The sequence below is a fragment of the Urocitellus parryii genome, chromosome 3 (assembly GCF_045843805.1).
Source record: "Urocitellus parryii isolate mUroPar1 chromosome 3, mUroPar1.hap1, whole genome shotgun sequence".
NCBI classification, from domain to species: domain Eukaryota; kingdom Metazoa; phylum Chordata; class Mammalia; order Rodentia; family Sciuridae; genus Urocitellus; species Urocitellus parryii.
The window spans coordinates 97,639,893-97,784,071 of NC_135533.1; positions in this window are offsets into that span (position 1 = coordinate 97,639,893).

Genomic DNA, 144,179 nt, shown 5'->3' on the forward strand with positions numbered 1-144,179 from the left:
CATAGAGAATTTGGAAGAAAGTTAACCTTGCTGGTATGCTGTCTTCTACTTAGTGACCACTTATAATTTTTCCTTTATTCTATGTTGGTGATTAATATCTTTACAGCAAAAGTAAGGTTACCTCCAACTTCTTCAGGTTTCAAATCAGTTTTGACACCTTCCTACCATGTTGAGCACACATAACTTGATATGTGAGGAAGGTGTCAAAACTGATATATATATAATATATAATATATAAACTGGTAGATGGACACAATACCTTTATTTTATTTTTATTCATTGCTGAGGATTGAACCCAGTGCCTCATGTGTGCCAGGTGAGCACTCTACAACTAAGCCCCAACCCCAATCCCCAAACTGATTTTTTAATGGTTGGGAGTATATCAGTGGTAGAGCACATGCCTACTAGGTAAGCAGTCCTGGGTTTAATCCCAAACACCAAACAAGATGATTTTTAAATTGATTTTATTTTTTTAAATACATGACAGTGGAATGCATTACAATTCTTATTCAACATATAGAGTACAATTTTTTATATCTCTGTTTGTACAAAAAGTATGTTCACACCAATTCATGTCTTCATACATGTACTTTGGATAAGGATGTCTATCACTTTCCACCATCATTGCTAACCCCCTGCACCCTCCCTTGCCCTCCTACCTCTATGCCTGTTCTAGAGTTCTTCTATTCCTCCCATGCTCCCCCTCCCCACCCCACTATGAATCAGCCTCCTTATATCAGAAAAAAAAAAAATTCTTCATTTGTTTTTTTTGGGGTTGGCTAACTTCACTTAGCATTATCTTCTCCAACACCATCCATTTACCTGCAAATGCCATGATTTTATTTTCTTTTATTGCTGAGTAATATTCAACAAATGGTGTTGGGAAAACTGAAAATCCATATGCAACAAAATGAAATTAAACCCGTATCTCTCACCATGCACTAAACTCAACTCAAAGTGTATCAAGGACCTAGGAATTAAAACAGAGACTCTGTGTCTAATAGAAGGAAAAGTAGGTCCTAATCTTCATCATGTGGGATTAGGCCCCAACCTTCTTAATAAGACTCCTATAGTGTAAGAATTAAAACTAAGAATCAATAAGTGGGATGAATTCAAATGAAAAAGTTTCTTCTCTGCAAAAGAAACAATGTGTAAGGTAAACAGAGAGCCCACATCCTAGGAGAAAATTTTTACCCCTGACAATCAGATAGAGCACTAATCTCTAGGCTATATAAAGAGCTCAAAAAGCTAAGCACCTAAAACAAATAACCCAAACAATAAATGGGCCAGGGACCTGAATAGACACTTTTCAGAAGAGGATATACAACCAGTCAACAAATATATGAAAAATGTTCATCATCTCTAGTAATCAGAGAAATGCAAATCAAAACTACTCTAAGATATGATCTTACTCCAGTCAGAATGGCAGCTATTATGAAGACAAACAACAATAAGTGTTGGAGAGGATGTGAGGAAAAAGGTACACTCATACATTGGTGGTGGAACTGCAAATTGGTACAGCCAATATGGAAAGAAATATGGAGATTCCTTGAAAATTTTGGAATGGAACCACCATTTGACCCAGCTATCCCTCTCCTTGGACTATATGCAAATCAGCATACTACAGGGACACAGCTACATCAGTGTTTTTAGCAGCACAATTCACAATAGCAAAACTTTGTGCCAACCTAGATTAATGGATAAGAAAATGTGGCATATATACACAATGGAATTTTACTCAGTATTAAAAGAGAGAAGATAATGCTAAGTGAAGTTAGCCAATCCCCCCCAAAAAAAATGCTGAATGTTTTCTCTGATATAAGGAGGCTGACTCATAGTGAGTTAGGGAGAGGGAGCATGGGAAGAATAGATGAATTCAAGATAGGGAAGAAGGGTGGGAGGGAAAAGGAGGGGGCAAGGAATTAGCAAGGGTGGTGGAATGTGATGGACATCATCATCCAAAGTACATGTATGAAGACTCGAATTGGGTGTCAACATACTTTATATATAAACAGATATGAAAAATTGTGGTATAAATGTGAAATAAGAATTATAATAAAAATGTACATGTATAAAGGCATGAATTGGTGTGAACATACTCTATATACAAAGATATGAAAAATTGTACTCTATTTGTATAATAAGAAGTGTAATGCATTCCGCTGTCATATATTTAAAAAAATAAAATCAATAAAACTGAAAAAAAGATGCTTAGAGTTACTGGGTGGCACTCACAGATGCTGGGGACAGGGAACAGGGGATACACTTTTTGGAACATTGAGTATCTGTCAAGAATCTCAATGGAAGGACTGTTCCTTCCATGTCCCCAAGATGCAGATAGAATACCAGAAACATGTGAATGAATGTCATGAATATAGAAGGAAATTGTCTTTTAAGATCAGGAAAATAATAATTAAATGACAAAGATTATCAAAGTGAAAATCAGTTTCCATACTTACTACCATAACCTCCATGATCCTCTACCATTTGACTCTGTCTCTTCCCTTATGCCATTATTACTTTAGGGACTCTTGCCCTATTTTGAATCCCACACCTGGCCCTGAGAGTATTTATCTTTTTGTCCCAGAAGCTATTCCCTCAGATGGCTCCATAATTTCTTATTCTTTTTCTTTAGGTCTCTGCTCAGCTGACACTGATTCCCAAGATCTTCCTTTGTACTCTGTCTAAAGCAGCCCCTGCCCCTTCATGTCTCCACAACCCACCAACAACTACAACCACCCTGTATCTCTTTGTCCTTTATATTGCCTTTAGGACTTGTTGCTATTTTTTCTTACAATTTATGTCATTTCAATAAATTGTAAGTCTGAGTCAGCGCAGCAACTTAGGCCATGTCACTCACTACTCCCATCTTCAGTGCTCTCAGTGGTTCCTGGAATACTTCTATGTTGAATGAATAAATCAATAAACTCTACCTTATTTCTAGTACTATTTTGGTATGAGATGGTAAGAAAATTATACTGTGTATTAGTGAATAACTTTTTAAAAACATACACTGTAATTTTAGAATAGCTTTTCACTATAGACTTTGGGTGCCTTCTGTCACTGTGCATTTCCTAACAATTTCTTTTCTTTACATTCTTCCTAGCTCCTTTTTTTTCTCTCAACAACAAACATTTAATGAATGGTGGTCCCAGGTTAGACCTGAAGATGGTGGGGGCGGAGAGGGGCATGAAAGGATTCCTACTGGCTGGTGTTAATAATTCAGTGAAGGACTGACTTTAAAAATAATTAGACAAAACACAAGTAAATAAATACAATAGGTACACAATGGTAGAAACATGGGGGTCTAGAATGGCACTGAAATACACACACACACACACACACACACACACACACATACTGTAGTTCAATACAGAAATCAGTACACTAGGCTGCCACAGTCCTGGCTTTTTACCTTCTCATTACTAGATCAAGATGCAGTAACTTCAACAATGTGGAGAGTAATGGAATTCAAGCCATTCTTCTCACTCTTAAGTAAATATAGGGCTTCCTATGGACAAGAAGACAACTTCATTCCAGCTAAGGGTCAGAACCTCTAAGATGATTGCATTTCCTGAAAAGATCTCCACAGTATGTAAAGAAAATTTTACTCAGTTGTTACGTAAGCGTCTGTGGAAGACAGATTATATTGATGCTTTTCACTTAATTTACTTATTCCACCACTTCTTTACAGTATGTAGAACGGAGAAATTAGCTTAGCTAGTTCTCAGTTGTTTTTTATCTGAAATTTTATTTGGGATAGTAAAATAATACAGTGAAATTGAATCACTGAAGCTACACACCTGAATCCCACATCTCTGTGGCAATCCCTCACTCTGTTGAACAGATGCTTCTGGAGAGAGACAAGATAAAAAATGGACTATTTTGTGTAGATCACGTTCCTCCAAGATTTTCAATTGTCTTCTTCCCTCCTTTGTGGAATAAGGTATAGTACAAAAATATAGAAGTGCATGGTAAATAATACAGGTAATCTTGCAAAACGTAAGCAAATATATGTGTGGTATAACTACAAACTCACAGGGATTTTGTCAGTAATGTGATTGGGGGAAATGGCAGGCAGACTTTGTCTTACATTTATTTTTTCCATCTATAAAGTAAAGATAACAGATACCAATCTTAAATGTTGTGTAACAATTAAATGAGACAATGGTTATTAAAAAATACAACTTTTTCTTTAGAGTACCACTTTTTGTAGTCTCAAGAAAATTTCACCTCCACCCCCTACATTTTTACTTTATAGGATGTTTCTCTACTTTCTACAAGTTGTGTTTATAGCTTAAAAAAAAATGTTTTAGGAAGACTGAATTTGCCATTTGTTCTCTCTCTCTCTCTCTCTCTCTCTCTCTCTCTCTCTCTCTCTCTCTCTCTCGTTTAACTATTGACATGTACAATCTTTCTTCTAATTGACCCACATTTTGGAGAAAGTCATTTATTTACATTTCAAGTGGTTTTTAGGAATAAAAGTGTTATTTATAGACAGAGAATTTAGGGCTTTATTCATTCATTCATTTATTTTTGGTGATTCTGGGGTTTTAACCCAGGGCCTCATGAACACCTTTATCACCCCTACCCAGATAAGTACCTTAATCATGGAATTCCACATTCTTTTATGAGATACCTGAGGGTGACCTCAGTCCTCTTTCTGGAGAATGTTTTCAATGTCCTTGGGATTGCGAGAAGAGTCTTATTCAGTATCAACATACCTTTCGACATAAGTTCTTGTCTGTGTCCATTATCATAGGGTTCATGCCAGGAGTACAACAGCAGTCATCTATCCCCTCTTCCTTCCAGATCTCTGTCCTTACAAATAGTACCCTGTGTTTCCCTTCACAGACACTGATTTGTTTTGTATTCACTTCAGTGTCTCCTACTCAATGATGTTGACAACTGCATGTTTGGTTTAAGGGTATGAATCACTCATTTTAGACACAGTACACTGTTTTATCATATGTTTAACTAAAGCATACTCATTTAGACAATGAAAAGCTGTGTACAACCCACCATTCTCTCTCTCCTTCTCCCTCCCTCTTTCTCCTCTCCCTGTCTTCTACTATCTATGCATCTCTGTTACCTTATCCATATAATTATGATTCACATTGGTTTGTTGATGCAGTGAAGTCTAAAACAAGTAAGTCCTGATAATCCAAGAATTATGGGAGGAGAAAGTGTTTGCTCTAGAAACTGATTGTTAAAACTTTTACCTTCAAATTGGCATACACTAGAGGATCCTCATGGAAACTTTTCCTGTTACACTTTTCTTTGCTATTTCTATCCCTACTAGGGAAAAAAAAAATACAAGTGGCAACACCCCATACCTAAGTAAGCTTGTAAGATCACAGACAATGATTGGGAGGGACGGTTAGGGAATCTCTCTTAAAGAAAGTATATTTACAAGATTAAATTTTAAAAAAACATTATATTCTAATGGAAGGAGTCAGTGATTTCTTTCTAGAAAAGGCAATGTTATTGAAAAGGATTATAATTATGTGAGAAGATAGGAAAGGCAGTTTGGGGAGGGGAATAACCAAGGGCATAAATAAGGTCAGTGTTACTTATTTAACTGTGGCCAGTGGACAAGTTCTTTAAAGAGGAATTTATGTGTAGTATTTCCATTTATGCAGCCAAGAAAATAGATTTAAACCAATAATCTTGAGCATTACAGTGACCCAAGCAAATAAACTAAGATTAATTAGTTTGTTTACCATTCATGTGAAGAGTAGTAAGTACTAAAGCACATGCCCCCACATGCCTAAATTAACATCAACGTTTAATGTGTAGTATAACATGTAACCAAAGAAAAGCATAGTACCTATTTACCACTATGATTACTCTTCTGCACATTATGATTTATTTATTTTTTCTAAGTTTTGAGGCAGTGCCTCACTAAGTTACCTAGGCTAGACTCAAACTTAATATCCTCCTGCTTTATCTTTCCAAATACCTGGGAATATAGGCCTGGGACACCACACTAGTCAAATTAAGTCTAAAATGGGTCTTTTATTTTTTTCTGGATAAGTGACAGCTATTTTGCAGGGACTGCATTTCTGGACTTTTGTGTCTTATGAGAAATCTTCTGAGAGTTGCTTCATATTTATTGTGAGAAATTTTTACTGGTCAATAGGTGCAGGAAAATAGAAAAAAAAACATTTCCTTAAAGATGAAGATAGTTAGGACTCCTTCTTATGGATGATCATTAAAATATCTTTGGGATAATTTTGTATTTTCTCCTATGCAGCGTTGTTTCTGTTCTGGAATCCTCATAATATTTATTGGGAATATATTTAATTTAAAACAAATTTAGAAAAGCAGAATGATATTACAGTTTGGTATGGGAAGAAATAAGTATTGTGAAGAAAAGAAAACGTGGAAGGATTAATTAATGTTTCTTTAGCTGAAGTGGTATGGCTTCTTTAACTGAAGTGGTATGACTATGAAGAAAATGCATGTATCTATGAAATACCCCTTACTTGGTCTGGATAATACAGTAAGTGTCATATTTCAGGTAAAGATACTGCTTCACATCTTACATGTTCAGCAAAGTCAAAATTCATAGTCTGATAATGTAATATCATAGAACATGTATCATGAATTATATTACCTAGATTATTATTTTTAGTAATGTTTTAAATCTTTCATAGTTTATTATGCTTTATATTTTAAAAGCATTGTTTTGAGATTTATATTCTTAAACTTATAGAATGCATGTGGGGGGCACTGGGGTTTGTCACATTTTTACTTAGCTAAAATCAGCATGTCCCCTAAAATACTGTTTAAAGAAGCTGACTGTATCCCATAGAAAGAAGGAGGTTGGGACATAGTTGGAATTGTCTGATTGTATCAAATTGTTCAGGAAGAAACAGCTCTAATAACCTAATTTTAACCCTGATGGGGTTATTTGCACTAGTAGTACATGCTAAATTCTAATTTATTCTTTTATTACTCATTATCATTTAAAACATTTCCAAGATATTGCATTATTGTATGCAATGTATGAAAGTTACCAGACTAACCCTGGAGCTAGAATGACTGAGCTCAGATCCCAAGCATTTAATTAGGTGCTGGGGTGATTGGGATTTTATTTTGAGGGCAGAGTGGAGTTATCAGATTTAAGCAAGCGGGTAATGTGTATTTAAATTGACATTTTGAATTATGTGTGGGGAGCTGGAAAGGGACAAGGAACTAGGTCTCTTTGATGACACTGGGAGGATTATACAAAAAGAAATTAATGGTGACTTTGTCCAGGGTGATATCAGTGAAAACAAAGGGAAGTGGATAGGGAAACAAACTTTATTGGAGAACCTAGAAGAAGCCTGGTAAAACTGGGCCTATGGGAGGATGTCTTGGTCCATTTGTATGCTTTGTCAGGATACCATATGTATTGTGTAACTTACAGGCAACAGAAATGTATGATGATAGTTTTAGAAGCTGTGAAATTCAACAAATCTCAAGCTACCAGCAGAGCCAGTGTCTGATGAAGGCTCACTTCCAGGTTTGGATAAATCACCATCTTCTTGTTAAATTCTCATATATTGGGAGTGTGGTAAAGTATCTTTCTGGGGCCTGTTTAATAAGGTCATTAATCCCATGCACAAGGGCTGAGGCCTCATTACTAAATGCTCCATCTCCAAATACCATCATATTGGAGATTAAGTTTTCCATATGCAATAGGGGAATCCAAACCTTAAGACCATAGCTAGGAGGTACTACAGATGGCAATAATCACATAGTTGGTGTCCCACAGACTTTGCCTTATTTATATTAAAGTCTTTGGGGAAGAAAGATTTCTATAATGGTCAAAGAACCAAACTACATCTTTGGATATTTGTTTACAGTCAATAAAGAATAATAGAAAATATGTTCATATGTGTGAATCACCTGAGGAAATTTAATGTGAGTAATTAGATTCCTTGAAAGTGAGGAGCCATGAGAAATTATCCAGAACAAGATCAGATGTTTCAGAGATTAGCAGCAACAAGAAGTCACTATTCCACTTAGAAGGGAAAAAAGCACCATTACTAAAGGCCATGGGCCAGAGTCACCTGGAGGAAGCCTAGCAGCAGCCTGGGTCTGTCCTACAGGAACTGAGGCTAAGGAACAGACTCAAATTCTGTTAGACTTGCCTTCCAGGTAGAAGAACAAGAGAGGAGACAGTCACTTAGCTTCTCCATGCTCTTCCTCTCACAACTCCCAATAGTGCCTCTACTGGCCAAGCCACTAGAAACTTTCTGAGAACTTTAGTCTATGGTAGCCAAGGGGCCTGGAACATGCTGCCTTAGAGAGCAGAGTGAAAGTAAAAGGAATGAACTATCAGGCAAAAAACAACAGGCCCAGCAGCACATGGATGAGTGGGTGGGGGATTTGTGGAATTTGAGGAGCTGAGGAGTTATGGAAGTGTGAAGAGAGGCCCAGAAAAGGGAGGTGGTCAGAGGGTAGCTTGGAAGGATAAATAGGGGCTAAATATATGGAGTTTCAGAAGTATTTATGCAGTTTGAATTTATGTTCATATCAATTGAGACAGTGTGTGAGCAGATGTGTAATTTATAAAAATTACAATAGTTACAAAGTTTTAGTTAGAATAAGTTCAAGAGATTGTACATATTAAAGATATATTATTGTAAAAACAGTAAAATATATAGTTGAAAGTTAAGAGTGGAATTTTTAAGTGTTCTCACCACAGAAAAGTATTTGAGATAATACATGATTTTATTTAGCCATTTTGCACTGTGTGTATGTGTAAGCATCATGCTTTAAATATATACATAGACATATATATACATAAATATATACAAATTTTTTATTTGTCATTTAAAAAATAAAATTAGAAAAAATTTCTTTAGCTGAAATATGAAGAGTGACTCAATGAATACAATCCTGAAAGCAAGACTCCCAAATATTTTCACAGTGATCTAAGTTCTTCTTTTACTTAAAATTTACTAGAAAATACTTCAGTACTGATCCTGAGCATAAGATTCATGTCTGTAATCTTTGAGTGTGCTCAGCTGCCCTAACCAGGAATGTACACTCTGGGGGGAAGTCTAGAGGTAGTTGTCATCTGAAAGGCTGGAACAAGTTACTATAAATTTTTCTACCCCTCTATGTGATCTGTCCTGAGTATTTAATAATTAACATAGGGGAAAATTAGAAGTACTTTCTCATTCTTGGAACAAAAGGTGTTCAGAGTAATTGGGTTGGTTAAAAATAATCTGCCTTCTTGGAAAGTAGAGACCTCAGAGATTCTGATCTTAAAATCTTTCAGCAAAGGACAACTCTGATTTGAACCTGTATTCCCACCATCTCCTGAGGATTCTCTTGCCTTACAGGACCACAGCTTGTAAGAGTCCAGTCACATCTGCCTCTGAAATCCTTTGATCAGGGAAAATTTAGGTTTCCTTGGGGACAGAGAGACCCAGGGCTACACCCACACTAGGGACAGGTGATATGTCCATTTCATGTTTCTCTGTGCCTCTGAGATTTTACTTCTCCCTACTTCTAGCCACTATGAAAGACAAAACTGCGTAAGACAATTAGGGAGATTATTTGATTTGGCTTATTGCAGTAGGAAAAATATTATTTAATGAGAAACTTCTCAAAACAAAAGAAAAAAAGCTGGAAAATGTAAGGAGTAAGGAGGGGAAGGGGAAGAGGAGGAGTAGGTGGTTTCAAGAAATAAGGATACCAGAGGGTCATCCACTTTGCAAGTCTTGAATAAGTAGATTTTGGAAAATAAAAGAATGAGAGAATTTTTTAACTATCCATGTTTTCTAGGAGCATAGGATTCAAATAAATTTTTTATTTATTTTTTATTGGTTGCTCAAAACATTATAATGATCTTGACATATCATATTTCATACATTTGATTCAAGTAGGGTATGAATTCTTATTTTTACCGCATGTACAGATTGCAGGTTCACATTGTTATACATCCACATTTATACATACTGCCATACTAGTGTCTGTTGTATTCTGCTGCCTTTCCTATTTTAACTTTGCTACCACTGAAGGTGAAAGGAAGGTTCCTTTGGCCTCCATCATTTTTCAGCATAGGAAGAGAAGATTCTGACTTATATAAAGAATGAATCACTACCAAAAGAGAGTAGATGAAACTGAAGTACATTTAGGCAATAGACTCAAGGGTTTTTGGTCATTGATGATTGAGAGTCAAGTGTGAAGTGGAAGTTTCTGGTTTGGGAGACAGGTGGGTACCAGTGCCATTTACTAAAATATAAAGTATGGATAGAGGAACAGATTTGGGAAAAATGATATTGGGTTTAGTTTTAGTGTTTATTGAAGTCTAAATGTACCTCTAATGCCTACCATGGATTTACATATGTGTCCATTGCATTTGTGAAGGATTGTGGGAATAAATGAATAAGGATTGTGGGAATAAACACAATAGGTAAATGTCGTAGTTAATAGCAGACCAAAGATAACTTACTATGATGGCTAATTTTAGGTGTCAACTTGACTGGATTAAGGATACCAAGATAAATGGTAAAGCATTATTTTTAGTAGCGTCTATGAGAATGTTTCTAAAGGATACTGACATGTGAATTGGTAGACTGTATGGGGAAGTTCTGCCCTCAGTGTTGGTAGCCTATATCAAGTCACTGGAGCCCAGAATGAATATAAAAGGCAGATGAAATGTATGTTTTCCTCTTTAGAATCTCATACGTTTTTTATGCCTTTGCACATAAGAACCCCTAGGTTTCTGGCATTTGAACTGTGCCTCCCCCTTAAACCCCATTTCTCAGGACTTTGGACATGAACTAGCCATGCAGTTGGCATCACAGGGCCTTCATCTTGTAGATGGCCTGTCATGGGGCTTCTCAGATTCCATAATTATGTGAGTGAATTCATGTAATACATCCCTTTTCATTTGTGTATGTATGCATGTATGTATTTGTATATCTATGTATCACTATCATTTTGCAGCATAGGAAGAGAAGACTCTGACTTATATAAAGAATGAATCACTACCAAAAAAGAGTAGATGAAAGTGAAGTACATTTAGGCAATAGACTCAAGGGCTTTTGGTCATTGATGATTGAGAGTCAAGTGTGAATACTGTCTCATTGAAAGTACATTTACATTTCCCATTTTGTGATTTGGGATATACACTAGAAAACACTTATATTAAAACACATCTTTCCTCCTGAATGAGGTAACAATGGGGAAGGTATCAATTAAGAGCTTAACTTAATTAATTGGGAATATCCAAGAAAAGCAAAGGGGGAAAACACCCCGTGTATTAACATAATTTAAAACCATGCAAAAATGTAAAACATAGATTTTCTGCTTAGAAAAGTAAATGAAATCTCTCAAAGTCTTTCAGTTTTGCTTCTTACAGCCCAGCTCCCCAGTGGCCCACCCCATAGCACCCATCTATTTCTGGGTTGCTGAGACAGGGGAAATCAGCCCACTCATTACATAAAAATAAACTCATTCTCCCCATAAAACACAATTCCTGCAGAAGTAGTCTGTGTGATTAGACTTGAAAACACAAACAGTTCAGCCTGAGGGCCTGACAGGGGAATTGTAGGCTCACTCTCATTAGCTAATTATAATACGTCATGTCAACTGTTACTTTTTTTTAAAAAAAAAATGTATTGCCTGTTGAATGAGATGAGAACATTAGCATCTAATTTTCTGAATGATAATACAATGTGCTGGCATTTTTGGTTATTTCTACAGTAGGCAAATTTTACCATAGTGTGAAAGCAATTTTTAATGCAAAAAAAAGATACCTGGACTAAGGGTCAGGAACTTTGGTTTTAATCTAAGTTTAAACTAACTGGCTTTATAATTTTATGCATGATATTTAATCTTCTGAATTTTAGTTTTTTATATCTAAGTTAGAAATTTTCACTTACATCTAAGAATTTAGATTACTCTAGTACAGTGTCTATATAATTTTTTAAATAAGGAACCTGCTAAATTCACTTTGGTAAATTTATACTTTGAAATTTGAAGAGAATTATGTAGATCTATTGGTGATGGCTATACTAATGTGAGCATATATGTCCCCATATATTTTATTGAAAGTTAATTATGGAAAATACCTACATTTTGGGGAGTGAAAGGGAATAGGGGAGACTGGATATTGCTCATCAATCTTCATGTTCTGAATTGTATATTTTGACTGTCTGCCATGATCCTCCCCAGTAAAGGGAGAATTCCCCAAGCTTCTTTTCCTCTTGACTTTTCTGGAGCTGTAGCCAACACCTCCAGGTGGATGATTCCAAACCTGGAATCCCCAGTCCCTTCCTTGATTTGTAATTATTAGGCAGCATCTGAGCTTCTGCTGGTAGTGCCAGTTAATTTTTCTCAAACACAATTCATAGTCTTCTAAACCTTGTCTTCTCTGTTATATTCCTATCTTTATGTGTTGCCCGGAGGCCCAGAGCCATACAATTTCAAAGCTGTGCTATTATTCCCTCAAGTGAAGGAGTGAGTCCTCTGGCCAAACTCTTCTAGGTTTTTCTCACATATTATCCGCAATTTCCATTATGATCTGCACTATCTTGGTTTAAATCTTTATTACTGCTTCCTTGAGGAAAAAAATCACAATAACTGTATGATGGTTTATTTTACGTGTCAACTTGACAGACTATGGTATTCATTTGTTCAGATTAACACTAATCTAGGTGTTTCTCTGAAAGTATTTTGTAGTTGTGGTCAACTTTTCCAGTCAGTCAAATTTAAGGAGCTTTTCTTTGATAATCAGGGATTGCCTCATCCATCCATTATATTATCTACCATATAACTATTAGCACTAGATCCTTAAGAACAAAACTGAATTGTTCCTGAGAAATGAAGAAATTCTTCAGCTTTTAGCTCCTGCCTGAAGTTGTTCAGCCTGCTAGCTTCCCTTACAGATTTCAGACTTGCCATAACCCATTGTGTAAGTCAGTTCCTCGAAATCTATTCTTTATATATACTATATATTATCTCTTTTATAGTTATGTGTGCATGTATTTGTGCATGTGTGAACTTGTGTGCATGTTTATATGTTTGTGCATTTGTTCAAATCTGTGCATCTTTTCTCTGGAGAACCTTGACTGATACTAATTGATTATTTTTTGGTTTACTTTTTCCATTTTCTCTGATATCATCATTGTACTCTTATCTCCTTCATAAAGCTATGAGATCATGCTTCACATATTCTCTTCATGTCATTCTCTTGCCAATGTGTGCCTTCCACATGATTTTATTTGGGTGCAGTTATTCATTCCCAGAATACTGCTATTTCCCAACATTTTCTTGGGGAAGGGGGATTTAATTGTGTATATGTAGGAATAGATTCCCCATTTTTCTATTTGGAAGAGACAAATCCTGTGGATCAGAAAGCAAAGAAAGAGTCTCATTTCTTAGGCCCACAGGATTACTATATTTCAGGTGCTAACACAAGCGCCACACTTCTGTTCTGAGCCTCACTCACATTTTGGCAATAAGTTTCCTATGATCCTCAGAGAGTCTGAATTAGGAACTACTGGCAAACTGCCATGTTGAGCAGGAATATCATTTTGTTATTTTCTTTAATGTATCCCACATGAAGCTCAGAGAAATAACCTTCCTAAATTTGCTGATTAATCCTACACACAAACACACACACACACACACACACACACACACACACACACACACCCCTAAGTTTCCACATCCTAGTATTATATTCCCTCATATGATGGTCTGAATAATGGTTCCAAAGATGTCTGTGTCCTAATCCCCAGAACCTATGACTGGGACTTCATGTGGCCAAAGGTATGCTGCAGATGTGGTCAAGTCAAAGGTCTTCAAATGGGAAGATTATCTAGGATTATCTGGGTAAACACATGGTAACCACAAGGGTCTCTATTAAAGGAAGTGAGGAGAAGTCAGAGAGGTAAAGGCAATGAGATGATGTCACTAGGGAGAAATTTGAAGATGCTACACTGCAAATTTTGAAGATAAAGAAGTAATCACAAATCAAGGAATGCAAGAAATGCAGCTCTAGAATCTGGAAAAGACAAGGATACCACACATTTTCCTTTAGAGCCTCTAAAGGAGTGAAGCCCTATTGACATCTTAGTTTGGGCTCAATAAAGACAGTTTTGAACATCAGACCTCCAGAACTGTGAGATGATAAATCTGTGTTGTTTTAAGCCACTAAGTTTGTAATTGGTAAAGCAGACATAGGAAACAAATATAACTGACTATACTTCAATATCCCAATATATTTACTGGGTAGCCACAGTTCAGTTTTCAACCTAGCACCTACCAAATATCTCTATCTTGAGTAGTGCTATGTCTCCCAAGTTGTATAAGTCAGCTCACAAAAATCACCTCACAGCATTCTTTTCATAGAAGATACTTGGCAAAGTTAGTTTCTTCCCAAAAGGGAAAACTGTTTAACTCCTCATTTTCTTGATTCATACAAATGAGTAAAGCAGGTAAGAATCTTGGACCATACACTGAGTTATTCCAAGAATGTAACTGTTTTTCTGCAAATCAACTTGATTTCTATTTCAAGTACCTCTTCTACCAGTGACAGAAACTGACTGTCATGTATTTTCAATTGGCTTTCCTGTTTTTCCACATTATGGTGTTCCACCTTGAGGATAAGAAGTAAAGACTTTGGAAGACTGGAGGGAGAGGAGATGGTTGTCCTCCTTCCATAGGGACAACAACTGAGATGTCTCATTACTGCATCATTTGCAGATGCTGTCCAGGCAGATTCCTGCTGCATTTTCCCAATCTCAGAAGCCCTCTAGATGCATCAGCTCTCTGTACTTCTCTCAGCGTGGGGGAATGTTTACTTTTCTGTTGCAACTCTGGAGAACTTGAACACTCAGGAATGCTCAGTATTGACACCCAGGCAAGCATTGTTCTCACTATACTGATGCAGGTACCAAGGTTTTTGTCTACTCAGAAAGGGGGAGCCAGAATCATTTATCTACTATTGAAACCTCAGGCCTAATTTAAGAATCCTATATCCTATATTCAGTTTAGTTCTAGGAATTTTTATGTAGTCTTGGCTATGAAAACACTGGCTCTGATTGTGACTTTTATCTGTATATCTTAATATAAGATCATCAAAGGGGGAAAATCTGGCATTCCATTTTCTGAGTTGTCATGCTATCACCATCATTTTAGACAATAGCTGTCTTGTGACTTTGCTAATTTTTACATGAAAAGAAATAGTGACAGGGACAGGTAAAAACAAATTGATTAGAGTTCTAGAAATCTTTTACTTTACTCTTCAGATTCACCCTGCTTCACTCTGCTGTGTACCTGAACAATGACCCTTACCCCTGGTTTTGAGTGGGTTTAGAAAGTAGAAGATAATGGAAACAGATAAAGGAGGTCAACATGTTAATTCTTTGAGTTGCCTCTTGGCTGGGTCATGGAGAAATGGCTTCCACATCTACCTGGGATACAGCTCCTGTCAGGTGGCCCTCTCCACAGAGCTTCTGACTGCCAGTTCCTGGAATCAGTTCTAGCATGATAAAAACCAGCCCCCAGGCACCACACCATCTCTGATGGTTCCTCAAAAGACTGCCACCATCTCACAGAAAGCTGTAGAAAGCCCTCCTATGAAACATTCCTTAAACTTCCCACTCAGTTTTCTGTCTATTTTCTGTCAGAATGCAGATTGATAGAGGTAATATATTTTTTAAAAAGTACTTCAAGTTATCTCATCTCCTTCATAGAATTGATGGTATAATACATCAAATTATTAAATGAATTTTCTGGTTTAAATATCTCTCACTAGATAGCATTAACATGCCCTTGAAATAGCACTTGAGAAAGAAGAAAAAAAGTTCATTTATTTTCAGATTCTGAAAGATTTTTGCCAATACATCTACATAAGTCAGTGGAGACTGAAAATACATGTATGGAACATCCTTAACATCCGAAGTTGGCTGCCAAGTAATTTCAGTGGAAGATAGTTATTTCAAAATGAATGTGGTATATTTTTAAGCAGACCTAATTTTTTAAAGAGCAGTTTTAGGTTTACAGCAAAATTGAGCACATGCTACAGAGATTCCCCATATACTTCCTGTCCTAATATACACACTGCTTCCCTCTCTATAAAAATCCCACACCAAAGTGCTGCATTTGTTACATTCCATGAACCCACATTGACACATCATTATCATCCTAAGTCCATAGTTTACATAAGGGCTCGTTCTTAATGTTGACACATATCCTCTATTATAAGTGTCCTGCAAAACAATTTTACAGTCCAACTATCACTTCTGCTTCATGTTTTCATCCTTCTCTCCCCACTAACCTTTGGTTACCACTCATTATTTTTATTGTCTCCATACTTTGGCCTCTTGTAGAATATTATATAGTTAGAGTGAGAGTATGTAGCCTCTGATCAGCTTCTTTCATTTAGCACTTTGGATTGATTATATTTCCTGTCCTTTTCACATCTTGCTAGCTATTTATTTTCAGTGTAAAATAATACTCTAATATCTGATATACCACTTTTTTCTTAATATATTCACCTTCTGAAAGACAATTTAGTTGCTTCCCCATTTTGGCAATCATGGATAACCTGCCGTATACTTTTGTGTGTAGGTTTTGTGTGAACATAAGTTTTCAACCCATTTGGATAGAGACCAAAGAGAGTAATTGCTGCATCATATGGTAAGAGTTTGCTTCATTTTGTAAGAACCTGCCAAACTGTCTTCCAAAGTTGTCGTACCATTTTGCATTCCCACCAGAAATGAATGAGAATTCCTGCAGCTCCACATCCTTGCCAGAATTTGGTCTCAGTGTTTTGAATTGGCCTTTTAATATGCATATTGAGGTATCTCAGTGTTTTAATATGGAATTCCATAATAACATATGATGTTGAGTATCTTTTCATAAGCTTATTTGTCATATGTAATCTTCTTTTATGAAGTGTTTATTCAGATCTTTTGCTGTTTTTTAAATTCAGTTGCTCATTTTGTTATTTACTTTATAATATCTCTGTATATTTTGGATAACAGTCCTTTATCAGATACGTGTTTTGCAAATATTTTCCCCAGTGTGTACTTGCCTTCTCATTCTCTTGACAGTATCTCTTGCAAAGCAGTAGATTTTTAATTTTAATAAAGTTCACTTATAAATTGTTTCTTTCACGGATTGTGCCTTAGGTGCTATATCTAAAAAGTCATTGCCAAATTCAAGGTCATCTAGATTTTTTCCTCCTGTTATTATCTTCCAGAAGTTTAATAGTTTAAAATTTCAAATTTAAACTACGATCATATAGAGTTCATTTTTGTGACTGGTGTAAAGTCATACACTTTTCTGCACATGTATGACCAGTTGTTCCTGAATCTTTTGTTAGAAGGAGGAGTATATTGCATTTATTCCTTCATCAAAGATCAGTCACCTATGTTTATATGGCTTTATTTCTGGATTCTCTATTCTGTCCCAGTCTTTCAGTAATACCACTTTGTCTAGTCTTTCAGTAATACCACTTTGTCTCAAATACTGTAGCTTTAGGGTAAGTTGTGTTAGCTGTATTGGTCTTTTATTTCTTGATAAAAACTTTAGAGTTAGTTTGTCAATATTCATAGTATAACTTGATGGGGTTTTGGTTTTTATAGATCAATTTTTAAAGAATGGATATCTTGGCAGTATTGCTTGGTGTGGTTATTTAGTTCTTTGATCATCACTTTTATAATTTTGCTACAAACTACATATATAGATCTTGTGTACCTTTAATTAGATTTTTTTTCTGTATTGGGGATAGAATCTGGGCCTTATATAAGCTAGGCAAGCATTTTGCCTCTGAATTAAATCCTCAGCCCACATCTTTCATTTATACCTTGGAGTTTAACTTTGGGGGTTGCTAGTGAAAATATTTTTTTCAAATTTTTATAATTTGTTTTTCAAATTTGATTTTAATTTGAAATTTTATGTGTTCATTGCTGATATGTAGGAAACAAACTAACTTCTGTATATGAACATTTTTGTTCTATAATCTTGATAAAATCACTCATTTCCAGGAGGATTTTTCCCTCCAATTCTTATTTGCTATATGGATAATCATGCCATCTACAAGCCAAGACAGATTTCTTTCTTCCAATCTGTATAGCTTTACTTCCTTTTTAAAGATAATATTACATTAGAAAGAGTTTTTGACATGATGTTGAAAAAGAGTGGTGAGAGGAGGAGACATCTTTTCTTTTCCTTGACTTTAGTAGGAAAGCGTCAAGTTTCTCATCAAGAATGATGTTAGTGGGGCTGGGGATATAGTTCAGTTGGTAGAGTACTTGCCTTGCATGCACAAGGCCCTGGGTTCAATCCCCAGCACAACACACACACACACACACACACACACACACACAGAGAAGAATCATGTTGTCAAATTAAAGAAGGATCAGGGGAGTAGAAGAAAAAGATTGAGGGGGAAGAAGAAGGACAGTATTAGAAAAAAACAGTGTAATGAACCTAGACCAACTTTCCAACGTACTATATGGACATGCTAGAATGAAACTCACCATCATGTAAACCTACAAGACGGTAACTTTAATAAAATGTAAATAAATAGAAAGATCAGGAGCATGGAGGAAAGGAGGGTAAGGATAAGTACTGTGGACTGAATTGGAACAAGTTATATTCCATGCATTTAATTTAATTATATCAAAATGAATTCTGATTTATAATAACTATTATGAACCAAGCAAAAATAATAAAAAAGAATGATGTCTGTAGTTTCTTTTTTTATTGGTTGTTCAAAACATTACAAAGCTCATGACATATCATCTTTCATACATTTGATTCAAGTGGGTTATGAACTCCCATTTTTACCCCAAATTCAATCCTCAGCACCACATAAAGATATTGTGTAGTTTCTTTTTAATAGATATCCTTCATCAAATTGAAGAAGTTCCTCTCTGTTTACAGTTTTCTGAGAGGTTCTTTTGTTCTTTTGGTTGTTGATGTTTCTTTATTTGTTTGTTTGTTATGAATGACTTACATTTTGTCAAATGCATTTTCTGCATCTACTGATATGATCAGGTATTTTTTCTTCTTTGACCTATTGATACATCATTATGCAAAGTGATATTTAAATGTTTAAACAGTATCACATACCAGGGATAAATCCCACTTGGTCATGGTATACAATTATTTTTATTCATTATTGGGGATTGGATTTGCTAATATTGTTTAAGGACTTTTTTCATTTTATTCATGAGACATAAGGATCTGTAATTTTGTTTTCTTGTATACCTTTGTCTGAATTTGGTATTAGGGTAATTCTGGTCTCATAGAATGACTTAGGAGACATTTTCTCTGCTATTTTCTGGAAGAGATTGTAGAGAATTGGAATAATTTCTCCCTTAAGTGTTTGGTAGAACTCACCAGTGAAACCCTCCAGGCCCAGTGCTTTCTGCTTTGAAGAACATTAACTATTGATTCAATTCCTTTCAAAAGTACAATTCTAGGAGGTAGGGTGGAGGCTCAGTGGTAGAGCTCTTGCCTAGTGTGTGGGAGGCACTGGGTTTGATTTTAAGCACCACATATAAATAAATAAAATAAAGGTCCATTGACAATTAAAAATGTCTTTTAAAGTGTAATTCTATTCATATTGTCTATTTTCTATCATGAGTGTGAGTTTGGGAAGATTGTGTCTTTCAAGGATCTGGTCCATCTCACATCTCATCTAGGTTAATGTTCCATATTATATCTCATGACTTCTCTTGCTTTGGTATGTACTCTACCTGAAATTAATACAGCTGTTAATTTCTAATAGTGAGCTGGTAAATCTTTCTTCATCCTTTTATTTCAAATCTACATATGTCTTTAGATTTAATGTGGGTTTCTTGTAGTGAATTTCAGAGTCAAGTTTTGATTTTTGATACACTGTATTAATCTGACTTTGAAATGGTATTAATAGCACTTTATATTTAACATTTTTTCTCTTTCTTTTTTTAATATTTCTGTTGGTTGACCTAGAGTTTGTAATGTGCATTTACAACTAATCTAAGCACACTTTGAAATAATACTGTATCACTGTACTGGTGGTATTTATTTACACTTTTTAAAGCATCTTATAGGTATACTTAATGATAAGTTTCACTTTAGTGTATCCATATATGTACATTGGAAATTTAGTCTAGGCTCCTTATATACTGTCTCCCTTATTCTATTCCTACTTATATAAGCAAAATATTCCTGATTTCTCCCTCCTGGCCCTTATAACATTGCATTAATTTATTTAACCTACATATAAGCATATATGTATATATTTTTCTATATTATGCACATTATAGATAATCACAGATTGGTTGTTGATGTTTGTTTATTTGTTTGTCATGAATGACTTACATTCTGTCAAATGCATTTGACATATATACACACATATATAACTTGTCACTTTTTATTTTGAGTAAACTGTTACCTGTAGACACCAATTAATAATAAAAATAAAATTATTTATCTTACTTATTCCCTCTCTGATGCTCTTTCTTTGTTTATGTAGATCTAACCTACATCATTTCTCTTTGTTTTGTTTTTTCTCTCTCAAAAACTTTTAGCTTGTTTTAACATGTCCAGCAAGGTAAGACCAGGTCTAGTGGCATAAAACTTTCTTAATTTTGATTTTCCTGAGAAGTCTTTAAATATTCTCTTATGATAGGTAATTTCATAGAGTACAGAAATCTAGATTGGTAGGATTTTTTTTTTTTGGTTTTATTTTTTCTCTCAATACTTTAACCAATCTCTTTCCTACATGGTCTCTGAGGAGAAGTTGGATGTAATTCTTTTTTTTTTTATTTTTAGGTAAGGTGATTTTTATTTTTGTTTGCTGCTTTTAAAGATTTTTTTAACATTGAACCTTTTTAATTGATTTTTTAAAAAATAAATGACAGCGGAATACATTACAATTCTTATTACACATATATAGCACAATTTTTCATATCTCTATATATAAAGTATGTTGACACCAATTTGTGTCTTCACATATGTACTTTGTATAATGATGTCTATCACATTCCACTATCCTTGCTAACCCCCTGCTCCCTCCCCTTCCCTCCCACCCCTCTGCCCTATCTAGAGTTTGTCTATTCCTCCCATGTTCCCCCTCCTTATCCCACTATAAATCAGCCAATTATATCAGAGAAAACATTTGGAATTTGTTTTGGGGGGTTTGGCTAACTTAGCATTATCTTTTCAATGCCATCCATTTAACTGCAAATGCCATGATTTTATTCTCTTTTATTGCTGAGTAAAATTCCATTGTGAATATATGCCACATTTTGTTTATCCATTCATCCACTGAAGGGCATCTAGGTTGGCTCCACAGTTTAACTATGCGGAATTGTGCTGCTAGAAACATTGATGTGGCTGTGTCCCTGTAGTATGCTTATCCTTTGCATATAGTCCGAGTCAGAGGAATAGCTGGGTCAAATGGTGGTTTCATTCCAAGATTTCCAAGGATTCTCCATATTTCTTTCCATACTGGCTGCACCTATTTGCAGTCCCACCAGCAGTGTCTGAGTGAACCTTTGTCCCCACATCCTCACCAACACTTACTGTTGTTTGTCTTCATAATAGCTTCCATTTTGACTGGAGTGAAATGATATCTTAGAGTAGTTTTGATTTGCATTTCTCTAATTGCTAGAGATAATGAGCATTTTTTCATATATTTGTTGATTGATTGTATCTCCTCTTCTGAGAAGTGTCTGTTCAGGTCCCTGGCCCATTTAATGATTGGGTTATTTGTGTTTTTGATTTTGTTTTTTTGGTGGTTAGCTTTTTGAATTTTTTATATACCCTAGAGATTAGTGCTCTATTTGATGTGTGAGGGGTAAAAATTTGTTCCCAGGATGTAGACTCTCTGTTCACCTCACAGATTATTTCTTTTGCTGAGAAGAAACATTTTAATTTGAATTCATCCCATTTATTGATTCTTGGTTTTAATTCTTATGCTATAGGTGTCTTATTAAGGAAGTTGCGGCCTAATCCCACATAATGAAGATTAGGACCTACTTTTTCTTCTATTAGATGTAGTGTCTCTGGTTTAATTCCCAGGTCCTTGATCCACTTTGAGTTGAGTTTTGGGAATCAACTTAAAGAAAGAGGTGAAATATCTATACAATGAAAACTGCAGAACCCTAAGAAAGAAATCAAAGAAGACCTTAGAAGATGGAAACATTTACCTTGCTCTTGGATAGGCAGAATTAATATTATCAAAATGACCATACTACCAAAAGCACTATACAGATTTAAAGCAATTCTGATCAAAATCCCAATGGTATTCCTCATAGAAATATAATATGCAATCATGAAATTCATCTGTAAAAATAAGAGAACCAGAATAGCTAAAGCAATCCTTAGCAGGAAGAGGGAAGCAGGTGGCATCACTATACCAGACCTTAAACTATACTACAGAGCAATAGTAACAAAAGTAGTATTGGCACCAAAACAGACTGGTAGACCAATGGTTCAGAATAGAGGACACAGAGACTAACACACAAAATTACAATTATCTTATATTAGACAAAGGTGCCAAAAACATGCACTGGAGAAAAGATAGCCTATTCAACAAATGGTGCTGGGTAAATTGGAAATCCACATGCAACAAAATGAAATTAAACCCCTATGTCTCACCATGCACAAACTCAAGATTTTTTTATGTTTGATTTTATTCAGTTTACAATGATATGCCTAAGAGTAGTTATTTTGGTGTTCTCTGAGCTTCATGTACCTGTGGCTTAGTGTCTGACATTAAATTGGGGGGAAATTCTCAATCATTCGTGATTCAAATGTTTATTCCAATATTTCTGTTTTTTTCTTTCTTCTCTTTCTTGTACACCCACTATATGTAGTGATACTTTTTGTAGTTGTACCTTAATTCTTGGATAGTCTGTTTCAATTTTTCCAATCATTTTTCTCTTTGCTTTTCTGTTTGGAATTTTTATTGACACTTCCTTAGTCCCACAGAGTCTTTCTTCTAATAAGAGTACCAAAGACATTATTCATTTTTGTTCCAGAATTATTTTTATTTTTTCAATCTTTTTTTACTTATTTAATTATGGAAGTTCATATTATTATGTCATGAATAATTCTTTTCTCATTTTCAGTCTAAGTGCATCAACACAATTTTCATTTTCAGTTATACTCTTTTTTTGGCCTGTATCATTTCTTTTTCATTCTTCTTAGAATTTCCAACTGTTTACATTGCCCATCTGTTCTTGCATGCTGTGTACCTTATTGATTAGAGAATTTAGCATATTAATCATGGTCATTTTAAATTCCTAATGTGACCACTCCAACATCTCTGCCATATTTGAGTCTTGTTCTAATATTTCACACTGTATTTTCTGTCTTTTACTGTTCCTCCTATTTTTTTTTTCTTCTTGATAAACATACAAGGTGTTTGGGGCAAAGGAACTGTGGTCAGTAGTCCTTTACACATGTGGTTCTAAGACATGGAACTGGGAACTTTTCTGCAGAGTATCATTATAGCTCAGTCTTTTAGTGAGTCTTTACCCCTGGTTGGTGTGAACCTCACAAGTGGTTCTCAGCTTTTCATACTCCCCCTTATGTGGGACATGATAGCTAGAGTGGACTGGAGTTGGTTATTTCCTTTACCCTGGGTCACTTAAGCTCTGAAATAAGAGTTTCTCCAAAAGGTAGGCCTCATTAAGAAGAACAAAATCCTTTGGTATATTTCAGTGATTCCTTGTCTCTTCTGCCTTCTAGAAGTAAGAAGGGATTTTTCGCTGATAGCTACAGTAAAAACCCGGTTGAGTTCTGAGAAGTTATATTTGCAAAAGTCTGGGTGCTCTTTTATTTGTTAAACTGGAAATTAGAGGTCTGTTTTGCAGTGTTTTAAAATGAAAAATTTCTTATCTTTTATATATATATATATATTTATATATATAAATATTTACATATATTATTTTTATATATTTATATGTATAAATATTCATAAATATATGGATATATATATATATATATATATATATATATATATATATATATATATTTCATCTTGTAACGATGGATAGTGGAACAACTTTAGGCCCAAACACCTCACTTCTCTGTTGAAGAGACACTGAGAAGATCAATGTTTTTTTTTTTTTTTCTTTTTTAGATCCACAGTAATTTTGAAGATTTGTTTCAGGTTCTGGGTGTAAACTTTCTACAGCTAAAGAAGCCTATTTACCTTTTGTGGAGGAGATGGACCTGGGATTCTTAAGTCATTTTGAAAATCATCAAGATTTCCATCTTTAAGGCTTTTAAAGTAATTTCAATTTTCTAGATAGGTCTGAATTCCATGTGCACAGATATTTTTAGGCAAAAGTACCATAAAATGAGTTCTAGTATATAACCTGTTTACTGAGTGCTTACTATGTGCCACATGCCCAGCCCTCTGTGTGGATCATCTATCTATTTAGTTACCACTACAGCTTTAGGAGGCAGGCACAGGAGATCCCTATTTTGAAGGATACATTGATGCTAATTATATGCCAAGAATCCTCCTAAGGACTATACTAGAGTTTGCATTACAGTTAACTTGTAATTTATCATGCAAACTGGGACACTTTGAGATTTGAAAGGATTCACTATTAATAATTAGGCCTGACAAGAAACAGAAATAGGGATTCTCATGGGCAAAATGGGACATATGGTCTTATTAGTTAGCATTCTTCTTGAACAGGAGAAAAAACTGAGACATTAGAAGCAAAGTACCTGAAGCTGTATTCTAGCACATGGACTAGATATGACTCCAATAACATCAGACTCCAAGATCCAACATTCAATCACAGCTTGTTGGGATAGACTGATGAATGGCACCTATACAAAACCCTCAAGTACTTATTCTCAAGTATCTTGCCAGTTTGTATCATCCATCTGCCCTTTAAAGGCAAATTCCCCATTATTTGATCACGTACTAGCATCAGTCACTTTATAGATAAGCTAATGTAAGCTAAAGATCTATGAAAAAGAGACCTATACTTCACTGGAAATGCTCACAATAGCAGATTTTTTTTTTTCCAAGAAGGAGAGCCTAATTACCTTTCGAAATTCCAAAAATGTCAAACTGATTACGGTGTATGCTTTTTTTATAACATCACATGCACAGAAGTTATTTTGGGATAATGAGCAATTTTAATCTTGCTTAATAAAAGCTATTCACAGGGTACTTTAGGAGGGGATCTGCATATAAGTAGTTTTACTAAACCACTTTCCCCTTTCAGTGGCATTTATTCAAGAGTATGCAAATTCTTCTAAAACTGCCAGCTAAATTTAGAAATCAGAAGGGCAGAGCTATGGACCTAATTTTCTTGTTTTTTGTTTTTTAAAAAACCTTAATTTTGAATTTCACATATCACCTATGTGCTGATAAAAAGCCAAGATGTACTTATTTTACAACAAAAGTTATTTGAATCTTTTCAGTCAGTATGAGGAAATAAGCATTATCAGGAGATTTTTTTTTAAAAGAAAATATGCTAAAGAAACATTTTGTTCATTGGAATGATAAATTTTATGACAATATTCTAAATATAAAAGTGAGCTGAAAATTAGTATCTTAAATTTTATCTTATAATTCCTCTAAATCTATAGGTTCTTACTAGTTGGCATAGAAGAAAGCCACCTAATAAGAACTATAGGAGTATATAAGTGTAAACCTTCTGGAGAGAAGTGGAATCACTTCAGAATTTCTGTGGTACTAGCAAGTCTTTTGGAAATTTTCTACTTACTTTCTAACTTTTCACTTCCTGAAATCCTTTGGATACCTGTGCTTAGAGTGATCACTAGACAGGTTTGTGAAATGGAGGCCATTGGAGGATCAGCTCATCTATTTTGATAGAGGCAGCATAATTATCTCTTTGGAGTTCAGTTACCCTATCTTACACCAAAGATGTCTGCCTCCTTCCAGCTGTGAAGAGATAATGTCCAGGCAAATGACCATCCTATGGTCTCTCTGCTCTAAAGGAACATTTAAGAAAATTTTCATTATTTTTCTCTTCACTTCTCCCACTCTCTTTTTTTCTGCTCTGTATCTATCAATCAGTTGTTAGATAAGACTATTCTTTTTTAAGGAGTTATGCTTACACTCAATGCCTGAAGTGCCTTCTTTATCATCTTCATTCACTAAATAAGTCTCCCTGTGATTAAAGTATGCCAACTATGGGGCACTCTCTAACCCTGAGACTCCATGGTGAACTGAAAACATCACTGCCCTCAGAAAGCTGAAGGTCTTCCACCTATTCCTTTTTGATAGCAATTCCTTTGCCTCCTTCCTTCCTATAAGAACAGGGATACATACACCTTATATCACAATCAGTCCTTCCCTGATCTTGACCCCCTCCTCTGTCAAAGTAAATTTGTTCTCTTTTCATTGTTCCTTAATTTGTCCCTTTACACAGGGACATGAAATTCCTGTTTACTCATTCTATTACATGCACTTACTCTATGATTAATGCCTCCTATTTGCCAAAAAACAAAGACTAGTATTAAAGTTAGTGGATCAGCTGAACCCTGGAAATCATTGGATCCTCATACTGTTCTACATAAGGAAAGTGAGTTCATAAGCTTTACAAATACAACTAATTATCAGTAAAAATATCACTAGGGGTAGAAGCTCCCATAGCCAGCACATGAATTTTCCCAGCTATGGATCAGGCAATTATATTGACTTTATTAGAACATTGGGCATCAAGTTCCAGAAAAACAAACATGACAGAACTGTGAAGCTAAAGTTGAATTTACAGATAACCTAGCTTACTCTGCAGTAACCTAGCCTACTCTGCAGTTGAGACAGCTCTCCCCCATATTTTGCAATTTTACTTTGGTTAACAGGTACAATTACTTTGTGACACGTAAGACATATTACCAAATTGTTGTGTCTATTTATATACTTCCTTCCAAAAGGGTACAAAGGCTTCATATCAGTAAATCTCAATATCATCTTTTTAAAAAGTATTTATTTTTTAGTTTTAGGTGGACACAATATCTTTATTTTTTATTTTTATGTGGTGTTGAGGATCGAACCCAGCGCCCCGCACATACTAGGCAATGGCGCTACCACTTGAGCCACATCCTCAGCCCAATCCCAATATCATCTTAATATCAATGTTTAGGAGTTTGTCAGCCCAAGGAAAAGAAGGAAACCTTCTGAGAAAAATAAGGCCAGTCATAGTACATCTGGTTTGAAATTAAAACCCAAAGGACTTTAAAATCCTGGTAAAAAGAATTTAACTTGCTGGACCAACTTTTCTTCTATATTTAAGGATCATACATTTGAAGATACAAAGAGAAAAATAAACAGCGCATTTTTTCAAGTGTTAATGTTATTAAGACTTATTTACAAACACAGCCCTATCTTTGAGAAAATATTATTGCTATTTGGAATGTTGGGGACAAATTTTAGAAGAGGCTGTAGTAACAGGCTTAAGCCAGTAGAGCTGTTTACAATCTTGGTACTCAGCATGGTCCAGAAACCACCAGCATTGGCATCACCTGGGAGCTGTTCTGAAATGCAGTTTCTCAGGTTCCACGCAAGTCGTGCAAACATCAGACTCTACATATTAACAAGATTCCTAGGAGATTCTTGTGCACATTAAAATTTGTATAACCAAAGGAAACTAAGTACAAATGGAGAAACAATAAAATGCCTGTTTGGGGATGACCTGGAATGTTCAAGTTCTCACTTTGCTGTGGGTTATATTCCCCTCCTAGATCATCTCACAGCACACAGATACAATTATAGAAGTCTTTATCACTTTGAGTTATAATTGCTTTCTTCTTGTATTTTTAATTGTTTTGCACTCCACAACTTTTGAAGGATGTTGCTAAATAAAAGTATTATAAACATAATATTCTTTTTGCAAAGAAATGAGCTACATTTCTATATTTCTTAAGGTTACTTGGGAGAGAAAGTGTGCTGAAAAATTCCAATGGTTAATCTCTTTACTGTAAGGATATTTTTTTCTCCAACTAAAACATATGTGCCTTCAAACTTTCCTTTCCTTTGGTTACAACACAGTTAAATCTTATACTCAATCACTAGCAAAATTGACTTTTGTTAATGTTCTATTTCATATCTTAATGTCTTATTTGACAGGTGTGGTTGAGTTACTGGCAAGCATCTAATTTATGTCAAATTTAATATTATTTTCCTAGAGTGGAAGTTTCCCTGTCTTCTGTTAGTCCTAAGGTAACATTTTTCTTTTCTTTTTCATAAGAAGATGAATTGGGAAACAAAGTTGAATAACATATGTTAAAATTGTGAGGAAGCAAAATGTATCACTTAAAAACATTATGTGTATGTGTGTATATATGTTTATATTATATATATTATATATATATATTTTATATATATATATATAATATATATATCCTAGAAATAATTTTAAACTGGATGGCTGAACACTGACCAAACATTAAATATTAAATAAAAATTCCAAGTGCTATATTCTTACTCAAGCAACATCTTCTGAGTAATTTGAGAGGGAAGAAAAATGGAGATGGAAGTTTTTGCAGGAGAATATTTTTGCTCAGGCCCAGTTCAAATTTGTCACCTCATTTAGTTCTATTACTGTTTCCATAACCCTAAAGCCTCAGAAACACATGCAGTTCTTTTTGACAGATATCTCAGATGTGGTATCTAGCTGTTTCGGTAGACAGTGGTGTGTTTAAAAAAAAAAAAAAAAAAAAAAAGCATGTCAGGAAACCACATGGAATGAAGCACTTCTGGCAACATTTAATAATTGAACATCTACTACTTGCCTCCAGTGGGTAAGCATCCCCTCATTAGGGCATTCCAATATGGTATATTATTTTCTCCATTTTCACAGATAAAATTATTGATGGTTAGAGTAGAAGTTTCCATAAAATTATATATTATGTGAGATATTCAGAATTTTAAAAAACAGACTATATTTGCTTAATTCCAAAGTTCATGTTTCTCTAAAACATAAAATAGTATAAATATTTTGCCATCTCTAATGTTAAATGCCCCTGACATTTCTCTTGGTAACTTATAAATGAATAAAAGTATATTTAGTTGCCAAAGGAATATTTACATCATTAGGGTATTCGTCCTTGGCCTTGTCCCCTGTGACAAATCCAAAGACTTGTGGAATCAAGTCAATATTCTCAGATTGTTAGTGACTCCAAAACACCTTCAAACCTACCTTATCTTAATAAGAATATAATTATTTGTTATTTTTTTATGTGAACAGTGTTAACTATTTGAAGGATTCTGCTTTCCCTAGGAATTTCCCTATATGTTTTTAGTTACTATCTACTCTCTGAAGCAGGCTATTATAAGCATTCAATGGTTGTGTTCAAGTTGCTAAATGCCTTCTTTGGAGATGTCTCCAGCTTTTGTGGCTTCTGTGGACTAGATGGTGTTGAGATTAAGAGGTCAGCATTGCATTTGTCAGTGTTTGAAAATTTGGTCCTAAGCAAATAGCACCTTTTTAGCATCTATAAAGCAAGACTTTTGGAATCCCATGATTTATATACAGCTTTACGTATCTGGGGTTGCATTAGAAAGCCTTTCCATTGCTAGGATCTCCCTGTAAGGAATTTTCTCAGCTAGGAAATGTTTGTTGCCGCGTCTTTAGAACCCACTTGACTCTAAGAGGATAAACCTAATCCTTGTCCACTAGGGACTGATTCTCCTACTCTTTTTTTTTTTCTTTAACTTTTTTTTTGGTATTGGGGGATTGAAACCAGGGGCACTTTACCACTGATCCCTATCACAAGCCCTTATTTGTTATTTTGAGACTGGATCCCATTAAGCTGCTTAGGACCTTGGTAAATTACTGAGGCTGGTCTCAAACTTGAGATCCTTTTCCTTCAGCCTCCATAGTCACTGGAATAGCATTTCTGGGGCTTTGAATGAATAGCCAGTAACTTGCAAGTGCCACCAAGAGGAACAATTCAGAAATTCTTTCCTTTCCTTGTAATTCTTAATGGTTTGCACTGGAAAGAATGAAACTTATTTTGCATCTGGAAGAATGGAAATAAAACAAACTCCTTGCTTGTGGAGCTGTTTCAAAGATTGAATGACTCAAACCATCAGCACAGAGTGCAGGGTCTGTGAGATATTGGGCAGCCTTAGGTATTTTTAAAACTATAAAACAATTATTACAGTATGCATTTTGGTTAATAAATTGATTTAAGACATATATTGTTTTTAATAAGGTAACTTTCTATGTGAGTAAAGTAACTTTCTATCTGAGCATACTTGTTTGTTTTATGTCATTCTCTTCACGCCTGGGATCCTTGAGTAGCAAAGTGTTCCACTTTTATGATTGGTCACGTTCTTCCTGAGTATAGTGCTATTTTCTCCTCTTCTTTTTTATAGCCCCCTTTCTCTTGTTTGTCTTTTCCATCTTTCCTAAACCCCAAGACGGGCTTCCCCTCCCATGGCCCCCACCTCAGCCTTCACTTGCTGTAGCTCATTGTGGTCAAACGACAGTTTGGCTGATTTTCAAGTCTTTATGAGTTGCCTCTGGTCTCCTGACTGGAGAATATAGGAGAAGGGGTACCAGACTCTGCAACCCCAAAGGGATGCTTTCTACAAAGGCAGCTGAGTCTTCAGGTTTAAGGGAACGATGCTTTTTCCAGGTGTTAAACTTTGACTTTTCTTCATAAGAGTTTATGTTCTTTTTTCTTCTGCCACTGCCTTCAAAATACTGCGACAGTTTTCTCTGGCCTTGGAGTTGTCTTAGTTATTAATTCAAAAATTATATATTTCTTGATCACCTGTTGTGGCAAGAACATAACTTATTTTGCATCTGTCTTCTTTCCTCCCCAGGGACACCATATGTCCATTTCTGGCTTCTACCCTCTTTTAAAAACTCAAGAGTGGAAAGGTTTGGCTTTATTTAGTAAGTATCTTTTATGTCAGTAAATTATATACGTCCCTCTGTTGCAATCTTGTTTGTCTCTCCTTAACTCATATATCTTCCATCCTTGAAATGTCTTATTTATTTTAAACATTTATGAAATCATGCTTTTAATTAACACTTGTATTCCTAAAAATATATGTATAGTTTATAATCTATCTTGGCTTCTGTAGTCTTGAACCCACAAATACAAAACATTCTTTCTCTTTTTACTTGCCATCAATAGATTATTTGTGGTTGTAGGAAACTTTATTGCATCATGTTCATTTTCTATGAAAATAAAGCAGTGACATTGCATGCATTTTAAAGTACATATGTGGCTCTTATCTGTGGCTTGCATTATTTTTCTCTTGGACTGTGCTGCTTTAGGCACCTAACACTTAGAGCATGTATAAGTCTGTTTTCTATTACTATTAGATAATTAAAGGCAACAGGAGTACTTTATAAAGAAAAGAGGTTCATTTAGTTCTCACTTCTAAAGATTCAACAGTATAGTGCCAGCTCTTGCAAGGGCTCCTCCTGGCTGTCTCCCATGGCTGATGCATCATGGCCGGAGTGCATGTGAGAGAGAGATCATGTGGCAAGACAGGATGCTGTGACTAGAGAGAGATGAGAAGAGCCAGGACCACTTCTTTAAAACAACCCTGTCACAAGAACTAACCTGGGTCCCATGAGAAGTTACCAAGTCAGTTCCTTCTGAGGGCAGCACCTTCAGTGACCTAATTACTTTCTACAAGGCTCTGCCTCTTAAAGGCTCCACACCACTTTCCATTGCCATCCTAATGAGTTCCAAGCTTCCAAAACATGATTCCTTGAAGGGCACACTCAAATTATATCCAAATCATAGAAGAAGGGAAATGTGAGAGGAATTACAGTCTGCAGTATAGTGAGGAAGCAAAAAAAGGTGTTGTCACAGAAACCAAAGGCAGCCTGGGTCTCTTCTCCAAAGTGAGCACACATGCAGTGATCTTCATAGAGTGCTAAATGTTGAGCCAGAGGACCTTCACTTCTGAACACAGTGATTGTCACAGGCCAAGGGACACAGGGAACTTTGGGGTTGGACCTTGAAGATTGCTCAGGATTTTGCTGAGGAAGGTCAGGTGAAGGGAATTTGTGACAAGCTCATGTTTTCTTGAAGAAGTGCCATCTCACCTCCCAGGTAATGACTCAGTTATGACAGCCTTATTTTTTTGTACATTTGTGTTATGAGCCATAGCTGTAGTTCCATAGATCAGGATTTTTGTTCATTAATCAAGAATAAAGAATGGCGGACATCATCAATGGCATAGAGGGAAAAAAGATCACTTCCATTAGGTAATACTTAGAATTTCTTTTGATCTTTATAAGTTTAAACAGATATTAATGAAAATAAAAGAATATTCAAATTTGAAAAGATCTTAACAGAAAAGTGAATCCCAAGAATGAGAAGGGGGAAGGGAGGACTAAATCTATGTCCCATATTCTGTGCTAAGAGTTTTCCTGGATAATTTAATCCTCTGCTATGGTGTCTCATAGATGAGAAAACTCAGGCTCAAAGAAGCACAATGGCATAATCTAGAAAAACAGCTGGTTAATTGGCCAAACCAGGGCCAGAACAGATGTGTTTTATTTTATTTCCAGTGATCTTTCTATCATGCCATATAGGGACATGCTCAGCTTTTTGCTAAGTTGGTCACAGGTTGATGATTTTGAATTCTACAATGAAGGCTTTAGTTAATTAGTTGTGAATAATAATAGATATTGCTGTAATTTTGATTACAGAGATAAAAGTCTAAGTTACTTTGGTGGTGGGGAGAAGAAATTATTAGGATCTCTCATTGTTCAAAAGAAACTTGAGCTATTCCATTCTGTTAGACCTCTAGGTATATGAATACATAAATATATACCAGGAGAATGTTGTAAATATTGGGGCACATTCAAAAGTTCACATTTAACAAATTAGTACCTTGAGAAATAAAAATTATTATACTATTCACTAGGTAGCCTAAAACTTATGAAAATATTGACTGTGAAGATACTGACATTCTCTCAATCAGGTCACTGTATCTTAGTGACTAAATAAATAAGCTCATTTGGAGATAAAATCAAAAGTCTAAATTTGAGGCTTAGAATAAATGATCCTCCATGCCCTTTAGTAATATGCCCCTTACTGGCATTCTTTTAAGTCCATGTCCTCTGTAGGAAATCTTCATATTCTAACTGACCTCCTGTTTAGGTTAGACTGGACTTGTGCTGGGGCCATGTGTTTTGACATTCCCTTGAGTTGCTGGCATTGCACTGAGTTCACTCTGGCTGTTATCTGTTCTGCTTTCAGTCTCCTTACGAGGTCATGCTATCACACCCCTGCATAATTTTCAGTGACCCTAACGTCCTTGCTTTCCTATCAGCAAACTGATTGTCCTCTCTGCAGTATCTTTTATTGCAGAACAGTGCTGATGGAAAAGAGAGAGATAGAGCTTAGCTAAGTTTGACTGAAGAATGACTACAAGGCTAGCAAGGCAGGCATTTGGGCTGCCTGAGATTCACAGGCTAATTCCTGGCAAGACCAGCTCTGGATTAAGGAATCTCTCTGGCCCCCACCCTGCAACTGTGGACAGGTACCCATGCTTGTTGTCTACAATGCCAAAGCCACTGTTCCCTGAATTTGTCCCAGGAGGCAGGTGCTTCTGGCTCCCCATGGCAGACAGTAGATTTTTAAAAATCAATTCTTTCTAGAGAGAAGCTATGTCGATCAAGACCCCAGGCTCTTGACAGTTTGCAGGGATTCCAAAAAACTGCTTACCATCACATCCCCTAGGAATGCAATAGAAGTTCAACAACATTTTTTTTTTTTTTTGGCAGGGGGAGGGTGTACAGGGAATTGGTCCCAGGGATCTTAGCCATAGAGCCAAATCCCTAGCCCCCTTTATAAATTTTATTTAGAGCCAGGGTCTCACTGAGTTGCTTAGGGCCTAGCTAAGTTGCTGAGGCTAGCTTTGAACTTGAGATCCTCTTGCCTTAGCCCCCTGAGCTGCTGGGTTTACAGGTGTGAGCCACCAAGCCCAGCAGTAAACTATTCTCCTCCAGTGGAGCTCATTAGAGTTAAAGCTGAGCTAGGTAAAGCTGCTGAGTCCATCTCAGCAGTGGCATTCCATATGCCCTTATCTGTGACCAGAAAGCCCTTGCAAGTGGACTACAGAGTGCTAACCGTGTGTTAATAAACAATTATTAAAGATGAAAGTGTTCTACTCTGCTTGTAACAACTCCCAGATCCAGGCTTTATGGGAAGAAGTTGCATGTTAAAACCACCCTCACTGCCCACCATCAAGCCAGCCTAGTGATATTCAGTAGGAAATTTCAAAGTGGCCCAACTTAAAGTTGCTTTTAATATCCACCTTTTTCATGGCAACCTCACGTGCTCAGTATCTCCATTTAAACACTTGCAGATTTAGGTGAATTTGCCTTTTCCATACTTATATGAGTAACAGTATCAGCTTTGTTTGGGGTATGGTTGTTGGCAGAGTCTCTGTTGCTAGGGCTGTAGCCTTACTCTTCCTTCTACTCCAGAGGCAGGATGGCTGTAGGTCCCCTGCCATAGGCATACCTCATGCAGTGTGATAGGAGGGAAGTAAAGGCCAATCAGCTCAGCTTGCCCAACCCAGCCCCTGGCCAGCACAGCAGTGCTCCAGCCTGCAGGAGGCCCCAGTTGCCTGAGTCACCAGGCTGCTTTTGTTTTCATCGTGACTCTTGCACGCTCATCCTTACACAATGCACTAATGGGGTTGGAATGGACCATTGGCAGAAAGCAGTGGCATCTGTCATCTCTGCTTCACCAAGACTCCAACTCGGAACCAGGCCTCTGGCCATGCATTTCCTCCTCGTTGTCATGTTTATTCCTGTTGACTGGCTGGATTATTGATCGCTCTGTTCTGTTCTGTTGCACTAGGTGGGTTAAGCTTGGTTGCTCCCAGGCCCCTGTTTTACAGTCAATCTCTATGAGCCAAACTACATTCCTCAGTAGTACGAAACAGATTTTTAACATTCACAGGAAAAAATAAAACTGCCCTAATAGTCATCCACTCGAACCTCCTGATGCAAATGGTTCAGGTGACTGTAGAAGAGCCACAAATCTAAATGAAACTTGGTGGGGCTGGTATTGAATGCCAGTTGGGACAGCTTTTATAGGCAGTACTTGCTTGAGCTGATCTGTTCTGCACCACAATCCTGCATCCACCTTGCTCTCGTCACCCATCACCTTAGGGCAGAGCTCCTCAGTTCTAATCCATATTGCACCCAACATATAATTCTATCTAGTGATTGCCCCCAACATATAATTCTATCTTGTCCTGCAAATCTGACTCTCACATCTGTATCACATGGCTCAGATACCTTAATCTGAGGTGCTAAGTCCTCCTTTTCTGGGCATTGCCAGCTTCAGTTTGTTTGCCTCAGCCTTGCTAGCTCTCTCTCTCCATTGGGCCCAGCTGGGGTTTTGTTTTTGGATTTTGTTTTGTTTTGTTTTTTAAGATTTTTTTTGTGGGTGTCCTCCTTAGATGTATTGAATTCTTATTGTTCTCACTCACACTCCTGGGCCTCTTGTTCTTCCTTCTCTTCTGTATTTCTGGAATGCTTCCACCTTCTCTTCATCTAATTAACTACTGTTTATTCTGTGGATTCTAAATGCCACATCCTATTTAAATCCCTATGTTCTATGCTTTCACAATACCCAGGCATCCTTATCACAACAGCTTACTTTGTTGTGATACCAATTTCACAAAAGCCTTGTGTACTACAAGTGTGTGAGGCTGGGGATAGCACCCACTTTGTTACCAAGGAACTTCAGTGCCTGCCATGGGTACAGATTGAGTGTTAACTGAAGTAAAGAATGAAAGAATTTCTGTCTTTGTTTCCCATCTATATAGGGAGCCAGTTGGCTTAAAGTATTGCCCTATCAGAGCCTTTTACTGCTTTTAACTATCTTTCCTTTCCTTTTGAGAACAGTTCCCACCTTCCCTGACATCACAGGCCACTGCTCAGGTGTTTTTCCATCCATGGGTCTGAGTGTTATGCTAAGGCTTATTCCTGCAGATGCATGGGCCATCTGCCAGCTCACAGTTCTCTAAGGATGAGGACAGGGCAGATGGTGCATTGTCCATTCAAATGTGACCAACCACTGAGATAAGAAATAAGTTCAGGGTCATTTTTTTTTATTTGAGACTGTGAAATTTTAACTTATTATCTCTTATCAAGAGGGTTGGTGGTAAGGATAACTTTCATATCTTGCATAATTCTGCAAGACATAAAAGGTTAATGAGAAGTCTATTTGGGTGTGTAAGCCATATATATCATCTTGGATTCATGACCCAGTTGATTAGCTGCTACATACTGGGGACATACCCACCTCTTGTTTTGGAAACAGTGGTAGCCACATCAAATACAAGGAAGGAGAAAGGAATTACTAGTCTGTTAGTTTAGTCAATTAAAATTCAGGCCTGATTCAGCATCAGTTTCAATAAGAACCTGATCTTATTGGAGTTAAGTAACTCTGTTTTTGTCTCCTTCACATCCAGACGAAACTAGAACAAGACCCACATTGACCTGCTTCCCTCCCTTCACATTGCTTCCCTCAATTCTGCTTCCCGAGTGAAGAGTGAATTCCTCTTGTGCACCAGATCCTATCTTAGCATTGCATCCTACTTTCAATTCCACTGTTTCTGTGGATTTCCCTATCATTTATATTCTGTATCTTTGACCTCTCACTTTTTATTCTGTCCTTTCTCAGCCTCCATGAATAATAAAATCTTCATGACCTTAAAGGGAATAAATCTTAAAATATTCACACTAGAGAAAACATTTTCTCTTTTCTCTAAACCTTTATTACTTGTATTAACCTAGTCAGCAACTTCCCCATTCCCGACCATGGACAAGGTGATGGCAGTTATAAATAGGGTTTTTAAGTGTTAATTATGGTAAAATGAGGTTATAAGGTAGTCCTAATCTAATATGGTTAATGGCCTTCTAACAAGAGATAAAGTGTGTCTATATCTCTCTCTCCCTTCATGTGCATGCAGAAGGAAGACCAAGTGAGGTCACAGAAACAAGGGAGCCATCTGTAAGCCAGGAAGAGAGCCCTCACCATAAACTGAACTCTTCCAAACCTTTGTCTTGGGCTTTCCAGTCTCCAGAACTATGAAAAAGTAAACTTCTATTGTGTAAGCCTACCAGTCTGTGGTATTTTTATGATGGCCCAAGTGACTAAGATACTTCCTAACTCATTTGGGCCTAATTTTTGTGCTGACTAAACCACAGAGACAGCTCGATCCTTCCCCAGTCATCAGTGACCTGATTATTATCCAAGGCCAGGATCTATTTTCAGTCTTCTTCCTCCTTGACCCATGCAATGGGCAATACCCACAACAATATCTTGAAGCGCTATCTGTTTCCCTACTCCTCTCTGAGCACATCTTTTTCTCCTTGAGTAACTTTTCTGCCCATTCCTCCCCTCTCATGAATGCAAATATTTTACCAAGGTTCTGGCCTTGGCCTTATTATTCTGGTCTCAGCCTTATTATTTGCTTCTGAAAAAGTCTGATACTATTTGTAGATGGATCCCCACTCTAAAATTCAGACCAAATAATTCACGTGAGGTGCAGTCCAATTTCCTTATGCTTGACACCTGCACTTTACCAGATACCTGAATTTTACACCTCACTAGTATCTTTCTCTATGCACTTGTTGATTACCCATATTCTCTAGCCCCATTGATAGCATCATCTTTCCTCCATTGTCTCAATTTAAAAATACCTACACTTCTAATAAACTCTGTTTTTCTTTTCCCTCTACATCAAATTCCAAAAGCTACCAATTCACCTTGAAATGATCTCCACATGTGAATCTCTCCTCTTTAATATATGTGCCACTGGAATGCCTTGATTCAAGCTTGTACCCTTTCTTCTCTTCACTATAACAGAAGTGTCTAAGCAGAAGTGTCTATCACTCTATTATCCTAATTGGAGATAGGCATAGTATCCTGGAAAACAATACAATTGTTTTCCTTTACTCAAACTTTAGCTGCCTGCTCACATCCTAGACTGGATAGTATTTCCCAGCATGCATTCCTTATAATATTAGCTATTTTCTTGGGATGTTAGTAGACGTTTTATAAGCAAAATAGGAGGCTATATATTGAAAAGTTTAATCTTTATTGGATATACTAGGTGAAATAAATTTATTCAAGATCTTTCTAGAACCTAGTAACATGCATCATGACTTTTCAAAACTAGATTGTGCAGGTCAAAAACCATGGGCCCAAATGTGTTTGGAATTCAGAGTTTTTCAGAAGTTTAAAAAGGTAATAAGATACATATACAGTCATTACATAACACTTCCCAGCAATCAAACACATGGCTATTTCTGTAGCAAACTATATGGCCATTCACATAAGTGAGATAAATAAAGACTGTAAAATGTCTCATATCAGTTCATATAAGGCTTTACAGACTGATAAAATATAAAAATTGTTTAGTTTTCTGAACTCTTGGATTTTGAAATTGTGTATAAGAGGTTAGAAATATGTCAAATTTCCCTAGAATATTTGTCTGTAGAAATTTTGTCCCAAGAACATTTCTCAAGTCTTCTGTGCCATGATACACATTTTTGGAAATGTAGACTTACAAGTAACTTCTACTCCACCCATTGAAATGCTATTCTTCTCCAAAGAACTTAATATTTACTGCTTCCTATTTCTTGATATTCTTTGATCTCCTTTCATACCAGGAATATATCTATCTAACCATTAAATTCAAACTCCACCATCAGATTATACTCTTATTATGAATATCATTATATTGCATGTTAATTTTTTTTTTTACTTCTGTATCACCAATTTGTCCAGAGGTATTTTTGTTTGTTTATTTTCCATTACTGAATACCTGGTGCTTTGAATAGATATGCCTGGTCATTACTAGCCATTAGTAAATATTCAAGAAATATTGAATGAATAAATGAAAATTAAATAATAGACCTTGAAGTTGTTATCCTGCCTCAGCCTGTCTACTCATTGGGATTACAGGCAAGTACCACTGCACCTGGTGCAGCAACTGTTAACTATCACCCACAGTGCAAGAAAATGTGTACTTCTCATGCCTGTATCTTTTCACATTTTTGAGTCCAGAGGGTCTGGTCCTCTGAAATGGTTACATTCACTAGGGTCACATTGTGATTCTGCATGTCCAGGTACTGCTTTTGTAAACTAATAAAGGAATGGTAACTGGTAACTGATGAAATGATTCTCCTCTGCTAGCAGAAGTGCTAGTTAAGCTGGAGGTAGATCTAGAATGGGTAATAGTGGGGGAGGTGTTGAATTTCAGGTATGGCCTCATGACAGACTGCAGCAATAAGAGCCATGATTTGTTTAATTCCTCTTTCTTCATAAGTGTGCCCAGAAATTAGAACTAACCAGAATCCTGGAAAAAGTATGTCTAAATACAGTTAACTTATTGAGAAGAAAAAGTGGATCTGATTAGTGCAAGTGATGGGCTGTAAAATGTGCCTTTGGTGCCTCACCCAACTTTAGCTACCAGTGCACCTGTCTCCAGCTGTTGTGAATGTTGGTTAACTACAGCTCACCGAGGCCTGGGTCTCTGGAATACTGCCTTTGACCAGCATGAATCCTTCAAGCAGAAATGCCCATGTGGCTGCTCATGGAGCACCTATAGCCAGTGCATCACCAGCCCTGGGATACAGAAGCCCATCTGCTTTTCCTCAACCTAGGAGCTCTTTGGGGTACTACTAACGCTTCGAGCTTCCTATGCACCCAGCTAATGTTAATCTTCAATTGAATTCACATTCTTTCTGTCCTGTTCTGTCTTTTTCACTTTCTCATAGCTTTCTTATGAATGAAATTCTTACTCAAGAAACATCATGTTAGGCTTAGCTTCCAGGAAACCTCATTTAAGACCAACACTTGCTTGAGTGGTTCTCTGTGTAATTTTTCTTCTTTAGCATGGTTGACCCTACTATTAGACAATACGTGTCTTAGTTTGGACTAACAAAGTATATTTAGATTGCCTTAGGGACTTGTTTTTGTCCTCTGGTCTGAGGAGTCAGTCTTTGCAAACAATGTGTGCCTTACGGTGGTAAGTATCTTAGATTAAGTGTCCTTTTAATTAACAACACAGATACTAGGAAAAGAGGGTTGATGAGCATGAAATATAGAAATTTTCTTTCATTAGATGGATTGATGACAAATAATAAAGAGTTACATGCAGAATTGGAAATCTTTACTTCAGCCACGCAACCTGGGCTTTGGGCTTTTGTGCTTTTAGTATCCTCAACACTTTGTCTTTAACTGGAGTAGGTGCTAATACATAATAATTTTAGTGTATTGTTTGTACCATGTCATATGGTGATATACACATGGTTGCATCTATATGTTCATCAATTCTTATTTATAAATATGACTATAAACAGAATTTTGTCACTTAATTGAATCAAAGCATATGATAGTATCAAAAGCTAATACTTGGAATAGTCTGGTCTCTTTTTCCATGTAGCTGTCTCTTTATCAATGTATGAATTTATATCTCCCCATGACATTTTCTCTTTGGGATGATGCCATACTGAGGTGTCATTTCAGATCATCATTGGTTCTTTTTCTACATACGTGATTATCATGACAGACTCAAACATTTTGGTTCTAATCATTTCATGCTTTCTACAGTAAGAGAGGACATACAGCACTCATATAAATATAAATTGGTAAATTTTTGAGTGGAAATATGGCAATGTGAAACACATTTCATGTGCTTCCCTTTGACTTAATAATCAAATTTCTAGAAATTTTACCAAGGAAGTACTCAGACAGATATTTAAAATGTATGCACAAGGAGAAGTATCACAATAATTGCTGTAGTTTGGATATTGAATATCCTCCATGAGCTGATCTGTTAAAGGCTTGGTCCCCAAGGTGGACTATTGGGAGGTGATAGAACCTTTAGAAGATGGAACATGGTGAGATATTTTAGGTCTTCAGGGATCCCCTCAAAGGGGATCATGGTCTTCTGTCCCCTAATTCTTCTTTTTGTTTCTTGACAATGAAGTAAGCAGCTTGCTCTGCCATATACTCTAAGTCATTGCCATCCAGCACCCCCATTAGAGGGCTAAAAGCAATGTGTCAGCCTTATCATAGACTAGATTCTCAAAAATCATAAGCCAAAATAAACCTTTTCTCTTTATAAATGAATTGTCTCAGGTATTTTTTGTTATAGTATTGGAAAGCTGACTAACACAGTAACATTTATAATATTGAAAGATAGAAGAAATCTAGTTGCTTATCAGTAGAAAACTAGTTTAAAACATTGTTAAAAATTTCACACAATAGAGTACTAAATGACTCTTAAACAAGATTTTGTGTGTGTGTATATATATGTGTGTATCTGTCTGTACACTGTCTTAAAAAATCTTTTTGGCATGTTGTTGAAAAAAACAGCTTGTAAAACAGCATGTATATTTTGATCCCATTTATGTGTAAATTATATACATATATGGCTATACATATATATCCATATATTATAGAACAAGCTTTGGAAGAGTGTCCATCAAATCATTGACAGTAGCTGACTTAGTAATTAGTCTGAGGACTTTTTTCCCCTTATATTTTTAAATTTTCTAAAAACTGTCATAGTTTATCATTGTAAGCAGGGAAACAGTAAGAAAGATTGGTTTAAGGTCTCCATATAGTTATTTATGGTTCTATGTCAGTTTGAGAACTTGAAAACAAATGATTTGCTCATAGTTACGTATACATACTCACACTATTAAGAGAGAATTACTTTTGGAAGTTCCTTAATGAATCTTCACAAAAATTTTATGATGTTGGTCTTATTATCTTAAGAGAGAACAGTGAGTAAACAGTTGTGATATTTATTGGTTTGGAGAACTCCAAGGTTTATCCTGTCCAGTTTCTGCATGAGGAAGAAGAGCCATAGGAAAGATGTCCCTGGACCACATTCTTGGCTGGGTGATAGATGTCCAGCCTGTACTCCCACAGCCCTTTGCATCTGGTATTATTTCTTTCCTGGATTCTAGCTAGAAACTCCTCTTTTATGATGCTCTTGGGGATATCATTATTGTTTAATTTAGGATTGGTCACATATATATTGAACAAAAGTAGCTATTTTACTACTTTTAGGATTGGCCTATTGAAACCTCTGGATTTTCTGGAGTGGGTACACTCTGTACTCAAAATGTGTAACTTTTCTACTCAGCATCCTCAATATGCCCCTAAAATATAAACACACCAACAAATTTATCATATGCCTGCCATTGTCCATATCACTAAACAAGTTTATACCCCTCGTCTCTTTCTATCATTCTCTCCTCTGTGTCTTTACCCCTAAGCCTCTCCTGACACTATTATATGTTGGATCAGAAAGCAAGAAGAGGGACCTCATTGCTGCACATAGCCTCTGCCTGTCTAACACACACATACCAAAAGTCCAGTTAGGAGTTTAATGGCTTGTGATTTTGTTTACATACAATTTACCTAATTTCTGAAGTAATTCAAAGCTCTTGTAAAATTAAGATACCTAAACAATTGTGCATCATCCCATGGTGCTCTGGGAAAGTCTGAAGCATTCAGAGTCCTCTACAACTCTGGAGAAAATGGTGTCCATGCTTCTTAAAGCTGCCAGAAGATACTGGAACACTCTAAGAGTCTTTCTAACATCCTTGTAGAAGTAAAATAAAGGATACACTTAGGACTATTTAAAAGGGAGGTGAAAAACCTACACACAAGGTATTGCAATGTAGTGTCAGTTTCATTTTACCCTGCCAAAATGGGACCACAGTCTGGCTTATTTGACTACATGTAGCAGCCACCACCCATAAATGAGGAACAAATGGTAAGAATACCAAGATTCCTCAGAATCTTGTGTCAGATTTCTGGTTTTGTTGAACAGACTATAAATTATTTTTCTCTTTTCCTTCTATACACTCTCAAACACTGAAGTGCTGAACTAATTATTTCATTTGGAAACCCATAAAAACCTTTATGGTCAGTGTATCTAAAAAGCTGTCTGGAATCAAAAAAGAGTTCATACAACAGAAGGATTTTTCAGGAAATATTTCCTAATAACTCAACACTTTTTAAGTTGCAACTCAGAGTGTTTCAAGATCATAGAGAACCACATTATCAAAATGTAACCAGATGATGCTAAATTTATTTTATTTATCATTTATGCAGTTTTCAAATTAAGACCTGAATCTAATCTGTACTGAGCTTTTAAAGAGCACTGGACTAACAGTTCCTATGCAGCCCCTCCCAAATGTGCTACTGAAACAGTGTGAATATTCATGGAAATCATCAGACTAGAAACAAAGATTGGCTAATAACTGAATGCCAGGATATAGGTGTGCTTCCTCCATCAATAAGATCCAGGGAACACCAGTGGATTGCCTATGTTGTTGTGTAGTGAAACAAAATAGTTTCACCTTTCAGAACAATATAAGCAAAAAGTTTATTAATTACCCTCCAGCCCAGAGGCCCATGCTCTTAATGAGCCAAACATATAGAGTAGAAATTATTTTTCTATTGTACTGAGTATAACTTAGAATTATAACTCTTTACAAGGATTTGTGCAGTGAAATATAACAATTAATATTGTAAATAATATATTCTCAGATTCATAATTGTTAATTTTGCTGAAACAGATTTCTTAGCCTATGAAAATCAACTAAGGGGTACTGAATATTATAATTAAAAAACGTGAATAAATACAATAGAGATTTTTTCCTCTTTATGGTCCCATATGAAATGTGTACAAAAGTTTATCAAATACAGTAGTCCTCTTTATCTGCAGTTTACTTCGCATGGCTGTAGTTATTCATAGTAACTGAAGTCCAAAAATATTAAGTAGAAAATTCTAGGAATAAACAATTCACAAACTTAAAATTGAGAGTTGTTCTGAAATTTTGAGGTGCCTTCCTGGGACGTGAATTATCCCTTTGACCGGCATCTGCACCATGTAAACACCATCAGCCCATTAGCCATTTAGTAGTTTTCTTGGTTTTCAAGTTGACTGTCATGGTATCCCAATGCTTGTATTCGAGCAACACTTATTTTACTTAATAATGACCCCAAAGCACAAGAGCAGTGATGCTGGCGATTTTATTGCAATATATGGTTTAAATTGTTTATATTTTATCATTATTTTTAATCTCTCACCATGCCTATCTTATAAACTAAACTTTATCATAGACACGTACATATCGGAAAACAACAGTATATATAGGATGCAGTACAATTTACACTTTCAGGCATCCACAAGAGGTCTTCAAATATATTCTTTGCAGGTAAGTGTGGGGGAGGGTGGGGGTGGTATTCTATATTAAGATACAAAGGAAAAACTCATAAAGTTTCTAACACTAGAATATTTGTATGCAGACTCCTCTGAACATAATGCAATGAAACTAGTTTAACAACAAGTTTAAATACTAAAAACTAACAAAATCTAATCACTTTAAAAGAAGTTTCTTATAATCTACTGTTCTAAGAGAAAATTAAAATTGTAAATTGTAATTCTAATTTTAGTTTTTCTTTTCTACAAGAATAGTGTCTGGCACATGGTAGATGTTAAACTGAATTGATGAATTATGATTGTTTAGAAACAATGAAAATAAAGATCTTGTCAAGCCACACAGTGGGCTCATAGTTAAGTGGCCTTAGCTATGGTTACTCAAATATAAATGAATGAAAATAAATGAACTAAGCACTCAATTCCAGAAGTTGGAGAAATGACAAGAAATTAAATAAAGAAATCAGGGAAAAAATAATAGTAAAAGCAAAAGTCAATATATATATGGCACAAAGAGAAGAAAATCTGACAACTTTAATTTTAACAACAAAATGTGATAAGAAGCTAATTGAAAAAATTCATTTAAGCAAAAGCTACTGATACAAATATGGAGACTTAATATTATTATCTAACTCACAAATTTGAGGATTTCAGTAGAAAAGACAATTTTTAAAAGGAACTATTAGTGGGGAAAATTGACTCAAATAATTAGAAAACCAGAATATGTGAAGAAATAAGAAAATAAAACTTATCAAGTAATTATTTTTGTAAAAGACTACAGAACTTGTCCATCAAGTCAGGCATGGTGGTGCACCCCTGTAATCCCAGTGGCTGGGAGGATGAGTAGGAGGATCGCTAGTTCAGCAACTTAGTGAGGCCTAAGCAACTCTGAACTCATGTGGCTCAGTGGTTAAGCACCCTAAATTCAATCCCCAAACAAAAAAAGAACTTGTTGTCAAGCTTTTAAGGAGTGTTATAATGAATCATTCCAGATATAGAAAGGGTTTAAAAACATATCCAGACTATTTTGCAAAATAAAATGAAAAATATGATAGAAATATCATGAGGAAATGATAGATCAATGAAATATTTGCAAATTGAACATATCTATATTTAGTAAAGAAAATCTACCTCTATCAATGGTGTTAATGTCAGAAATGGGTGGAAGCTAAATATTAGGACCTCTGTCACATATTGCAGCACACTGAACAATCCAGTTAGAAATAACACAATAATAGTCTGAACAGATGTTTTTAAAGCATTTAATAAAACAATATACTCAATGCAAATTTTAAAAAAAACATCAGCAATTAGGATTAAAAATGAGCTAGATGCAGTGGCGCAAGCCTGTAATCCCAGCAGCTCAGGAGGCTGAGATAGGAGGATCTCAAGTTCAAAGCTAGCCTCAGCAAAAAATGAGGTTCTGAGAAATTGAGTGAGACACTGTCTCTGAAAAAAATAAAAAATAGGGCTGGGGATGTGGCTCAATGGTCAAGTGCCCCTGAGTTCAATCCCCAGTACCCCCCCAAAAAAGGATTAAAGATGATACTTGCCTAATATGATAGAGAAAATCTCTGTTAAACAGCCCACATCATATTCTCAGTGAAATAGTAGAAATACTTATTTTAATCAAGAATAAATAAGATAAGGATGTCTGTTATTCCCATTATTATTTAACATTTTTTTGAGTTTTGGTCATCAAGACTATATCATGTTAGAAGAGTAAAGGAAAAGTTAGCATTTTAAATAATATACCTAAAAATAGAAGATTCATTACTTCAAGATTCTTAATTTTTTAAATGTATCTGAGTTTAGGAGAAAACAAACCAAAAAAAGACCATTTCTTTCTTGTAGATCAACAGTAACATAGTACTTTAGGGGAAAACTGCTTGTTCTAATTACTAAAAATATAATGCAATAATACAAATAATCCCGAAATGTGAGGTATTTAAATACACAAACTTATAAAATCTTTTTGGGAGAGTTATAAAATGTTCATTTATAAAACTTAAATATTCTAAAATTGTTGTTTCCAAAATTAATTTACATGTTGAACTCAAGCTCAATCACAGTTCTACTATTTTTACTTGACATGTTTCTCTGATTCATCTAAAAGAATAAATAAATGAGAATGCTGCTTATGAAAACATTGAAATAGAGACATGGGAATTATGCTTGTGGATATTCCAATCTGTTGCACAGGTCTAATCACTGAAATTTTGAATGGAGAAGACTCAATAATAAAGCAATGACACACAATTATAATAAACTCCCAGGAGAAATAAAAATCAATATTTAGTATAAGACACACCAAAGATGATAATGGATTAGTTGAAAAGTGGTGTTGAGAATTTTTTTTAATCCAGGTAGATTTCACATAATGTCACACATCAAAGTAAATTTCTAAAGAAATAATGGTTAAGTGTGCTTTTCCCCCCACATCCCCACCAAAACTCATTGTTTCTTGTATTCTTAAAAACTGCCATTCTGACTGGAGTAAAATGAAATAGAGTAGTTTTGATTTGCTTTTCTCTAATTAGTAGAAATGTTGAACATTTTTTTATATATTTGTTGATCAATTGTATATTTTCTTCTGAGAAGTGTTTGTTCAGTTTTTTAGCCCATTTATTGATTGGGTTGTTTGGATTTTTGGTGTTAAGTTTTTTTAAGTTCTTTATATATTCTGGATATTAATGCTACATCTGATATGCATGTGGTAAAAGTTTGCTCCCATTCTGTAGGCTCTCTCTTCACCTCATTGTTTCTTTTGCTGAGAAGAAGCTTTTTAGCCTAGGCTGTGGGGTAAAAGGCACACTAATACATTGCTGGTGGCACTGCAAATTGGTGCAACCAGTCTGGAAAGTAGTATGGTTATTAATTGGAAAACTTGGAATGGAACCACCATTTGACTTATCTATCCCACTCCTTGGTTTATACTCAAAGGACTTAAAAGCAGCATACTACAGGGACACAGCCATATCAGTGTTTATAACAGCACAATTCACAATAGCTAAACTGTGGAGCCAATCTAGATGCCCTTCAGTGGATGAATAAATAGGAAAACTTTGATATATATATATATATATATATATATATATATATATATATATATATACAATGAAGCATTCCTCAGCATTAAAAGAGAATAAAACCATGGCATTTGCATGTAAATTGATGGAGTTGGAGAATATCATGCTAATCAAAGTAAGTCAATCCCCCAAAACCAAAGACCAAATGTTTTCTCTGATAAGTGGATGCTAATTCATAATGCGGGGGCATGGAATGAATGAAGGAAATTTGGATTGGGCAAAGGGGAGGGGAGGGAACATGGGGTAGGAAAAATGATGGAATGAGACAGAAATCATTATTCTAGGTCCATGTATGACTGCATGAATTGTACAACTGTACTTCATGTACAACCAGAGAAGTGAAAAATTGTGTTCCATTTGTGTACAATGAATCAAAGAGTATTTTGCTGTCATGTATAACTGATGAGAACAAATTAAAAAAATAACTAATAGTTAAGATCTAACCATTAAAATGTAAATTATGAAGAAAACATAAGAGGATAATTGAATGTTCGAAGAATAAACAAGAGATTTTTAAAGTGAAAAGTGATGAAAAAATAATAAAGATATTCATTTCATTATAAAAACTAAAACTAATCTTTTGTGCCTGCCCTTATTACATAAAAATTATTGTAATAAAAGTCCATCCGAGAAAATAGGGCAAATACCATGAACAAGTGCCCAAATATTGTAATAAGGATCATTTTAAAAACATCTTTAAAAAGTGGATGCTAATTCATAATGGAGGGTATAGAATAAATAGAGGAAATTTGGATTGGGTAAAGAGGAGAGAGGTGAGGGGAGGGGGCATGGGAGCAGGAAAGATGTTGGAATGAGATGGACATGGTTACCCTAGACACATGTATGACTGCACGAATAGTGTGACTCTACGTTGTGTACAACCAGAGAAATGAAAAGTTGTACTCTGTTTGTATACAATGAATCAAAGTACATTCTGCTGTCATATATACCTAATTAGGGCAAATAAATAGATAAAATGATGATAATAATCAGTAAAAAACATATGAACTCCAAATAGGAAAAATAAAAACAAAATAAAAAGAACAACATTGATTTACCTAATTATTAATGGTTTAAAAATAATTATAGTCAATATTCTTCAGAATTCTACAGAATTTAACATTAATATTAATATTTAACATTAATTTGTAGTAATTTCATATGTGAAGTGGGATTATTTTCACTGTATTTCTTATGTTTTTTTGTTTCTTAGATTTAATGTTGTGTGTGTGTGTGTGTGTGTGTGTATGTATAAAGAGAGAGAGATGGATGAGAGGACTATTTTGATTGGTAAATAGATACATACATTATAAAATTGCACATACACATTGTGCAAATTCAGCTTAGTTTTCATGTTCTTGAGGCTCAGTTTTTGTTGCATGTAAAATAATAAGACAGTCTGATTACAAATATCATTTTTGGTTAAATAAAAATCAGATCAACACTGTTTTCTGCATGTGTATGTATATATAATTTAAAACACATATCATACATATGCTCATGGTTCAAATACACACACAAATCACAAAACATGTACATGAAAATATATATGTACAAAATTTGCACTAATTTAAAAAGTCAAAATTGAAGTAAACTAAACAGATTGAATGTTGATGATGCCAATAAAATCCACACAAAAATTTGAAGAACTTACACCATTTATATTAGCATAAAAATTATTTAGGATTAAAAGTAGCCAAGGAAGTGAAAAAGTGAAAGATCTACAGACTGAAAATTATGCATCATTAATGAAAAGTTGAAGGTGACACAAACCATATATCAGAGGAATCAATATAATTTAAAATTCACACATTATCCAAATATATATATATATGTGTGTGTGTGTGTGTGTGTGTGTGTGTGTGTGTGTGTGTGTGTTATCCCTAACAAAATTATAATAACAGTTTTCACAGAAATATAAAAGTAGTTTTAAACTGCAAGCATAACATAAAATATCTTGAATAACCAAAGCTATTTTGTGGAAGAAGAAAATGTTTGAATTCTCATATATACATCCTGATTTCCAACTATGTAGATAAAGAAATTAAAATAGTATGGTGCTGGCATTAAAACAGACACACAGACCAGTAGATCAGAATTGAGACCCCAGAAATTAATCCACACATACTTGATCAATTATTATTTCACAAGGGTCCTAAAATACCCAGTAGAGAAAAAATAGTCTCTTCAATAAATGGTGCTGGAAAAACAGAGCATCCATATGTAATTGAATGAAATTCTACCCCTTTCTTGTACCACTCACAAATAGGAACTCAAAATGGTTTATATACTTAAATGTAAGACCCCAAACTATAACTCTTTGAAGGAACAGGGAAAAAATTTGACATTGGTCTTGGCAATTAATATTTTATGACACCAAAAGCACAAGCAACCAAGTCAAAAATAAATAAATGGACTATATCAAGTTAAAAAGCTTCTATAAAGCAAAGAAAACAAAATGATATTAACCCCTTTTCAGACATACATCTGAAAACTGTATATCAGATAAGGGGTTAATATCCCAAATATATAAGGAACTTGTACAACTCAACAACAAAAAATAAATGCACAACATCAACAACAACAAAGAACCTGAAGAGACACCAGTGAAGACATGCAAATGGCCAACAGCACCTGGGAAGGTGGTTGACTTCACTAACCATCTGGAGGGAAAGGACAATTGAAACCACGATGAGATATCACTTCACAACTGCTAGAAGAGCTCTTATGAAAAAAAATATAAGAGATAACAAGTGTTGGTGAAGTCGTGAAGAAGAAAGAACCATTACACACTGTTGGTGGAAATGTAAATTAGTACAACCATTATGGGAAACAATATGGAGTTCTCTCTTAAAAAAAAAAAAACAAGACTTGAACTACCATGTGATCTAGTAATCTTGCTTCTGGGTATACATACAAAATTAATATGCTGGAAAACAAAATTAATATGTTGACATATTGACACTCCCCTGCATGTTGTGGCATTATTTATAATAATCAAAACATATAAACAACACAAGTTGATTATATATTATATATATTATATAAGGATTGCTATATCCTTAATCTGTCCACTGACAGATTAAGGATATAGAAACTGATATGTGTGTGTGTATGTATGTGCATGCATGTATGTTGGAACATTATTCACATTACTTAGCCATAGAAATAAGTAAATCCTTCCATTTGTAACAGCATAGATAAACTTGGAGAGCATTATACTAAGTAAAATAAATTAGTGAAAGACAAATACTGTATGATGTCACACGTGGAATCTAAAAAAGCCAAACTCTTAGAAGCAGAGAGTAGAATTAGAATAGTGTTTCCCAGGATCCAGAGGAAGAGAGAATGGGGAGATGTTGGCCAAAGGGTACAAATTTCCAATTATAAGATGAAAAAGTTCTGCAGATCTAACATGCAGCATGGTGAATATAGTAAATAAATACCTTACACACAGCTGTGTGTGTCTCTGTGGGAAAATTGACTCTAGCTGAGCAGAATGACAATGATATGCAGACAATTCTATAATAGAATGTTCACATAATGATTTAATGACAACAGATGAAGTTTAGAAGTTATTGAACAAGCTGCAAAATACCTGTTTTGAGTACTAAACAAAAGAGTCCAAATGTTTTTCCTACATGGATTCTTTCCTACCTGGATTTCTCACAATTGACAGCTGTGAAGTCTCAAAATTGCAGAAATACAAGAGTAGTCTAGTACCTCACTGTACCTGTTAAGTGAACTTTGTAAAACAGGTGAGAAATGCCTTCATAACCCTAACATTTGTTCAATTGTCTGTTTCATAAGAACCTGGGATTGAGGTTAGAAAAATGAAGGCAAAAGATGAAATGATTTGTTCCTGAATTTCCTATAGCTCTCTAAATTACTTTGAAATTAAACTCTGTCTTCTGCATTAAACTTAACAAACCTAGCTATTATGTATGTAATATGTATAAAATATATTTTCTATGCTATGTGTTATATAATAAACTGCATTTGTTATAAGCATATACACATAGATGCATATCATATTTTTATACATATATAAAAGTATTTATACACATCTGTCTATGAAATTGTGTTTTGTGTGAACACTCATATACAAATCCAAATCTTAATCATCACATCTTGCCTTTTTTGACCATACCAGGTGTGCCTGTATGTTTCTCAAGAAAATGTGTCAGCAGCCAGGGTTAGCTCAGTGCACATTACAGCACCTGGACAGTTGTCAATGACAGTAGTCACACATCATGAACAAAAACACTCCATATTGAGTCATATGCATTAAAGGAAAAGCTGGATCTCTGCTGAAATGTTGTGCCACTTGTTATTATAAAGTGCCAACTGTACTTGGTTTCTGTGCATTCTTGCTGCCGGGCTCCGTGTAGTGCTGTGCTGCACATTCTATGTTTTGTATTCCAAATTCCTCGTTCTGATTTGGAGTTCAAAGTTATGAATTCTGGATATGTTGCACGCACAATAAATGTGCATTTTATTAACTTGCATTTTTTAGTGAGCTTCATACAGCTAAAAGAGAAAGCTAATTGATATGAACACATCTCTCTCACTCTCTCTCATTCACTTAATTCATGACTCCTTTTTCATTGGGGCTCAACGAAATTCCATCATTTTTTCCTCCTTACTTTGGAACTCTATTATCAAAGATTGAAAATGACTGTGTCTAATTTCCTTCTAGTTGAATAGTATTCAGGCTTGAGCCTGAATAGTCTCCAGTCTTTACTTTGAACCACAGCCAGATTATGCTTCAACCATTAAAGTTACCTTCTGCACAGATCTTGAATAATAGTTCTATGAAAACTTACCCCTCGAATACCTTATGATTTCTCAGACAATGCATTGATGCTTATAAGTAAAATTTGCTTGCTGGTGATACCAATAATTGGCCAGAAAAGTTTTGACAGTCATGGGTCAAAGTGCCAAGTTCAAATCTTATATGAAGAAAACCCTCATTTGAGCTGGCTCCTCCCTTTTAATGCATATGTGTGTTAGTTGCCTGGCACACTAAGAAACAGAATACAGTTGCCTCCTCTTTTCCTTAACTCTTTGGCCATCCTCTTCCACTTTTCCCTCTCCTCCCCTGCTTTCACTAGCCCTTGCTCTTTGGAGAAAGAATATGGTCCTTCTAGGGTTCTTGTTTATCTAAGTGACAAACTGCTTATCAATGAAGGTAGGTTTAGAGATCAAAATACCAAAGAAGTTACGAGTCCCTTGTCTCACCCAATGAAGAAATGTAATCACTCCTAATTTTGCTGCTGTGACCCAAAACTTGCTGTAATCCAACTCATCTATGAGGCTTATTAAAAATTCCTGTGATCCATCTTACAAGGACTGAAGCTTGCCTTGCCTCTCTCACATGACAGAGCTTCCCTTCACTTGAACATTGGTGTGCTGGATATAGTTTTCATGGTTTAAAGCATGGCACTCCCAAATGGGAGGCATGTCCACAGGGAACCTTAGGTCTCTAGTAGAAACGCAAAGATGGGACATGAGAGAAATGTGGCATCTTTTGAAGCCTTGAACTGGCATATAACAGTTGCATATGCATTTACTGGCTTCTTTTCGTATAGGATCTGCTTATCTTTAGGGATGCATAATTGATGAGTCCTTTCTCATAACCTCTTTAGAAGTAAATCATGCCTTGTCAGGATGGCATAATCCTTGGATGAATGCTTAAAAAGGAAATCCTCTATCTTCCAACTTCAGTGTAAAATACAGTAAGCTTTGCAGCCAGGCCAGGCAAAGTTGTTTTCTTCAGCACCAACTAAGTTAAAGTGAAAATGTAATTATTGTGACTTCCAGATCTTTCTATTTCTACTGCAATCTGCTTTTCTTACTGGCTTCCTTTCATACTTCATGGTACTGCTGGTGTTTTCATGGACTCCTCTTGGTTGCATAAGGTCTTTGTTGAAGGAAGAGACATGGTCAATTAAAGATCAGACTTTAGGGGGTCAGGAGAATATAATTAGCTGAAATCATTGGTTTCTCTCTAAGGCATGTGGCATTTGTGGTAAATACTTTAAAACATTATATTCACTCTGTAATTTTTAAAATAATACAAATAAAAATACAATACTTAAAATGATTTGAGAAACAATGGCTTCTAATTGGCTGATATTAATAATCTAATGACTTCCCTATAAGTCCTTCAAGAATGAGTCAGATAATATTTAATCAAGATCAAAGCGTGATATGTTTGCCTATTTGCCTACCTGGATTATCTGATAGTCAACTCCAAGTTCCAAGTGTGTTAAGGGTCATTTTTCTATGTAGACCAATGAAAGATTTAAAGTTATTAAACTAAGTGTATGATTTTCATTCAATTATTGAAGTTCATGTTTCCCCTCCATGCCACAAAATGCTGTCTTCACATCATTCGCAGGAAGATTTTAACATTAACTCTCTGTAAATACTTGGAGATGGGCCAAGAAATGTCTGCTCTTGCATGGGTGGGCTCCTTAAATGCACCTGTGCTCAAGAGAATAAGTATAACACAAGGACAAGGTTTGGTGAATTGAATTTTTTATCTTGGGGAAAATGGTACATGGATAGAACCCCTACCTATGAGTCCTGTGTTCTTCAGTGATGTGGTATAAATGTTTTACAGCCAGCTTTTGGGGAGGGTGGGGGGCCATGAGTTTTGATTTGTTGCATTGTTAAATTCCATGTGGGAATACTCCCACTGAGGCCCATCTGAAACCACTAGCATCACTGCATGCAGAGATGGGAGATGTTGGAACCCACTTACTCTTTAGCTTTACCTCTTTCTAGTCCTCAGAGAAATCCTAAGTCACACCTTCCTTGTAATTTGGGTTCCATATTTTTTAAAATAATGATAAGCATATCTGTGTCTCTCTTGTTTTATCTTTTGTTAAAGGCAAGATGAGGTGATAGAAGTGAAATATCTTTATTGGCTCTCAGGGAAAGTTTGTAGGATTTTGTGTCCCACCTGTCTGTACATTCTATGGTAGGTATGTACACATTTTTCCAGGTGATTATTCTCATTTTATTTGTAACTACCTTCCCTAATTCCTCATGACAACATAGTCCTCCATTTTCTAAATGTGTTTGGCCCTTATTAGTTATACATTATAATGTTTTGAAATTATTAAAGAATAACAAATTTTAAATGAGAATTAATTTAAATGGACTTTTTGTTTTTGCTAGCTATAATGGCATTTTAGCATTTTCAGTGGGAAAAAACCACACTAGTGAAGTCAGAGTAGAAGAAGTTGGGTATCTATCAATCGTTCTTCCCAGATGAATTTTTACCTTAATCTGATCACTAAGTTTTCTATCTTTGAAACGTGAAAATTTTAGTGCATGGAAAACATAAATTTTATAAGTCAGGTCACACTGATCAAATTCATAGACAGGTATATAACCCCAAGTGCCAAAAGGTTAACATACACTGACAACCATAAGTATGTGTGGACTATGTTGATATGACTAGTTCATTTTCTCCCTGCTGGTAGATGCTCACTAGAAGCAGTATAGTCATCAGGAGTATGAAGAGTGTTTGGTGAGCCCTGAAGCAGGACAAGGTGAAATCCCTATAAGAATTAGAGTCCATGGGGCAGATCTCTTTCCCCTGGACTGGGTTGGGGTAAACTGACCACACATGTCTTTCTGGCCTCATTTCCTTGAGATTCTCATACTTAACCTCGCTTCTTCTGAGTTCTTAAGAAGATCAGTTCTATTTGTCAAGTCCTGGTCTGCTCTACAAGCTAATCTTTCCATTAGTGTAACTTTCTATTAGAGAACACAGGTCTGCTCTAATTCAATCTGTGAATTTTTAAGTTCCCTCTCATGATGATTATAAAGGCTATTGCTGTAAAATAAGCCACCCAAACTTAATGGCTTTATACAGCAATCCTTTATTCTCTCTCATGTGAAGCTGGACATCTCTGTGTATGTGTGTCAAGCCATGCAGCTGAGCTTTCTGCTTGCTGTAGGCTGGACTCAGGCCAGATCCATTCTGGGGAATCAAACCAAAGGGACAAAGTTCTAGGGAAGCTCTTCTTGTGGTAACAGCAGAGGCACAAGAGAAGAAGCCCAACCACACAAGCACATTTCAGTAATACATCTGCTAAAATTCCAGCAACCAAGCCAAGTTATGTGGCAAGATCCAAAATCAAGGTTTAGAAAAGTACCCTGCATTCACCAAGAGGCCAAAGCATATCATGTGGCTCAACATCAGTGGACCATGGATGTGTTCTCTCATATTCAAAATAGTAGTAACCTAGCATAATGGCTTACATATACAATATACTATCTATGCAATTGTAGGTATAATTATAAATTTTCACCTGGCTTTATAGAGCAGTACAAAACAAACAATCAAACAAAAAGAACCACAAACACATACACACTACTGCTGGTCTATAGAACATACAAGAATTTGAACACCAGAATGCAACTGTATACAGAGCATTTAAAAAAATTACTTACTATATGTGAGTCAAACTTAATAAATGTGAATAATCAAAAAAATGTTGTTTTGAATATGTGCCTGACACAATGTTAGTGCCTAATAAATTTTCTCTTTTATATTGTACCGTGGATAACTCTTAAGATAATGTTTTGTTCTAGTGGCTGTTCAATAACTATTGATTCATTAGCTATACCATCTCTGTTCTATACAGTCCCTTCCTTGCATCTGGAACAAGTTCAGGGCTATAGGGCTTATTAGCTTTTAACTATACAAACCAAATGCTTTTCTAATTTTAAACATCATATCATTGTCCCATCCATTTAAAATTATACAGAGCAATTGTTCTCAGTTCTACTGTCTGCAAACGACTTTGGTCTTGCAACATATCGTGTGGATCACCTCCTCCGTCTGCTTCCATTCACCACGGCAAGAAAAATTCAACCAGAATTAATGGGCAACTGGGCCCCTTTCTCGTTGGGAGCATCTGTTTCTTATTAAATATCATAAGTAATTTATTAATTCTCGCTAGAAACAAAAGTAAAGACATTGTCATATTAAAAGCATTACTAGTACAAAAGACCAGTCAGCAGAGCACCTGGAGGACTTGCTTGCTCAGACAGCCCCTGGGGTGCCATTAATCTGGGGACGCAAGATGTCAGGTTTCTTCTGTTAGCTTACTGAGAAAGACAAAGTCAGAGTCTGTCTGAACTGCAGAGCCCACTCTTTCTTAATTGATTTGTGTGTTTGGGCTATTATAATGATGGATGGGTTAGTAGTTGGTGGGATGACCACACAAACCCCATGGAAGATCATGGAAGAACTCATAAAATGTGGATGCTGGAAAGGACATGAGAGAGGACAGGGGCTAAGTCAGCCATTTGCAGGCATCTACTAAGGTGTTTAAAAGTGCAGTGACTACTTCAGGGTCACCTAGCCAACTAATGGCAAAGTCAGAACAGGAGTCTGGATCCCCTAAAGGCTGAGCAATGTTCTATGAACAATGGCTCATAAAGCTGAATTGTTTTCCTTTGATAGCCAATAAGATGGAACAATCAGTGAGTTGTATATACTCTAACACGGGATTTGAGGTTTTTGTAAAGTGTGTGCCTTTCCTGATGCTTGGATTTGGAAGGATATCAACAAATATTTTCTATAATGATGATAAAATAATAACTCCTTGTTATGTGCTAGGAGCTATTTTAAGTTCTTTGCATGCATTTTCTCACGTCATTTCTGACAACTACATTAAGAACTTTTAAAATCACACTTTGCAGATGCCAAAATTAATTCTCAGAGTTATTAAATAAATTGCCCAAGTTGCATGGCAAATATGTGTTGGAACCAGGATATAAACCAGCTATAAATGGACTCCCATGTCTTTGATTTTTTTCCTATATTGTATTGTGCTTAGCCGCATTGTACTTTGGGTGGGTTTTACTTTTTACGTCAGTTTATTTGTCAGTTTCTGTCAGCATATTTTTCCTTATTTGCTGTAGGCTAAATGCTTTCAGGTTAAATAAATTTGTTGTAATTATTGATTTGACTATTTCCTCGGTTGTACCCCAAACTGATAGATTTCCCTTTTGTGTGTTTAGAAACTTTGTTTATCTTTATACTTGGACATGATTAAAATCTGGGAGGATTCATATAATTCTTGATATGTGGATGCCTCTATCACATCTCTGGGATAATTCTGTCACAAATTGCCTGCATTTCTCTAGTGTTTCTCCACAAGCATATTGCTTTGAAAATACATTGTTGTATTTATATCCAATAAAATAATTGAAACATATAGGCTTTATTTACAAAGATAACTGCTACAACCTGATAATGTACCAGCCAGAATTTAGGCATCCATGCCTTCACTGAGATGTAGAATGTGGAAAAACTTCTCTGTTTTAAATATTTGAGAGGTTTACTTTTTTATGAGTGGTTTCTAAATTCCTGCTTGTTTCCCATAAGCATTAGCACAACATCCAGCTGGGTCTAATGGAGGAGTCTGAATGACCCATTTCATACTTCTGCTGAATGCCTGCTGAGATCTGCTGATGGCAGTGCTAGGGCAATTCTGACCAGTCAAGGTAAAATCCTGCTTCCTTCAGGACAATTAGAGTGCCAGAGAACTTCATCCACTTCTGTTTCCCATCAGTCCAATACTTGGTCTTTTTAATTTCACTACTTCTAATAGATGAGTGTTGGTGTCTCATCATAGTTTTAATTTGTTTTTTCCTAATGATAAATGATGCTAAATGTTTTTTTTTTATGTATAATAATTGCCTGCCACCATCCTTGGTGAAGTGTCTGTTCAAGTATTTTGCCCATTTTTAATTGGTTGTTTATTTCTTATTGTTAAGTTTTAAGAAATTTTCAATATATATTAGATAAAAGTTCTTTGCCAAATATTTGATTTACAAATGTTTTCTCCAAGTCTATAATTTGTTTTCCCTTCTCCTAGCCATGTCTTTCACAGAGCAAAAGTATTTAATTTTTTTTAAAGTTCAATTTGTCTTTCTGTTGTTCTTGTCTTTTATGGAACATGCTTTTGGTGTTATGTTTAAGAACGCCTTGCTTAACTTTTTCCCCTTAGTTTTGTTCAGTTCAAAGCTCTGAAGACTTTTATTACTCAGAGAAGAGATTGAAAGTCTCTAACAGTAATTGCGGATTTGTCTACTTCTTTCAATTCTGTCAGTAATTGCTTCACTTGTTTTGAAGCTCTGTTGTTAGATATATACACACTTATGATTGCATGCCTACTTGGTGAGTTAAGCAGTTTATCATTTTGTGAAATTCCTCTTTTGTCTTGGTATTTTTTCTTTTCTTTTTAGTCAACTCTGGTATAATATAGCCACTGTGACTTTAATTATATCTGGTATAGAGCATGGTACCTTTTTCAGCCCTTACTTTTAACATGCTCTATTATTATAGTTGAAATATGTTTCTTGTAGACAAGTTCTCTTTTTAAAATAATTTCTTCAATTGCTCCATTTTAATTGATGTACTTAGGACATATGCATTTCATGTAACTATTACTGTATTTAATTTAATCATTTTATTTGCTATTTTTAAAAATTCCTTTATTTCCTATTTCCTGCCTCTTTGGGGTTAGTCAAATATTTTTGCCTTTCTATTTAACTTATCTATTGTGTCTTTGATTATGTAGCTTTATATATATATATATATATATATATATATATATATATATATATATATATATATATTTTAGCAGTCGCTCAAAACTCATAATAGACATTCTTAATTTTCCATAGCCTGCTTGCATGGAAATCAGTATTTTGCCTGGTCATGTGAAATATAGAAATTTTGCTATTATAATGTACAATTCACTCTGCTTATGTTACAGTTGTCATATACATACATTGATAACCCATTGGCCAGTATTATATTTTGCTTTCATGCTCCAGCATTCTTTTAAAAACCAAAGACAAGAAGAATCTATTATAATTAGCCAATATTTACCATTGGTATTTTTCATTCCTGACCTTTCAAACTTTCTTCTCATCATTTCCTTTCTGTTGACCTTTCTTTAGCAGTTATTTAAGCAAATGTGCCAGATATAAATTATCTTAGTTTTCTTCCATCAAAGAATATCTTTATTTGACTCTCATCTTTGATGGATATTTTAATTGATTATAGATCAGAGCTGACAGTTTCTTCTTGTAGCCCTTGAACATGTGCACTTTCTTCTAGCATTTATGATTTCTGATGAGAAAAATTATAGTCGTTAGAAATGCATTTCCCAAAATGTATCTTGTTTTTCTAGTTGCTTTCAAGATTTATTTTTGTCTTTAGTGTTTATCAGGTTTACTATGATATGTCTTGACATGGAAATCATTGATTTTTATCCTTTGGGGGTTCAGATAGCTTCTTATATCTTCAACTTTTTCTTTTTCCTGTGTGAGTTGAGATGATCATGATTCTTTATGTGCTGAGAAATTTTGTTTCATATCCTGGACATTTTGAATATTAAGAAACTTCAGGTATTATTTCTAGCCTATGGAAATGTAAAGTCAGGTAGCAAGTTCCAACAGCATTCAGTGGACTGTGATTCCAATGTCAGTTCAGTTGTCAAAGTCTTTGCGGTATCATATCTGTCTCTTTTGTGTGCCATACAATAGCCACTTGGGGTGTGACCTATGGTGCATCTGTCAACTCAGTTCTCAAAGCCTTTGATCTATTAGAGTTGATCATACCTGTGTATGTGCATTTCAAGTGGGATACTCAGGAATTTATAAATATTTTGGTAGTGTTGCTTTCCTGCATTCTTCCATCTCTATAATTTTCTTTGTACTTCTGATTCTCTGAGGTTCCTCCTTTGGGCCCCCTAGCCAACAAGCTAAGGTTTTAGTTCTGCCATGCACTTCTGGAACTGTTCCCATATCTAGGGCCAAGCAGCTATAAGAAAGAGAGTAAAAGCAAAAGTGATGTGGTTCTGCATCTTAGAACCAGTGTTCCACTGAATGGAAAGGAAAGGGGCCCCTCCCACAGTTTTTATTCTTATAGATTCACACTGCAGCATGCTACTGTCATGACCACATAATTGCTTGGGGTTTGGAACAACAGGAGAAGTAAGCACGGAGAAGAAGAAAGAGGAGAAGGACCAGAGGGATGGGGAATAAAACAGGGGATTTCTGTATTTGAGAATGTTAGAATTTCCCTTGTCCTCTCCTTAACCCAGAAGTAGAGGGTTTCTCCTCAACCCTCTTCTCTGTACCCTGGTACCAGTATGAGGTCAAGCCAGAGAATACTGGCAAAAATAAAAGTTTCTTCTTGGTTTGGTGATATTATAAATAGAGTCTTCTTCTTGATCTGCCTATTGCTGTCTACTTTTGAATGTTCCCAAGTAGCTCCTTCATGCATTCTGTCCAGAGACGTGTCAAGGTGTTGAATATTTACTCTATCTTACCTGAAGCTGAAAATCCCCCAAGTCTACTTTAATGCATTTACCAATCACACATGAGTATTAAACTGCTCTATCATTGTCACTCTTTTTAGGAATGACTCTTTAATGACTTAGTGGGATCTTTAAAAAATGGACCATATGCCAACTGTATCTTAGATTTTAAGGATATTAAGATGAGGAGCAGTCCCTTCCCTACTGATGTTCTCATCATTCAGTTTCACTTTCCTGTTATCTTCTAGGGAACTTTCCCTGCAAAAGGCATTTTGGCTGGGATAGAAAATTAGATGCTCTGCCCTTTGCTAGCCAGGGAGCATGTGCATGGAGCAAATTAAGCCAATTGGAACCCCTATTTTTCTGTATCTCGAGGTTAATGATACAAGAATAGAAAAGAACAGTTGGAGCCACTCATTCATGACGGCAGTACCTGGATGTCTGGAATGGTCCAGGTTCTAGTCCCGGTTCTCTAATGTTCATCTATTCTAGTATTGCCCATTATATCATTAATAAATTGTCTATTTCCTCATTTTATTTTTAAGAGTTAGTTTCTTTTTTCTTTCTCTTTCATTCCCACTAGAAATCCTAAAAAAAAAAAAAAATTAACCTAAGAAAGAAGACAAGTCCACATATAAATCACCACAGTGAAGTATTTATAATCAGTGTAAAGCAGAGGCAGATACCAGAAGTTCTCAGAATATAGAGGTGATACTGATTTATTAGGACAAGGATGTGAAAGATTCTGTTAAAAAAAAGGGGGGGTTCTTAAACTGAAAATAGCATTACTGTTTCAAGGAAGGCTTCTTTATTCCTTGTATTCCTTGTGTGTTTCTTGAATGGCTGCTTAGAGTCCTCTTTGACAAGTCATGCAAAATGTTGAGAAAGTTGAGAGACATTTGAACTTGGTGAGTTGAATATTGAGATTAAGTCTCTCGTGGTTGAAGTTCTGTTCATTTCTGGCAAAAAAGAAACTGCATGGTTAAAAAAAAAGAATACAAAAAGCTCATACGGCATCTTAGACATCAAATAACTCTTACAAAACAGCATTTTGATGAGTTAAGTGTAAATGAATGAGAAACATACGGATTAAATTTCCCTTGAAATACACAGGGGCTTAGAAATTAAGAGAAAAAAAGTGCCTGGCAAAAAGTGTTTTGAATTTTGCCAAGTCCTAAAGGTTTAAGAAGCAGTTTAAGATGTTTTGCCAGGCCACTCAAAACATCATGGGTTCTCCCGATCCTTCAAGAGGAGATCTAGAAATGTTTTCTTCTGGCCTTCTGTTCTCTACTCCTCAGCGGGTGGCGAGAGGGTGGAGGGCTGCGCACATGCTCACTACAGTCTGTCTTAGTTTTCTCCTGCTTACATCTCACATTTCAACATGTCCAGATATATATTCTTTTTCACACCTTTGTTATTCCTTCAGCACACAGAAACTTGAAATCAAGGATAATAACTCACTCCTTAAAGTTATTTTGCACAACTCTGTGAAAAGTACCCCCAGCCCCTGATGTCCACTAACATTGCTTTAAACTGTCACAACTTCTGCAAAAAATACTGAGGATGCATACTGATACTAAAGAAGTGAAGTAACCCAGAAATTTAATAATGAAATTTGTGGGAGAAATTGAAAATATTGAGCCTAAATTGGATATTTTAAAAGATTAAAACAGATTAAGATGCACTTAAAGATATACTTTATTATTGTCATGTTTATTAAAATTCTTATGCAAACTTTCAAACCTACAAAAAAAAAAGAAGAAAAGAAAGAAAACAGAACGATAGAATTAACCTTATGAGGTCACCATGCAGATTCAACAATCAGCACCATTCTGCCATAAAGAAAGATTTTTAAATTTGGGGATTTTTCAGTGTGGTTTATTTTTTGAGTCAGTGAGCAATACACAATAAGACTGGATTCTGTAATGTGTGGGAAATTAACAGGGTGGGTTGAGCTGAATACAAAATAATGCCAATACTTTTAGGTAAGGTGTATGCAAAAAGGATAAGTATTAGCAAAGGAAATGAATACATTCAGTACACATAAAAAATACCCCAAAACCATAAAAAGCCCAAGCATTGAAACAAGGATAGAAAAACAAAACAAAAAAGACAAAAATGTCTACCTTTCACAATCATGATGTAAAGAGGAAGGGAGATAGATCACCTAACAGTGCCCTAACAAATTTCAGAGGTTAATTTAGAAGTAACCAAACTTCACATTAGGACTGAGTTACACACTTTTATTAACTATTTTCACTTTTGCTTGGAATTTACTTGCTATCTTGCCTCTGTGACATTATCCTTAATGACCTGTGGGAATTATTTGAGCTTTTGCATTTGATAAGAAAAGGTCATCTTAAGATATCATTTCCAGTGAGTGTGATGGTAGCCATGTAACCATGCCCAAGAGGAAAGGTCAGATTCACCATATCTGTTTCATGACCTTGACTGTCTTTGCTACAGACATAATTACTCTCCCCTTTGGGAGAGAAAGCTTTTGGAGGTGGTGGAATTAACTGCATAAGATCTATCAGTTTAGTCTTTAAGGCACCAAATAACCGATATGACTATTGTGTTTGATACCCCCTATTTAGTCAGGGTCCTTGGTCCCAAGTAATCAATAACCTGAGTGGGTATTTGGGGAATATTCAGACAACTTTGAAAAATAATGCTTCTCTGTACAAATATGTACCTAAAGTACATTGCTATAGACTGGCTCATGCCCCCCAATGATTCATATGTTGAAATGCTTATTTCTGGTACCACAGAATGTGATTGTGTTTGGAGATAAGATCTTTAAAGAGATAATAAAGTTATTTTAAAGAGATAATAAAGTTATAATTAGTTACTAGGGCCCTAAACCAATATGATCCGTGTCCATATAAGAAGAAGAAATTTGGACATAGATCTAGACAGGAAGAAGGCCATGTGAAGGCAGAGAGATAAGATGGTCATCCACCAGCTAGAGAAAGGCTACAGAAGAAAACAATCCTGCTGATACCTTAATCTCATACTTCCAGCCTCCAGAATTGTGAGAAAATAAATTCCTGTTGTTTAAGTCAACCATTCTGTGATGGTTAGTTATGGGAGCCCTAGAAAACTAAAATGAACATGATTTTTTATATTTCTATTAAAAATGCAAGACTAACATTTGAGTAAGTGTATTAAGGAAGTATGTAATTTAACCAAACCAGAAATGCCTGTGTTCTCCAAGTTACTGTATACACACTAAGACAAGTGATCCAGGATGACAAGCATGGTCCTAGGTTAACAGTTTTATCTGGTTTCATCTACTCCGATAGCATTCTAGCCAAATAAACAGATACAGTCAAACCCAATTAAGTATATTCAATATTTGGATTTGAATATTTAGATTAAAAATTAATGTATAAAAAAACCTATCATCTTATGAGGCACTGTTGACACAAAAAATACCTTTTTGACAAACATGGTTTGTCTGCCAAAGTACTGTAGTATATTTTAAAACATGAGCCTAAAACTGTCTTATATACAATGAATTAGTTCTAAGAAAGCTTTCATTACAATCCTTTGCTAGAAAACAAATTTTTATTTTTAAATCTCATTTAATGTGCACAAGTCCTCATTCTAACTTCTTTACAAAAAATGGGAAAATTTTAATTTTATAGAACTAATCACAAGAAGTATATTGCAATGTGTATGCATGTGCATATGTAGCTACTGTGTATAAAAAGCATTAATAATTGTTTGATGTGTGTTAAAAATAAAATAACTGATCACATTTCAGTAGTTGGATCAGAGTTGAGTATATGGGTAGCAAGAATCAGTTGAGCTGAGGTTGCCAGGTCCAAGTGAAAAAATTAAAAATGGTCATTTGCATTTGTGAAAACAACTTCTTGTTCTGTGAATGCATAGTCCTTTTGATGGTCCTTATGATGACTGTGTCTCATGAAAATACTAATGATATCCAAAAGGAACCATAATACACAGTTTCATTGTATGTTGCAACCCTAGCTCTCTTGTGCAATTGCATAGGTTTTCCAATTGCACAAAAGAAATAGTAAATAAAAATATGCTTTGTGAAATGTTAAGTGCAATACTTAATTGTTTTTTAAAACTTGAAGTCATGTTATGCTGTATGGTACAATGGGGTAATTCCAAGACTTTGAGTGCCTAAAAGGAGGAAGGAGTTGCAAATTCCCAGGGGAACAATTGGAACACTTTCTTGAGGTCTCAAGATTGAGATCAATTTCATTGTCCCTTTGCTACTTCTCTGAATCAAGAAACCACAACCTCTATAAAAGATCCAAAATTGTGGAGACAATATAAATCCAAGTTGAGAGAAAGCAGACTCTTCTGTTTCCCACTGTCAACTTTGTGTTAAGAAAAGTGGATCTTTGAAATGAAAGTCAGGACATACCCCAGAACTATTTTGTCCTTGAGGGAGGAAAAGTTTCAGGTAGGCATCAGCAGTAGGAGAGAAGCATCTCTCCGGGATTCTGTGAGGCTCTTTGTGGTGATTCCTAGAGCCACAAATCCTGTTCTACTTACCATGTTTCCTTGTAGCCCTGTGGATGGACCATGGCATCTAGGATAAAGAGAACCTACCAGCCCTGTTATCTATTACTTAAAGTTATTTACCTTCACTTTTCATTTTGTAAATATTAGTGGGGATAGAGCTGCGGATATGTCTAGCATCTCTAGGATATCCTATTCCCTTCCTCACCAAAGAAGCCTTGGCTGAGAAGTGAGGACCAGACTGCATGAGAACCTCGGACCGTCACATCAGCTGTTTCCTGCATTTCTAATGCTGGGGTTCAAGGTGTAGTGCAGGGAGGAAGAACACAATCCCAAGAGCAGAGTCAACAGCAAAATTGTCAGTCTGAGTAGAATGACAGGAAAATGAAATAGTCTAAAGTGCATTGCTCTAATATTGTGATTCAACTAGAATTAGGGGGAAAAAGATTATTGATCCATTGGTGAAGATTTAAAAATTGAAATTTAGAGATTGATTTAAATGAAAGAAAGAAATGGAATAGAGCCAAGAATAATTTGACAGCTTTAACCCTGCTGGTAATCAACCCCCTAGAGTCATTAAGAAAGACAGGAGTGGGAGGTGAAACATCTGGAGGAATGTGAGCAGATAACGAATTGGGTGGGTTTTATAAAAGCTAAATGCTATCTGTAGGAAGTGAAGTTATAAAAAATCTTGAGGCAGTAACCCTGAGGGCATATGCGGGTGAAGAGGGCACTCTCCCTCTTTCTCCAGGGCAGTTCTTCCAAAAAGATTGGCAATTGATAGTGTTAATTCTCACAACAAGATATATGTGGTGATCAATTTCAGGTGGTCTAAAGACCCTCTCCCAACAGGGTTTTCTGGTACAAGTTCAGCCTTCTCACTGGCCTCTCTGCGCCCACCCATGGCACTCAGCCTGGACATTGCCGATTAAGGCTGTTGGGGGTCAAAATGAAGAGAGCATAGGCTTTGGAGCCATAGGGTTTTGATTCAAGTGCTGCTGCTGTCATTTATTAATTACAGAACCTAAAGAAAGATATTTCTCATCTATGAGCTTCATTTTCCTCATTTGACAGGTTTGGATAATTATGCCCACTTTGCATATCTTTGTGAGGATTAAATGACACAGTGCACCTGACACAGTATCGTGCACATGGCAGTTGATGGCTACATGTTGGTTTTCAAATCTTCCTTTAACTCATTCCCTCCACAGTCATTCATTAAGTGCAAGGCCCTGAGATACAAAAATATAAAAGAAAACCCTTGTCCCAAATGAGGTCATAATTTTGAAAAAGATAGACATAAATAGGTAAGTATAACATAATATGTTAAGTCTAAGTGATAGAAATTACACAGGGTAATACTGAGAATCAGAGAATCAGAGATGAGCAGTATGGAACTCAGGATGCAGGGAAAACTAGAAGCCCTCCTGAAAGAGGTGGAATCTCTGTTTGGTCCTGCAGAATTGGTAAAGGGGAGTCAAGCAAAGCATTTCCAGGAGGTAGCACAGCATCTTGATGAGGCTGGAACCTAAAGTGTAAAGCAGAGAGCAAGGAGCAAGAGAAGTGAGTGTGAAGCAGGAATCAGATCTTGGAGCACTGCATTTGGCATGGTAAAGCATTGATCTCTGCCCTACGTGGGGTGCCTCAGCCCCTTCCCTCCTTCCCTTTATTGGTCTTGAAAGAAGTAATCTGACTTATAGCAATCAACTGTCATTGATGATAATGTAAGAATAAAAGTAGAAGTGAAGCATCTGGGCAAGAAAGACCTGGATTGTATCTGGCAGTGTCACCTGGAATGACTTTTGCAGTTATTCCTAGCATGACTTTCTATCTTATGACGCCATGCAGCTAGGTGAACTTGCAAATAGTTTTCACAAAAAGGGCCAGGATCCAAGACAGCACAAACCCAGTCAGTCAGGCCTTATGTATAGGCCAGTATTTCAATGCAGAGCCTGTAACGGTCTTGGCGAGCTCAACCTGTAATGATGACATTATGCCTGCGCCAGATCAAACAACGCTTTATAGCCTCTTCCCACCCTGGGAGTTACTGGAGGGAACCTGCGGAGGACTAGCGTCATCCCTGGGCCTGGGCCGCAGCTTCTCCCAGGGAGACAGCATCTTCAAACATCCTTACAGCACCTCTGACCACATCTGCCTGGGATAAGCTAGATCACTGAAGCTATTTTACAAGTCCTCAGTCTCTGGCCCCATAAAGCAACAGACCTACACAGCTCAACATTGTTTTTCACAGTGTTTCCAGAGCATTCTTATGGAGCTATAGCCTTTCAGGATAACCCAGAAGTCCTGCCTCAGTGAATGAAACTAGTTCTTAATGTAGCCAGTTCTTCTCTTTTTCATCTGGTTAACATTCTGTCGTTGAGAAAAAAAAAGAGTGAGTGGAATCATTCTGTAGGGTCATTTTCTTGTCTAATTTCAGGAATCATTTGAGGGTCTGCAAATCCAGATCCTTTTGAGACCAGGCAGAAAACAATGTGTGCATTGGTGCAGATATAAGACAACAGGAAAGAATAATTAGATATTGGTTTGAAGGAAGAGTGCATACCCCACTAGAAAAATTCCATCTTTTTAACCTAAGCATCTGAATCTTATCTAAAATGATACTATATTGGCCCTAAAATGTTGCTGTCTGGATTTGTTGCTTGCTGTTCCCTCATTTGTGACCCCTCTGGTAGCACATGAATTATATAGAGTTGACCCATCTTCTCTATGCATTTCCTTTGCCATCACATTTGAACACCATCTGTGTTTCTTGACCTCTCAGTGACAAGCTATATTTATCACTTTAGCCCATGTTTTTGAAACTGGCCTTTTAAATAAATGATACTGATGCTTGATGTTTTCTCTGCTGTACTTCTTCCTTCCCATTCTAGAATTTTTTTTCCTCTTTGAAGGGCCAGAAGATGTTTTCTTAGAGCTTTGATCACCATAACAAGTCATTGTAAAGGGTATATATAAATTGGAAATTTAACAGTGAAGAGATGATTGTGTCTTAGGGAGGGCTTTCCAAAGGGATAAATAAGGCATGCTGTGGCTTGAATAGGAACTGTAAAAAGCCTACATATTCACAAGAAAACTGAGCTCTCTATGTGAGGGAGAAGTTTTTGTTAATAAGGTTCATCACAAAGTGATAACCATCATCACTTTCTTTTTTTGGGGGGGGGAGTTACTGGGGATTGAAATCTAGTGCTTGGACCCAGAACCACATCCCTAGCCCTATTTTGTATTTTATTTAGAGACAGGGTCTCACTGAGTTGTATTTTATTTAGACACAGAGTCTCACCTCACTTTTGCTGAGGATGGCTTTGAACTCAAGATCTTCCTGCCTCTGCCTCCTGAACAACTGGGATTACAGGCATGTACCACTGCGCCTGGCACCATGATCACTCTCTAACATTCATTGAGTAAAACACTGAACACTATCCCATGGGGACTTTTAAAGAAGGAGAACAGATCCCTCTCTTCAAAATAGTATTTACCTCTTGAATTCTTAAAATAGCAATTCTTAATGAATGGATGACATAAAGCACACAGTTGTGGTTGGGGGCCAGGAGAAATAAAGACTTCTTTTACTTTACATGTTGTTTATAGGTTAACGCTGATCAGAGCTAGCTCATTCTAAGCAAGTACATATATGCACTGACAATCAATATAGATTCTAAAGGTTGACAGCAGTGGCTCTCTTGAGTCTCAGGCACCTGAGGATAGAGGGCTGTGGTGGTTTGCCCAGAGTCACATATGTGTCCACAGGAGCTGCACCTGTTCCTCTCCTGGAGTTTGATGACAATTACTAAATTATTTTTATTTCTATTTTCTTACTTTTAAAAAACATTATTCTTTCTGTAAACAAGATAGAATATAATACCTAAACTTTAAAATAGCAACTCATTATGCTAGTTTAAATGATATTCTGATCCTATCAGGCATTATTCAAACCCAGTTTCTTCTAGTGACAGGGTGCATTTTATCTTATATATTTACTTAGCAAAACGTAGGTGAATTGAAGAGGTTTTCTAGGCCTTTACAAAAGTGATCCCAATAAAATGTATTTTTCTAAACAACTCCAGTAGCATTTAATACAGAGTTTGAAACCAAAGAAAGTCAGCTGCCTGTGAAAAGCCACAGAGCAAACCCCAGACTGCCAGCATCCCATGTGACACCTGGGTACTGCTGCTACACTTACGAAAGTTATTACCCTAAACTTTTTAAGGCATCCATCTCACCCTGAATTTTAAAAATAATATGAATAATTGCCTTGTTTGGATGGTTGACAATAATATTCCAAAAAGGTGTGGTATGGTTGAGCCTGGAACCTGAGCCTTGGTCACTTTAAAGGTGTTAACAGGCTTTCTTCTAAAATCACACATGACCTCTTCATATTGAAATTGACTCACTGGCTGAACATTATGTATGTCCCGGTGTTAGAACAAAAAATATTCTCCAGGCCTTAGCAGATGAGGCTCTTTTACTTCCCTCCTTCCATTCTTAACTTGTTGTTCTCAGAGACTTTCAGTCTTAAGTGACAATCCTTCCAGGAAAGGGTCTGCTGCCCCCACCATCAACACCAGAGCTCCACAGCAGAGCTGCGTGGGAAATGCTGTATAGAGCACCTGGGGATAGGTGGTATGGCCTCACTAATGCCCAGCCTGTACAAACTGCCTGCTTCACTCTTGAAAGATGGTGATATGTGGGGTTCAAGGGCCTTTGGCAGTGTCCTGCTTCCACGTCTCTGGAGTTGCCCACCTGTTCCAAGTCCTGCTCCTTACTATCTTGTGCAAGTGATTTAACCCTTCTGAACCATCCTTTCTTTGTATCATGGAACTAATAATGATAACAACAGCAGTAATAACAACAACAATACCTTTTATTCCAAGGGCTGTTGTGCGGTTTAAAGTATTGCATAGAAAGCTCACCCATCACAGCCTGACATAAAGCACATATTCAATAAACATTAGCTACTTTTATACATATTCAAAGGCAAATTTAAAAAAGCATTTAGCAGAGCTCCTGGCTCACAGTAAGCATTATGTAAGTGTTAGTTTTGTTTCTCTGCTTTGGTGTCAGGATTATTTTCTCTGCCCTCCTTGTCCTCCTCCTTAGTATTATGAGAGAAGGTAGAGTGATGTAAACAGCCTGGACTTTGAAGTGAGACCCACCTGAGTCAAATTCCACCTATGCCACTCACACATTACCTGTGTGAACTGGGAAGTTACATAACCTGGCAGCTGCAGGATTCTGATCTGTGCAATGCAGAGATCACCTCCTACTTCAGAACATTAAAAGGAAGAGACCCACACAGCCTGGCACCTTGAAAGTACTCACAAAACATCAGGCTCCACCAGACACCTGCATCTCCACCTTCACCTCTGCTGCTTGTTTCTCAGGACACACTGGCTCAGTAGTCATAAAGCCTGAGTATTTATGAGATTTCTTTTTCATATTACTGTTTTCTTCAGTTCAGCTTCACAATAACTACAGGACTGTAATTATGATTCAGTTTATGCTTTTAGACCATGAGGTTTGCTTTGCCACACAGCCCGATTAGCAACCAATTAGAAGCGTGTTTCAGGTTTGCTTGACTCCAAATTCTTTCCCTTTTCACTGTTCCACACTGCCTTCTTGAGATCAGAACATCTCTTTTTAAAATACCCAATTGTAACTTTGGATCTTGCTTCAGTTTGATGCCAAAGTGATTGTGGCCCTTCTTGATAAGAAAATGAATCACTTACTCTTTGGGTGTGTGTTTATCCACATAGTCTGTAGTATAAGAAAATATGGGAATACCTGCAGAGTGTGTCACCAAGAAAAACCTTCGGAATGCTGCCCAGTTTCCTAGAATCCTATAGATATCTCTTTGAAAGAGCAAGGAGGGTTCTCCTGATGGAAAATCTTCTTTTTGCTCTATTTCCTACCTCAGGACTCTTTTGGATATGAATAATTGAAAACCCAATTCACACCTCCTTAAGGGAAAAACATAGTAAAATTCCATGGCTTACATACAGGACATCCAGATGTAGGGGTAATTTCAGGCCTGGCTGGATGCAGGGCCTCATGAGAGCCCTGGAAGCCTCAAGATTTCTCTCTCCATCTCTTGGTCCTGATTCCTCTCCCTTCATGGTAGTTTGAATGGTAGGATCCCAAAAGATATGCCACATCCAAATCCTTGGAACTTGTGATTGGTATCTTATTTGAAAAAGGGTTCCTTTCAGATGTAAATTAAGGATCTTGAGATGAAATTATCCTGTATTTCCCAGATGAGCCTCTAAACCCAATGATAATAATTCTCAAAGAAGCTAGCAGAGAAGAAATAAGCAGAAGAAGAGAAAGACATGTGATGATGGAGGCAAAGGTAGGAGTGGTGAGGCCACAAGCCAAGAAGAAACTGGAAGAGATGAGGAAGGATTCTTCCCCAGGGCCTCTGGTGTAGCATAGCCTGATACCTCAATTTTATTTTTCACAATCTGGCTTCTACAGAATAGATTTGTGTGTGTGTGTGTGTGTGTGTGTGTGTGTGTGTGTGTGTGTAAAGCCGCCAAATTTACAGCATTTTAAAAATAGCAACCTCCAGAAATTAGGGTGAAAGAAGCCTGGAGCTCATATTCTCACAACTTTAACTGAAGAAGATGAGAGAGTACCCTGGGTGTTTCCACAAAGTTCTGAGAATCATTCTGGAAAGGGTAATTAGTTGTTGCCCATTGCCCATCCTAACAGTATCTGTGTGGAGGGTAATCCCAGTTATTTTTTCTGCCTCTCAACTCAGCTAAAACTTTTCCCAAGCAATGTGGGCAGAGAGAAGAGGAAGAATCCCCCAACCAAGACCAGGGTTGTTGTCTGCTAAAAGAATGATAATAGAGAGAAAAACAACAAATGTTCACCACACTTCAGTAGTGTGGATGTCATAGTTGGACCCAGATGGAAGTCATAGTTGGTTGGTTTTACTTTCTGTATGGTCATTATTACTCTAAATACTCTATAAATACACTACTTGCATTTTGTGACCATTTGTCCTTTTCCAAACTTAGATGTTTGACATCCTTTGTTGAAATTCAGATTTTTTTTTCTTGTTTGACCTTTTCACTGCCTCCCTGTGAAAAGCCTCTCTCACTGATAATGAATGCTACAGTAGGGGTACCCTTCTCAGTTGAACTGAAAGCTGTTCAGATCAATGCTTGGGTTCCTCTTAGTTCCAATGAATTGTTTTCATCTTATATCCAGGAGTGTTTCCATGGTAAGGAGAAGTTCATTGGTGCTCACCTTGGGCATGATGGCTTAAATGCTTTTCTACATATAAAAGAAAATCTCAAGATACTGTTTTTGGTAAACTGGGGTATGGATTGGCTAAGGATTTGGTGAATTTTCCCTAGGAATTTTCAGGTATCTCCAACTACAGTTTGAATTAAGCAAGGTTAAGGAAGGATTTGAAATCCTGATTGTGAATAATTTTCTAAGAATTAAATTTCCAGTTATACTAACTCTGGCTAAACCCTGGGAAGTGACATTTAATATTTGTGTTTTCCTGTATTTCCCTAACAAAAATGCTGTGTGTGTGTGTGTGTGTGTGTGTGTATGGAGAGGGATATATTAAAGTATCTTTCACACATTAGGCTCCAAGCCAATTATTTGGCAAAGAACTTGGCACAGAGTAAACATTTTGGATATTATTAATGTTCATGTTATTATTAATAATTAACTTAATATTCCCTGAACTACAATAGAACAAATATATTTTTGATCCATTTTACATATAAGGAAAGAGGCTCAGAAATGCAAAACAATTTATTTTAAGGTAAGTGTCTGACCAGAGAAAAGAGTACCACAATTTGAACCCAAGTCTGTCTAATCATTATGCTTCCAGCACTTTCCTATCTTCTGATTCTCTCTGCATTTGGTTTTATATAATTGCATTGTAAACAACTTCACTAAGAAAATCATTTGACTTTTTAATTTATTTTTAAATTATTTTTAATATATTTTTTTATTTTATATATTTATTTATTTATGGTACAATGTATTGAACCCAGGTTTACTTAACCACTGAGCCACATACCTGGCCCTTTTTTATATTATATTTAGAGACAGGGTCTCACTAAGTTGCTTAGGGCCTTGCTAAGTTGCTAAAGATGGCTTTGAACTTGTGATCCTCCTGCCTCAGCCTCCTAAGCTACTGCTGAAGTTACAGGTGTGAGCCACTGTGCAGGCTCATTTGATTTTTTTTAAATCTGTAAATATAGTCTTGAAACTAATAAGAAACTTCAATAAGCTTTTGGAGATAATATTGACATAAAAATATCAGTTATTTCACAGATACAAATAAGAATGAGTTAGAAAATTGCTGTTTGCAAACAGCTACAAAATATATACAGAATATAGGAATATCTAAGACTAACTGAAAGATGACAGATAGATAGATAGATAGATAGATAGATAGATAGATAGATAGATAGATCTAAAACTTTGCTAGGTGATTGACAGAAGCAACTAACTTGAGGAATATACTATGTTAATGGATAGGAAGGTGCAATGTCATAGATTTGTCTCTAGATTAATGGACAATAGACTCAATTATAAGCAAATTTCTGATAGGGGTTTAAAAAGATTTGATTAGCTCAATCTCAAATATACATTGAGGGATAAAGGGCTAAGAATAGTTAACATAATTATAGTAATAAAACCATAATGAAGGGCAGATTCATTATGCAAAACTTCAGATTTTTATAAAGCTTGTGTATAAATAGACAAACAGGTAAAGCATAGAAAACCAGGGTTTTGGTCTCCCTATATAGAGAATCTTAGTTTTTGAGAGCGTTGACATTACAAATCCTCATGGGAAGAATGAAAGGTTTAACAAATGAAACTGAAAAATTAGCAATCCAGATAGCACACAGTAAATTAGATGTCTACCTCTTATTATATACAAGAATGAATTGCAAATAGTTTAAAGATTTATTTAAGAATAGTGAATATCTAAATTTTTAGGGAAAAGTACAGAATGATACCTTTATTACTTTCATTTGGAGCATATTTCACAAAATAAGAAGGAAAACATAAGCCATAGCAGAAATATTGATAAGTTTATTTATATTAAAATTTTTTTAAAACTCTGTTAGAAAAGACACCATGAACAATGTTAAATAACAAATAGAAGTAGTTTATGTTTGGTCTCCAGAGTATTCGACAAATAAGATAAAAACCAAAACATGTATAAGAAGGCATTCTACAGAAAAGGCAGCCCAACTATGAAAAGATACTTATCATTAACATTCAAATAACTGCAAAGTAAAACTATAATGACATATCAATTCTTGCCCATCTGATGGACAAACATCCAAAATTCTGACATTACCAAGTGTGGTTGAGGATGCGGGGCAAAGAAGCTCACACAGCTAGCAGAATCTGAGTTGCTTTAACCTCTTCAGATGGTCATTTGGCATCACCTGGTGAAGTTACAGATGTGCAGATGATACTAATCAGCAATTCCTCTTCCTGTGGAGCTCTGGCACATATGCACAAAGGGCATAGCCAAGGACAATCGTATACAACAGAGTATATAACAGGAAAAATCAGAAACAAATATTCTTCCAGAAAGTCTTGAGAAAAATAAATTGTGATATATTCACATTGCTTATCCATAATGTTTAAAATGAAAAATGAAACCTACATAGTCCAACCTGAATAAATCTTGAAAATATGTTACATGAACAAAAGTTGTGATGTGCTACTCATAGTATACTGTTTATATAAGGTTTTGTTAAAAAACAACATAGTGTAATATATTATGTATGAGCACAGGCTGTGAATTAAATTGTAACACTATAGAAAAAAAAGAATACATGCCAAGTTCAGGATGTTAGCTTTTTCAGGAATAGGAGGGAGAATGGGTTGGGTAGGAGTAGGGGTACTTCAAAGAATTTTATTGCTTTTTAATAAAAATTTTGGAGCAAAAACAAAGAAAATACATTTGGGATAGTGGCCAGAGAGCACATCTTAAAACATATTCACAAGAAAAGAAAGCTGTATCTGGCAGATTTTCCAGCTTAAATGTGCTTCAGGGCAAATTCAAGGTCTTTAGAAGCCATCTCATCCTTTATAATCAAGTATTACCATGACCTTGATATCAATTATTTTTTCTCATTATGTCTCCATTTTCATTTAGCAATTCTGTGCTTAAATTTCCTTCACAAAAATTTTTGAAGAGTTTTTTTGTCATTATTGTTTTTTTGTTTTTGTTTTGTTTGTGAAAGAGGAACTTTCTGCCCTGAATTGTACAATTTCAGGACCTCTTCAGTGTGTCAGACTCTATGCCAAGTACCTAGCAAAGAATTAGGTAATCTAAGATTCACAACTTTATACTGTAGATATTGCTTATCCTCATTTCGCATATAAGTAATCTGAAGTTCAGAGAAATTAAACAATATTAATCAAGATCAAATGGCTAATCAGAGGCAGAAGTAGCCAGAATTTGAACCCATGTCTGATTTTACTTTCATTCTGTAATCTTTGCCTGGTGCTTGAATCCTTTGGATTTGTAAACCATGCCGTAGACTAGCCAGGGGGTACTCATTATTTAAAGCATTTGCAATGTGTTTTACAACTGTTTTTATTACTTATTGCTATTTTATAGTTGGTCTCAGTTTATAACATACTTTCTGCAATAACAATTGTAAAGAAAAACAAACAAACATGAAAACCATCTCTGCTTTGCTGAAAGAGGCACTGACAATATTCACATGAGCATCCGCCATATTGGAAGATAGTTGTCAAGTGCAGGTCTGTTCCCAGTAGGTAGGTCCTTAACAGTTATGCCATTTCAAATGGAGGAAGAAACCACATTCATCCTCACTACAAGCAAAACTTTTTCATTTTTTAATCAAATGCTAGGGCAGACCAAATGATTTATATTACTTTCACTCCTTTTAATAAGGTACCTGTTTTTATTGTAAAATGTTTTAACAATTACTCTGGTTTTGCCTGGCATAGTGGGGTGGAAGATCAAAAAGTATCATTATCAGAGGTCTGAAATTTCTTTCTGTCTGAAATTTCTTTCTTTCTGAAATTTCTTTTTGTTTCTTTTCCTTTTCTCCTTCCTTCTTCTTTCTTTCTTTCCTTCCTTCCTTCCTTCCTTCCTTCCTTCCTTCCTTCCTTCCTTCCTTCCTTCCTTCCTTCCTTCTTTCTACCCCCTTTGTTTTTCTCTCTCTCCATCTTCCCCACACACACACCTTTCTCTCTCCATTCCATCCTCTGTCTTTCTTCACTGAGGTAAACATGAAAGTGGACACAAAATCACCCCAAAGTCTCCATGTTTCAATAGAAGTCTAATAAAACAATAAAATGATGCCTTCCTTATACCTCAAGAAAACTAAAATGCCTGACAGATGCCAGAACCTTACCCACAGTGACACTTGAGATCCCTTTAGGAAAAGGCTCAAAGATTTTGCTTTTTCCTCCAAGTGGAAAGATGAGGGAGAAGAATAAGTGGTTTTAAGTTTCTCCCAATGTCATGACCAACTCTCTCAGCTCCTACATCATTATATTCACCCACCACATTAAAATTATCCATAATTACTATGGTTTGAGCAATTAATTTGCTATGGACTGAACTTAACATAAGGTAATGTTCTCATTTTACATGTGATATTGCAAAAATGATATTTATGATATTTTAAGGGTATGGGGGGGGGAGAGAGAGAGAGAGAGAGAGAGAGAGAGAGAGAGAGAGAGAGAGAGAGAGAGATATTTGGTATGGTGCACTTGAGGGATAATTTCCTTTCTGAGGCTAATTTTACCAAACAGTGGTAACAAAAGATTAAAAATATTAATTAAAAAAAAACACAAGCAGAAGAACATGTAAGTGAATTCCCTGGTTTGCTACCTTCTGGCAGCTGCTGTCGGTGCTTTGCCTCATGGCCGCCTGCCGTCAGCCACCTCTCTGACGTCTGCTTCTGTCATCATGTCTCTTTCTCTGATTAACTCTCCTGCCTCCTTCTTTCCCTTATGACTACATTGGGTCCACCTTCATAATCCAGAATAGACCCTCCATCTAAAATCCTTAAGTTAATCACATCTGCAAAGTCTCTGTTTTCAGGTTAGGCAACCTAGTCATAGGTTTCAGGGATTAGGAGATGGATATCTTTGTGGGGCCAATATTCTGCCCACCATACCTGGCTTCCATGTAGTAATAAAACATTTTAAAAGTCATTGGCACTGAAAAATAAAAAGAGGTACCATAATTATTAGAGAAATATCTAGTAAATCATAGAATTTTGGAATTGGAAGAGACTTTGTAGCCCAATCCTCATTGTGCAGAAGAGGATCTTGAGATCTAGAAGAACTGTTTGGGATTAAACAATCAAGTGGTGGCATGTATGATTTGGAGCCCAGATTTCTAGGTTCTCACTAGCTCTCTATCCAGTGCACCAGGAAGATATGCATTCATTCTTAAAGTTCAACAGAAGATCAATTATTTGTGTCCCAGGAAAGACCAAGAGATCTTTCAAGAAATATTTATAGATGTCTATAGATGTCTCTTCAATTTATTATTCTGAAATAGGAAAACTATGCTCAAAGTATCCTCTAGGAAATCATTTAATCACTTGTATTATCAGAAAAAAAATTAAAGCATTTGCATAATCATTCATTGCAGTTTTGAATTTGATGCAAATAAATTAACATGTATCTCTGTTTAAATCTCCCACTTTCCCTTGAAATTTCTTTATGTCACTGCCAAGTCCATGACCATGGGAAGGTCTGCCCTGTTACTAGAAAAGATACAGCTCCTGTTCCAGCAATGACCATTGTGCATATTTCTGGCTTATGGTGTCTCTTTCCATGGCATTTTTCTAAGATGTACTACAATAATAGCCTTAAGTGTAAACTTCATGGCTATTTATCATATTTTAGTGGTCAAATTTATTGATCATAATTTCAACCTTATGTAGTTTTATGAAACATACTAGAATATTTCTCAGAGATCTTTTATTGATATGAAGTTCACAACCTGAAAAAGAGACATAGTTATTAATGTTGCACAGGTTTCTTTGAAAAGTAAATCTGAGGTCAGAAGGAATTGAAAGAGAAGCTGAGGCTACATATGAGGCTACCTTAATACAATTATTATTCTATGTTAATGGGGAATAAACTGGGGTAGTGGGGAATTGATAAAACTGTGATGATGTTATTATCAGAGCTTTTATTCCCTATCTTGAATTGGACACTTTTATGGTCCTGGAAAGCATTTGTCACAAATGGCAGAGAACAAGCTGAAACATGTAAAGGCACTTCTCTCTGCCATGCAACCCCATGACAAAAAGCCATATTGATAGGAAAAAGTGTCTCCCTCTCCTACATTTCCTGGGCTCTTTCTGCTTCTGTGGGAGCAGTTCTGTAATTTGCTGGGCTTGCATTATTGATGCCTCAGCAGGAAATTTCTAGAGGGCAGGGACTTTGATTCATCCATTTTTAGAGCCCAAGGATGCTCATTTTTATTGATTCATTGGGAAAGATCACAGATAATATCACTATAAAGTATATAAATAAATATAATGTATTTTCTTTATGTTTTCTTGTATTTCTGTTATTGAAATCAGATCAAATGATCCTTGAGACCAGGATAAAATCATTTACTTTGTATTGCTCAATATGGTTACTCATTAAATGTTCTTCTTCCACTTGCTTTATTAACTCTCACTCATATATATTTTAAACAATTAACATAATAGAATAAAATAGTGAACACAGTGCCAGGAGACTTGGTGTCTAGTTTTTATTCTATTGTTAAGGATATGTGCTATATTGGAAAATCATTTTCCTCTTTTTGGGCCCAAATTCCCTTTTCAGCAACTTAATATATAGATAACATATTAATAAGATTGATAGGTGGTTCTTAATTTTTTGGAGTTATAAACTCTTTTCAGAATCATTTATAGATGCTTTCCTTAAAAATTCATACTATAGTCTGAATAAATGCTCCTGAAAATCCCTTTGAGTTCTAACAACTATTGTCATATCAAATGCTAGGTACTCTGTTAATTGTCTTTTATGTTATATTTAATTTACTGTTCACAATAATCCTAGCAATTAAGTATCATATTTTTTCTATTCTAGTTTTAAAGAAAAGAAAACTGAAGTTTAGGCAAGCTTAGTTATTAAACCAGGCCCATCTAGTTCTCCAGGGGGCAGAGCCAAAGCCAGAGGCCAGTGTTCAGGAGAAGTTAGCTTCTGTATGCTAGATGTTAAGGCAGGGTGCTAACATGCTGGTAGCTAGGAAAATGAGCTGAAAACCCAGAAAATTGTGATAAATTACATATTAAGTCACCAAAAACACAAACACAGTATAAACATTCCTTTATCTATTTTAGCAATTTCAGCAAAAATTGGACTGGTAGATGACATTATTGCTTGGTTTGTTTTTATACATCTTCAATCTCTGAGCCAACATCTGACAGCCAGATTACCCAGGGCTTGCTGGATACTTCAAATAGCATTTTCAGAGATGTTTTCCCAAAATGATAATACAGATTGATGGATTTTCATGACATATACAAGGAACAAAAGGAGAATGGAATAAATACAATAAAATATTCATCCTTCCCAGTTGCTTTCTTCTTTTTTTTCCTGCAGAGATTCTCTTTGGGTTGCATTTATGTAATCACATATTTTAAAGCAATTTAAAATCAAAATAGCAATACATTTCCCGAGTAATCCCATCAAATGAGAGAAGAGCAGGATCGTAAAAGGAAGGTTGTTAGCCCTCTAGGTGAACCAAAATCTTTGTTTGACTTTTCACTCAATTTTATGTTTCTCTTTGAAAAGTCACTAAAACTTGTGATAAGGAAAACATTTCCAGATGTCTAAATTCTTTTGTATTTGTATGTTTTTCTACCAGGGATGGAAGGATCAGAGACAGTGGCCAAAGAGAGAGGTAATTATGGAAGGCTCTTTTGGTGGAGTGGGGTGAGTAGACAGGGAGAGTGCCCTTCTATTCTTGCTTTCAATGATTCTTTAAGAACTGCTTTGTTATTGTTTGTGTGTTTGTTCTGTTGTCAGTGTAAAAAGTTATGGAAGTTCTCATTCTGATTTATCCTAAATAATGGTGGTAACCAAAGAATTAATGCCAGGGATCATTCAACATAAGCATCCTGAGATTTGAAGCTCAGCAGTATTCAGTCAATAGCATGTCCCCTTCCTTACTTACCTTGCTCATTTGCTTCCTGCCACCTCATTGTGTAAATTTCCAACTAATTATACACAGATCATGGACCATTATCCAATTGGAATTCATGATGCACAAAGCTAGAATGTAATGAAAAACAGATGATCAGATGATTAGGCAAATGGCAATATCTACACAATGGGTTTGCAATGTTTGCAATCAATGGCTTTCTTTTTTTTTTTTTTTTTTAGTTTCATTTAGAGACATTGTCTTGCTGAGTTGCTTAGGGCCTTGCTAAATTGCTGAGGCTGGCTTTGAACTCGAGATCCTTCTGCCTCAGCCACCCGAGTCACTGGGATTACAGGTGCATGCCACCATATCTGGCTAAAACCTGACTGCTTGATTTGAGTTTACTTGTGGGGAATCTACTTGGATTTAGACAATCCAAGTTCTACTTGGATTTAGACAATCAAGGGACTTTATTGGGTGGAGTCATAGAAGAAGAGAATATAGAAGTCTGATTTTGATGTGACTCAGAATTTGAAGAACTAGAATCTTGTTCCATTTGTATCATAATAAGATTCCTTTGTTTTAGTCATCATAAAACAACTTGAACTTCTGTGTCTATAACTATAACCTTCACCATCTAGTGATGATGTGGGTGGGAAGGGTGAAATAGGGGGGCTGTTTAATTTCTCCCAATTCCAGTAGGACAGAGACACTCCCCCACCTTAGGAAACAGGGATAACTGTCCTGAGAGAACCCCTGAAAAAAAAGAGAGAAGGAGAGAGAGAAACTAGTAGAGCTGTGTTGTAAAGCCTACCACAGAACTGCTTACCTAGTGCTGATAACTGGCTTCTCTGTGGTGGCAGGAACACCTCTGAAGTGTCCTGGCTGCAAAGGGGCAAAACTAATCTGAAAGGTTGAACAGCACAAGCTTGACTGCTCTGGCTCTAGTAGCTCTGTGGAAAACATTCAATGCCCTGCTCAAGGAACCAGTGATCTGGGTGGTAATTCACTCTATTTCACTGCCATTAACCAGCTAAGTGACCTTGGAGAGATCATTGACCCTCCTCTTCTCAAATTAAATGACTCTTAAGTCCTTGGATCTTTTGAGATTTCATGAATCACTTTAGAAATTGAGGGTAATGAGTCCTGGACCCTGGCTTCTTCTAACCTGGGTCTTTTTTTCTTTTTTTAATTTTTTTTTGAATTTTTTTTTAATATTTATTTTTTAGTTCTCGGCGGACACAACATCTTTGTTGGTATGTGGTGCTGAGGATCAAACCCAGGCCGCACGCATGCCAGGCGAGCGCGCTACCGCTTGAGCCACATCCCCAGCCCCTAACCTGGGTCTTAACCATGATCACAAAGTAGATTAAAATTTAAACCAAGCCAAGAGTGTACCTAGCACACTCAGAATCATTTGAGAGAAATTTGTATTCAAATAATAAAATCAGAATACTATGTAAAAGGAACCCTCAGATAATATGAAAGAATAATTGGAATTAAAAAAACATGATTGTAGGAGGATTATGTGTTCTCAGAGCCAGCCTCAGCAAAAGTGAGGCTCTAAGCAACTCAGTGAGATCCTGTCTTCAAATAAAATACAAAATAGGGGTAGGGATGTGGCTCAGTGGTCTAGTGCCCTGAGTTCAATCCCTGGTACCAAAACAAACAAACAAACAAACAAACATGATTATGGGAATTTAAGAAAAAATAGTAGTAAAAGAAAAACAGAAACAGAAAGGAAAGCTCTTCTATATAGAAAAATGACTTCTAATAGAAGAATTTGGGATCATAGAACTAGAAAATATTTGTTTTGCAACATACATGTAATAATGACTCAGGAATTCATGTCAAAATTATCAAAGAATGAGATCACCAATTGGTACCAGGTTTAGTTCTAGAACATTCATATAGAGCCAGGGCATTATCCCAAAGATAATTTATCAGTTGAAAGGAAGAAAAATCCTCTACAATGAAAAGAATTGCAGTTATTTCTTTAGTAAAATGACAAATTTTCTCATAATGAACAGTGAAACCATCTGACACTATGAGTCTCCTTGTGTATTAAATATGAGGAACACGACTCGACCTCACCTATGTACTATATTCCCAGAATTGTCATCTTTGATCTAATCAAGACCTATTTTTATGCTGCACAATATAGTAAAAAAAGATATACATATGACAATTGAGGACATGAGTTGTGTTTAGTCCCAGTTAAGATGCTCTGTGTGTGTAAAATACATACCACAATGTGTAGATACAGCACTTTATGTAGAATACATTACTGGCAAGTTTTATAGCTGTAACATGGTAAAATGATATATTTTGGATATAGTAGATTGAATTAAATATATTATTTTTTAATTGGGGGAACTGATCTAAGTATGATAATTTCATCTGCTATTTAGCAAGGGTATTATAGAAATAACAATCAATGGCACTAATATTTTCTTGAATAAAGGACATCATCGTACACCTCCCTGCCCTACACAAAATTAAATAGGGTAAACTTCATTTAAAATAAAAGGATAGATAACGTTATATTTGTATATAGGTATATCAGTAAATATTGATAAATCTCTTCATATGTTGAATATATTTTTTCCTAAGATTGCTGCAAACCAGGGAAAATCTTATCCTATCTGAGGATGACTAGAAGATTGGAAGGTGAAGGTGATGATGGGAAAAATGACTTCTAATAGAAGTTATTAATCTCAGGGCAAAAAGTCAAGGGCTAGGAAAGAGTGACAGTCATTGTTTACTAATCCTGTTGGAAACTAAGGTCCCTATCTCCTTGGGGACCCTCATCAGGTGACTTGGAAGAATTTCTAAACATCAGAATGAGAGGGAAACACCATCCAACTCATTAAGCTTCCCTATGGGTTTAATACATTTGTTTACAGTATATTTAGGTAACACTCTATAGTAAATTACTTGGCATTCTAAAATATAGCAGTGTATGGTGATTCAGAAAGCAATGATGATTTGTATCAATTTAATTGCCTCTTTTGAGACTTGATATCCATGGCAAACATCTTGTTCTGCTTTGTTCTTGGTGGTTAGTGTTACTGTATACATCCCATATGGGAGTTAGAGAGATTGTGGGTGGATGAATGAAGGAAAAAGCATTCAGACTAATCTCAGGGGACTTAAATAGTGAAGGAATGAATCACAAGAGATTTAAACGTTTCACCAGGTTTGGAGAAGAACCAAACCTGGGGAGGGGGTTCTTCAAATTCTTTGATTCCCACAAAATTTTAAGGCACTTGGCTTTCCCTTGGGAATTTTGATACATTTGATGAAGATTAGAAAGATTTTTTTTTTCATGTATACAAAACACTGTCTTGAATTGGGGAGCTGAGTGGCTAACTTGATTTTGAACTTGTTTACTGCTGGAAAATAATGGCTTCCTGTTTTTGACAAGGGAGCAACATCAAAAAAGGTTTACAAATGAAAATTAAAAGGGTTCTTGGACAGCAAATACACAACGGACTTTTGGAAATTGATTCTAAGTGAATCTGAAAACAGAATAACAGTCCCCTGAAAGACACATGGGCTTGGTAACTAATGTGAAAATTGTTTAATAAATGACAATTTGGTCTAAATACAGCCTTCTAATGAAGGATAGGAATGTGCTCTAATAGCCAGCTCTGTTTATTCTGTTTTCCACTTCCAGGGTAATACAAAGTATGAGGACAGACTGTTTTCTCATGGAGTTCATAATCTTAAAAGTCTATAGACTTCTCTAGGGAAGGTCTACTTTAGAAAATAAATGCTAATGTTGTCTTGAATTACAGATGTTTGATGTATCTTTATATTTACTAAATTAAAAAGTTATGGTCTATTATGGGTTAGCTTCTGAGGCCACAGGGAAGAGCAAGACATAGACTATCACCTCATAAAGCTCATAACTGCTGGTACAAGGATCAGCAAACATGTTCTGCAAATGTATTTGTGTTAGTCAGCTTTCCATAACTATGACAATTACCTGAGATAACCAAGTTATAAAGAGAAAAGGTTTACTTGGCCCACAGTTTCAGAAGTTTCATTCCATGTTGCTCTTGGGTGTGTGGCCAGCCAATTATCATGGTAGGAAACTATGACAGAGCAAAATCACACACCCCATAGCTAAGACACCAAAGATAAAGTGAGCAGGGAGTCTGGAATTCCATATTTGCCTTCAACTGCAGGCCCTTCATGACCTAAATACCTAACTAGGGCCCACTTCTTAAAGGTTGCACAACCTCCCAATAATACCATCCTGAGGGTCAAGCCTTTATTTAACACATGGATCTTTAGAAGATGCTTACCAAATTGTAGCAGGATAGAGAGTAAATAGCTTATAATAATGGGCCAGTAAGTCTTTGTTGCAATCATTCAATTCTGCACTGTATAAAGCACCACAGGTGATATACAAGCAAAGGGCATGGCTGTGTACCAATCAAAACTGATTTACAAAACAGGACACAGACAGAATTTAGTATGAGCTGTAATTTACCAATCCTGGACTAGTGATGGAGATAGCTATGGGAATAGGCAGTTACAACACAAGATAAAATGTTTATAGTCAAGGAGTTCTGTGAACCCCAAAGGGCAGAATCAATTCTGTCTGGAGGAGACCCAAGAAGTGCATTCTAAAGTAAGTAATATTTGTGTGTTTATTTACTAATATGTAGGACTTGGTCAGTGATAAAATGATCTGATTTCCCTTTTTAGCAGAAAATATTCTTATTTCCTTTTCAGAACAAGGAATTTTAATTATAAAATTTAACTGCACAAGTGTTTTATAAAGAAAACTTTATCTTTAAAATGGGATCTTTCCTTTTTCAAGCATCAATGAACATAAACCAAGTATATAATATTCAAATCAACATTGAAAGGCCATGTTCCCCTATGATCATAGGTAAAAATTTTGAAATCTCAAATATTTGATTTATGAAGAAGAACCCCAAAAAAGGGAATTTAGTAACTTATAATTGAATAACAATTCACTTGACTTTATTTACAGAAAAATAGACAAAATTTAAGTTCAGTGTGTGTATGAATTTTTGTTTGTTTTTGCATAACAAATTACCATATATTCAGCAACATAAAACAACACGTTTATTATTTCAGCTTACACTGATCAGATTTATGTGTCTGGCTGTGACTTAGCTGGTCTCATTTCTGAAGGAGGGTCTCAAGAGCAGCAACCTAGGTATGAGCTGGTTCTGTATTCTCTTCTGAAAGCTCCTCTTGGGACAAATTCCCATCCAAGCTAAGGTTGTTGGTAGAATTCCCTTCCTTATGGTTACAAGATGGAGGACACTAGCTTTTTGTGGGTTGTTGGCTAAATGCTGCCTGCCCTTACTTTCTGGTAGCCATTGAAGATTGTAGAGGCTTCTTACGGTTCCTGGAGGCCACCTGGAAGTTCCATGCCACATGTATGTCCTCCTCATGGCCACTCACTTCAGTCTCATAGAAAGTTCTCTAATTCTGGTCTCTGAAGACAGATTGTTTATATAGTACTATACTTTGGATGTGGTTTGACTCCCAAGGGTTCCTGTGCTGAAAGCTTGATCCTCAGTTTGGTGATGGGAGAGGTGGGCTATTTAAGAGGTGGGGCCTAATAGAGGGTAATTAGGTCCTTGGGGTGCTGCCCTCAGGAGGGATGAGGGGTATGCTGAGGGGTGATTTAGTTCTCATGAAAGTGAGTTGTTATAAAGGAGCCATGCTGGCCACTCCCTGGCCTTAGCTCTCTATCTTGTCAGGTGGTTCCTCTTGTGTATGCTCTTGTCATTGTGCCATTAGCGATGTTGTGACATGGTCAAGAGGACCTTCACCAGAGAACAGAGGGAACTGTCTGATCCTAGACATTTAGCCTCCCAAACTGTAAGATGTAGATACATATCTTTCCTTCTACATTACCTAGCTTGAGGTATTCTGTTATAGCAATTGGATGATGAGCTTGAGCATCACCTAGTGATAGATGTGTTCTCCCATCACTGTTCTCATGTCTGTGAGTTAGAAGCAAGTAGAAGCCCTGCCTACGCTCAACAGGAGAAACACACAGAATCAGGGATGATGGGAGCTACCTCAGTTCTTTGTGCCACAGAATGACCCCTTTTTGTGTATGTGTTATGTGTGGTCTTCCTTGTGAGAATAGGACTCATTGATGAGTAGTTATAGCCAATGACTGTAGAGGAGTCAGTAATAACAGACCATACTGTGTGCCTGACACTAAAATACAGCATTTCCTTTTATAAAATATATGATTTGGGCTCTTATACGTTAAGAAAATGATGGAAGATAACATAGCCACTAAGAGCTCTGATTTGAACAAGTTGTGGCTCACTTCTAAGCCTCACCTTTTAATCTTTATAGCAGAGTGTGAATCTTCCTGGCCATATCTTTGATGTCGCCATCCTCTCTTTATCAGAACAGGCTCAAGTCTAGATGGAAACACTCTCTCTAATGCTAGTTTTCCCACACAGGGCCAGCCCCTAACTCACACAGCAAGGGCCTAAGCTGTGGGTTGGCCTCCCACATTTGATCATATTCAGGAGGAACTCTGCTCTCAAAGGACCTAGGCAGAGAATCTCAAAAGGCAGTGGTTATGTGTTGCCATTACTTTAAATAAAATTTTATCATATGCAGGTTAAATCTGAAGAGCACATCCTTGTTAACTGAAGGTAGTAGCCTATAATCAAATCTCTCTTCAAGTTTTCTTCCTCTAAATATAAATCTGACAATGTGGGATATAACAGAGCTTTGGCACTCATTGTACTCATCCAGCTCCCATGACCCATCCTTCTTGTAGAGGAAAAACAAATCTGCCTTCACTTGAGAAGGTCTTGGTGGCTTATGAACATATCAGTGAGGAAAGACTAGGTTATAGATTATAATATCAAACAGTGGAAAATGCCCAGTGCTTTTGAAACTATGAGTTTATTTCTTGCTCACATTACATGCTTCCTAAGGGTCAGCAGGTGCTCTAATCCTCATCCTTATAATTTGCACCCCAAGACCCTCTCATAGCTACAACTGCCACATGTGGAAACTACCAGTCACATGTTAGAAGGAAAGAGAGATGTGGAGGGTCTTCCCAGGTCATCCCTCTCTTAGAAGAGACACATGCCATTTATGCGCATTACTCATAAGTCAAAACTGATCACTTGAACCTACTTAAGCACAAGGGGGCCGAAAAGCATAATGCCATTAGGGGCCTAGAAGACAGAAAGCTGGGAATATTTGTGAGCTAATAACTAACACATGTATCCATCCAGGGTCTCTGCTTCTCCATTAGAGATTTGGACAATGGTTGCCCAACCCGTTGTTTTCAAGATAAAACTAAATAAATAAATAAGGTGCAGAACAGTTGACAGATATCCACAGATAAATAACCAAAGAGGAGCAAGCTCATGTTTCTTTCTTATTATTAAATAAAGAATTACTAACAGCTGTAGGTTCTGGAAATTCATTCTGTTGATTATTTGTTAGCAATGGAATCTTAATCTGAATTCAGATTTCAGAGGAACCACAAATATGACCAGAAAAAGTGGGGAGAAAACAAATGTATGGGATGATTTGAAATTCTACAGGTCTGCTGTTAAAAGAGAGCCAAACATGTCCACGAAGAGCAGGAGTTAAAATGATTGTGACCAAACCGAGAAGTATGCCAGATATGGATAGCATTCTATTTTTTAAATGGGTATGATGTTGGTATTAATCAACATTAAGTCTAAGACAGTTTTGTGAGGCTTTGAAATGGAGCTTTTAAATTGTTCTTGTTAATAACTTCAGAGTGAGTCTGAGAGCACTAACATATTCCCTTAATAAAACTTTATGTATGAGTATTTTAATGAATTGTTTCAGTACACAGAATTTTCAAAGAGAGCCAAGTTAGTGGTTGAAAACAGAATAGGCTTCAGTCCTTACCAAGAAAATCAATCCTAACAACTGGTACAAGAATTAAATTGAAGAAGGGGCCTGTCTCAGGCACTAGCATTTTTGGAAGCCATTCTTTTTCTACACTATGTTTTAGAATTTCCAGGCATCTGTCTGTTGCTAGAATACCTACACACTTTGCGGAAGCTTTATTTGAAAATGCTGTGTACCTTGTCTAAGGAGCCAGCTGGGATGCCAGAAATAGTATCGGCTCTATTTATGTCTTTGGAGTAATTACAGTGGAATTTAAAGACTTAGTTTATAGATCCAAGAAGAAGATCTTCTGTGTACACTAAAAGGATGAATCCTTTCCAGACGACTTCTCATTTGGCTGAAGAAGAGCTTGAGGAAGCATTTCATAACGTCAGCCAAAGTCGTTTTTAGCAAGACCTGGGTGGGATTCTTGCTGTTGATATCCAAATTAAAAAAAGCCTTGATTTTAATCTGTCTAAGGTTGCTTTGTTGTAGTTATGAAACCATGAATCAATTTTAAAGCTTTCAGGGATGAAAGGAGATATTGAGACAAGTGCCTGCTATCTTTTGTTGAATGGGGGGAAATATGTTAACCAATTTCCTGATGGCTTTGCCTGGTGGACTTGACTTTTGTTTAGCTAATGTCTTTTTGGAATGCATCTCTGTTTTTTTCCTTTCCATGCCCTGCTTCTTACCAAAGAACAATGTGTGTGTGTGTGTGTGTGTGTGTGTGTGTGTTTTCAGGAGAAAGTTGCAGTGTGTGTGGTCAGTGTCCTTTCCTTCCACATACTAGATGTAAGCTGGATTCTATTCAGAGATGGGATGCTAAATGACAGTGAAAATGGTGATGTACCTTCAGGGAGATTACAGGACCGAATCATGTAATCTTTTTGGACAAAGAATGAAAGAATGCTTACTTATAGAATCTGTTATGCTGCCTCCCTAAACTATGAGAATAAAAACTAATTCATTTTAAATGTGTCCTGGAACACAGCAAACCTTGGAGATAATTCACTTTCAGCCATCTTCAAAAAGATCAAGAAAAATCTCATTGTCTATTCATCCTTTCAGTCCAAACCATTCTCTCAAACTCTCAGGAGAGTTGGAGAAACCCTCATGTTCTTCTAAGCAATGGTTTTGGTAAGTTTAATGTAGTACTTGCTTACTCTGGTGTCAGACACCTTAGTCCTAAGGGATACAACAATGAATAAACTAGACATACCCTTTGTCCCTGTGAGCCACACTATGTATTCTCAGTATTGTGTTTCATCCTTAAGATGACACATCATGTTGGTGGAAAACCTGAATTAGAGAGCTAGTCATCTTTCCTAAGAAGAGGAATGAAGCAAGTAGTCCAAATGCAACTCCAAGTCTATCTGACTTCCTAGCCACCCTCTCTTTATTCCTGACAGACTTCTTTTATAACATGGAAATCACAGTGGTTTTGGAAATGTTTCAGCTACAATGATCATGGCCTATTTAGGAGAAATTGAAGTATTTTTCCTACGTGTGTTGGTGTGTTCTACCATGAAACTGGCTCCTCTGAACAATATGCTTCTCAGAATTCCTTTCCCTATTTTGTTCCAGATTAGAACTGTCTGGGAGAGATGTTTCTATGGAATTTGTGAGGTGAATGTAAAGTAGGAGTCATTATACTCTGAAAAACTTTTTATGGTCAGATATGGCCCAGAAAGGCACAGAGGGGGCTCCAAAGGGTCTACCTTGACCTTGCTGTCCTCCTTTCCAATGATAGGTTTTCCTGACTTAGAATTGACACCCAGAGGCAACCACCTATCACAACATGATTGCCTGTAGATGCCTGGTGGCAGCAGTGACACATGGAGAGACATTTCCTAGACCTTCCCACAAGCAGTCTCTTTGAGAAGGAATGTGCCTGCTTTCCCAGATTTCCCCACAAGATCCGGATTGTCTCTGAGTAGTTCCAGTGGTCAGATCTTTCAATAATCCCTTTCACATCTCTTTCCAAATTCTCAAATTCTTTAAAATTTGCTTCCTTTGAAGTGTTACACTTTTTAAAGAGTGGTTCTTCTTCTCTGATGGACTCTTGACATTATATTCATTTATTCATTTGCTGGGCAAACCTCATGTTAGCTAAAAGAAAGCCCAACCATGCTACCCCCTCAGCTTAGCTACATGTAAAGTGGTTGATCTTGGTTTAGGCAAGTCCTGGAGACACTTTGATCTTCACAAAAGTGTGTCACATCTGTTGTCAATGCAAGCGATCATGTCTATCCTTCATCAGGAACAGATGAAGCCTAAAGTCTTTACCAGGAAATATCACTCTTATTGATCTGCTACAAACTTTTATACAAAGTTCTCTTAAGGGAATTCAGTTGCTAAAGGTTCACCTTCTTTCTGAAGAGAGTTTTTATTTTTAAACCATTTAATTGGAATCATTAGTTCACATTAATTTTATAAAATAATGAATTTCTTTGTGAATGTATGTGCATGCATATAATGTATTTTGACAGAGAACTTCCTTAACCTAATGCAGGTTTTAAATATTTGTTACTAATATTTAAAGATTGGGGAATTGTATTCATAAAACCTAGATTTCCTATTTCTTCTCATTTTTTTTAAAGTAGAAATATTCTGTGTCCCTGAGTCATTAATTGTAATTGCAATGATACACTTCATTTCTTTTTCTTGGTCTCCTGGACATTTGACTTAGTGCCCCATCCCACCTGTCTTATAGTCTGAGTTTTATTATGGGAGTAAGGGTCACCAGCATACATACAGAGGTGTGCTGTAAAACAGATCTAGGAAAGAAAACCCACCTATTTATTCCAAAGGTGTGGAGGATGTTGGCACCTTATCACCCATTTCTAGTAAGTCGAATATGGAACCGAATCAAATATTATTTGAGTTTCACATCAAAAACATGTCCTGTCTTTTCCAAGTTTGTTAGTATGTGACAACAGAGCTAGTGAGCCAGTGCTCTGGATCACTTCCTAAAGGCCTCATATTGTAGGCCACCATGCTCATCTGCTGCAGCAGAGCAGGCCCAGGCTCTGCTGGCTTCTCAGTCTGGAGGATGACACAGCACACTTCCCTGTTCACGTTCAAGTTAGCGTGGTCTGTCTTGTAGGTTTAAGCTCCAGGCTTGGCTGCAGAACTGGAGCGTTTCCTCCCATAAATGTATGATTTGCAACACTGTTGACTTTTGTTTAGCTTTCCTGTTTGTCATATCTTGCAATGCTTCCTTTCGGTTAAGAATATTTGGCAACTTTATTGAAACAGGCTGGCTGCTTTAAACCAAAAATTTAAAAGTTTAATTTAGGTTGATTATTCTCTAAAGGAAAAAAAGGGGGGAGGGATGCTTTTCAGCATAAATTTTCACTTCCTCATCATAGAAGATCTTTTTATCAGCTGATGTAGTTAATAAAGTTATCTAGGAAGAACATGAGGCCTTCAAATTTATGTAGAAATGACTAAATATAAAGGACACATATAAACAGTGTCTGGCACAAAGTTAGAGCACAATAAATATTAGCTATTATTGCTATATGTACAATATAAATTATGTAAGTGATTATGTCCCTATTTTACTTTGGCCTCCAGGAAGCTCCAAAGCAAATTTATGGCTGAATGGTTATAACTTGTAAGAGTTACGCTTGTGTCTGATTAATATATCTCTGTTCCCCATGTGATTTTTCTGTTACTACTCTCTGATTCTAATTATTTTTCTGTATTTCACTATCTTTTTTTTTAATTTAAAATCTATTTTGGAATGAAAATAAGAGGAATTAATGGAACAATTCAAATTATTTCACCACTTAAAGCCAGGGTTAGAGCTAGTTTCTTAATTGTTTTCTTTTTCTTTAACTTTTGAAAACATTCAATTTATAATCTATAATCCAAACAAATTTCCCTAAAATACAGTTGTAGGTAGAATTCTAATATTTTAAAAAATTATCTTCTAAAACTTAAAATCTAAGCATTTTATCATGGCATTGAAACATTTAAAGTGATTTTGATCTGTTCCTTCAGTTATATCTATGATCCTCCCCACTAAGGCCTGATAATCTCTTCGATGTCACCCAACAAGATGTAGGGCACACAGTAGGTAAGAGGAAAAATGAAATGTGAAAATCCTAGAGTGTCACCTTGGCTAATAGCCCTAAGTTTTCATGTTATGGGTATGTGGAGGACTTTGATTCTTCTTGTTTGGGGGCTTTGATTTTTCTTGTTTTAGACACCATTTGTAGGCAGACATGTACAATGGAGAAACATTTTTCCAAATAAAAGGAGAAAGTTTGCAAACTAAAAGAAAAAAAAAAGATTGGATTCATTTTGGCTCTGTTTCTTGTAAACAATAGAAAGCCTACTTAAGCTCTTTCCTGACCCAGGAGCACATCTGTGTGGACGTGTTTTCTTTCTCCTTTTCACAGTAAGGTCAATTACCAAGCTACATGACTTTATGGCCTTTTTTCACTAGGCTTCGTTTTGCCTCTGGATAATCTTAGTCTCCCACTAATTTATCCTTCCTTCACTCATTCATCAGATTATCCATTCAGTAAATATTGATGGAGCCCTTTTTAGTATGCCAGGCAGAGTGATAAACATTGATGGCACAGTGAAGAGCAAAATAGTTAAGTACTTGCCTTCATGAGTAAGAGAAGTTGGAACCCTAAAGCAGGCCCATGAAAGAAATTAAAATACTTATAATAACAATGTAGAAATCTATATAACAAGACAAGCATATAACATTAAGTGCACTCATCCAAGGATTAGGGTAAGGATAGGAGATGAATGTGCTGGGAATGTGTTTGGATGATCATAGAAGTTTTCTCTAAGGAATTAACATTTTGAAAGGGGAAAAGCAAGAAAACAATAAGAGGAAATAGTTGACCAAATTAAGCCACTTTATAGAGATTAAAAGTTATTTTAAAAGAATGCCTATTACTTTTCGGATAAACATGTCCCTCTATATCTGTAGAGGATTGGTGGCAGGACCCCTTGTGGATACCAAAATCAGAGATGCTCAAGTCCCACATATAAAATGGCACAGTATGTATATAACTTAGGTACATTCTCCCATTTACTTTCAATCATCTCTAGGTTCATTATAATATACAACACAATTACCATGTGAATTATTGTCATTTTATACTAATTAGGAAATAATGAGAAGAATAAATAATCTGTACATGTTTACAAAGGCACTTTAAAAAATTTTTTGATCTTCAGTTGGTTGAATTCATGGACTATTTCCCTCTGGGGATTCTCAGTGGAAGGAATGTTCTAGACCATCAAAGATAGTCAGGAGGCCTAGCAAGAAAAGCACTGACAAGGTATCACTGACTTTAGAAAGGACGTCTTTGGTGACTTTTCCAACTATGCTAGAGATTGGAGTCTAAAGCATGATGAAGAAAGAGGCTGAGGAGCAAGAGGATGAGACCGAGTCACTTACTAGAGGGAAGAGTTAGCCACCACTTCTCTAGGAAGGGAAGATGTTGGAGGAATGACTCACAGTGGACACAAGAGCCCGGGGAGGTTTTCTGCTGCTGTTGTTCTGTTTTTTTAAGTGTGCACACACTCAAACATTTATTTAGGCCAAAGGACAGAAGCCAAGACAGGAGGGAAGGTTGAAGATAAAACAGTAAATATTATATTGATTGATCATGGGCTTGAAGCAAAACAGATGGGACCAAGGACAAAACTTAAGATATTGTCATTGGACAGGACATAGGGCATCCTAGTCCCTGACCCTGGGGACAAGGAAGAAGGGAAGTCAGATGAAGATGAATTTTCTGTGGTAAAAAGGAGCAGAGGTTGAGGCAGTTCTCACCTATAACAGGAAAGTAGGAGACAACATCCTGTGACTGCTCGAAGAGAGGCTATGTGGTCAAATAAAGGCTGCAGGGGCAGTGAAGGTAGAGAGCGAGTTGGCTGGGGACCAGGAGAAGGGGAGCCAGCTCAGGCCAAATTAAAAAACTGGCAAACAAATTTGAAGGGGCCTGACTGAAACTGAAGACATTAAGGAGGTGAAGTGGTGCACTGCCCTATTTGTGCTTCTCTTCAGCAGATTTGCAGTGTTGTAGGGATATCAGAGAAAAGAGAAAGTGTTGTAGTGAACCTGAGATTTTTTTCTGGGGGGTGGATCAATAGTGGAAGGGAGATAAAAGGGAGAATGGGAAGGCAGGGAGGGAGCTTGGGTTTGACACTGATCATGATGGCAAAATAGTTCTGATGTCACCATTTCATCTGGGCTGGATCAGAAAAGAAAGAAGACTGGAGGTTGGCCATTGATAAGGAAAGGTTCATACTAATGATGTTCTCTGTGAGGCACAGAACAGTATAGTGGGAGTAAAGGAACATCAAATGATTATGATTTGCCTGAGGACAAAAGCATGCACTTCAATCCTGATATTTAGTGTTTTTTTCATAAGTATCACTAAAATTAAATTAACTGAGTTGGGAACCCATTAAAGACCAAAGATGTTTCCTGAATGAATAAAAATTGTGCTGATTGTTTGGATGTTTCCATTGTCTAATGTCAGTGGCAAGTGCTGAATTTTCTGTGTTGACTAAAATAGCATAGAAGTTGGATTTGCTCATTTCCCATTATAGTGTATGAAAACACATGATGCATAGGTATGTAGTGTGCACTTTCATGTAACTACCCTGCATAGGCAAGAATAACTGCATGGATTTTATTAAATTTACTTTTTGATAGATTATCAAAATCTCTGGATGAAATTTTCACTACTGACTAAGGACTACATATTTTAGAAATTGATTACTTCAAAGAGCATGGCTTCCTACACCCTTAAATAAGTTGCCAGCTTGGTGCTGTGGCTTGAACCCTGTGAGTACTGATAAAACGGTAAAACAGTGATGAAAGTAGAACCCTCTTGGATTTGTTTCACAGCTTCTTAGATTGGGTATTTTTACTTTTTCTGGAAGTAATCAATAGAAATCAGTATATATTAGTCATGATCAATTACTCATAATTCAGGAAACAACTTTGGCTCTGTTGCTGTTTTGTACACTATGGAAAGTTTAAAAAAAAGCAACAACTTACTTGGAGCAGAAAATAAAATGTTTTAGGTACATTGATGATGATTTATGATTTTGCCTTCAAGTTATAAGTGCTTACAAAGCAAAAATAACATGGAAAGTGGTGCATGTTTATGTGACTAAGACATCATATAAGCCCATTCCTTCTCCAGGTGGATTAAATCACATCTACTCCCCCCACCCAGAGTAATTTGTACTTGAATTTTGGATTTCCAAATAGCTAGGGGTCTGAAAATGAAACCCATGTTTTCTCAGTAATAGTTCCCCAGACATGTTCCTACAAAAGTGCAATGTCAAAGCATTCATTTCAGGAAGGAGTTCTGGTTGTCGTGCCTCGTGCATGTGGTTAGGTGACCACGGCTTCTGGATGGAGGGGACTTCAGTCATCATCATACCCATCCTCCCTCCAAAACAGAAAACCCCAAATACACTAGGGGTGTCTCCTCAGGCTATTTTTTATAACTTTTTTGTTGTTGTTGTTGTTTCACCAAATCTAAAACACTCTCTGCCAGTTACTTTTTTCCCTTAATTTTTTAAACCCAAGGGTATTTTAAAAGAAAATGTTATCCATATGTTTTTGATTCATTTACACTTAAATCATTAAAAGCCTGTTTTGTAAGAGCTTTTTGATGTCCAGAAAGTTTTTTTCTGAGTCCTTTTTATTAGTCATTTAAAGCTGGTCTCCTTTGCTTTTCCTTCTACTCTGCCCCTCACTTGAGAGAGAAAAACAAAACAAAACAGAAAGTTGAATTTTGCTGGGAGCAGATGATTTTTAACCCCAAGGAATGAGGTCTATTAAATCTCAGCCACACATCTCCATTGGCTTCTTTTTTTTTTTTTTTTTTTATTGTTGGTCATTCAAAACAGTACATAGTTCTTAATACATCATATTTCACAGTTTGATTCAAGTGGGTTATGAACTCCCAATTTTACCCCGTATACAGATTGCTGTATCACATCAGTTACCCTTCCATTGTCCATTGGCTTCTAAACTAGATATGCACTCTTATGCCCAAAACTCAGAAATCAGGTAGTTAAATGTGATGACTTTCCATTGTCATAAAAATTTGTGAAATTATGACCCTTTTTGTCAGCAATCTTTCTACCAAAATAAATAACGCTCTACTTAGAATCCCACACTTCACTGTGCACACATCACACATCATGAAGCAACCTCTCTTTTTCCCCCAGCTCCCGAGCACCCCAAGGGTTTTCTGTCAGGTACAGGCTTCACAAGATTCTTCTTGCATAGTCAATAATTGAATATGGGGTTTTATCTATCTATCTATCTATCTATCTATCTATTTATTTATTTATTTATTGTACTGGGGATTGAACTCAGGGTCACTCGATCAGCAAATATAGGTTTTAAACTCAACATAATTCAGTTCATCTAGATTACTGATATTGAACCTGTGAGGTACTGAGAGTGGAGACAAGAATATCATGTGGACTATCAGAGTTTCTGATCCATTTCTTTAAATGTTGAGAAAAGTATTCTCTAAGGGGAACTAATGACATGGACAGTATTATGTGTTCAAACTTCACCTTTGTATAAAAGCACCCAGGCATTTAATTTTGTACACTAATGGCAAGTGAAGCTTTCAGGTTGCGTTTTCTCTTGTATCTTCCCATAGGTAATATTGAGCATCTAATTTTAGGGTCTTAAGCCTTTAGAAGACACCACACTATGGCACTGAGAAGTTAGTGAGCAGGTTTTTTTCACCATAAATAATTCGTGCCACCCAAACTTGTAAGTCAAATACTAATAGCAGTATTAATGGTAAAAAGAGTTATCAAATCATGAACTGTTTATGAATTAAATAATCACATATATAACACATAGCAGAAATCAAGGAAATCTACATACACTTTAACTTACCAATTTAACTTGCAATTTATTCAAAAGGAATAGCAATATATTTGTTCTGCAGGAATTTTTTTCTAATAGTGAAATATTTGAAATAATATAGAAAACTCACCTGATATGAATACCTAGGGAATTGAATTAATGAACCAAAGTGTTTCATAAAAAGAATAAATTGTATCCATTTATTATTATATGGTTCTAGGAGAACATGTAATGATGGAAGAAGTTTTCCTTTTGCAATATATTAAATGTATCTTTGCCTGGTCTTGGAGTCAGGGTGGTATTGTCCTCATAGAATGAGTTTGGAAGTGCTCCCTCTTTTTCTATTTCCTGAAATAAATTGAAGAAGATTGGTATTAGTTCTTTAAAGGTCTTGTAGAACTCGGCTGTGTATCCATCTGGTCCTGGGCTTTTTTTGGTTGGTAGGCTTTTGATGGTGTCTTTTACTTCACTGCTTGAAATTGATCTGTTCAAATTGTGTATATCATCCTGATTCAATTTGAGGAAATCATATGACTCTAGAAAATTGTCAGTGCCTTCAATATTTTCTATTTTATTGGAATAATTTTTTTCAAAATAATTTCTAGTTATCTTCTGTATTTCTGTAGTATCTGTTGTGATGTTTCCTTTTTTATCAAGGATGTTAGTAATATGAATTTTCTCTCTCCTTCTGTTCATTAGCATGGCTAAGGGTCTGTCAATTTTATTTATTTTTTCAAAGAAACAACTTTTTGTTTTTTTCAATTTTTTTCAATTGTTCCTTTTGTTTCAATTTCATTGATTTCATCTCTGATTTTAATTATTTCCTGTACTTTACTGTTTTTGGTGTTGATTTGTTCTTCTTTTTCTAGGGCTTTGAGATGTAAGATTAAATCATTTATTTGTTGACTTTTTCTTCTTTTAAGGAATTAACTACATGCAATGAACTTTCCTCTTGGTACTGCCTTCATAGTGTCCCAGAGATTTTGATACTTTGTATCTGTGTTCTCATGCAGACCAAATGCCTAATGTTTTCTCTGATATAAGGAGGCTGATTCATGGTGGGATTGGGAGGGAGAACATGGGAGGATTAGATGAACTCTAGATAGGGCAAAGGGGTGGGAGGTGTAGGGAAGGGGCATTGGGATAGAAAAGACAATGAGATGAGATGGACATCATTACCCTAAATACATGCATGAAGACAGGAATGTTGTGAATATACTTTGTATTCAACCACAGCTATGAAAAATTGTGCTCTATATGTGTAATATGAATTGTAATGCATTCTGCTGTCATATATCACAAATTAGAAAATTTTAAAAAACCTGAAAGGGAGTTTTGTTTTTAATGTTTTTGGTAAAGGATAATTTATTTTAATAAGGCTCTATCAGTGACAGTGAATTAATTGAAATGAAAGTGAATGGTCTTAAAATTTTAAGAATTACAGCAAAATAATTTATGCTCTTTTAAAGCACCTAGCATTATGTAAGCACTTTGGATGCTGAGTTTGCCATTAGGTCTATCTTTAAAACTGTTTAATGGTTGCCTTAAAATATTTTGATGTATACTATAATCCTTACATAATTTCTCATGTTGCCAAATAAATGCTTCAAAATGTCAAAAAAATTAAATGTAAACTGTACATTCCAAAAGTGAATTACCTCATGATTCTATATTGAGCATAAATAAGTGCTAAAATAGCAGGAACATTTGAAGCATTAAGAATAATTTTAACTTCCATTTTCACTCTATACATTGTTCAGTTTCCTACAATGTACTTATAATATACTTTTATAATATATCTTATATTTTTAAAAATATATAGTGTTCTCTTGATGTTAAAAAATAACATAAATGACAAAAGAGATTCCAGCACTAAATTCTTACCTGAGGCAAATATGCATATTTTTAAGAGAGTTCATCTTCTGATTATAGAAGCTCAGTCAATCTCTATAACAAATGCTAACGTTTTGCCTTTTTAAACTTCTACTGAGGATTAACTGTATGCCAATATTTCCTTCTTTCAGTGATCCAAGAACAAGATATTAAGTCACCTCATCAACTAGCAACATCTCTCATTAATCTCATATTTTCACTTATTGGGACTACCTTACATTTAATTGTTCACTTATTAGTAATACACAATTGCTCTAATATTATGAATAAGCACTAGGACTTCCACAAGAGTCAGTATGATCAGTGAATTAGTGACCAGGGAAATTATTTCCAACCTGAAAATGTTATATGAAGTAGAGTTCTCTAGAATAGACTTATAATGGAGGTCCCAGTGATATATTTTCTAAATTTTATTACAATAACAATATATACTTAAATAATTCTATACAAATAATCATTTATCTAGTCCCCTTTCATGACAGCACTTTTTCATGAAGACAGCAATTTATTGAGTACCAATTGCACTGTCATTTTGTCTTGCCATCATCGCCATAACCCTCTTCTTTTATTTTTCCTTGCCACCATGAACCTCAGTAATATCATTTCTAATACAAAAAAGTTAAAATAACTATTTTCAAATCACACCTAATCTTGTTTAATTCTCAGAAGAACTCTAGGACATAGACTGTATTAATCAGCTTTCTATCACTGTGATGAACTGACACAGACCACTGTGAAGTAAAAGGTTTTTTTTGACTCTTAGTTCTAGAGTCCACTATTGGGCAACCCCATTAGTGTGGGTCTCTAGGAAGGGCAGCACATCATGGAAGGAACATGTACTAGAGTAAGTTCTGATTTTTGGAGCCAGGAAGATGAGTAGAGAGAAAGGGTCTGAAGCCCCACAATCCCCTTTGATAGCATGTCTCCAGTGACCTAAGGACTTCCCCTTAGGTCCCACTTCTTAAATATTCAGGATCAAATATTTAACCCAAGGGCTTTTGGGGCAAACTATCTGTATCCAAGCCATAGCGTGGACCCTATTATTGTTTCCTTCTTTCAGATGAGGAAACTGATTCCCAGAAGTCAGATAATTTGTGCAATGGACACAGATGATAATCAGCAGGGGCAGGATTTAACCTCAGTGCTCTTGCATCCAGTGTCCATGTTCTTTGCTAATATATTGGCCTCATTTCCACGTAAAAAATGACAATGCATGTAAAATACTTAGCACATTCCCTGGCACGTACAAGCATGTATATATGCATTTACTCAGCCAGGCAAATGGAATGTGCCATGCCCTAGAAACAAAAAGGAAAAGGGAAAGAATGCTCCTTTCACAGTTTTCAAGATATGTATTTTAACTTCTTAAGTATGTATGCTATAGTATTAGTTCTATTCTGTTTCCATATCCTATTAATTTGATGTATGATTTCTGGCAGAATAATTTTTAGGATAAATTCAACTGCTATTACGACCATTTGGATATCCAATAATCCATTATCGCAGATTCTGGCCAACAGGAAGGAAAACTAAACAACTAAGCCCACTTTTAATTTCCTATTGACATAGACTTTACATAATTAAAAATATCTATTTTTCTTTGTGTATTTAGATATGTATGATAACTGTTTTAGCATGATTTCTATTTCTTGACATGAGAGTTTAGATTAATATTAAATATAAACACTTAAGAGTACAGGTACTCTCTGTTGGGCCAATGCTTTGCAAACCCCTACCGCTAAATGTAGTAAATCAAGTAGGATAAAAAATAATTGAGAGTGTACTGCCTGATTGCTACCTTCGAATTCTGAATGTGTGATCTCTCCTGATATCAACAGGATCTTAGAAAATATGCAACAGGATTAATAAAAGATATGCAACAGGATTAATAAAGAATCCAAAAAAAATTATTTTAGAACTAAGATGTATATTTTAGGCTATAGTTATTAAAAATAAGCAGTATGGTTATTCTTCAAAAAACTAGGAATGGAACCACCATTTGACCCATCTATTCCACTCCTTGGTATACAATCCAAAAGACACAGTCATATCAATGTTTAATTCACAATACCTCAATTCACAGTAGCTAAGCTATGGAGCCACCCTAGGTGCCCTTCAACAGAAGAATGGATAAAGAATATGTGGCATACAGAATGGAATATTAGCCATAAAGAAGAATGAAATTATGGCATTTGCCAGTAAATGGATGGAAATGGAGACTGTCATGCTAGGTGCAATAAACCAGGTCCAAAAAGCCAAAGATCAAATGTTTTTGCTGATATGTGGAAGCTAACTCACAATAAGGGGGTGGTGAGGGGAAGAATAGAAGTACAGTAGATTAGAAAAAAGGGAATGAAGGGAAGGGAGTAAGGAGAGGGAAAGGAAAGACAGTGTAATGAATCTGACATAATTTTCTTATGTACATATATCAATACACCAAAATGAAACCTATCATTGAGTATATCCACAAAGATGGGATCCTATTTAGATAAGAGCTGGCCCATGCTTGTATAATTATATCAAAATGGATATACAGTCATATATAACTAAAAAGAACCAACAAAAGGATATAGAAAAAAATATGTGTTTTTAAATAAAATACATATGAACATGTCAAGTTTGCTTTTGCATGATTCTAACTATATAAAGAGATTTTTTACAGATCACAAGATTCTGAAAAATATAAAGTTAGGGTTACACCATAAAATACATTTCTAGAAATAGATTTTACTTATTAAATAAAGTTATATTTTTATAGACCCATATATTAATTTTGTGAAGGGGAATAACTCAATATCATGTTCCTATGGGGGAATGTATGTGTATATATATGTAATTAACATGTTGAATTTGGCTTATGATTTTAGTGTCCATCTCTAGTTATTTTTAAATGTAATTTTAAAGGTATTCTATTTATTTGGGCAAGGTAGCTCTTATAAATTAGAGGGACCTTATCAGATTAATACTAATTATTTTATTTTTTATACTCCCAGTTTCTGAAATAAACTTTCCATAACATTGAGTCAGGTAGGGATATGGGAACTGGAGTAGGAGGAAGCTCATAACAAAATAAGTTTTTGTGTTTGAATAAAACAGCAAAATAAAATTATTCCCTATCATTATTTCACAATAAACATCAAATACATGTGAGAACCAACTTTTTGGTTTGAAACTGTTTGAATAGCTCTGAGGTCTGAAACTTATATTGTCAAGTCTTTATATGTACTTCCTAACTTCAGAGTCTTTTGAATAGAACAAATTGTTTCTTTTAAGATTGTGTATAATTTAATGTACTTTGTATAATTTATAGTAGTCTCACTTGTACAAGATTTACCTTAATAAAAGAAAGCTTCTGAAGTCAGGTGTTTTTCAAGGCACATGGGGTCATCCTGTATTAAGAATATACCCATTACAGTTTCCTCAACAGATATTTGTTTTGGTGTCTTCTTTGAATAAAGAAGGACTATTAGGTAACTGTATAAGAGTATGTTTCCTTACTGCTTCGTGAAGCTTCAGTTCTGCATTATTATGGGTTTTTTCTGTCCTGTATAATTAAGAGAATAAGTTTTTTAAAGTACAAATGATTAAATGAATGAATACAGAATATGTTTCACGAGGGATTTCATTTCTGCTGTTTCACAGCATCCTTTAAACTTGGAGGACACAACTAAGCCCCTCAGAAAGCAGTTAAAAACCAAACAATGTTGACCAACAATAGCTGCTTAGCAGCAGTTAAGACAAAATGTCTTTACAAAAAAAAAAAAAAAAAGCAAAGCTACACTTCCTTTTATTGACAAGCAATATAAAACAAATACAAAATAAACAGCCAAACTGCCACACTATGTTTTATAAACTTCAAAGTTGTAGTATGCAAATTTTTATGTCTTTTTTATAGCTGCTATTGGAATCTCTTGAAATAATGAATGATTCAGTGGTTCCAGACTTGACACCACCCTCCAGCTCCCATCAAACCATGGTCCCCAGATGTGGTACTTGGAAAGAATGGTACTTAGCCTCCTAAGGGTTAAAGAAGTCAAGTTACTCCAAAATAGGGGAAGAAAAGGCACAAAGAATTCTGTTAGGGTCTGTTGAAGATTAACAGACCACCACACAAAAGCCCCAAAGCATCCTTCAACCTTCTGAAAAAAAATGTACTAAAAGTGTTTCCATGGGAACAACCAATTAAATAAACCAATAAAAGAGGACAACTATCTACACCTCAACCAAACCACACAAACAAACAATAAAAAAGCACCATAAATCCATCAAGTTTTAAATGTAACCAGGAAGGTTGAGAGTAGAGTACAGTACAAGAAGAAAAATTAAAATTCTTAGCTCATGATAATTAAAACAATTGACAAGTTGTAAAAAAATTAAATCAGCAATAGGGTTTGAGACCAAAAATAGTTATATCATATATTGTTAAAACAAACTCAATTCCCTTATGGTTATGTTGATTGGCTATTTACAATTTGATGATTGTGAGTTTGTGAGTTTGTATTACCAATATTTGGAAGAGTTTGTATTACCAATATTTGGAAGAGTCTAGAAACTGTTTCAAGTCTCTACAGATTCAAAAGTAATTTGGGAAGTAAATCAGATCAACTTTTGGACATGCCTTGAAATACTGCCTGAAGGACTAAGAGATTTTGCTATATATCTATCTCAAGGAAAATTTCAGCCCTCTTACCTCAGAGAACAAAGGTCAAGGGCTTCACTTAAATATGAAATCAATTATCTGTAGGCCAAAAAAGGATACCCATTTCCTTGGCTGAAAGATTTTTGGATGCAAACACCATTTACATCTTAAGTCTAGGAATTATGATCAAGGAGAGGAGCTATTTAGGGCAGACTAGGATGAGAAATGCATGGGATGATTAATTACTTGTATGATTGACTGATTTAAGGAAAATCCTTACAAAAAGGTTCATTTGCCTCTTTCATATTTCCAAATTACTGTTTCTGTCTTTACAGAATATTCATCAATTTAGCTAAATGTTTGCATGCATATTAGTTTCAAATGAAATTTGAGAACAATACATTAACAGGGAATAGTAGTTGTCAAGTATCTCTGGAAAGCCACATCTATAGTGAGAATTTGGAAGGATTTCTTTGCTAATAGCCACCTCTTAAACTTCTTAAAGATAAGGTGGAGCTTGGGAACATCAAAAGACACTTGTTAACAGCTGGATACAACAAAAGAGAACCCAATCCTCCTTTGCTTCCAGGAAACTTGCTATAATTGGCCTATGTGAGAGGAGGCCAGTTAATGTTTATTTTAGTTTGGGTGAGCACATATTGTTGGATTCCAGGAATCATAAAAATTCTCAGTGGTAGTAGACTCTGGGTATAAATCATAGATTGATTGTAGTATTGGCACATCATTTGAATTCTTAGTGGAAAAAAGTAATTGAGCCATTTTATATTCTCTCTCCCCCTCCAAGTCTCCACTTGTACTTTTGCACTTATGGATAATGCAAACTCGTGAGATTTAATAACTGACAATATTCTTTGTGTTTTGGGGTCCTCTGGAAGCTTTCAGAGTACCAAATAATCTTCCAGTTGCCTATTGGGCTTCGAATGAAGTGCCATATATTCAACAAAACTCTTATTTGCCATTTCAGTGTTCCCTTAGTCTCCAGGGCAATGCAAATTTATCTCAGGGAAATAGACTAAACCTCAGTTCAGGGAGAGAGATCTAATGACACACATGCACACATTACTGTTTCTGTGGAGATACCAAAGCAATTGAGTCTTAACTATGTATTTGTTAGCAGCCTGTGGCTCCTCAACAGATGTTGGCCTAAGGTCTTCAAGCTGGCAGCCTTTGTGGTCTGAGGCAAAACCATGTTCCAAAAGGGTGGAGTCTGCCTCTTTCTCTTTGTTTACCCACTGTAGGATTGGAAACATTACCAGGCACTGTTCAATTAAAAATAATGGAAAACCTTGCTTAGTTAGAAGAGTAGTCAGCAAGCTTCAAGAAAGGATGGAAGAACTTACTGGGATAATTTTAGGTACAGTCAGAATCAAATCTAAATTCTTTGATGTTTTGATTTTCTTGGGACTCACAAAAATATAGCTAATTGATTTTTAAAGAAAAGACTTTTAAAAATATTTTGAGATCAAGTAGCTATTAAATGATTATGTTTTGATGATGAAACTAGAAATGAATCAACAACATACAACAAATTATGCATTTAAAACTTAAGGTAAAATTGTTAAAAGAAATACACTTTCAATTAACTGAGCAACATCACATTCTATTTATAGTATTCAAAATATTTTAAACATGGTGTAAGTTGATCTATGGAACATTAAATTAACTCATAGGGGAATTCAAAATATGACCTTGTTGCCACAGTATAAATTACTGTGATCCAGAGACATCTAATGTAATAAATAGTATAAGGGGTTTTTGTTTGTGTTTTTTTTAATGATCATAAAGTGAGACATAGTGCTCACATACCATCGAAAGCCAAGATAGTGGGAAGGGAGTTATTTCCACTCTTCCTTTTCTAACACACCAGGTTTTACTTTGCTATGATATTCTGCACCTACATAATCCACCTTCACATGTGTGGAAGGAAGACATTTAATGAACCAAACAATGATGTTAATCCTCCAGTGAAACTATAAAAAGCATTAAATGATGAGCATATCAACTGTTATAATAAAAACATTGTTTTTTAAGTATCCCACAATAGAGATCAATGCATGAGAACATTAGGACAGTAAAGAGCCAAGTGTGCTACAGTAGAATAATTGATCTTTTCTATAATACCCACAGTGCCTGGTCTAGTGCCTGGTGCTCAAGAAGTGCAGGCTGCATGAACTTTTCTTGAGCAATAAGATGGAATATCTTATTGAATGGAAGTCAGAAAATAGGACCTTGCAGTGGTCTAAGTTCTGTCTGTCCAGCCAATTCAATTTTTTCTTTCCTTCCTTCCTTCTTTCTTTTCTTTTCTTTTCTTTTCTTTTCTTTTCTTTTCTTTTCTTTTCTTTTCTTTTCTTTTCTTTTCTTTTCTTTTCTTTACCAGGGATTGAGCCCAGGGGCACTTAACAACTGAGCTACACCTCCAGCCCTTTTTTATATTTTATTTAGAGACAAGGTCTTTCTAAGTTGCTTAGGGCTTTGCAAAGTTTCTGAGGCTGTCATTGAAATTATCCTCCTGCCTCATTTCGGCTGGGATTATAGGCATGTGCCACCACCCCTGGCTACAACCAATTTCTATCAGCAGATTGTCTCTTTAGTCAGTTCATTCATTCTCCAACTAGAGTAGTTGAGTTCCTGCTGTGTGTAGGGAATGTTGTTGACCCTGCTGTGATGGGAAATGAGGGTCAGGACACCAAGGCCTGGAAGCAGCACTGTCCTGTGCCCACACTATCTCATAGTGCCATGTTATGCCTTCGGGAAGGTGTGTCATCTATTCAGCATAAGAATTGCATGGATATATGATTTTACGTCTATTCTTATTTTGTAACAATCTCGTTATTTAATATAAATGGAAATAAGAAGTTCTACTACTAACTGTATAACCAAAGACTAGAAATAAACTTACATTTTCAAGTTGCAGGGCAGGTTAAGTAAATCATGGTACACTGGTAGAATATCATACTTTGTTTCCATTAAAAAAGGTGCAGTTATATAAATATTGGCCTATATCTTCAAAATGTAATACATGCAGAACAATATGTGTAATTAATATGTTACATTTGTATTTTTTAAAAGCTATACCATTAAGGATGCCTTACACCTAAACATGCATGTATTTAAATATGCATAAACTATGCCCGTAGTCCCAATGACTTGGGAGAGTGACACAGATGGATTGCTTAAACCCAGGAGTTAGAAAAGAGCCTGGGAAATGTACCAGGACCCTGTCTCAAACAAAGCAATCAACCAACAAACAACTAAGAAGCCTGTAAAATAGATATCCTGTAAAATTGGTAACCATCTATCTCCTTTTTTAAATTGTTTGATTTGTATCAAATGCATACATTATCAAAATAAACATTTTTTTTAAGTTTTAAATAATGTACAATTTTATTAAGACATTTGATAATTTACTAGAATTGATAGATATCTAGGAAAATACAGTTTTCAATTTGATAGAAGATAAAGTAGTTGGGCCTAAATACATTTATCTAGAAGAAAATGAAATACCATGAAAGCAATGATAAAGCATCAGACCTGGGTAGGTTTTCATAAACTACACCTAACTTCAAGGACTCTGAATTCCTATTATATATCCCTTAGCAAAGAAGATGCTCAATTTTATAAGGCTAGTATGACCTTAGTAACAAACTGGATGAAAATAACATAAAGTAAATCTTTAGATTAGATGAAAAAATATTAAAAAGATAAATTAACCAAACCAAACCATTAGTATATTTAAAAAAAAAAAATAATAGCAATGGGGCTGGGGATGTGGCTCAAATGAAGCCGGGGTTCGATCCTCAGCACCACATGCAAACAAAAGAATGTTGTGTCCTCTGAAAACTAAGAAATAAATATTAAAAAATAATTCTCTCTATCTATATTTAAAAAAAAAATAATGATAGCAATGTCCACCATCAAGTAGAGTTTACCAAGGAATACAGAGAAAGTCCAGGACTAGAAAAATCTGTTACTGTAATTCATGCATTAAAGGGAAAACTGTTACCTCAAAAAATGTTGAAAAGTATTTGCTTCTGAAGTTCAATATGTATTTAACATTAAAAAAGGCAAACTTTGAACAAAGGTATATATCAAAACCACCAGCAAAAAGTAAGAAAATTTGAGGCTATTCCATTACATAGTTTTGGAACAATACATGAAGAACAAATTTCTTAGAAAAATGGGATAGATGGAAATTTCCAGACATTGAGAAAATGTATCTGAGACATGCATCTATCAGCTGTCCAGGAACCATGCTGACTCCAGAAAGCAGCAGTGTCCGTGAGTGACAGGAAGAGAGAGCAGAAAGAGAAACCAGGCCAGGAGGAAGACAGAGCAGTGTTACCATGGCCTGTGTGATTTTAGAATCCCCACAACGCTATCACCACTCTCCCAAGAGCAACATGCTACAATCTCTTTATTAGACATTCATAAAACACAATGGCATATGAAAGACTCTGGAAAATACATAAGAAAAATCTCTCTCTGATTTTTTCAGGTTGTATTTCCAAAATGACTTGATAGTGGAATACTATTGTTGTTATTTTTGTTGTTAGTATTTTTATAAGAACATTGTTCCATCAAATGTGAGTTTAGGAAACATTATCTTGGCACATAGAAAATTATGGTTGACAAATCATGTTGGAGACTCCACCAAAATTTAAATCCCAGAGTTCCATAGTGTCCTGATCCCCACAGGTTCATTCAAGGAGCCACAGCAGCCATGGTCTGCATCTTGCCACTATCTATCTGGGACAATTTCTTGTCTGACATTCTCACCTTCAACTCTGAAATTTATGAGTAGAAGTTCTTAGTCCTCCATGTTTCTCACCTCTTTTCTTCCTTTTTGCTAGTTCTACTTTTCAACATATAGTCTTATAACGGCTACCTGAAGGTTTCTTAAAGCATGGACTACAGACCACCTGATTCATTTATGTAAAAAATGTAATTTGTGGGAATCCATCAATGTCTTCCTTCACTGAGCTTCCTTGGGGATTCCTGTGACCCTCTGAGAACCTGCTCCTCCAATTTCCCCTTCTCCTCTGTCATCACCTCCTGTCATGGTTTCATTTCCTTTCCAGCTGCCCTAAACCTGTGAGGCATCCCTTCAGTGACTTCTCTACCCACATCCTGGCATCCTGAACCTGAACCCATTCATCATTCTCTCCTCCACTGATCTACCAACCTAGGTGCTCAGGTCAATGGCCCTCTCAGCTTTCTAGAAGTGCTGCCAGCCAACACTCCAGGAGAGAAACAGACAGTGGTGTTGTGACCACTGCAGCATCTCCTACCATAGCTTACTCCTCTGCATTGTTTTGACCATCTCTGACCCACTCCATCCCTTATTCTGGATAGTGGCAATTCCGAAATTCCAAACATGAATTTCAAAGCCTTATGCTCATCCTTCCCTTTCTCTGATACCATCTTCTGCCTGAGAAATTCTGGACTATTGGACATCTTTACCCAAAACACTTTGTTAATTTACTTAAATATTTCTGTGTCATCTACAACCTCATTTCTGTCCCTCTTCAGGGATAATCCTCCAGCACTTAACCTAACTCCATCCCCTTCCATCTGTTATATTTCAGGATTTATCTTTAGAGTCATCCTATTTTTTGTCAGTCATATTTTAGATTTTCTGCTCTATTAGCTTAATATTTATTATCTCAAACACACATGTGCCCAAACATGTACATGTGTGCACATAGTACAAGAAAAATATCTCTGGTTGTTATGTTATCTGAGGTGTCCCCCAAAAGCTCATATGTGAGACAATGCAATAAGGTTCAGAGAAGAAATGATTAGGTTATTAGAGCCTTAACCTAATCAGTGAATTAATCACCTGATGGGATTAATTGGGTGGTGACTGAAGGCAGGTGGTGTAGAGGAGATCAGGCTTTGCAGGCATGACTTTGATGTATATATTTGTATCTGGCAAGTGGTGCCTCTCTGCTTCATGCTCATCTTGTGAGCAGCTTCCCTGTGCCATACTCTTCTACCATGATGTTCTGCCTCACCTCAAAATCTAAGGAATAGAGACAGCTTTCTCTGGACTGAGACCTCTGAAACCATGAGGCCTCAAATAAGTTTTCCTTCTCCAAAATTGGTCAGTCTTTTAGTCACAGTGGTGAAGAAGCTGACTGAAACACTAGTGCATATTTTCCCTCTGATTCACACCAGAGATCTTCAAAGCAGAAGAAAATATTCACTCCTTAAAAAAACCTAAGCATCACTAAGCATGGCTAAGGATTTATCAACTTTATTTATTTTTTCAAAGAACTAACTTTTCATTTTGTCAATTTTTAAAATTATTTCTTTTGATTCAATGTTGTTGATTTCAACTCTGATTGTAATTATTTCCTGTCTTCTGCTACTTTTGGTGTTGATTTGTTCTTTTTCTAGGGCTTTGAGATGTAATGTTAGGTCATTTATTTGTTGACTTCTTATTCTATTAAGAAATGAACTTTCCTCTTAGCACTGCCTTCATAGTGCCCCAGAGATTTTGATATGTTGTACCATTGTTCTCATTTACCTCTAAGCATTTTTTAATCTTCACTCGGATGTCTTCTGCTATCCATTGTTTGTTCAATAGCATGCTATTTAGTCTCTAGGTGTTGGAGTACATTCTAATATTTATTTTATCATTGATTTCTAATTTTATTCCATTATGATCTGAGAAAGTGCACAGTAGTATCTCTATTATTTTTTTATTTACTAAGAGTAGTTTTGTGGAATGATATATTGTCTATTTTAGAGAAAGATCCATGTGCTGCTGAGAAGAAAGTGTATTCATTCATCAATGGATGAAATATTCTATATGTGTTTGTTAAGTCTAAATTATTGATTGTATCATTGAGTTTTATAGATTCTTCATTTAGTTTTTGTTTGGAAGATCTATGCAGTGGTGACAGAGGTGTGTTAAAGTTGCCCAGTATTATTGCATTGTGGTCTTTTAGATTCTTGAAATCAAGAAGAGTTTGATATGTGTAGGTGCTCCATTGTTTAGGGCATATATATTTAAAATTGTTATGTCTTGTTGATTTATGTTTCCCTTTAGCAGTATGAAGTGTCCTTCTTTATCCCATCTGACTAACTTTTGTTTGAGGTTTACTTTATCTGCTATAAGAATGGAAATCCCTACTTGTTTATGCAGTCCATGTGAGTGGTATGTTTTTTCCCGACCTTTCACCTTCAGTCTTTGGATGTCTTTTCCTGTGAGATGGGTCTCTTGTAGGTAGCATATTGTTGGGTCTTTTGTAGTCCAATCATCCAGTCTATACATTTTGATTGATGAGTTTAGGCTATTAACATTCAGAGTTATTATTGAGATGTGACTTGTATTCCTGGTCATTTTGGTTTATTTTTGTTTTTTAAGTTAACTTGATTTTTTCTTTGATTAGCTTTTCCTTTAGTGTAGTTGCTCCCTTTGTTGATTTTCATTGTAATTTTTCATTTCCTCCTCAAGGAATATTTTGCTGAGGATGTTCTGCAGTACAGGCTTTCTAGTTGTGAATTCTTTTAACTTTTGTTTACCACAGAAGGTTTTTACTTCATCATCAAATCTAAAGCTTAATTTTGCTGGATATAAGATTCTTGGTTGTCATCCATTTTCTTTCAGAGCTTCGTATATGTTATTCTAGGACCTCCTAGCTTTGAGGGTTGAAAAATCTGCTGAGATTCGAATTGGTCTTCCCATATATGTGATCTGATTACTTTCTCTTGAATTTGAGATTCTATCCTTATTCTGCATGCTAGGCATTTTCATTATAATGTGCTGTGGTGAAGACCTATTGTGATTTTATAGATTTGGTGTTCCATAAGCCTCTTGTATTTGATTTTTCAATTCATTTTCCAGGTTTGGGAAATTTTCTAATATTATTTCATTGAATAGATTGTTCATTCCTTTGGTTTGCCTCTCTATTCCTTCCTTTATCCCAATAATTCTTAAATTTGGTCTTTGATGTTATCCCATAATTCTTGGAGGTTCTGCTCATGGTTTCTTTCCATCTTTACTGTTTGGTCAACTTTATTTTCAGGATTATATCTTTTTTCTCCATTATCTGAGATTCTGTCTTCCAAGTGATCTAGTCTTTTGGTAATGCTTTCTATTGAGTTTTTAATTTGGATCATTGTTTCCTTCATTTCAAGGATTTCTATATTGCTTTTATTTAGAATCTCTATCTCTTTATTGAAGTAATATTTTGCTCCCTGTATTTAATCACATAGGTTTTAATTGAAGTGAACTTTTGTTCCCTGTGTTTGCTTTCTTATATCATCCTTCAGTTCATAAAATATTTTAATCATGTACATTCTGAACTCCCTCTCTGACATTTCTTCTGCTGTGCTGGCCATGAATTCTAATAATGTGTTATCTTGGTTTGTTTGGGGCAATTTTCTTACTTTTTGTTCATGTTGTTCATGTGTCTTCCCTTCTAGCAGTACAGATCCAAGGTATTTCATTTTCTACACTATAGACTTATAGTGTCCCTGAAGTTTTCCAGTACCTCTCCTTTAAGGGGTGGGGAATCAATATTAACAAGTCTCAATGCAAACAATATCTTGCCTTAAACCAACAGCTCCTATTAAGATGTTTATAGTTTTGTCTTAATAGACAGAAATGATGTGTACAATATAAACAGTAGGTTTGTGAAAGGGTCTACAGTTTCTAATGGTGGATAAAGAGAGAAGTGGGGGGTGTAGATGAGATATTAAGGAGGTAGGAGGTGAGGATATAGAGGTATTAGATCTTAGGAATCAAAAGAAGTTGGCTGGTAGGAGAAAAGAGAGAAAAAGATTCTGGGGAGACAGATAAGTGTAAAGAAAATAGAGAGTACAAAAATATACAAACAAAAAATTAATTTAAAAAATGTAACAATAAAAGATAAAAGAATGTAGAACAAAACTATAATATACTTTTCAGACACCCCAGTCCCCAGTAGCCTAATGCATGGAAAGTACTTGGTTTCACAACTGCTGGGGATGTGAGAGTGAGAAAAGAGAGAGGAAACAAAATTTAAAAAAATAAAAAAGAGAGAAAGAGAAAGAGAAAGAAAGAAAGAAAGAAAGAAAGAAAGAAAGAAAGAAAGAAAGAAAGAAAGAAAGATAAAAAGGAAAGGAAAACAAAATCTCGAAGAAAAATTGTCCAATTTTTCTGTTGGAGTTCAGTATCTTCCCTGCTTCCCTTCCCATCTGATAGATGGGGTTGTAGGGTGTTTGCTAGTATCTCCACACATGAGATAGTGAAGGTTATTAGCATGGGAGGATTGGTCGTGGAGGCAGAACTCCTGGAGGTGGGGTATAACACTTGCTGGCCCCCTTTAGAAGACTACACCCCAAGGATCCTTTGGGGTCCACTTGTGTGAGGTGGGTACCTGATCTTAGCCCCTTAGATTGCTTATAAACCCCACAATTCCTGGTCTCTAAACTGTCTCTCTCAAGCAGCCATACTTTTCTACTTCCTAATCAGGAGCCTCTCTCTCTGGAGGTCCTATGGACTGAGCTCTGGCGCCCATATGCCTGTTGCAGAGAGCTGTTCTGTGTTGAGCAGATCAGAACCAGGCTTCCAGAGCTACAGGCCAGCCACAGCTGCAAGCAGTATGCTGGATTAGTGGCTGTGGGGGTAGGGATAAGAGTGGCGGTTAGGGGACTATAGAGACTATAGATATCTTGATATTGCTTCTAGGCCCTAGCCGGTGTTCCAAGATGGGAGTTGCTCCAACTAAAGATGACCATGGTGGTAGTGGAGGTAATCTAAGATGGTAACAAAGGTGTCCCAAGATGGAGGTGACAGTTTTCAGAGACTGGGCAGCTTGAGCAGGCTGTGCAGAGGTGTTGTGTGGCATGTTCAGAGATGCAACACTGTGGCATGAGGTGCTGCAGTGGGCCACTATCTCCAGACCCTGTCCAGTGTCCCTAGGTGCAGACTAACACACAGAGGGGATATGGCAGTAGTAGCACTGTCCCAAGATGGAGACAGCCAGGGTAAGGGGAGCCCCGGCGTTGGTTGATAGGAAGCCCAAGAGCAGCAGGGTCTGGCTTAAGGCAACTGGGCGTGGGCGGGGGTTCTGCACAAGGCCTGTATTAATCTATATTTTATTCTACAGTATTGTCGTTGTTATTAAGTGAAACATTTATTCTTTTGGCTTAATGTCTAAGAGAAAAATTATATTTCTTATTATTTCAAAACATACCCAATTTTCCCATGTAATTATTAAATTATTAATCTGTTTTCATTGGTTTATGTTAGAGCTTAGATATGAAGTGTCCCCAAAAGACTCATGTATTAGAAACTTGGTCTCCAGTGCATTAATATAATGTTCAAAGGTTAGAGATTTGGGGAAGTGATTAGGTCATGGGGCCTAATCAACAGATTAATCCATGAAGGGATTCAAAACTGGATGGACTGATGGTAAGTGTTGAAAACTGTAAGGTAAGACCTATTTGGAGGGAGTGGCCCTTTGGGGTCATGTCCTTGGGGCTTATTCCTTGCCCTGGACCCTTTTCTCTATCTCTGCTTTCTGCTACCATGAGCTGAGCAACTTTCCTCTGCCAAGCACTTCTGCCATGATGTTTTGCCTTGTCTCAGGGTCTGAAACAATTGACCAGATGACAATGAATTGAAACTTCTGAAACCATGAGCCAAAATCAATAATTTCTTCTCTAAGTTGTTTTACTCAGGTATTTTGTTACAGTGACGAAAAGCTCACTTACACATTGTGTTTTCCTGTTAACTCTACTAAGCCCAGAGATAGGCACTTTTGATCTATTGTAATACTTCCTAGGAAAATCTCTCATTATTCCTTAAAAACTAGAAAAAAAATTATTTTTTCCACATTATTATATAACTTTAGATTCAATAGGCCAGTCATGTATTCATAGATTTTGTGTATGAACTTAAAATTCTACTGGTGTTGCAATGAAATTCATTTGTAAATTTTGAAGAATAGTATTAATTGGTGTTCTTCAAACCTTAATTGTTAAATCACCTGTATTGTTACCATATCTATGTCCCAACTGTAGTTTTATTTGATTAATATTCAATAATCCTTGTAAATACATTGTGTGAGTTAAGAGAGGAAGAAGAGAAAAGGCAGAAGGAAGGAGTTTGGGGTGTAAGGGCACAGGCAGCTCTTCCATAGCTAATCTTACCACTGGTGAAGAATGTCGTTCTTTTACTTAAAAGTCCTGGCCCCTGTGGGAATAACTTACTGACTGACTAGCTGCTATTAAACCCAGGACTACTCATGATACCACCCTCACAGATTCCTGGGTGCCTTTCAGATTAGGTTATTTAAAGCCAGAAATTGCCATAAGCCTTTATCATAGCACTTTTTATGTCATGTTAGAGGTTTGATCAATATTTTATTTGATCAGATGTTATTGAATTTTGGATGCAATTACCTTTATATTGTACTTTTATATTAGTGCTAAGAAAAGGGGAGTTTCTGGTTATCAGTCTTCAGTGTTGCCTACAAACTCAGTTGTAAACCCAGTTGCCAAAGGAAGATAGGCAAGTTGAGTCTAGGAGACTAGCTTGTCCTACAGGACCACTCAGCCTCAACCTACTAGAGCAAATTTAACTGTAATTTGGCCTAGGAATTCCTTCCACTTTAAAATGGTGTAGAAACAAGTTGAATATAAATATAAATATAATTTGTTTTCTTCTTATTATGTAGTTACTTTATGGAATACACATTTTAAAATAAATTGCAAAGAAATGTAGAAATAAATATTATTGACACTTCATCATTTGTCATTATGATCATTTCCTCAGACCTATGCTCTTTAATTGCATTTAACCTGTTATTTTACTAGTCCTCTTAGTTTTTAATTTTAGTCACCAGAATTTTTATTTTACTTTATTTTGTTTTTAAAGTCTTTTGAGTCTATTTTTTCTAAAACTGCCTATACTTTTATCATAGTGTTACATTTTTTCTTCATGCGTGTTAAATCATTTAAAAGGATACATATTTCATAGTTTTTTCATTTTATCTCATTCTTTGGATTCTGATCCTTCTATCCTATTATGCTGTACCTGCTGCCTCCATCTCATTAGTAGATTGTTTCTGTGAGCAGTTTGTAATTGTTTTGAATGAATTCATTTTGTGTGTGTGTGTGTGTGTGTGAGAGAGAGAGAGAGAGAGAGAGAAAGAATGTGTGTACACAGTCTAGAAGTGGTATTACAAAAAAGTTTTGTTTATTACATCAAGGGACTCCAAAAGAAGCATTTATTGGGATGTATTTTTACATTAATTTCTTCAACACTATACAGAAAATTAAAATTCGGATTTCAGATCTAAATTAATTTTCCTAGGGCTGTCATAACAAATTACCATAAACCAAGTGTCTTAACAACAGGTATTTATTCAGTCACAATTTTGGAGGCTAGAAGTCCATTGAATACAGTAAAAAAAAAATCATAAGAACCATGGATCTGCTGTGTAGGGACAGGTTGCTGCATGATGACTCTATGACAATGAGAAACAGTGACCGAGGGATCAATGAACATTAACAGCATGTTCTGTAGATTGTGCCCTGATAGCTTGAAGAAGAATAGCAGACATTAACAAGGTTTACACGTAAATTAGGAAAATTCAAAATAAACTGGAGAATACAAAATATACCCTGAACTCTGTAAAACTTAATTCTCCAGAATATTTTTTCTTTGGTGTTTCTCTGTGGCCAAAATTTACCTATTATTAAAAGTAGTGACTAATGAAAAAAAAAAAAAAGGTTTGTGCAGAGTGTGCTCCCACTGGGTACCATGGCCAGTTCTTGTCTTTGTGTAGCTTCTAGAAGTTTCTGGCCATCATTGACCATTCTTGACTAGTGACTGCTTCAATCCAATCTCCATCTCTAATAACATGTGGCCTCCTCTCTCACCCCACTATCCTCATCTCTCTTTTTCTCTGCCCTTTGTTTCTTTTATAAGGAGGACAGTAATTGGATTTAGTGTCTGCACTAATCCAGCATGACCTTAATTAAATTATATCTGTAAAGACCTTCTTTATAATTAAAGTTATATTCACGTATACCGAGGGTTAGGACTTCAACAATCATTCTGAGGAAGGGGGAAACAGTTCAGGTGTTCATCACATTTATTTATCTCCATGATGTGTTTCAGTTACTATTTTAGGTAAATTCCAAGCTCCCATCCTCTGAATACATAGGAGGTTCACAAGCCTAACCAAAATTTACAGTGATCATTCTGGTATCTTAATGGGAAGATCAGTGAAAACTTGTAGATTTCATCCTTATAGAAATGTGTTTAAATGTAACACTATGATAAAAGTATAGGCAGTTTTAGAAAAAATAGACTCAAAAGACTTTAAAAACAAAACATCTCTCTCTCTCTCACACACACACACACACACACACACACATTAAAACTTAAAAGTTGATAATCAAGAGACTCAGTTTTTATTGGGTTTTCTAAATTAGTTGAGACCTCATATAAATAAAATAAACTTGAAATTCACTGAAGTTGCAAAAGGTATGGGCTTCCTCAATAAAACCTGCAATTTTGCATAATGGTCATTAGAGGGATCTTTTCTTTTGGCAACATTATTATAACTTACAAGAAAAATATTGAAATTGAAAGTTTATATGCAAGAAGATACAAAACTATTTTAAGTTAATTTAAATACAATTTTTCATTTTTTATTATGTCTAGAAATTGTATAACTTAAGTTATCCAAAAAGAAGAAAATGAAAGATGAATTTATTTAATTGCATGAGATTAACATATATTATGTATCAAAGAAAAAGAATTTTAAAAGTTAAAAATAAGCAATATGTCAATGCATAAAGCTCTGAAATAATACAAATATTATTACAAAGACTAAATATTCCAGAAATGTCCTTCAAATTCTAATGACCAGAATAAAGTTTTCTTACAAACAACTACAGGCCAATTCCTGGCCCTTCTTGTTTTCAAGAGGGGCCAGGAATTGGGGAGTCAACCGCCAGATATTGCCAATGTTGACTTTGTCCAGAAAATTAAAATCACATTCTATCATTTTTATCTCACATACCCACAAGAACAAGAAAATTATTGCAAAATGGCACTGTTTCTATAAGAGATAAATGAAGTGGCATTATTAACAAATCTATTATTTCAAGCTTAACACTTAGCTCGTGGGAAAGACAGCAACTGAACAGCAGTTGAATGCTAGAAATTCTGGAAAAGGCATATGGTGTTGTGTCAAATGCTAAAGAACTGAAGATTCCATTCCTACAGATGAAACAGAGTGCCAAAAAGCAGCCTCTTTATCTTTAAGTAGGTTGTATGTCAAGTGTTAGAAAATGGTTAAGAATGGACAAGATCAGATCGAGACTTCTTATGGGAGAGTTCAAAGAGGGCTATTTCCAGAGATCCCTTCGAATGCAGTGAAACTCATGAGAATAAACCCTGAAACACTTCTATTCCACGAAGTTCTACAAAAAGAGTACAGCAATCAATGAGACTAGCAAGCTGCCCTAAAATGTAAAACAATGAGAACTAAACCTTCCAGCCACTGTATATTACTGCAATCTACCATTTAACCCATGAAGACAGGGAGTATAGAGGAAATGTCCCAACTTTTGATAAAAAACTAGTCCAGCTGAAAACCTTGTGCTGGAAATCAAGGCAGCAGAGACACTGGCTATGAAAATTAGGACTTAAACAAGACCAGAATTTAAGAACTAAGACTATGGAGTCAGATTCAGTTTCAACTAAGACTATGGAGTCAGATTCAGCTTCTCCTTGTGAGACCATTGATGATGTGCATAATGAATTAACAACTAGTTAATAGCTGTTTGGTTTGGATCTGAAATGTCCCTCCAAAGCTCATATACTGAAGATTCAGTTCCTAGTGCAGCAATGTTCAGAGGTCAGGTCTTTGGAAGGTGATTGGATCATGAGGGCTCTGACCTCATCAATGCATTGACCCATGGATGGACTTAAGGGACTTTTCAGAGAGGTAGTAGAAACTTATGTGGTAGGGCTTAGTTGGAAGAAGTATGTCCTTGGGAGCATACCCTTGAAGGGTAGATTATGCCCCCAGCTTCTCTCTCTGCTTTGGGTTACCATAAAGTATACAGCTTTACTATACCAGGACCTTCTGTTATGATGTTCTCTGCCTTACCATAGGCCCAGAAACAATAGAGCCAACCCAATATGGAAACTTCTGAAACTGTGAGCCAAAAAAAATCTTTCCTCCTTTAAGTTGATTTCCACAGGTATTTTATCAAGTGATAGAAATCTAATATTTATTTATCATAAATATCACAATATTTATTACAATAGCTAATATTTATCATTTACTATGTGCCAGGCCCTGTTCAAGGTTTATGCAATTAAATTATCAAAAAAAAAAAAAAACAACTATGTGTTGGGGATTTAGCTCAGTGGCAGAGCACTTGCCTAGCATGCACAAGGCCCTGGGTTCGGTCCTCAGCCCTGGAAAAAAAAAAAAAAAGCTAAAAAAAATAACAACTAGTAAGTGAATCCAGGATTGCTTTTCAAGAGACCTGGTTCAGGGCCCCACAGCTTCACCTTTGTGCACTATGACTATTATTTGTACTAAGAGAGAAAACAATATGCCTTTGTAACTCTGGGCACATCTCTGACCCTCTCTTATTTTAAAATGAGGATGGGTAGTGACAGTATTTATTTCATAAAGTTGCTATGAGGTTCAAATAAAATCATTCTCACACTTTTAGCATGATACCTGTGGTATAGTTTAGCTGTGAGGTGTCCCCCCAAAGCTTATGTGAGACAATGCAAAAAAGTTCAGAGGTACAATGATTGGGTTATAAAAGCCAAAACCTAGCCATGCATTAATCTATTGATAGGGATTAACTGGGTGGTAACTGTGAGCTGGTTGGGTGCTGTTGGAGGAGATAGATCACCATGGGCATGTCTATGGGGTATATATTTTGTCCCTGGTGATCAGAACACTCTGTCTGCTTCCTGATTGTCATGTTCTGAGCTGCTCGGCCGCACTCTTCTGTCCTGATGTTCTGCCTCACCTTGGGCCCAGAGCGAAGGAGTTGACCACCTATGGACTAAGACTTCTGAAGTGATGTGTCTGAAATATAGAGTCCTCTTCTACAGTGTTCTTGTCACAGAATGAAATAGTTGACTAAAATAATCTAACATGTAGTATTTTGTAAAATGATTATTATACATTTCTCACTAACCATACCATTCACGTCTACTAGGCCATATGTAATGCAGATTTCTAGAGGCTTCTGTAGCTTATATTTACTCTATTATAGCTAATTAAATTATCCACAATAAATTCTTACAGAATCATGACTCTACTGTCTGCTGCTTATCTCAGGGTCCTCTCAACTCCCACCCCTCACCTCATTGTGTTTTCTGTCTCGCAGACAGGGGTCTTGGAAATATCCCACATGTACTCACCGAAAGAACTATGATATTTTCCACTTTGTCCTACAGGAAAATCCTAGTGCCCACAAAGTCCCCTGAGGGTATCTCTTCATCTTCCCTCTAGTGTCCCAGACTTTTCAGATGAGAACATGGCCCATAGTATTGGGTCTTGGAGTTCACAAAGCTATGGATTGGTAAAGGCTAAATGGCTCACGCTGAACAGGAAGAAAGAATATTTGTGTTTTTCTCCCTCCCAATCTCACTATAGCACTTTGGTTCTTAACTGGTCAAATCCAATTCTTAGCATAAAATGTCTGTCCTTTAACCTCTGTCTATACCGTCTCTTCCTGGGGCTTAGGTCAAGTCCACATACAGGGCTGGGGAACAGACCCCATCTGCTATGCTGGAACCCAGACTAAACAAGGATGAGGATTGCTGCCTGTCCCAAACCAGTGTAAAACTGGATCACCAAATCTTTCAGTCTATCTGGGATTTTATTGGTTCTAGCACTAAAAGTTCCACATCATTGTACAATTCTCCCCACCTACCAGCAGGGCATACTGGGACAGTGAGTCACCCTCACCAAGAAACACCAGAAGACACTGGGAGACTTTCCTAAATGGTCCTCTAGCGTGGAGGACGGTTAATGGGAAAGCACCCTGTATACTGAAGACAAGATCACAGGTTACCTTAACACTGTTTCCTGGGACATGTGCCCTGGTTTATTCCCTGCCAAAATATTTGTTGTGATGTAGACATGTGCTTTGTCTCAAGTTGCTGTGTTATAGACATAAGACTATCCCATCTGGTTTTGAAGAGTTAAGATTATTTGAATGTCCTTTCTCAAATTCCCAGCTTCCCCTCCCCATTCCTGTCTCTATCTATTTTCTGAGAATTGCCAATTCTCCACTTCCTTTAACATTGTCCAGAAAGTCTGCCTTCTGTGTGTGTGGCCTGACAATGTCCCACACTGCTGTTAATTGGGGGCTGTGGTTTATGCACTCTGTATCATTTCAGCAGTGTTTCTTTCTTGGCAAGGAAGCCTTTTTACATCCCACATTTCTGATTACAAGAATCTCAAGCTGTATGTGTGTAGTATTCCTCTCTCTCTCTCTCTCTCTCTCTCTCTCTCTCTCTCTCTCTCTCTCTCTCTCTCTCTCTCTCCCCTCTCCCCATCTCTCTCTCTTTTCCTCCCTCTTCCTTCCTATAGTCTTTCCTTTCTTCTTTCTTTTTTCTTCCTTTTACTAATTTCATGAAAAATCAATACTAATATAAAATCAAGTCAAAATATATCCCAGTTAACCCTAAAGTTACCTGCTAAAAAAACTCTTCAGATCTAATAAGTTTAAGAGGCCAATTTAATGGTTTTGATACTTTCCAACCTTCCATCACAGGATGTTCTCTGCACAGTGGAGCTGCAGCTAACCCTCTATCAAACAAGACTGCCAACTCCTGAGCACTCTCATCTCACCCCTGCCTTGGTCCCATTAGCAATAGTTCTGGGGTCCGCATGATCCTCCATGACATCTGCTCCTCATCCATGTTCCTTCTGTTACTTCCTCCTGTGTAAGGAACCCTCAGGCTGCCCTTCCCCTCCTAGTGTTGGGCTCTGTTGGGGGAAATTCAGTTCCCTGGACCACAGCCTGCTGGGTAAGCTCTTCTGCCTCACATGCCATTCCTGATCTCAGGCAGTGCTGGGTACCAGCGTCTTACTCCTCAAGCAAAAAGGTGGCAATAGCAACCCTGGCCATTTTTGTCTCCAGACCTGCAGATACAAGATTCTAGTAGATGGGGGTAGAGGCAAGACTTGTCACAAGAAAGTGAGGCACCTGATGGAATGAGGTTCTATGATTTAAGACTTGACATAATAGGAGAGCCAGACTCTTTCCCAGAAGTTCTTTGTGGGGAAAATTTAATGTGTTAGTGACATTATCAACCATGGATCCCCATACTCTCCTCAACCTGAATCCCAAATTATGACAAAGCTTTTAACTTCTCATCCATAATCACTTTCCAGGTGCAGGCCCTACCAGATGTGGGCTCAGGTCTAAATTCAGACTGCCTCCTCCAGAATTCCTTCTTGAGAGAGGTTATTCTTTTATCCAGAGAAATCCACTGCCCTCTCATTGTGATTGTGAATAGAAGAAAGGCCATGGGGGGGGGCTCCAAAGTACCCAGAAGGCAGGTGGTATGTTTCATTAGTCCATATCCCACCAGCCTCAACATTCTCTGACATGAGCAGCTGATCCCTTCAACTCAGCCGGGTTGCTCTGCAAATACAGTTTCAAGTCATCCTCTCTTCCACCAGGCTATAGCCCTAAATTCCACTTTCATTCAGATTCGTAGGTTGTCACTCCCCTGGCAAATTCCTGCTCCTTCCTTCCTTGTGACATTGGTAGCAATGCTTCTCACTGCCAAAGTCTGGAACACCAAGTTCAGCTTCAGAAGGCTGGCCTGGATTCTTACAATATTCATTATATTCTGTCTCCCAAAGTATTTTTATATTTTAAACTACCTTTAATCTGGTATATATTCATTTCTCAGCTATCAATAGCATTTCATTCTAATACATGTTCTCTTTTTATGATGCCTGTCATACAATATATCAAGAATTACTAGTCTGAATATTTGTTGCATGTTGGATTATTCTGCTAAACTTTGATCCCTACTAGGATAGCAGGCACACACATTTTGTCCATTGCTGTATCCTTAATTTCTTGCACACTTTTGGGAACATAGCTTTTGTCCAATAACTATTTGTTGACTGTATTAAAAATAAATAAATGATATCATAATTTCACTTCAGAAAAAAATGCCTTTGTAATGGAAACCACATCATAAAATTTAAAGGCAGTCTACTGATAGATCAGGGGAACACTTTTGTTCTGGAGAACTGCAAATGTTTAATACAAAAACAGGAGGCAACCAGAACATATGGTTATCGGACTCAGTGAATGGCCAGGCAGGAACCTCTCTGGCATGGGGGTTTTGTTACAGCATATATGAAAATGAGACCCATCATAATTTTTGGATCTGTAATTATGCTTTTGATTTAATCTCCACATACTTCATTTCCTTCTAAGGAATATGAAATGTAATAATGTTAACTGTTCTTTTAAGTAGAAACATTTTTGGATGTTATTGGAAAGCAAAAAGGAAATGAAGTACAAATTTGTAGAGGAAATGTTAACAGCTTTCCAAATGGGAGGGGGTGGAATCACTTTGCTTGAGTTCCAGTGTCCCCCATTGCTGCTCTTTCAGTATGTCAAGTACCTTCTTGCTTCAGGGCCTTTGCACACACTGTTTTTTTGACCTAAAATGCTCTTTCCCAAGATTTCTGTCTGTCTCTCCTATTCTCAGCCTCTTCTTGTAGATCTTGTCTAACTCCCTAATGAAAAACAGAAAATTCCTTCCTGCCCTTCCCCCATCAGATTCTCTCTCCCTCTAACCATTCTTTATATTTCTTCATTATATTTATCACCAAATGACATGCAAGCTATTTATTTTTTGGTTTATTTTGAATTTTCGGTCTTTCCCACTGGAATATGTGTTCCACAGGGTAAGAATTTTATCTGGAAAACTTGCTATATTCTTTCCTCCTTAAATAGTACTTGATACATAGTAGGTAATCAAATGTCAGAGGAATGAATACCTGAATGAGTTTGAAGTGAGTGGGGATTTCTTGCCTAACCTATTAATTTTGTCAAATTGGTGATGAGTGTCATCTACAGAGTGGTGTTGAACTAGCTCACAGCAAGCTGGAAAAGCTGATGGTTTTCTTTACTTTCCAACTCTGCACACATTAATGGTAACTCCGATTTGGCCTCAGATTTCATGGTGGCAGCATTTATACCAAGAAAATGGGCAAATGCTGTACTTACATCAGGGCTTTTCCTTTTTTCCTAAAGAATCAATTGTTAAGCATTCTCTAACATATTGTTGGTCTTCATCTGTCTAGAAAATGAAAGTGTACATATTTATAAACAATGTTTACATGAAATATTCTTAAGTTTTGTGCCAGAATGTATGTACTTAATAGTCACATAAGCGGTTCAACCTCGTAAGAGGAAGAAGAGCATTAGAATTCTCAGGGTGGAGGTCAAGCCCCACAAAAATAAAGAAAACTAGGATCTAAGGAAAACTGCATTTAAACCATTTTGGGTAGAAGAATAGATTCAAAGTGTAGAAAATCATAAGTTATGAAAAGCTACATATCATTTAAGACTATTACTCTAATGAAACATTTAAATTGAAGAATAAAAGGGAGACATGAGAATGTTGCAGACTTTGATGCCCAGTTTATGCCTGAAGTCTCTACCCTGAGCCTGGATATAAAGTGTTTTATGAATAAGAAAGCAGATTGAGAGACTGAAATACAAATCAGATTCTCATTTCACTTGCAATTAAAAACTGCCAGTAATTCTCCCTGTGTGACAGATAAACATCCTCAAAATTGGAATCATTGGAAAGGTTCTCATCTTCTCTCCCTAACCAAGATTTCATCTTTGCCTTTACCACTGACCTCCAGTTCTATCATATTCTTACTATACAAGAAGACTGAGCTCTCTGAATATGGCTCATTGGGAGGAGCCCAGCTCTGGTTGGACTCTGCAGATTCTGCCTCTTACTCAATGCAGTGACTACTTACTGTCCTTTACCTCTCTCAGCACCATTGTACAAGGAGGAGGAATTGTGGGCTTTGTCAACACAGCTACTAAATACACTTTCTTCCTGTCCCTCAGTCTGGAGTGAGCAGTTATTTTCAATGAACAAACTCTCACTATTCAAAATCCACCTTTTAAGCCACCACTTGGAATTCTTCACTGATTTTCAGTACTTTGAAGATCAGAGAAGCAAAGTTTTCCATTCTCAAAACATTTATAATATATTTACAAATGTCCAAAAAGAAACAAAGAAAAATAAATGATGTAAAGAAAAGCATTTACAGCCTGAGGTGTCCACAGTGTGCACGAAGACTATTGCTTTCTGTGGATTTACGGATATTGGTGGTGCAATAATCTCCTCTGCTTTGTACCTGTTTCTTGGCACATCTATCATCCTGCTGATCTTAAAATATGTGAGGTAAGTGGAGATGCTTCTAAGTTTCTTCAGTGAAATCAGTCCGTGAACATTAATTTGAATTGATATAAATATTCAAACAATAAAATAATGTATTGAATCAAAGTTGAACATTTCCTTCACATCTACAGATTCTACTCCATTTAGCATAGCTGAACTCTCAAAATAGGTTTGGTGCATCCTTCTAATCAGTGTGCATGTGTGAGTTTGTGTGTGTGTGTGTGTGTGTGTGTGTGTGTGTGTGTGTGTGTAGGTGGGTGGGTGAAAGAAAGAGGTTTTTTTTTTTTTTTTTTCAGTACTGGGGATTGAACCCAGGGCCTCATATGCTAGGCTACCACTGAACTACATTCCCAGACACATGTAGATGATTTCACAGACACATCATTTTTTTCCATTTGTTATATGATGGAATAATATTATAGAAATGATTTTTTTACTTTATAAGGTACCTTGACAACTTTTTGTCAGTACATTAAAATGCTAAATCATATGTCATACTTTATTTTAGAATCCCTTGTGAATGAATATGCTGTTGTTTTTTTAATATGTGGCCATTTCTTACAAAGTGGCAAAGACAAGCACACATTTGGGAGTTCATTTTGTGTACAAGAGTTCTATAGTATAGATTTCTAAAATTGATATTGTTGGGTCAAAATATAGGTACATTTCACATTTTAGGAAATACTGTCAAGCTGCTATCTAAAATAGTGTGCTCCAAATTACATTCCCAGCATCAGTGTATGAAATAACTCAATTCTCCTCACCATAGTTGAAGAACAGTCAGGCTTTTAAAGCAGTTGAATGGGTTTAAAATAATGCAAGTGCTCTATGTTTGAAGCTAAACATCAAGCCCTTCAGAGTTTCAGGTTTCTCTGAGTAAGTGCGTGTAAGAGTGTGTATTTGGAAAAAATTCTGATCTATAATTTCTGGGAAACTGTATAATTTCTGTGCAGTTGTTTTCCATTTTGCATCTGTTGGTATCTCAGCTCTCTAGATAGACCAGGGTGGCCAAGGTTATCACTGGGGACACTGTTGAGTCTATGCCCTGATGATGCAGGCCGTGCCTGTAAGACCTTCTCTCACGAGGAGCAGGTGCCATGGACATCATGATAGCCCGAGGTCATTGCAAAGAGCAGAGGCTCTGAACCGGCCACAAAAGACTCTGTTGGAGACTGCTGGCTCACTCCACTGCCTGGCATATTTAGTCTGGAAGGATGTGGACAGTCAGCACAGACCTTTGCCTTCCCCGGGCAAACTCATTTATCAGGACTAGGGCTGATTAAGTGTAAATGGCAAGGGTGTCAGAGGACCAGGTGATATGGTGCATACTGCCATTCACCTCTGATGATGGAGGGTCAAGTGTCAGCCCTGGACACTCTCCAAGTGCCTTCTCAGGAGGATTGAGGGGCCTTCTTGTTTGGGACAGAGATCTTTTGTTAATATACACAGTGAGAATGCCAATCATTCTATGCAGAGCCTGCAAAGCAGAGCAGGCCCTACATAAAATGCTTGGGAGGTATAGATATAGAAAGAGAGAGAGAGAGAGATGATGTGTAACATACAGAGACATTCACATACAACCTTTAAATGCAGAGATGCATATATCCCAAAGGATCCATATAATAAGGGAGACCACGGGCACCTTAAAATCAAAGAAAAACTTAATAACGTATTCAATTTGTGAATGTAGTTTAAATTTCTATTATTTTTTAAATTCCTTGTTATCATTTTTATTTTTAAAAGTGCTTTTCCTCAAAGAATAAAAAGGGTAATGCTGTAGCGACTTGTCTCACTTTGTGCCTCTATGGACAGAGTATGAGATATATATATATGAATAATATGATTTTAAAGTAAGTAAGCCTTTTCCCTGGATATGGTTTATAGGCTCAAAATATTAGTTATATCATTTTCTTGGGGAAAATTGTGTGTGTATATGTGTGATGTGTGTATTATTACATGAATTTTGTCCTTGATTAATGAAGTCAGGACATTATTAAGAAGGCATTTATTTAAAAGCACTGCATCCCTTCATATCTGCACTTGTTTAAACTAGTAACTATTATCGCTTATAAAAGTAGAATGAGTTTTACAACTATAGGCAAGGGGGACCTTCCTCTCAACGTGGTATTAACATTTGCAGGAATGGGGATATATATATATCCATATATATATATATATATATAAATATATATATATATTTATATATATATATATATAATTGTATGTATACATGTATATATGTATGTATGTATATGCATGTGTGACTGTATGTGTGTGTACTTATATATCTTTGTACATTTTCCATCTGTATTTTTAACACACACTGTTCTTTATACATTCCTGCAACTTGCTTAGTTTTTATTTTAATTGATTTCATATTTTTTACAGCAGTTTTAGGTTCACAGCAAAATTGAGCAGGTGCAGAGAGTTGCCATATTGCCTCTGCCCCCACACATGCATAGCCTCCTCCGTTATCAACACTCCTTATCAGAGTGGTACATTTGTTATAGTGAACTGACAATGACACATGATTATCACTCAAAGTCCATAGTAATTTTTTTCAAATGCATTCTTATTGCAAGTCATTTATTCAGGCTTCATTGCCATGCTGAATATGAATTGCATAGAGGTAAGCTTGTATAACATTTTTAATGGATTAAGTATAAGCAGGAAATAGAATTGACATCTCAAAGGAGTGAGGCATTGGAAAAATATTGCCTAGTGTCTCAAATTGTACTGCCTTTATTTATTTGTTCCATTCTGTTCTATTATTATCTATGCCCAGAGTACAAAGCATTTTTCTCTATATTTTGTAAAGACCCATTTTCTTCATTTATAATCTAAGTAGGAAAATGTTTCTATATACCTTTCAAGGAGAACTTTGTAATTCATGTTGATTCTAAGGATCCCATATACAAAAAGTGTTGCTTAGAAGCCAGGAAGTTGACCGGGGCTTGTGTCCTACAGGGACCCCTGCTGTAGCCTGTCCTTTCCATCTCATTTTCCTATTTTTTACCTCATATGTACTCTTCCCTGTCACTGGTGTTATCTTCTCACAAAACAATTAAGGATGTGATTCCCCTGATTGCCAATAGGTGAAACCAGTTGACCCTATTACCTATAAGATGAAATCCACATATCCTGATGAACAGGACTTTCATCTGCAGTCCTTCTTACTGTCTCTTATATTGCTGCCTTGCTGAATATCACTGTTTCTCAGGATGCCAGGCCAGGCATCTTCATGAAAACATCTCTTTGTACATTTTTCTATCGAACTCCATCTCCTCTAGAAAACTCCTAATTCTTCTTCCTCCCCACTGAAGCCTTACTCAATTACTTATGCAGAGAGTTCATTTTGTGCCTTCTGTCCTTCCTCAGCCTCACTTTATCCTTCCCCCTGACTACAATAGACCACACTTTTTCTTATTTTCTGCACACTATGCCAATCTTCACTAACCTGAAAGTTTTCCATGGCAGGCATTTCTTTTTCTTGTTTTGTAGCCTATTATCTAGATATCAGCATCTGCAGCAGTTCAACAAATGTATTAAATAAACGAGTGAGATGGCTATCCTGCAACATTAAGGCAACAGGAGTCTGTTATCAAACTTTTTAAAAAGTTAGTGCTGTAAATATGGTGATTGTGTTAACAGCTGTGAAGTAAATTCTTCTTAGGTGAGATTTTCATAGTTAATCTGGATTGATTGGATCGAGAGATGCTCAGGGTTCAGAGAGTTCTGGGTTTGTCTATGAGAGTTTTTCCAGAGATGACCAGCATGTGGGACAGCATACTATAGGTGGAGACCTGTCCTGAATGTGGGTGATTCTGTCCAGTGAGCTGGGGGCCCAAATGAAACAGGGGTTGAAGAAAAAGGAAGCTGGATTTTTTTAGTGGATTTATCTATTGCTTCTCTCATTGCCCAAGGACTGCAGACTGCTTTTTCACTCTTTCAATGTATACTTTCATCAGAAATTCTCCAGGAATTTTATAGGTCTTCAGTCTCAGACAGGGTATGCATCATTGGTCCTTCTTTTTCTGAGGTTCCAGATTCTTGGCCTGAGCAGTTGCTAGTCCCTCTGGTTCTCCAGCATACAGATAATCATTGTGGGACTATTCAGTTTTTGATAATGTAAGCCAGTCTAATAAATCCACTTTTATAATTGAGTATATATGTATCCTGTTGGTTCTGTTCCTCCAGAGAAACCTGACTAATAACAAAAATATACATTAAACATACTTATTCCCAGTGGTTTTCTTGGAGACTCTAATTGAGGATCTCTGTGGTGGCTCTGGAAGTTGTATGTTTATCACTTGTCCAAGACAACCTTCATGAGTATATAAAAATGGGAATACCTGAGTCAGTACACCACTGTATTGTTAGGGCAGATGGTGTTACTAATTGCTCTGGATTCATCTATAGAACACATTAAACATATGCTAAGTACTTATGATAGGCCAGGCACCATCCTGCTGCCCTAATCATTGGAAACTGGACTTATTCCACCAAAAATAGGTAGGTCAGTCCTCTTACAGGTATGCTACCCATGCAAGTGAATTCAGAACAAAGTTTTATAAAACCATATTATCTTTTCATAACACAGACATCCAATATTCTCCTTTTATATTCTATAAAAGTTTTACATAAATTAAATCCCATAGTTAGAAATTATAATGTTTGATATCCTTCATGAAAAGCAAAGTTTCCAGCCAACTTCCCAAATCAGAATCTGATGCATCCCCTAAGGAAACAATACCCCACCATGATTAAGTCTCTTTGGTCTGTCTGACGCCAGATGCCTCACATGTTCCATCCTGCAGGAAGTGATTACACATATCATAGTTGAGATAAGACAAATGTTATTCATTTACATTGATTCATCAATGCATTTTAGACATTATTCTGTAAACAAGTTTTGAGGCATACACAGAAGGAGTTGATGCAATGGGTGAGGTGGCAAATAACATCAGGTGGGTCTTGGCCCATGGAGTTGACTATTAGGTACTCCCCAAGGGCAAAAAGGCATGAAGAAAAATCAAATTTGCATAAACCTTCTTATGTGGACTAGAACCCCAATTATGAGGATAGTGTAAGGATTCAAGACCAACATTCTTTATGTCAAGATATTAACAACAACCTTTCCTTAGCAGACAAAATCTCACTTAAACCTTGTTTGTATACCTACTACAGGAAAAATGAAATCACACTTTGTCAGGGAGGCTGCTAATATCATTCTTTTTCAGTTCTTGGAGAGCAAATTGTAGCATTTTGTCCCTTCTGGGTTGCATTGTCACAACATTTTTCAAACAATTGAGCCCCAATGCTTGGAGCCCAAATGAATGTTTCTGATATCCACCATTTGCAGCAAGTATATCTACCATGTATTCATACTGATAAATTGTTTTTCAGGGGAAAAAAAGAGAAACTGTCATTACCAAGTCTATATATAGAAACAAGTTCTTCCAGGAGGCAGAAGTATTGTTCTGATAAGGTCAGGTTGCCCTGGGTTTGCAGAGATCACATTGACCAAAAGGAAATGCATAATGGACCAGAAGTGGGTCAACTGCATCATGGAGTTTAAAGTAGAATGGATGAAATGCACTGGTTCTTGCTTCAGATCAGAATTGGTATAATTTAAGAGCAAGGGGGGAATCTGAATATTCCATTATGACTTCAGAATTATGGTATAATGCAAAGACTGTTACATGAAGTCATCTGGAAGCATATTTGTTCAGATTAGCAGGGTAGATTTATGAATTGTCTTTTAATTGATAAGCAAAATCCCAAAGAAAGCAATCTTGGCTTAGATAAATCCTAACAGAGGACTAAGTGAGAAAACTTGCTTGGATTATGGTTTGGGAGGAAGAGGTGAAAGATGAAGGTGTTCTGGCCAGCCAGCATGTTGTCTTCATGTTGTAGGTGCCAAAGGGTGGGCATGAAAATTGTTGAAGAAGTCTCAATAGCAGAAGCAAGGATGATTTGGCCAATTCAAAATTTTCATGAGTTAAAGGCTTGGTCTCCTGCCTGCTGCTGCTGAGAGGTGGTGGAAAGTTTAAGAGATGAGGTTAATGGGAGGTCTTCTGGTCAGGCCACTGGGGACATGCCCTGGAAACAGTTGGGGAGACACTGGTATCTTTGTCTTCCTTTCCTCCTTAGTTATGAGATTAGTGGTTTTGCTCTCCCACCTAATACTGTCATCATGTGCCCCTCACCAAGGCCCAGAACAATGGGATCAGTTGATCATGGACTGGAACATTTAAATTGTGAGGATTTCTCTTTAGAAGTTGATTATCTCAGATACATGTTACAGTAATGTAAAGATAATGCACCTATAGTTATTCCTTTTTTGATCCAAGCAAACATTATACAATGTCATAAATTTTATGTTTCTCAATTTTGTTGCTTTCTATAATTTATAAAAATCATTTTTAAAAATCTAAGTTATGAATATCCACATTTATTTTGAGAATTTCATTAACCTATTTTCTTTAGTCAACTATTTGAAAATATTGCTGATTGTACAAATGTAGTATATACAACCAAGAAATAGCATTTTTATCAACAAAATATCACTGGTAATACAGAGTTCTAATATGTAATTGAGTAATTGGTGACATTGTCTACAATGTCATCTGAACACAGACTCATTTGTCACTTCAATAGACATCTGGAGATTGTTTGCTTCCATCTCTTTATAATGACTCATCTTAAACACCTAGCGCCCTTTTTCAAATTGTTTACATATACTCATATCCAGTCTTCTCGAACTTTCCCCATAACCATGGTCATTTAAAGATTATCTAGAATAAACTGACTATCTCACTTGCATATTTATCCCTATGCCTCTCGGATGAATGATGATCAATCATTTGAGTTTCATCTTCAATACACTTGTTGTTTTTAGTGATTTTTTTTGAAACCTAAGTATATTTTCCACTTGAGCCTTTCTAATATAACTATCAGAAATTACAGAGAACTTGTTTTTTTATGCTAAGCTCAACTTTAGAACAAAACTTCCTAATATCTGAATTTGAAGAAGTATTCATGTATGTCCAACTCCATTGATTTCTTACTATAATAAGAATAACATTCCACAGAATTTTATTACTTACAAGCATCTTTTAATTATTTTATTTTCATCGTATGTTCAGGAAAGCAAAGTATCTAAGAAATCATGGTATTCTTTACACAGCACTATGAAAGGCTTGCTTCAGGAAATTCATTTGTCAGTAAAACACATTAAATATTATCATGCATTTTGATAGGAATTGCATTATATCTGTACACCACTTAGTGTAGTATGGACAGTTTAACAACATTGAGTCTTCCAATCCATGAACACAAGATATCTTTCCAACTTTTTATGACCTCTTTAGTTTTTTATGATGTTTTATACTTTCTTTGTAAATATCTTTCACCTCTTCGGTTACATTTATTTCTGTTTTTAAGTTTTTTTTTTTTCAAAACTCTTATCAATGGGATTGCTTTCTTAATTTTTATTTCGGATAATTAGCTATTGGCATATAATAATGCTACTGATTTTTAATACTCCACATTAATAATCACCAGGAAAACAAAATTCAAACCACAGTGAGATACTATGTAACCCTAGTAAGAATGAGTGTTATCAGAACGACTGAAGAAAACAAGTGCTAGCAAGGATGTGGAGAAAAGGGAAAGCTTGCACAAGGTTGGTATGAACACAAATTAGTACATATATTATGGAAAACAGTTTGGAATATCCTCAAATAATTAACCTCCCAGATATGATCCAGCAATCCCACTCCTGGGTATACAGTGAAAGAAAATGGAAACAGTATGTCAAAGAGACTTCTGCACTCCCATGTTTATTGCAGCACTATTCACAATTACTAAGAAATGAAAACACCCACAGTGTCTATCAACTGAGGAATGGATAAATAAAACACAGTACTTACACACAATGGAATATTACTAAACCATAAAAAGAAAGGAATCCTGTCATTTTCAACATGAATGAAAGTAGAGATCATTATATTACATGAAACAAGCCAGGTACAGAAAGAAAAGTTACTATTCAATCTCATTCATATGTGGAATCTAAAACCGGTGAATCTTGTAGAAGTTGGGAAAGGAATGGTGATTATGAGAAGCCAGGGAGGGAGCAATGGGAAAGATTGGTCAATGGGTACTAAGTTACAATTAAGAGCAAGAAAGAAATTCTAGTATACACAAAAGGGTGACCATAGATAAGAATATTGACCTGTACCCTTCAGAAAACTGGAAGAAAATATATGGGAAGTTTTCACCATAAAGAAATAATAGAGGTTTGAGGAGATAGATATGTTTTAATCTGATATAAACATGCAACATATACATGTATTGAAACACTACATTAACCCACTATATGTATAATCTTCCCTATTTTATACATCAGTTAAAGTTAAATAAAAATATTACACATATGGAGTATCATGTTATGTGCACAAATATTCATAAAAATGCACTTTGTGAAACTTTTAAATTTCTGAAAATTAATTTGCTGCTTATTCTTTTGAGTTAGTAATAATTTGTGAGAAAATTAGAACAGATATATTACACATTTGACTTTAAAAATATTTAGGAGAATTCCATGGAAAGAAAACAAATTTATCATACGACATCCTTATTTTCTGAAGATGTTGTTTGAGTTATACTGCATGTTATGGTTTGGATGTGAGGTGTTCCCCAAAAGCTCACATGTGAGACAATGCAAGTAGGTTTAGAGGAGAAATGATTGGGTTGTAAAAGTTTTAAGACAATAAGTGAATTAATCCCCTAATAGAGATTAACTGAGTGGTAACTGAAGTGGTCAGGTGTGGCTGGAGGTGCTGGGAATTTGGGCATGGCTTGGAAGTTACATATTTGGATCCGAGACAGCAAGTGGAGTCCATCTCTGTGCACACTTCTGTTTTGTGTTGTATGTCTGTATGTGCGTATGTCCATATATCTTATATGAGGAGCACTCATGAATAAATGGATCTGAATTTTTTTTTTATTATTCACGTGATTTTAATGGTTTAATTTAAATTGGGTAAATAGTTGTTGAGGATTGTTTTAATATGTGAACAAATAAGGAGGTTAACAGATCTGTTTGTTTACTTTCACCTTTCCTTTTCATTATATTTAATAATTCTGTTCAGGATAATGTAAATTGTTCAGAAAATTGTTTTCTTAGTACCTGTTGGAATGTTACAGAATTTTTTTTTAGCATGATTGTCAGAATTCCTATCTTCATCCCAGTTCCGGTGAAGACAAAGATGAAACCAAACTACAGCTTCTTCGATAGTTATCACAGTAAACTGTATAAACTGATGCATCAATGAATAATAACTCAACAAGTAATGCTCAGTCAAGGAGTCGATTTATTTGGGGAGGAAATGGACATATTGATAGATTCCTCCGCTTTGAACTGCTTGCAGAACTTGCCTTGACTATGTATCACTTGTATGCATTGTGAACTATCTGTTGATGCACCGAATTATGGTAGTGCTGGTGTATCTTTGCTGATGTGTCACCAGTGATGCAATTTTTCCAAAGGAGCCATCAATTGGCTTGGTGTCATGGCATTTCTGTATCCTCCTCCCTTCTACTAGTGATGGTCTAAATTTGGGGGCCAACAGAGGTGAGGCAAAGAACCTCACCCTCCCACTGGTGCATAGGCCTATCCACAAGTATGGCTGTATGCTGGAAAGGTAGTCAGTGACGGGTATGATCCAATTGCAGTGGTACCAACCTAAGACAGGAGGCTGACGCCTAGAGGTCAGCTCATCTGATGACGGGTAAGGACCATATGTTGAATTGGACAACCTAACAGGCACGGTCCCTAAGCCACATTGCTTGTTGTTTAATTAATCAGAAGGGGGGAGATGCTAAGAGCCATAGCCAAGTAGTATGATGCATGGCAATTTTGGTTGTAAGGTGACTCCAGCAAGCCATTGAGATGATATAATTATGTTAAGATCTGCATTCAAATGGATATTAGACCCCTGCTGTCCACCTTGGCCTGCTACTTTGGAGCTCTAGCGGGACTCCCAAAGAGTTCCCATTGGTTGGGAAAGTGCGGTAGGAGGGAATTCCAGGGAGGGATTTCCTATTTGGAGTAGTGTGGCCTGGGAGAAGGCCACGTGTGTGGGTCGGCATATTTCCCGGGAGCATACAGGGCATTGGCGGGAGTTTCAAAATAAAGTTTGTTCCTGTTTGAGTGCCCAGCAAGACTGCGGCACATCTCTCTGCTTTCTGATCACCATGTGAACTGCTTCCCTCTGCCACTCTCTTCTACCATGTTGTTCCTATCTCATCTTGAGCCCTGAGGAATGAAGCTGGCTGTCTATAGATTGAGACCTCTGAAACTGTAAGCCTCCAAATAAACTTTTTCTCTTCTACAACTGTTTTGGTTGGATCTTTTAGTTATAGCAGTGAAGAAAACTGATTTAAACACTGCACAACAGTATTCAATTTAGATCTTATTATAACTTATTAGACAATTATTATCTTTCCAATATCTAAATCAGAAAATCAAAGCTGTAGGCAGATGAAAAATTTCTTCCAATCTGATAGGGCTGAGATCCTTGTTCCACTTTAGTACTAATCACTTTTTTTTTTCATTAAGAACATTTTGATCAGAGAGTAGAGAGTCAGAATTGTGGGTTTTTTTGTTTTCTGTCTTTTTTTTTTTTTTTTTTTGGTGGTGGTGGTGGTGGTACTGATCAAACACCAGGACCTCCCGCTTGATAGGTAAGCCCTTTACCACTGAGCTACATACATCCCCAGCCCTCAGAACTGTGTTTTTGAGAGTTCCCTAACAAGGGTGGAAATCAACCTGCTGATGTGGTTAGAAGCACAGACTCTGTAATCAAATTACTTGAGTTTAAAATTTCAACCCTACTATTCACAACTTCAATGATCTTCTGTAAGTAGATTAATCTATATCTCAATATTAGTATAGAATCAGGAAACAATAGTAACAACATAGTATTGTTAAGAGTAATCTTTGTAAAGCTGTTAGTAGAATTCTTGGCAAAAATAAACCTTGGATAAGGGTCAATTGATCTGCCACCACTTTCTTCTACACATAACATGATATCCTTCTTTCATGATTTTACTTTTTAATCTGTCCTTTATAACTTAAAAGTACATGTTTCAGTATAACAATTTTTTTTTTCTCTTCCTGGCTATCAAAACATCTAGTATTGTATATATGGGAATATCTTCTCAATCCCGAACCCTTTGCATCATCACCTCTCTAGGCTCCTGACAGCAGCTCTCCTTCCAGCAGATGGAAACAAGCTGAGATGGATGGATATGGTACTTTGGTGAGATTAATGTTTTCACTTGTCCCAAGGAAGAGGCTGCATTCCCTATTTAACCTTGTCTCTCTGCCAACTTTTTGTCTTCCTAAAAACTACATTGTTCATCACCATCTTGTGTAGGTGTCACCTTTTATATTAACTTCACAATGATACATATTTGTCTTTATTTGGGTCTTGCACATCTTTCCAACATGGAGTTTTAACCTTGACTTCCATCCTACCCTGATGCAGACCTATAAAGAATTCTGCAGAGCAATTTCAGGATGAATGAATATCTGCCCAGGTTCTTCATAATCTCACTCCTTACTCTTTTATTTTCAAGTTTTGCCTGTAGTTGAGACACCCACTAAAATAAGATTTCTCTCTCGCATGGTTGAATATCTCCTTTTAGGCAGGATCACTATCAGAAGACCTTTTCAAATTACTGGGAAATATTTTTCTACCCCAAATGGCATTGGGAAAGAATGCATTCCTCACCCTTAAAAATGTACAATCATAGAATCATTTTCAAATATTTCAGATGGAACAAACTTATAAGTTAATTTTGAATGTTTCAAAGGCATAATTAATTCTTATTTCATTTGTTCATTCATTCATTTGGCCATCAACCAAATTCTATCCTTCCAGAGGAAAAATAGATTATAGTTGTTGGGAAAAGTTACAGAAAGGGATACAGAATTCAAAAGGAGTGCCTGGTGAAATATAATACTTGAGGCAGAATGGAAGCCCTGTTTTGAGGAAATGTTAACATCCCTAGTGTGCTGCTCCTTCTTCCATATTGCTTACATCTTTGATGGAATTCAGTGGCTCCCCAAAATAGAAAACAGATAAAGCTAAAAATTCAAATATTATTTTTCTTTTGCCTTTTCATAAAAGACAAAAGTGCCCATGAAAACAAAATCGTAGATTCTAAAAATTGAGTGCATTTTGAAGGCCATCTAGTCGATGCACAGAAAAAGAATGCTCAGTTTTGGGGCCTGAGACACTTTTTTTCAAATACATTGGGAAATATTTAGAATTAGTTTTTTTGTGAGCATTCATGATTTTTTTTGTCTTTAAACCCAAATTTATTCTGTTTTCTCCATGTTTCATTGTTTTCTTTTCTCATGTAGAAATATTGAGTGAGTGGAAAGATTGATTCTGTGATAATGCTTCCTCTTGTGCCGTATCAGCCTTCCTCTTTCAAAAGAATCCAAGGAGATTTTTCCTCTTAAAACACATGAGTTTTGACAATCTGTCAGATGGTGATGACTGTCACTGGGGAGACTTCTTTGAGAGTTTGTGGTATGTGGAAGGCCAGAAAATAGTTATGCCTGAAAGTTTGCAGAGGGGATGAAAACCCAGAGAGATGAGTGCCCATTGGTGGAGGAGAGAAATGTCAAAGAAGAGTCAATCATCCGTCAACTGACAAAATCCACTCCTGATTTTCAGTTAAATCTAAACTCATTGTGAGGAAAATAACTAACTCTCTGGTGTTTTCTAACGGTAAGAAGAAGAACCTTCAGGCCACATTCTGATGTTCTTGTCTGAGGGGGAACCCTATGGAAATCATAAATCAACAAATTTCATGGTTAAAAATACTTGATTTCATGCCTACTTAAATTTATACAAATGTCATATTGAATTTGTGAAGTGTATGCTGCAGCTGGGACACCCAGAGGCTCTCCTTAAAATTACCCATTGTGTTCTTGGCTTCTATATGATTTTCAGGCTGCTTGAGTCACAGTCATGGGAAAATGCTGTTTAAAATATTTTCTAGTTTTTTTTTTCAACATGATATCACAGGTTTGACTATTTTTAAATTAACCCAATACTGCTTTTTCACTTTGTGACACCGTGGCAGGGTCCAAATGGGCTGCTCCTTAGTTTTCTCTTGGCAGACTTTCTGTGACCTAATCTTTTCTGAGTCCTGGGGTCCCATTAAAGCACCCCAGCCTCCTCCAGAAAAATTCTTTTAGTTTGAAGACACTTGAAATTCCTCTCTTGTGAGTCAAAGGGCTCCATGGGACTCCCTATACATCTCATTGAACGTCCAGACTATTCTAGTTTATTTTTTCAATCTTTGGTAATTCTCTATTTTATTCATGACCCTCTGGATAGTAGTTGTCTCCTAATGATAGACAGTGAGATCCTGTTCAGTTTTGAAGTCTCAGGGCACTCTGATGATGAATTAAATACATTTCTTCTGAGTTGTTGGCATGGTACCATTTTGTTCTGCTACAAACATCACAACTGTGACCTGAGAACTAATCTTACCTATTGTTTTACTCAGCTTTTTCACTGCTGTGATTAAAAGACCCTACAGGAACAATTGTAGAGGAGGAAAGTTTATTTAAGGCTCACAATTTTAGAGGTCTTAGTCCATAGAAGACTGGCTCCATTCCTTGGGCTTTAGGTGAGGCTGAACATGGTTTCTGAAGAGTATGGCAGAGGAAATCAGGTCACATGGTGATCAGAAAGCAGAGATTCTACTCGCCAGATACAAAATACATACCCTATAGTCATGCCCCCAATGAACCACTTTCTCTAGCCACATCCCACCTGCCTCTAGTTACTACTCAATTAATCCCATAAGGGATTAATTCACCAATTAGATTAATACTATAACTCAATCACTTCTCCTTGCATTGTCTCACACATGAGCTTTTGGGGGACACCACAGCTAAACCATAACATCTGTTATCACACACACTAATGCTAACACAAAAAGGTGGAATCTTCTGCCACAGTCCCATCTCCATTAATTTATCCCAGAGACTTGCTCTTTCACAGGACAGAGATGGATGATTATCAAAGGTTCATGGGTACTGCAGCATCCAGTTGTTCCTCCTCTCCAAGAGTCCATGACGGAAGCATTCTCTCTTCAGAGAGTGTTTCCTTTTAGGTAGATTAAGAGCTGTTCATTCACACTGTGGCCTCTTAGAACAGGTTCTGAGGAGGATCAAATGAGTCTTTCTCATGAAGCTGGCTTGTAGACCAATGTTGTAGGTTACCTCTAAGCTTAACCCAGTCACCTAGGTTCCTGGCTAGATCTAAATACAGACGGTCAAAATGAAGACAACTCTATGAGGCTCTGTATTTTTTAAATGCCCTTCCTAACAAATTTTATTAAACAAAGATGATTATTTTTGAAGTATTAAAATTTATATTTGAGCCAGGTGCAGTGGCACATCCGTGTAATCCCAGTGGCTCAGGAGACTAAGGCAGGAGGATCACAAGTTCAAAGCGAGTCTCAGCAAAAGCAAGGTGCTAAGCAACTCAGTCAGACCCTGTCTCTAAGTAAAATACAAAATAGAGCTGGAATGTGGCTTAGTGGTTGAGTGCTCCTAGTTCAATCCCTGGTACTCCCCTCCCCCGCAAAAAAGTATATTTGAATATCTTTCAATTGTGTTTTCATTAGCTGGGAAATGTCTCATCAATTTGTCACAGCACCCTCTATTCCTTATTGTTTATATTTAATCAACATCACTTTCTCTTGAGAAGAACTGACATTCTTCTGGTCCTCAAAGACATCCTGTTTTTCCAACCATGGCTGAGAGTGCTGTCCAGAGAACCTACTAATTAGCATAATAAATTCAGGCCAAATTTAGGCATGGTGTATAGTAGAAAAATAATGTACATTAATTGGTTTACTGAATTCATGAATGAATAAGACTTTAATTATTTTAGGAAAAAAATATATCATCAAAAAATAAAATGTTTTCATTTTCTGTGGCAAGCATGAGCAACAAGAAAAATATAATCAAATTCTCATGCTATTATAAATGCTACCTAGAGATCCAATGGGGGGGGGGCTAAAAAACTAAAGTGTAGGAAGGATTTTCAGTTGTTTTGTTTTGTTTTTCTCTTCTCCCTTTACTCTCTGTCAAAGGCCTTTTTGTGGGTTAAGAAAACAAGAGCTGTGGCACTAGCAAACCTTGCTGATGGGTGTAACTGGGATATCATTTTCCCTAGTCAGCCTGAGCTCTGCAGGTGCTACTTACCTGGCAGTATCTCCAACCTGGAAGCCATATGCTATGTAAGAAATTACTTCATTTGGTTGGCCATAGACTCTTCCTCTAAGCCAAGAACTTCAACAACCTTGGTGGTGGTGCGTGAGACTGGCAAAGAAGACGATCATAGAATAGGAATTGTCTTAGAAGTCCTAAAATGATAAAGAAATTTCAAGAATATGCACATGATTCTGTTAAATAAGTTTACTTGTGCATTTATTAATTAGATACTTATTCAGAGCTTAATAGTGCCAGGCATGTATTAAGTTCCTAAAAAAATTTAATCGTCACAATAATCCAATGAGACCTGTAGTATTGCTATTCCCATTTGACAGATAAGGAAATTTAAGAACAGAGAAGTAAAGTAACTTGTCCAGTCACATAGTTCTAATTTGGGTAACCGGGAAAGGAATCAGTGTACTCTGTGTGTTCAATCAAATCACTGTGTCATTTTCCTAGTGAGGTGCCAAGTGCTTATTGATAGGAAGTGGGATTGTTACATTCAGTGACTTTTAGGATTGAACTCACTGACTTTCCTTCATTACCCACTATTATTGTGTCTTACAATGAGAAAAGAACATAAGAGAAGAAAAGGGTTGCTCTCGTCTTCTCCCTTATTCCTTTACTTGACTTTTCATCTGGTTCTTCTTCCCTTCTTGGTCAGGGAGGTGCAACCATTTAGGTATTAAGGTTAAACACTTAGATTTTACAAGTATTTCAGGAGTACTCTGGGAATAAAACTGAACTATGAAAAATTGAATTCTCGCATTTATTTTGCTTACACTGGCTGTGTGACTCTGGAAAATCATAACCCCTCTGGACTTGTGATTTTCCACTGTACAAAGAGACACTAGACTAGAATAATGCTAAGCTTCATGGAGTTCAGATATTCCATGATTCTATAATATAAATAAACCAAATATTTTAGTAAGTGTTCCTAAAATGTTGATAAAATAACTTAAAATGACTGAGCTAATTCCAACTCCATGTATTTCAAAACAAGTTCTTTCCTCATTTTTAGTTTTTGTTTATTTAAATGTTCTTACTTGTTACCCAGAAGGTGAGGAAAGCTTCCTACTGCCTGACCAGGTTTTACTTTATTTTATTATTTTATATTGTTTTATTTTGTTTCTTCACAGTGTGAATGTCATAATATAAATCAGAGTAGTCCAAAATAGTGCAAAGCCTGTCAAGATTTTTTTGAGGAAATTCACAGGAACTTCCTGTATTTTCACAACTATTTAACATATGCCAGATGGAAAAAATAATGCATTGCTTCCCCAGGAAGTGGGACTTTAATAAGGCAGCTTTTCACACATAAAAATTCTGTCTTTTATCTCTGAACCATGCATGGATCTATGAAGGGAAAAGTTGCCATGAATCTGCAAGGCTTTTGTGGTAAGAAGTCACTGTACAAACAAGAGGAGAGCTTATTTAACCTGTTGTGTGTAAATGTTCTTGTAGATGTCATGTGGATTGAAAGAAGAAACAGAAGTCTCTTGCTCAGTTTAAAGAGATTAGGTATCTAAGAAAGCAACATGATGGCCGCATGTTAAACTCTGGTGATGAGAAATTGGGAGTGTGAAATGGTGTCCAAGAAATGCCAGCAGTTTTGAAGACTCTTTCAAAGGATTCATTTGAAGCCACTGACATCTTATACAACTTGGAAGCAGACTTTTGACTTACAGAATCCTTCTCTGGAGGTTTGGCCACCAATTTCTACTGTGGTTTCTCATCTTCTTGTTATCATCTCACTTCATTGTAAAAGGTTCACAACCATCTGTTTGGGGACAAAAAGAAGTTCACCAGGCTTTCTTATGGTAGCCTTGAGGCTCCCCTTGACAAGAGACCTCTCCATCAAAGTCAGGTAATACCTTCCAATCATCCAAACCTCCTCCTTCTCTCACAGCTTATATCCAATCTCTCAGACAATTCTCTGCCTTTAAATCACATGGAACCTGACTACTCTAGTCTTCCTCCTTTGCTTCATTTGTGACCTGAGCCATCTTCATCCCCAGTCTGTATTTCCACAGCAGCCTCTGAACTGTTTTGCAGATTCTTCCATTGCCCACTCCCTACCCACAGTTCCAGTGATCTTCTGTGTAACAGTCCTGCCCTAAACTTAATGTTTTTAAAAAAATACAATCTGTCAGATGGACATGGGACTGGACTAGATTGATTTATCTGAGGCCTCTCATGTGGCTGCATCAGATGGAGATGAGGATAGAGTGTCCAAGCTGGCTTCCACACATTTTGCTTCTTAGTAAGCTCAACTTGTCTGGGTTTAGCTGGGCTGAGCTGGGGCATCCAGGCCTCTGTTTTTCCTCATATAATTCTCAGGGCTTCTTCTTTTCTACTTGGTCTCTTCACATGGGTTATATAACAGGGTAGCAGAACTTCCAATACAGAATCTTAAGGCTTTTACAATTTCTAAATCTGAAGATACCAGGTCTTGGTAAGCACTGAATCACTCCCACCAACTTCTTTGCTTAAAGCCAATTCTAGGGCCTATATTTGATGCCTTAGGAGACTCTGAAAGCTGGGTGGTAGACTGGTTCATTGGTGACCACCTCTGGATTCTACAGATCACAACCCCTACAGCCTGTTCTGAATACAATATTGGGAAATAACTTGTTAAGTGTTATGTGAAACCACAGCTCTCTGTTCAAAACTCACCCATGATTTCTGGTGTCAAAGTACAAACCAAAATCTTGACAATGGCATGCAAGACTCATACTATCTGCCCCTTGGCCCTCTGAGTTCATGTTTTTCCACTCTTCCCCTCACTGAGTCTTTGGTCACACTGGATTCCTCACTTTCTCTAGAATTTTCCAGCTCCTGGCTTAAGGAATATTCTCCAGATATCCAAATGAATTACTCCCTCACCTCTATTTGGTATTTACAGAAACAGCACTTTCTCAATCCTGACTCCCCTGACTCCCCTATCTAAAACTATAACTCAAACCTCTTTATTCCTAAAATCCCCTCCTAGCTTTATTTTTCTCTCATTGAAAATAACCATTGAACTTATTATATATTTTACATTATGGTTCAGATATGCGGTGTCCCCCAAATGCTCATGTGTGAGGCAATGCAAGAAAATTTAGAGGTGAAATGATGGAACAATTAAAACCTTAACCTAATCAGTGCATTAATCCCCTGCTAAGGATTAACTAGGTGGTGACTTTAGGCAGGTAGGGTGTGGCTGGAGGACATAGATCATTCATTTGGGGCATGCCTTTGGAGTTATATTTTGTCCATGGTGAAGGGAGTTTTCTCCCTCTGCTTCCTGGTGCCATGTCCTGACTGCTTTCCTCTGCCATATGCTTCTGCCTTGGTGTCCTGATGTATCTATAGCCCTGAGGAATGGGTCATTCATCTATGGACTGAGACCCTCTAAAACTGTGAGCCCCAAAATAAACATTTTCTAATTTTTCTTTTCAGATCTCCTGGTCACTGCAGTGATAAAGCTGACTGAAACATTTTACTTCTTAATTTTCCCACTCTCCTATTTTATTGTTCTCCCCATAACAGGATGGCAGATAAAAAATATAACTCCTGGACTTTAGGAGTTTTACCTGTTTAATCCATTGATATATCACCACTATCTAGAAAAAGACCCTCACATAGTAGAGATTCAACATCCATGCATTGAATGATTGAATGTGGGTGCCCTTTCCCATTTCATACTCCTGCTTCTTTTGTGCACCTC